At 38.6% G+C, this 144,179-nt stretch overlaps 6 protein-coding genes across 21 annotated transcripts in view; 3 read left to right on the forward strand and 3 right to left on the reverse strand.

Moving 5' to 3' along the window:
* The first annotated feature begins 8,600 nt into the window (after window positions 1–8,600).
* On the forward strand, window positions 8,601–23,233 carry LOC105054985 (putative glycerol-3-phosphate transporter 1). 4 transcript variants are annotated; one of them, XM_010936663.4, is made up of 3 exons: window positions 8,601–8,758; window positions 10,331–11,415; window positions 22,056–23,233. In XM_010936663.4, the coding sequence occupies exons 2-3, from the start codon at window positions 10,434–10,436 to the stop codon at window positions 22,622–22,624; spliced, it is 1,551 nt and encodes a 516-aa protein (XP_010934965.1). In that variant the 5' UTR covers window positions 8,601–8,758; window positions 10,331–10,433; the 3' UTR covers window positions 22,625–23,233. The 4 variants fall into 4 exon arrangements, with proteins under 4 accessions (XP_010934965.1, XP_010934967.1, XP_073102621.1 ...); XM_010936665.4 differs by having other exon boundaries at window positions 8,605–8,758; window positions 10,355–11,415; XM_073246520.1 differs by having other exon boundaries at window positions 8,627–8,758; window positions 10,234–11,415.
* Window positions 23,234–38,993: 15,760 nt separating this feature from the next.
* On the reverse strand, window positions 38,994–41,610 carry LOC105055003 (putative glycerol-3-phosphate transporter 1). The gene is made up of 2 exons (XM_010936689.4): window positions 40,558–41,610; window positions 38,994–39,630 (listed from the first exon to the last, which is right to left on the reverse strand). Exons 1-2 carry the CDS (start codon window positions 41,486–41,488, stop codon window positions 39,101–39,103), a joined length of 1,461 nt encoding a protein of 486 aa, XP_010934991.1. The 5' UTR covers window positions 41,489–41,610; the 3' UTR covers window positions 38,994–39,100.
* A 14,811-nt stretch (window positions 41,611–56,421) lies between these two features.
* Window positions 56,422–73,094, reverse strand: LOC105054986 (uncharacterized). Of its 2 annotated transcripts, none has more exons than XM_073246833.1 (16): window positions 72,900–73,094; window positions 72,621–72,831; window positions 68,123–68,174; window positions 67,964–68,006; window positions 67,508–67,564; window positions 65,356–65,468; window positions 65,198–65,263; window positions 64,949–65,097; window positions 62,983–63,058; window positions 62,816–62,877; window positions 60,905–61,009; window positions 59,116–59,191; window positions 57,436–57,548; window positions 57,026–57,085; window positions 56,787–56,932; window positions 56,422–56,560 (listed from the first exon to the last, which is right to left on the reverse strand). In XM_073246833.1, the coding sequence occupies exons 1-15, from the start codon at window positions 72,988–72,990 to the stop codon at window positions 56,827–56,829; spliced, it is 1,380 nt and encodes a 459-aa protein (XP_073102934.1). In that variant the 5' UTR covers window positions 72,991–73,094; the 3' UTR covers window positions 56,422–56,560; window positions 56,787–56,826. The 2 variants fall into 2 exon arrangements, with proteins under 2 accessions (XP_073102934.1, XP_010934968.1); XM_010936666.4 differs by having other exon boundaries at window positions 65,192–65,263; window positions 72,900–73,092.
* Window positions 73,095–80,029: 6,935 nt separating this feature from the next.
* On the forward strand, window positions 80,030–99,764 carry LOC114914687 (uncharacterized). 10 transcript variants are annotated; one of them, XR_012135818.1, is made up of 10 exons: window positions 80,030–80,321; window positions 80,406–80,649; window positions 84,773–84,886; window positions 88,666–89,312; window positions 90,185–90,435; window positions 90,520–90,775; window positions 95,083–95,196; window positions 95,672–95,777; window positions 98,958–99,037; window positions 99,139–99,764. XR_012135818.1 is itself a non-coding variant. In XM_073246613.1 (10 exons), the coding sequence occupies exons 6-10, from the start codon at window positions 89,277–89,279 to the stop codon at window positions 99,015–99,017; spliced, it is 717 nt and encodes a 238-aa protein (XP_073102714.1). In that variant the 5' UTR covers window positions 80,033–80,321; window positions 80,406–80,649; window positions 84,773–84,886; window positions 85,362–85,467; window positions 88,666–88,745; window positions 88,847–89,276; the 3' UTR covers window positions 99,018–99,764. The 10 variants fall into 10 exon arrangements, 6 of the variants coding, with proteins under 6 accessions (XP_073102716.1, XP_073102714.1, XP_073102713.1 ...); XR_012135817.1 differs by having other exon boundaries at window positions 95,672–95,749; XM_073246613.1 differs by lacking the exon at window positions 95,672–95,777 and adding an exon at window positions 85,362–85,467 and having other exon boundaries at window positions 80,033–80,321; window positions 88,666–88,745; window positions 88,847–89,312; window positions 98,958–99,764.
* A 10,115-nt stretch (window positions 99,765–109,879) lies between these two features.
* Window positions 109,880–113,082, reverse strand: LOC105054987 (uncharacterized). Its single transcript, XM_010936668.4, has one exon. The coding sequence runs from the start codon at window positions 112,546–112,548 to the stop codon at window positions 110,203–110,205; it is 2,346 nt and encodes a 781-aa protein (XP_010934970.1). The 5' UTR covers window positions 112,549–113,082; the 3' UTR covers window positions 109,880–110,202.
* A 24,889-nt stretch (window positions 113,083–137,971) lies between these two features.
* LOC105054988 (autophagy-related protein 8f) overlaps window positions 137,972–144,179 on the forward strand; it is an 8,882-nt gene continuing 2,674 nt past the window's right edge. The window contains exons 1-3 of one of the 3 annotated variants that reach the window (XM_073246581.1): window positions 137,972–138,027; window positions 138,628–138,669; window positions 138,757–138,812. In XM_073246581.1, coding sequence (XP_073102682.1) covers window positions 138,633–138,669; window positions 138,757–138,812 — 93 coding nt within the window. In that variant the 5' untranslated portion in view covers window positions 137,972–138,027; window positions 138,628–138,632. Of the gene's footprint in view, window positions 138,261–138,627; window positions 138,670–138,756; window positions 138,813–144,179 lie in introns of all 3 variants that reach the window. The other 2 variants (XM_073246582.1, XM_073246580.1) reach the window with 2 other exon arrangements.

Consider the following 144,179-nt stretch of genomic DNA (forward strand, 5'->3'; position numbering starts at 1 on the left):
GCATAAATCTGTCGATTTGGGTTGGGCCCATTGGGTTGGCCAATCCTGTCATATAAATGGGATGGGTTGGGTTCATGTTTTAGCAACCCATTTAAAAGCGGATTAAATGAACTGTCCTGTTTGGATTGGTAGATTGGGGTGGGTCGAGACGGGCCAGTCCGTTTTGACAGCTAATTTTGATGATCAAACTCCTTCTCCTTCTTTCACATATGCCACCGACTTACTGAGTTTCAGAAGCTAAATAAAGTAAGACCTTGAGTGGATAACCATCACCATCTTTATTTATATATCATCATTCGCAGCGGCGGTGGTGACGTGGGCCAAGAAGAAGAGCAGAAGAGAATGATGGGAATGATGGGGAGGAGAAGAGATACCGAAGGTAAGCTCAACCTGCCACCAGATTTTCGATTCCACCCCATCGACGAAGAGCTCGTCGTCCATTACCTCTGTCGCAAGATCACCTACCAGTGCCTTCCCATTCCGATCATCATCGAGGTTGATCTCTACAAGTACAATCCTTTGGACGTCCTAGGTACCAGATCAAACACCTTAGTCCCAATTTTCTATGAATCAATGCAAAAGCTTTCGACGCATCGTCTGTTCCCTTTCTTCTTCTTTTGTTTCCTCCCCCGATATTAGTAGTTCTGATCAGGGATTGATTTATTCTTGGTGTCTGATGTTTGAGTAGAGAAGGTGTTGTTCAGACAGAAAAAATGGTATTTCTTCTATTCTGAAATCAAATCCGAGGAGAGATCGAAAAAAGTGAGTCTCTTCTCTCTTTTTTTTTTGATATAGCCCCGACGAGCTCCTCCACGCTCCCCGATGTCCGCATCGTGACCCCCGGCCCCCTCTCCTGCTCTCACTCCTTGCAGGCCACATCCCGACCCCCTGTGAGCTACTCCATGCTCCCCCCTTCCCCTACTCCCTAGTGAGCTCCTTCACCCCGACACCCGCACCCTGGTCCTCCATGGGCTGCGACTTCTTCTGCAGCTGCACGCACCCCATCCCGGTGCCCGCACCCTACCCCACCCTCCGCACCCCTTCCCCATGGCGCCCTCACGGTCGCTGTGCTCACATCCCCCCCTCCCCCGCTCCCCGCCAGATTTACAGATTTTTTTTTTGAGAATTTTGATGGGTTGGTCCGTTTAACCTGCGGCCTATGGCGGATCGGGTTGAATTGGAGTTTTTCCAACCCACTAGTTAAATGGGCTAGCCCGCCCTGCCTCGTTTAGAAGTGGGTTGGGGCAGGTCGGGTGGGCCAGTCCGTCTTGCTGGCTGTACTTGAGCATCTCTCAGCTCGAGTTATATTTGGCTCTGGCCCGAGTATAAGTTAAGAGTTCTCAGCCCGAGTCTAAACTAGGCTCCACTACATTGACCATAGGGCATCAGTATTGGGCTAGTTAGAAAGATATGAGTTGAAAAAAATGATAGAGAGTATTTGCATCTAGGCATTCTGACCATTAAGGATTTTTGCAATTACCATATCGCCATTCAGAGAAGAAGAAAATAGATGGCAATATAGCACTAAAATACGATACAAGGATGAGGGGTGTAGCATTGGGTTATGGTAAAGTTCAGCGTCACGATAGGCAATCTAAGCTATGCCTACTTTTAAGAAAAAAATCTAAGGTAAAAAATATAATTTGATTGGATTGATTATAGAAAGACCCTCGATAAAGAGTACAATACCATTATTTATACTGATACATATTAATTGCCCCAAAAACTACTAATATCAACTACGGATGGTTACTTCCACATGCTTTTCTCTAAGTGATTTTAGTAACTGATGCTAGTTGCCTCACACTATGGCATGATTATCATGATGGCCACTCCGCACTAAGCCTATAATTAAACTTCTTTCAATATATCCCAAAATGACTTATGTTGGTCATCTCTAATTGCTATGTAGCATGGTTATTGTGTCTTGCAATACACTTAAGTTTATTTCATCCGTCTTGTATCATTGTTGATCAATTCAATTATAAGAAAAGCTCCAAAACCTGTTATTGGAATCAGAACCAAAATTGATCGTGAATCCAATTATATGGAATCTAGTAATTAAAAAAATCATTCAGAAGGGATCCCTTTACCAGTCCAACCATTCTCTTTGTTTTTATAACTTAAAATATTAATACTATTATATTATTATTACTAAACAAATATTTTACTACAATTATATATCAGTATTATAATAATGCTATAATATCATAATTATATTGTATTATTATTCTATTAGTATTATAATATTATATAATGGTAACGTTATATTATTGCTATAAAATTCTGTAATAATGAATATTATAACAATATTATTATTATTATATTATAATAATATTAGTATATTATAATATCATAAATATTACTATTATATTATGGTATCATTATAATATTTTAATATTAATGCTATATAAGTATAATAATATTGAATTATTATAATATAATATTTTTCTAATAATATTATGTTAATGCTATTATTATAACATTATAATACTATTATACTATTATCATATCATAAGCTATATAGTATTATAATAATGACTACAATTGCATTTAACAAATAACATGTAATAATTATTAGTCATTATAATGCATATGATAAATAATGTGTTTGATTATCATAATATCAAATTATTTTATATCATATACTTACCATAGTAATTATTCTTATACTAATCCAATCATAATTCAATATCAATATCATTTTTATTATAAGATAAGAATAATATGATAAATATTATGATGTAATAGAAATTGTGAACAATTTACGATCACAATAAGTTAGGAATGCATTCTAATGTTCTTTGAGGATAGTATCCTAGATTGAAATTACACCATAAAATCCAACTCAAAAAACAACATTGAGATTATGCTATTGAGATCATGGTTCTATATTTTCACTTTGTTATTTTTTTTTATAAATATATCTTATATCATTTTGAAAAATAAAACTTTCTCTTGTTTCTTTTGAGAAGCTAGGATTTTGGACTCCGAAGTCCGAAATAAATAAAACCTTCTGCATGAAAGAAAACTATTGTTGGATATTTTGTTACTTTAATTTGGATGGTCATCTAGGCAAACACAGTATTCTAATTTTATTATTTGTTAATTAAAAAAATTACTTACACATCCTTCAAGTTAGAGTATGTTTCATTTAGTATCTTTCGAGTTTAAAAAGTTTCATTAGTTACATGATTCAGTCCAGCCCCGAGCCTCATCAATATCCAATGCTATTAAAGCATCATTGGAAAAGATAATTTTATCCTTACTGGAATGGTTTATTTATCAAAAAAAAAAAAATCCATTTTTTTTTTCTCATGTCACTTTAGTTCTATTCGTACATTCTCTCTAAAATTCATTATTATCTCTATCTCTCATCTCTAACCTCTCTCTATCTAACTTGGTCCTACTTATGAAACCGTATCCACTCCCACCATCTTCTTTTATCTAAACATTATCGCTCTGTCCCTCCTCTCTATCTAACTTAATCCTGAGCCTCACCTATTTCCATCACCTTCTCCTATTTCAACATGTCTTCTTTGAACTCCGCTTCCATCTTCATCCGTCCTCTATATCTAATTTGATCTTGAGCCGATTTACTCCCACCACCATCTTCTCTTTCAGTATTTCCTCCTCTTTTAGCACCTTCTTCTCATCCTTTCTCTCTATTTAACTTGGTCCTAAGCCCCATCTAGTCACACCACCTCCTTATCTTTCCTCACTATCTTGCCTCATCCATTCTCTCTTTTTAAACCACTCCACAAGGATATTTCAATCCCCAATGTCTCCTGCGACCACCGCAAGATGGAATCTCGTGAACTCAAGTAAATAAAGATTAATGGCAATATCATATTGAATCACTTAACTAGCTTGAAAAACTATTTCGAAATATTTTAAATCTGAAAGACTAAATGAAACCAGCTCTAAGTTGAGAGAGTGTCTAAGCAATTTTTTTTTATTAATTTTTAATTTTGCTTTGGATGATTTTTTTTTTCTTTTTGCCGGCCATCTTCCCATCTTATGTGATTTCTCGTGGTACGTGGAGCGAAAATTTTATTGGAGATTTACCTAACCAAATTTATCTATCAAATATTTGAATTAGAAAGGGCTAGATTTGTTTGTATTTTATTTTATTTTATTTTTGTGATTTTATTTTTATTTTATTTTTTATGTGTAGGAGCGAATTGGGGTTTTCGGTGGGGGTTGGGAATCCAAGTGGTCCATGCCCCTCGTCTTCAAACAACATGGACTTGAACCTCGTTGAAGTCGTTCATGATTTTATAATAATTATTATAGGTCGCGTGTGTTGATAAGTTTTTGTAGCGTGGCAAGGCGCGCAGTTTGGTGGACCGTGGGGCTTTTGGGACGGGATTTATGCCCAGGGAAAAATAGTGGATCTTCGCACGTCAATCCAACGTTCAGTTACCCATTTGCTAAATAAAAGGATTATTTAATTTTAGTCGGCTGAGACAAAGACGGGCACCGGTCTGGTCTCTTTGTTTAAGAAATATAATAAAAAAAAAAATGAGAATAAATAATAAAAAAATATTGAAACATCAATTTGAAAGAGATGATATAAATAGTAGTTGATTTTAGTCCCGATCCTAAGAAATGAAATCCTAGAACGATCGCTTGTATCTCAAAAAAGTGTAAATCAATTGGTTCAAGACGGTCATTTGAAGTAACATTGACCAAATGTGTTATCTTCGTAATTATGATCACTGTTCAGTAACTACATTCTCTCCTAAAAACATTTAGTTAAGAGCCGTATCTAAGAAACTTCTAGTTAGCTTTAATATTTGAATTTTCTGCGAGGACCTATGCCACTCATATCAGTTATGCACCGGATAAATCTTGAAAATCTACATAGGACTTGAGAACCTAAAAAAAATACCTTTAAACTAGCCTATTTGAGTAAGGTTCTAGATTGTTATGACAATATTAACATGGATCCAACTCATAGCCCATATGAATCATGGCATAATGCATCATGAGCCCATTTAGATTAATATATATTGATCGTGGTGTTTGTGGTCGGATTTGAGTAGATTTAGATTGTTAGCTTGACGAGAATAATATGACTTAAATAGAGAGAGAGTATATGAGAATTCTTACAGATACATGTTTATTCTTAGATTGGCTATGTACTGGATTTATATAGGACCTATATATCCTCTAAATATTTTTTTCTAGTATTTTTAGATGAGGTCTTGAGTCGTTACATTTTCATCATCTAACTAATTCAAAGCAACAAGAGTATCGAAAATAAGTCAAAAGATTAGGAAACCAGGGGGCTTGATCATTCAGTTTCTCAAAATCTTTTTTTTTGCTTTCCCCTTGTTTCAACTCCACTAATCAAAATGGCAGAAACACCAAATGCATTCAGAATTGTGTTTCGATTTTTGACATATAATGTATAATACAAATCATGGCACTCTTTTCCCTTTTTTTTTTTTTTTTTTTTATCCCCAAGAAAAAATCCTTAACCAAAAGTAGGTACCCAAATACAAAAGCCCTAAATTTTCATTTTCGCAGTATCAATCATTGAAAATGTCAACATCTGCCCAAGCCTTCTTAAAATTGGAACCGCATACAAACCAACTTTTCCGATAATGCGGAAAATGAAATTTGTTCCTGCATTTCTTATAAGAAAACGATGCTCCATGCTCCATGCTTCACTGCATGTATTCCAACATCCTATCCACTCTTGCTTCCGGTGTTAGATTTCATGTATCCAGCTACGACCATGATTCCTTTTATAGATGAAGGTAGAAAAGGTACTTCCTTTATCCTAGAAAAAAGTTCTGTAGCACTCTACCACTAGACTCAAACAAATTTAGCTTGATAAGGAATCAAGATATGCGTGTCACATCACAAAATTTGTCAAACAGTATGACAAATTTAATAATTGGAAAATTTTAAGCATCTTGATGCACTATAAATCCAAAACCTATAATTCAACCTCAAACTAAAAGGAGAAAAAGTTGTGCAGTACAAAAAAAAAAAAAAAAGCCTACAAATTCACAGGAAATGCACTCCATGTAATAAAATTTTAAACACCTTTTTTTTTTCCTTTATGAGAAACAGTACCAGAGCCACATGTATATGTAAAGTTGTAGATGAATAATGCCCGTACGTAAGAACACCAACCTTTAATATGCGGTCAGTTCTATTTGAATTGAATTTAGGGTTCTCATTAATTTGGTTTGATATAAAGGAAAAGTTGGTGTGGCTTATACCGCCTATAGATTTCTAACGCCGCTGGAAGCTGTGATCGTCTGTACTGCAAACAGCAGCATGATCATATATGCAACCAATCATAGGCATTGGCATCCATGATGATGTTTTGAGATATGTGCTTCATGAATGGAGTCCATTAGAATTAGTAGCCATAATTGACTGCATGTGCTTGATTACAAGAGAAGAGTATCTTTAACCTCACATCAGTTCTGAGTCAAAGATAATTATGATTTATATGGAATGAGATTTTCTCCTCTTTGTGAGATATTTTTTAAAGAACAAAATCATGAAGCTCGAGATGATTGAGGCCCAAGTGACTCAAGATAGTTTAAATCAGAGAAGATAATACCTCGTGGATGCAGGAGCGGAGACCGATCTAGCCATCTAAGCCATCCGATCGGTAACCATAATAGAATGATGCAAAAGAAAGAATCCACCCCAAGCATACAGAGTCCTCTTTGACTGGGAGGCTATTGTTATAGAAGAAGGGCGTCTTTAATCCCATATCAATTATGAGTTAAAAAAAATTTTAGCTTATATAGAATGAGATATTCTCTCTCCGATGAGATATCTTTTATAAGATAAAATCGTGAGGTTCAAGATAGCCGAAGCTCAAGTAGCTCAAGACAATCCAGATCAAAGTGGACAATACTTCGTACATGTAGGAGCAAAGATCGACTCAACCATCTAAACCATCCGATTCATGACCACATCAAATGTAATGGTTACCTCTCTAAAAACTGTCGTAATAGATCTTTTTTCTCTTCATGGGATTCGAGTGGATTCACTGTAAAGATACTTCAGACTAGTTATTGGATACGAGCATAGTTCAGGCTGTGTTTTTATAATTTTGCTTCTCAGTCCACAAATCTCCTAGTTTTTGGATCCAAATAGGATTTTTAGCGTTGCAGGTGACCCGTAATGGTAAAGAGATGACGCTAACCAAATAATGCTTCATGGTCTCATCCAATTCCATCGCCATCGGATCCTTTTCCAGTGCCATTTTGTGCATGGCTGCCTCTCCCTGTAGCCTGTAGCCGTCCTTATCTTCTTTGACCCTTCCTTCCGGCCCCAGGAGGAAATGTGACGAACCGACGTGGACGACTGCAGAATAAATAGCAATGCACGTGGAGCCACGTGTAACTACTGTGGGACCTCCGGATCGGCTGCCTTAGCTGGTATATAGATACACTGAAATCTACGTTCCAAATGCTTCTAAGGAAAACAATGTGTGGATCCCACGTCGTTTTTGGTGACGTGGCGAAACATAGTGGCTTTCTCATGGTGTTTTGGCCAACGGGGACTTGGGTCGGATACTCGTCCAGCGCTTCTACCACGTGGGCCTGCCGCGTGGCGAAGGCATGGGGGAATAAGCAAACGGCACGCGAGGTATTATTCCACCGGGTGGGAATATTCGGAGGACGGCCATTCCGGAGGCAATTTAATAACTTTTGCCCGTTAATAGATTACCCAGAAATCCTACCTTAATTACGTTGATGCCCTTCTTCAATTTGGTACGGCCAGATCATCCGAGAAGGCTTGATAGGTATAATAAAATAGTGGGAAACTGGATAATAAAATATCAGCATTGCCCGAGCCAATTAATGGGACGAAACTGGATAATAAAATAGTGGGAAAGTATAATTCTTATCCAATCAAGATAAATTTTATCAAATGAATCCTAATCAAATCAACTCAATCAAATGTAAGTAGATATATTACTTTCATTCTATGATTAATTGTAATACATGTCATTAGAGCCTAGTATAAAAGAGTTGGACTCATATCTAGGTTCAATCTCAAGTACAAATTGTGCTTAAAATTTAAGCTCAATTTTTTCAAGAATGTACCAACAAATTTTTAACACAAATTCTTATAGCATGTCCGTATAGATAGAAAAAATAAATATTACAGCTCTAAATAATATTCAATTTATGATTATAATATAATTAGCCATTATAAATTATTTGTTGTTTAAGAGTTCAAAGAAGACATCAGTCCCCACAAATAAAAAAATATTGAAAGCACTTGATAATGGGATCCTATGTGAACTACATGAGAAAAAGTTGAACTTTTCTTTTTGACCATTACGTTGCTTCAATGGATGGCAAACATTTATGTCCTTGTACCTTGGCACAAGCAACCCCATTATTTCTCGCCATTCTAAAATACACATATCTTCCATCATAGATTTTTCAATTTCACCATTTTATCCACCATCCGTTTCCACATCCACCAAAGAAATTATACAACATGGAGGTCAGATATGGCAACACTGTAATTACGTTTAGATTGAAGGTCCAAAGGAAAGAAGGACATTCATGGAATTCCACCCGTAGAAGACCTTTAGCGCAACGTACCATCGCTACAAAGTCCATAGCGTCTCTAACTTTCAGCCTCTCTGCTGCAGAACTTTGGAAACGCTGTAGTGGCGTTCCTTAACGACGAGAAGGAAGGAAGGAAGAAGAGCAAAGAGAGAGAAAGAAGGGTCTGAAATCCAGCGATCTCCTCCTATCAGGTGCTGACACGTGACCTGAATTTAGTGCAACCTATTTATTTATTTCGCCTTTTTTTTTTTTTTTCTTTGCTTCTCCCTTCCTTTGCCCACCCTGTACTCAACTCATTTGCTGTTATATTGTCCACGATAATTTTAATGCTGGTTTTATGGGTCTTTTTTAAATGCTTTGATGGTGACAATTGGGAAGCCGACGTATGATTTTATTTATTAATTTATCTGCTTTGAATTGTTGGGAGCTATATCCATTGGATTCCTGTTTTAGATGTAACGTTTTATCATGAATTCCTTCTTGAAGCCATTTCAGTAGAATGGTTAATTTACTTGCGATCAGAAATGGTTTGTAGAACTTCGTTTGATATTCGTTGTTGCAGGTTTGATGAATCTATTGCTTCCCTCTTTGTGTTTCGTATTATGGTACTTGAACTAAAAGAAACAATTTTTGTTGATATTTTACTAAAGGTCTATCAGAATGGTAGCTTTTTCTGTAGATTGAGCATTAATACTGCATACTGATGTCAGATTTTTTCCTCCTTTCTTTTGGCCTTTTAGTATTGCTATATATATTGCTGATGAATGGTGGGTCTTTTTTCTTTTTTTCTTTTTTTTTTTTTTGATTTTTTTTGGCTTTTCATTTTGTTTTAAACATTGATCTAGGAGGATACAAACCTCAATGGAAGAAATTGATCATCATCGATAGATTCATTATTTTGCTTTCATCATTTTTGACATGGGTCAAGTTCTGATCTATCAAAACTAATTAAATTGATGGATGCTGTTATTTTTTGAAGAATGAAGTGATAGGCAGCTTGCGATAAAACAATACAGAGAAAAAAGAACCAAGGATCCAAAAGTGCCATTAGTTCACTTTAGTTCAATGCCATGAGCATTTTCAAGTGAGACAAATATGGGATTGGTTGCTGCTTGCTAGTTAATAAGTGCTTCAACCGATTGGCACTTGTAAACAAGGAATGGGGAGAATGAAATTTAAATAGATCTTGTAGATTAGATTTAGTTCATTTTTGGATGTTTTGGAATTATACCGATGAAAAATATTCAGTAGCTAGAGATAAATTATAGTTGATGTACATCATTGAGTATCTGTATGCATTGCTATATTTAACTTAATATGATTATTAAGTGGAGGCATCTTCTGCTAGTTCCTACATGGACTTAGCAAGCAGGATGTGTTCAACTTATTCTGCACATTTTGCATTTGAGCTGCTCTATTGGGTCATATGCTTTTCATAAGAGAAGATTTCATCAACCATCTAATTCTGTGGTTCAAGATTGAGAAATTCTGTTATCATGCGATTGAAATTTTGACATTTTTATATCACATTCCATTTGAATGCATATTTGACAATGTTAGAACCTCTAAAATTGATTACCATATTCTTTTTATCCTTTCATAGAATGCTTCTCTTAAGACTTCTTGAATGCCTACCATGTGTGAGTCTGATTAGCTATGACAGCAGGAGCTACAAGTCTTTCAAACAGAGCCATGCGAACCTTTTAGCACATTGAATTTGTTGACTTCACTTTCTGAATTCCATTTCATTTTGTCGCTCCCAGATGACATACCTCTTTGTGTAGCAGAGTGTTTAGTCTTCCCTTCTTCCCGAAGTACAAGACATCTCCATCATATTTTGGAGTTAAAAGTTTGAGCAGATTATTCATGGCTCCACTAAGTGAAGTACAAAGCAGCAAACCTCTTGGTCTATGCTTCATAGAATACACGAGGAACACTTGTCTAAACCTCAGAACATACCAGACCATCGTGTTGATCTTAACATTTTTTGCTTATGCTAGTTATCATGCTACTAGAAAAACCACAAGCATTGTTAAAAGTGTGCTTGATCCCAAAACATCGGAATTGGGCTTCTCTGCATGGCCGAGGTCTTTTTTACTAAGAGCAGTTGAGGATGAGCAAAGGAATTCAGGTCTTGAGAGTGGTTGGGTTCCATTTGATAGTAAAGCTGGCACTGCCATGCTTGGAGTGATTGATGTAGCTTTTCTCTCAGTATATGCTTTTGGCATGTATTTCACTGGGCATCTGGGTGACCGTCTGGATCTAAGAATCCTCCTGACGGTGGGAATGTTGGGGACTGGTGTGTTTACTTCCCTCTTTGGTGCTGGCTACTGGCTAAATATTCATAGTTTTTACTATTACTTGGTGGTTCAGATGCTAGCTGGTATGTTTCAGTCAACAGGCTGGCCATCGGTGGTGGCAGTTGTTGGAAATTGGTTTGGGAAGAGGAAAAGGGGGCTCATTATGGGGATTTGGAATGCACACACTTCGGTTGGGAATATCTCTGGTTCACTGATTGCATCTGTTTTGTTGAAGTATGGGTGGGGCTGGTCCTTTGCTGTTCCTGGTCTTCTTATCGGCCTTGTCGGGTTGACAGTGTTTTTGTTCTTGCCGGTTAGTCCTGAGGCTGTGGGGGTTGACAGAGATGATGATCTGCTTAAGTCTTGTGAGAAGAGTGATACTACAGAGCCTCTACTGGGGGAAGAAACAGAGGTCAGAGAAAAGGCTGTGGGATTCTTGGAGGCATGGAGAATCCCTGGTGTTGCACCATTTGCTCTTTGTCTTTTCTTCTGCAAATTGGTGGCCTATACCTTCCTCTACTGGTTGCCTTTCTACATCAGCCAAACTGGTAAATTCTGTTGTTCTTAAATTCTCTTGTCAAGTATTAAAAGCTTATCACTTTGATAGACTGCAAAAACGGCCATTGATTCATGTTATGGTACATGTGCATGCCTTGTCTTTATTCTCTTTCAGATAATTATAACCTTCTCCCTAGGAATCAACATTATATACTGCAAAAATGGCCATTGATTCATGTTATGGTACATGTGCATGCATTGTCTTTATTCTCTTTCAGATAATTATAACCTTCTCCCTAGGAATTTGTTTAGACAAGATTATATTCAACCCCTAGAAGTAAAGACTTTAAAAGCACTTCAACAATAAACTTTTAGAGAACTATCATTAAGAAAACTATATTAGTGCTTGACACATGAGAGACAACTTGATGAAAACCTGCTTAAGGTAACCAGTTGAATGTGGCACCTTTCTTCCTCTTGTTATCACTTCTTTTGGGTAGGTCTTCGAAACCTATGTTCCAAGTCATGCTCTCTCACTCTCTTCTGATTTTTATTTTCCTTCTATCTCATCTTGTTACCCCTTTTTTACTTCTTCCATGTGAAAGAGCATGCGCAAGGGATGCAAGAGAGGAGACTTGCATGCCCGCTAACAATTTCATATAAGAAGCCAAGAGAATCCAGATAACCCACCATTTCCTTTGATTGTTCATAAGCAAAGATTCTTCTATTTGGATTTTCTTTCTAGTTCATTATGATGGGCAAAAGAACAAGAATATTGTAGAGGTGTCTTGCATTTAGATTAGTACTGGCTACAGAGTTAATAGGAGACTTTCCATCTTGTTGGATGGTATGGATCCTTTCCAATTCTATTTATATCTTGGTGCACCTATTTTAGCGAGATATATTGTCTTTGAGGCGTGAGTGCTTTTCTAAAATTTTTATCTTGTACTCTATAATCTCCAATTTTGAAGATAGTGAAAAATCTCGATCCATCTCTGCCCATGATTTTTTCCTTTGATTCAGAGGGTTTTCCATGTTAAATCTTGAGTTTGCATTGATCTTTGTGTTTCTTCAATTTCTCTTTTATGGGTGTCTTGCTACAACAAACTGGTATCAGAGCCCCATTATAGATCGTTGATCGAAGATGTCTGTGGCGAAGTTTGAAGTAGAAAAGTTTGATGGAACAAATGATTTTGGATGGTGGCGGATCAAGATGCGTGCACCGCTTGTGCAGCATGGTCTGGAAGGAGTGCTGGAGGGAGAGGACAATCTGCATGCGATCTAGATAGCGACAGAGAAGAAAGGAATGATGGCAAGGGCTCATATTGCGATCCGATTGAGTCTATCCAACAAGGTGCTTCGCGAGGTATGCGATTAGACCACTGCTCTTGAGATTTGAAAGAAACTGAAAGCACTATACATGAAGAAATCCCTAATGGATCACTTGTATCTGAAGCAACGCCTGTATCAATTGAAGATGAGACCAGGTACTTCTGTAAGCGATTATGTAGATCTATTTAATCAGATTATTATGGATTTTCATAATGTTGATGTAAGAACTGAAGATGAAGATCAGGCCCTTTTACTACTGTGTTCTTTGCTTGAATGGTATGAAAATTTTATTGATACTATACTGTATGGTAGAATAAGTATCACCTTGGAACATGTTAAATCGTCTTTGAACTCTAAGGAGTTGAAAAAAAGGTGATAGACAATCAGGCCAATGATGGAAATGGCTTGATGATTAGAGATAGAAATAAGAATAAAGGGTCATGTAACAGAGGAAAGTCATGGAGAAAATCTAAGGGGAGAGAAGTTGCTGGTATTATAAGGAGAATGGCCTTATCAGAAGAAACTGTCCAAAGTGCAAAGGGAAGAAAACTGAATCTTCTGGTAATGTTTCTGAGGAGAGTTTTGATGAGTCTATTGGTGGCGATCTTCTTACAGTAGCGGCTGAGGAGAATTCTGATGGATATGTAAGCATTCATGTTCTTACAATATATATTGTATGCTCTGGTGCTGAGTGGATTCTTGATTCGGGCTGTTCTTATCATATGTGCCCAGATCAAGAATCTTTTGCTATCTATCAGTCAGTAGATGGTGGTAGAGTTCTAAAGGGAAGCAATAAAGCTTGTAAGGTTATTGGAATAAGGACAATTCAAATCAAGATGTTTGATGGTATTGTGAGGATATTGAAGGATGTTAGACATATGCTAGAACTGAAGAAAAATCTGATCTCCTTGGGTACACTTGATTCTATTAGCTATGAGTTTAGAGGTCGAGGTGGAGTCATCAAGGTCTCTAAAGGTGCTCTTGTTGTGATGACGGGAATTAAGCGAAATAGATTGTATTTTCTTCAGAGCAATACTGTTACAGGGTCTTCTGTAATTGGATTACAGAACAGAAGTCCCTCACTATTATGCTGTGGCATATGCATCTGGGACACATAAGTGAGAGAGGTTTGGCAGAACTGAGCAAACGAGGACTGTTATATGGTCAAAAAATAGAAAAGTTGGACTTCTGTGAGCATTATGTATTTGAAAAATAGTGTAGGATGAAGTTCAGTACAGGTGTTCATAGAACCAAAGGAATAATTGACTATATTCATTCAGATATGTGGGGTTCTTCTCAGGTGCCATCTAAAAGTGGTCTTAGGTATATGCTAACTTTTGTTGATGATTATTCAAGAAAGATTTGGATATATTTTTTTTAAACAGAAAAGTGATGTGTTTGAAAAATTCAAGCACTAAAAAATAATGATTAAAAAGCAGACAGAAAAGTCAATTAAGTGCTTGAGAACAAATAATAGGCTGAAAATCTATAGTAATGAATTCAACCGGTTATGCAGTATGGAATTGTGAGACACCGCACTGTTGTGAGAACACCATAGCAGAGTAGTGTAATAGAGTAGATGAATAGAACACTCTTAGAGAGAGCTTGATGTATGCTGTCTAATGCAGGTCTGGGGAAAGAATTTTGGGCTGAAGCTCGTAATGCTGCAGCATTTTTGATAAACAAGTCTCCATCGACATTAATTGAGTGCATGACTTCTGAAAAAAATGATCCGATTCTTTTGCAAACTATACTGATTTGAAGGTCTTTGGATGTTAGCATACGCTCATGTGAGGTAGGGCAAACTTGAGCCAAGGGCAAAAAAGTGTATATTTTTTGGCTATGCAGATGGATTAAAAGGATACAAACTATAATATCCTGATGGTAAGTCTTCCATACTTCTTATCAGTAGAGATGTTACTTTTGATAAATCTGCTATGTTTAAAGAGTGTAAGTAGTGCATTGATGGAGATTCAGACCATAGCATTGGAAAGCAGGTGGAGCATGAAATTCAAGCTCTTGAGATTCAGTCTGGAGCACATGATGTTCATATTAAAACTTCAGAGGAGCTGCAACCACAGAGTTTGAGGGACTATAGTCTTGTTAGAAATAGGCAAGGGAGAGAGATAAAAGCACCATAGAAATTTGGATATGCTGATTTAATTGCATATGCTTTAAATGTGGCAGAGAAAATTGATGGGCAGGAGCCAAACTGCTATTGTGAGGCTATTGTTTGTGATAAATTTGTACAGTAGGATGTTGCTATGTTAGAAAAAATGGAGTCTCTTTAGAAAAATAAAGCATGGATGTTGGTTAAACCTCCTAGTGGTCACAAAATTATTGAGTGTAAATGAGTTTTCAGAAAGAAGGAAGGAATCCCTGGGGTTGAGAGTGCAAGGTTTAAAGCACGTTTGATGGCAAAAGGCTTTATTCAAAGAGAAGGTGTGGACTTCAATAAAGTTTTCTCACCAGTTATGAAGCACATTTTAATTAGAGTCTTACTTGCCATGGTTGCTTTGTATGACCTAGAGCTGGAACAGCTAGATGTCAAAACAGCATTTCTGTATGGAAAGCTTGGTGAGCGAATTTATATGCAGCAGCCAAAGAGATTTGTTGTTCCCGTAAAGGAAGATCATGTGTGCTTGTTGAAAAGATCTTTATATGACCTTAAGTAATCATCCAGACAATGGTATAAGAGGTTTGATTCTTTCATGATTAGTAATGGTTTTACTGGAAGCAATTTTGATTGTTGTGTTTATCATAAGAAACTCCAAGATGGTAGCTTTATTTATCTCTTGTTATATGTTGATGGCATGCTGATTGCTGCTCGTGATATGAAAGATCTTAATATTTTGAAATCTCAACTTAATATTGAATTTGAGATGAAAGATTTGGATGTAGCAAAGAAAATTTTGGATATGGAGATAAACAAAGATAGAGCTACGGGCAAGTTGTATTTGTCACAAAGGAAATATTTAGAAAAGTACTGCAGCATTTTAATTTGTTTGATTCAAAGTCAGTTTGCACTTCACTTGTCTCGTACTTTAGTCTTTCTGCTTCTATGTCACCTATTAATAAGGATGAGATTGAGTGTGTCTAGAGTCCCTTATGCTAGTGATGTAGGTAGTATAATATATGCTATGGTTTGTACTAGGCCAGATATTACACATGCTGTTAGTGTTGTTAGCAAGTTTATGACAAATCCTGAAAAGGAGCATTGGCAAGCTATGAAGTGGATTCTTCATTATCTCAGAGGTAGTGTGAATGTTGGTTGGTTTACTGTAGGGATATTGATATATCTGTTAGTGTCATTGGTTTTACAGATTCTGACTATGCAGCTGATAAAATCGAAGGAAGTCAATGATAGATTATATTTTCACACTCTCTAATTGTATAGTTGGAAAGCAGTTTTGCAATCCACTATTGCCTTATCTACAATAGAGGTTGAGTACATGGCATTGACAGAGGCTGTGAAGGAGGAAATATGGTTGAAAGGTCTTATTGGTGATCTGGATATTCAGCTTGGATAATCTATTGTATATTCTGACAGTCAGAGTGCTATATACTTGACTAAGAATCAGATGTACCATAGGAGAACTAAATATATTGATGTTAGATTTTACTGCATTCGAGAAGTTGTAAGTCAGGGAACAATTTTTATAAAGAGAGTATAGATGACAATCCTGCAGACATATTGACAAAGCCCATAATCAGAAGTAAGTTTAGACATTGCTTGGACTTGGTTAGAGTTCACAGCTATTGAGATGGAGCCTTTAGGGGCTGAGGTGGAGTTGGTAAGATGTTTGATATTTTTTATGCAACTTGGCTAAATGCAAGTTTAAGTGGAGATTTGTAGAGGTGTCTTGCATTTAGATTAGCACCGGCTACAGAGTTAATCGGGGCCTTTCCATCTTGTTGAGCGGTACGGATCCGATCCGACTCTGTTTATATCTCGGTGTACCTATTGGCGAGATATGTTGTCTGTGAGGTATGAGTGCTTTTCTAAGATTTTTTGCTTTATACTCTGTATCTGCAATTTTGAAGATGGTGAAAAATCTCCATCCATCTTTGCCCATGGTTTTTCCCTTTGATTCAAATGATTTTTCATGTAAAATCTTGGGTTTGTATTGATCTTTGTTTTTCTTCGATTTCTCTTTTATTGACATCTTGCTATAACAAATATGTATTACTTTGGCCTATATTTGGTTTGATAGCTCTCTCTCTTTCTCTTTTCCACAACACACACCCTTTAGAACCACAAGAAACATTTTTTCCCATTGATGCTTTATGAACAGACTGTTAATCTTCTTGTTTTCATGTCCAAACTATCAATCAGAACCCCTGGTTTGCTCCCAAGTACATAGTTGGCCTCTAGTGTTGTATTAGAGCCTATCTTTTTCCATGTGGACTAACTTCACAATCCAATCTGTGGAGGTAGTCATTATTTTGTGACCTTTATAGATGATTTTTTTAAATATATTGTTATTCTTATCTCTTAAAGACTAAGGATGAAGTTTTCAATAAGTTTAAGGTTTTCAAAACTGAGGTTGAAAATCAAAATGAAAAGAAGATCAAAATCCTAAAGTTTGATTGTGAAGGAGGGTACACTCCAAATGAATTTGTTATATACTACGAAGAACATGGTATAATTCATGAAGTTACTACTCCTTATTCTCCTTAATCCAATGATGTTGCTGAATGGAAGAACATGACTCTTTTGGATATGGTTAATGCCATGATCATTAGTTCTGGTGTTTCAAAAAATTTATGGGGAAAAGCTCTTTTGACCTCTACTTTCATTCTTAATAGAGTTCTATCAAAGGATAAGGAAAAGACTCCCTATGAGTAGTGGAAGGGATATGCACCAAAGTTGAGTTATTTTCAAGTTTGGGGGTGCTTAGCTAAGGTTGTTGTTCCTGAATCCAAAAGAAATAAAATTGATCCCAAAACTATTGATTCTATCTTTGTTGGTTATTTTGTTGATAGTAATACCTATTATTTTCTTGTTATTTATTTTGATTTCAATAATATATCTATTAATACCATTATTGAATCTAGAGATGCAATCTTTTTTTAAAATGAATTTCCTTTCAAGAATCAAATTCCTAGATCCACATCTGATTATAACTCTTGTTCCATACCTAGTTCATCATCTATATCTAGTCCCCCAATCAGTAATGATCGTGCTTCAAATTTATCTAATCTTCCTTTCAAGCTTAGAAGGAGCAAAAGGTTCAGGATCAAAAAGAATCTGGATGAAGGTTTCTTCACCTTCTTAGTTGAGGATATGTCTACATCATACTAGGAAGCTATGAGATCTTTGATGCTCTATTTTGAAAGGAGGCAATCAATAGTGAGATTGAATGAATTATTGGGAACTTAGGATTCTCACTGATTTACTTTTTGGAACCAAACCTTTAGGTCATAAATGGATCTTTTGAAAGAAACTTAGGATTGACAAATTGGTGGAAAAGTATAATTATGCATCTGTTGCTAGCATTATCATGATCTATATCTTTCTTGCTCTCGCTTCCATCCATAATCTTTTTGTGCATCAAATAGATGTGAAGACTGTCTTTCTTCATGGAGATTTTGATGAAGAAATCTATATGACTCAACCTGAGGGCTTCATAGTGTCTGGTCAAGAGCATAAAGTGTGCAGGCTTGTCATATCCTTATATGGATTAAAGTATCTAAACAATGGCACAAGATGTTCGATAATATTATTCTCTCTTATGGCTTCCAAATCAATGAATCTAACAACTGTCTCTATCATAAAAGATTCGATGATCAAGATGTCCTTCTTTATCTCTATGTTGATGATATCTTGATTTTATCTTCTAACCTTGATCTAATTAATGATGTTAAGAAATTTCTCTCCCATCATTTTGATATGAAAGATTTAGGTGTAGTCAATTTAATCCTCGGAATGAAGATCATTCGATCTCCTGATTTTATATCTCTATCTCAATCTCATTATACACAATCATTGATTGATAAATTTGGCTTCTCTGATTATTCTCCTGTTTCTACACCTTACGATCCTTCTATCCAACTTGTGAAGAACTTTGATAAACCTATAAATCAAGAAAGATATGCTCAAATCATTGGATTTCTTATGTATCTCTCAAATCGTACTAGATCTGATATTGCTCATACTGTTTCTAGACTTATGATCCTAATAGGTTTCACTGGACTGCTCTTGAAAGAGTTTTTAGATATCTTAAAGGTTTTATTTCATGTTGTCTTAAATTTGTTGCTATCTAATTATATTGGAGGGGTACAGTGATGCCAATTGCATTTCCGATTCATCTGATGTGAAATCTACTTCTGACTATATATTTCTTTTTGATGGTAGCACTATTTTTTAGAAATCCATCAAGCAAATCATTCTAGTCAGAAGTACAATGAAATCTAAATTTATAGCTCTTGATTCTACCTACTCTGAAGCCGAATGGCTTAAAGATTTTTTATTTGAAATTTGTTTAATTTCATCTCCTATTCCTCCTATTTCAATCTATTGTGATTCTAGAGCTGCAATAGATTTTTGTAAAAAAAAAATTATAAATTCAAAAATAAGCAGACATATAAAGGTGAGACAAAAGTCTGTAAGAAAGTAAAAATTTGTGACATTATTTCTTTATCTTATATAAAAACTAATAATAATTTTATTGATTGCCTTACTAAAGATCTAAATAGGACTAAGATCCTAGAGTCATCGAGGAAGATGGGACTTAGCCTATAATGGGCTTTTCAGTAGTGGGATCCAACCTCTGTGATAGGAGATCCCTTGAAGGAGGTTCAATGTGGTAATAACAAGCTGATTAGGTGGTCAGAGAGCATATGTGTTATATATGTATAGCAGTCTTCACTCGACCTCATTCTTATAGTGATTAGTGCTCCTATGTAGATATTGAGGAAGAGCATAGCTCTAAATGATTTTTCAAGAGGTATTCTTCTTGAGATGTGACTTTACACACATCCTTAGAGGGCTCATTTATATGAGAGCTTTCATATATGGCCGCGGCTAAGGGATATGGGCAAATCTTAGGTGCTCTTATGAACTACAAGATACTTGCGTACGGCTAATAATGCGCAACCCCACGATAGATCTTTCTATACTATGTGTGTGTGATAGTTAAAATCTGGATCAAAGAAGCATAATTCAAGATCTGATTCATTCCGATTTTTTCAGATGGAAACTATCTACACTAAGTGCAGTATAAATACTCAGCAATAAAATTTTTATTTATTTTGATATTAAATAATTAGTTTTATTTATTTTAAAATTTTGAGTTTCGAGGAGGATTGTTAGAGTTTTTTGGAGGAAAAACTCAAAATTTTCTTTCCCTCCAAAGTCTTCTATAGGTCTTGTCTTGTTTTAGTCCCACATTGGAAAGGGACAATTTATTTTTGATGCTTATAAACCATCTTACCTTCCCCTCTTTTGCTTGGGGGGCCTTTGGAGGATATGGATTTTATATTTCACACGTGCACGCTAGCACGGCTCGACTTGCACGTGCGAATCACAGTGTGGCATGGCGCGGTGCAGCCCGACGCGCGTGATGATAGCAAAATATTTTATTTATTTTTATCATATTTTATAGTATCTTTAATTATTTTATTTTTTAACATATTTATTTTTGATTAGTTGCTTCCCTTCGTGGTCAAACGGTCAAATGACCATTTATCGCAGATGGTTACATTTTATTTTGACCAACGTCTTCCTTTGTGGTCCGTCGGTCGAATGGCCATTTGGAGGCACCCACTTGTGGTCTATAAAAGACCCCAAATTCTAGCCTGTGGGGGATCTGAAAATCTACGATATTTTTCCTGTTTCTTCTTCGAGAGTCCAATATTTTGTAGACCTTTTCTCGCTCTTTCATCGCTTTTTTTTTTTCATTCAAATTGCTGAGTTTTAAGAGATCTGTCAACCCTCTCTATGATTGTGCTCCAAGAGAGGGTATCCCAGTCATATCTTGGGGTAGAATTTTCGATAGACATTGGTATGAGGGTCAGAAATTTACCTTAGGATAGTGATCATATACTTCTGGGATTCATTTTTGTTTCTACATCATAAATTAACGAGCCAATCCAACCAGACTCTTGGTAAGTCAAATTTCTTACTCATATTCTTTTATGATAGTTTAGATAAACAAGTAGTTTATCAAAATCTTTTATTTAAAAGAGTCCTTGGTTTGATAAAACTCCCTTTGCAGAAGGACTCTGTTGTAACAAAGAGACTTTAAGAAACATTGATATTTTTATCGTCATTAGTTATAGGTGTTATGCATAATATACATTATTGACCCTTTCTCCATCAGCTTAAGCTTTTATAGTGTCTACCGGTTAGCATGATATTAGAGCTCGGGTTTGCTGGAGGGTGACAAGTTCAAATCACCTCCATGCAAGTTATTTATTTAATTGCCCCAGTTATCATCTTGCTCTTGATCTAGTCTCCATGTGCATAATCAAAGCCACAACTATGATGGATGGGATAGCTAGCTTGTGATGACTTGAGCGGAGGTTGAGCTGGCTTGAAAGATTATCGATTCAAGCTTGATCCTGGCCTAGCATGTTTGAGTTCAGCTCATGCAGTAGATCAAAAAGAGGACTTTAAACCTATCTATATAAATTTTTCGTCACTCACCCACCCTCATTATTTACCGATCTTTTGGCCTTCATGCAACCTTGAAATGCATATTTTTACTCAATTTACTTCCATTTCAACAAGACATGTGACTTGGTGCTGAACTGCACATCTGTAGTAGTTAATATTAGATCAACCGTACAAGTTGTTTGGCCATTTTCAAGGGTTCTCTTCATATGTCATGCCAGATCTATGCTGTCTGAGTCTAGCTATTATTATATGGTTTCCCTTTATGGTAACAAATGCACTGAAAGGTATTTAATTCCAATGTCTAATATTCGCTAATGCTAAAGTATCTACAATATATCTAGTTCGTGGTTGCATCTTGTAGGACATGGTTGTTGCCTTGCTATCTTCTGGTTAGTAGAACCTGCATTCTAAATACCCAACTCATTGCCCTTCTTCATTGGTAAACTATTGGAGTATTTACCAACTGAAGAAAGTGCTTGGGCATGTTCACCAAAGGTTCTCTTCAGCTAGTATGGTATACTAATCATAGGTAAAGTGGTCGTTGCCTTATTGCACTATATAACTTCATGCATCTGAATGGCCAACCACCCTGCAGTCAAGGATGCTCAAGATCAGTATATATTGGTGCTACATATGATGTGGCTTAGATCCATTTTCTGGCACTGTGTTGCTTCCTTTTAAGCTTAGTTGTTAGTAAAACTTGCATTTTAAGACCGTGATACCTTCTCCAACTTGCAGCTATAGATGGCCAATATTTATCCGACTCAACCGCTGGAACTCTATCAACACTTTTCGATGTTGGAGGTGTGGTTGGTGGTATCCTTGCTGGGCACATTTCTGATCACCTCGATGCTCGTGCAATCACTGCCGCGAGCTTCATGTACTGTGCAATACCTGCACTCTTATTGTACCGCGTATATGGGAGCGTTTCACTCTTTTGGAACATTACTCTCATGTTCATCTCTGGTATGTTTGTGAATGGTCCTTATGCTCTAATAACAACAGCAGTCTCAGCAGATCTTGGCACACACAGCTCTCTGCATGGGAATTCTCGGGCATTGGCAACGGTGACAGCTATCATCGATGGCACAGGGTCTATAGGAGCAGCGATCGGGCCACTGCTCACAGGGTACATCTCAGCCAAGAGCTGGAATGGGGTGTTCACAATGCTGATGATTGCAGCACTTATTGCTGGGCTCCTCCTGACCAGACTTGTGATGGCCGAGGTAGCTGCCAAGATAAGGGCCCGAAGGTCACAGACAGCAACTAATGTCCCGCACTCCTCGAGTGTGGGATTGGAAATATGATCAATTATTCATCATAATGTTGGGATTGGAACTGTGCAATGGAAGCAGCATACTTCTCAGCTTATTTTCTGAAATGTGAACTTTCCGTTGTATGGTGTATTGTATTAAGAGTTGCGATGGCTCTTGAAAAGCTTTGGTTCTTCAAAAACCTCTCTTGATTGCTTTGGGTGGGAATAAACTCCATCCATATCTAGTGGTAACATCAGCTGGCTCTTTTCCAGGTTGCAGGAGGTTCTTGGAGTTGGTTGATTCATCTTATGTCAGCTATTCCTTTGGGTGGAAATGGGGAGGTCTCAAGCCTTTTATGTTTGTTAGGAAGGAAGCTGAGCTTCTAACAATGTTTAAAAATAGTGAAGTTGGAAAAAACACTATATTATTTGTCATTGGGAGTTCAGGAGGGATCCTCCAATGCATCCATTCCAGTTTTCTGCCTCAGTTAGGAAAGTGAGGAATGGAGCTGGGGTTCCATTGTTGTGTATAATCTGTACAAGTGTTATAAACTTCATATGCTGTTTGGCTAGGAACAGTAGACAGGCCCATTCTAGTGAGCTATTGGCAGCATTTGTACATCATTGAAGGTTTATATGTTCATCCCCAGCTGTTTTTTTATGGGAAGTTCGTCTCCATTCGTTACTAGCATTGTTTGGTGCTTTGATCTGATCTTGGACTGTGTCTTGGTGGTTTTCCAGTACTTACATGTTTCATGTTTTTTCCTAAATGTAGATGGTTATTACATTTCCCCCTTCTCTAGTAAGTTTTTTTTTTTTTTCCTGAGCAATCCCTTCTCTAGTAAGTTGTCTAAGTGCGGCTTCCTCCACAAAGGAGCAGGGCTACTCTCCCATCTTCTCTCTTTTTCTTTGCCGGCCCTTATTGGCAGTGGGTCAGGCCCAGCTGACTTCCTCTCCCTCCATCTCTTGCTTGGGTTGTTGCTTGCCTTCTTCTGTAGTAGATTAAATAGTAGATTCTGTTTCCGGTTTCTCTTCTCTTTCTTCTCATTTTGGCATTGAATCTAATCTCTCCAGTGTGATCTCCCCACCTTCTCTCTCTCCATCCTTTCTCTTGCCTCGAGGATGTTTTCTTTTTCTTTTTTTCTTTATCTTTTGACTGCCGCAAGGTAGAAAGGTGGCTTCTCCTTCCTCCGGTGTGATCTCCCAACGAGGTTGAATATGAATTTTCAAAGAGTCTTTTACCGTACTAATATAATTTAAATTTTTTTTATCAATTTAATACATATATTAACTTATTTACACAAATGATGCAAAATTTGTAAAACGTCATTGCAAATGATATTTTTTTTTGAAAAAAATAATATTTAAAATTATATTTTTTCGATCCCAATCAGCCTCCAATATGAAAACCTATCACAAAAAAAAAAAATTAATTTTAAAAACATCATTGTGAATTACATTTTTTTAAACGTCATTGTAAAAAATATTTTTAAAATCATCATTTACAATGGCATTTTTATAAACGCTATCCACAATAGCGTTTTTCTTTTTTTTTTTCTTTCCACATCTTATCTTTTATTTATATTTTTTAAATCAATTTTTTTTAGATGCAGTATTTTTTTTATTATTTATATTTTTTATACATCATTTTAAATTAATTTAAATAAATTTTTTAACGTGATTTTTTTTTTCAACTTTTTTTTGAGATACACTTGAAGGTCATGATAAACCATATAGCATCATAACACTTGAAATTAAATAAATAAAATATCTAAAATTCTGATAGAAATAATAATTAATAATATAAAATATAATAAAAATATATAATTTACAAAAAAAAATCTCACAGTACTACAAATAAAAAAATATCAAGTCCTATAAGGATGTCTGGTGCTTGTGGCTGTTGAAAATGTCCTCAACGGTCGCTCTTGCTCCTGTGTCACCTGCGATGGCTCCTCTCCTATATCAGTGGACGTCTTCTGAGCATGCATATCAGGAATAATAGGTCATATTGAAGCATCTATGAGCTGAGTGACCCCCTCAACCCTCTCATCTGCATTCAATGATGGATCTGTAACAAAAAGATCAGACCACTCAAATGAAGAGTCATGATGCCAACTCGGACCCGATGCTGTTATCTAGGACATGTAGAAAAATGAAGTCCTTGGCATCTATGGAGCAAAAAGTAGTGACATATGTTCCAATGATATTTGTAAGATAAATTTTTTTTCCTCTATCTTAACCTTCGATTCGTGATATTTTTTTAAATATTTTTTAAACTAATTTTTTTGGATATGTGATATATTTTTTCATTATTATTTATATTTATTTGATACATGATATTATTTTTTAAACTAATTTAGATAGCTCTTTTAACGTGATATTTTTTTCCTCAACTTCTTTTTGAGACACATGTGAAAATCATGACAAACTATATAACATCCTAACACTTGAATTAAACAAGCAAAATATCTAAAACTCCGATGGAAACAATAATGAATAATATAAGATAAAATAAAAATATACAATTTATAAAAAAATCTTACAGTACTATAAATCCAAAAAATACTAAGTCCCATAAAGACGTCGTGGTGCCCGTGGCCGCTTAGACCTTCTCACGAAGGTCCTCAACGGTCGGTCCTGCTCCTGCTCCTGTGTCACCTGTGATGGCCCCTCCTCTATAACAGTGGACGTCTTCTGAACATGCATACTAGGAATAACAGGTGCTGCTGGAGTATCTACGAGCTGAGTGACCCCCTCAACCCCTTGGATCCAATGATGGGCCTGGAATAAGAAAATCAAACAACTCAGATGAAGAATCATGATGCCAACTCGAATCCGGTGCTGTCATCTGGGGCATATAGGAAGATAAAGGCCCTGGCATCTATGGATCAAAAAATAATGAGATATGTGCAGCATGTGGCAATGACATATGCGGAATACATGATGCTGGTATATCTGGAGCATGTGGTGACGGTGTATATCTCATATCTGACGCATAGGATGCTCCAATCGTCGTCAATGTCCCTAAACATGATCTCTCCATCTCTCGCAGTATTCGGATCCGCTCGTCCTCATCAATTGTAGATAAAGCACGATGAGTGTCCAGCATAAGACCCGACAAATGATCAGTCTACATAATAAAAAAAATAGCAATATATTATAGATCATAAAATAAAGATATAATGTAGCTATATAAAATATTTTGCATTAACGATAAGAAGTAAAATGAAGATTTAATGAATTATAATTAAATATAAGATTGACATAAGACATAATTTTTTAGGGCTTACCAACATGCGCACAGTAGAACTCTCACCCTTGTATCCTGAAACTGCATACCGAGGCTGTCCGATGATTGATACTGTAATGCTAGAAAACCAAATCATATAGTCCTCGGTATATAAATGATCTCCTAATATATATCACCATGAACTGTATGATCTCATCGTACATTCTAAATAGTGATATACTATGCATATCTGATACGTCAGTCAATATGAGCTCTCCCTCATCGATCAATACGATGAAATCGCTGGCTGGTATCAAACTGCTCTAGGATGTCCTAAATTCGGCCAAACTGTCGTAGTACACGATCTGAAAGGTGCCACTCCACCACATCAAAACAAATAAACAGCATCCTAGCACTCCATATATCATGTCCATTCGTGCAGCTCTGTGGTAATATGGACAATATCTGATCTGTGTATAGCTCCTACAAAAATTGATAGAGTTAAACATAAAGTCGAATTAGTAAGCTCATTTTTCAATAGACTATGAATACTATAAAATTATATTTATATATAAATTAAAATTACTCATTTGTATGTATCAGTCAATATATCCAACTGATCTCTATAAACTCGTGCCACCTTTGTCGACACATGGTGAACGTCGAATGCAATATTCTATCTGCTCGACAATATGTTCACATTAATTAAAATTTATCAGTAATTAAATTTTATAAGTAATAAAATTAATATTTGTATACCTATATCTCCAAGGTGCATCTAATCTGAATGGAACATCGGGGTCGTGCTGCTCTGGTGGCATCTTAAGCAACTGTTTCCGCAATGGACTGATAGTCGGTATCTTCTCTCATGCCCAAATCTGTCAATTCAAAAAAATCATATATGATATATCCAATCAGAACTATAATACAATGTAAAAAATTAAAATTTATATTTCTCATATCTGCAATAATATATGATAACCTCCGATCTCTGACTGATCTGTCGCAGAACTCCGACATATAGCCTTATACAGGCAAGTTAGTACTGCATTACCCTAACTAAGCCTACGAGTGAAATCTAAATCCTCTAATAATGATAAAAACATCAACTTTAATTTGTTCGATGAAGTATCAGGCAAAAGGGCACCCTCTAGTAATCGCAGTACATAGCCCCTGACATACCGTCACACCATCTCCTTTGGTGTATCATCTTCAATGTGAAAATATCGATAATGATCATCCAAACACTCTATCCTCAATCGTGAATGATCAAAAAACTGCGCATCAGGCTGAAATCCTAATAATCGATCGCACAAATCCTGCCACTTTGGAATGCTAAGAGTGGGATCAGCTTCTGTAACTGTCTCACCATCAACCGATAGTCCGATGAGGACACTAACATCCTGTAATGTGATTGTTACCTCACCGAATGGAAGATAAAATGTGTGTCTTTGGCCACCATCTCTCAAGTGAGACAGTAATAAGACTAACATCCATCTATATGCATCCAATCCGATAGACTCCATAAAATCTCAGATATTGTAAATAATCTAAAACTCTATTTGGGATGTTCTTTGTCCTCCATATGTCAGCATCGACTCATCGTAATCGAAGATGTCTGGGCTCCTGCAATAAGATAGAATAATTAGGTAACGTATATCTCTCAAACAAGATTTTCTTTACAAAAATATAAATAGTAAGAATATAATACTTACATTGCCATCTATGATGGCCTGTGAGCAATGGATCTTCTGCAATGTAAGAATACTATGGTCTCGAGGGTCCGGATGCCATCCCTCATAAGCCATAGCACACTAATGACTTTAAAATAGTAATATACATCTCAAGTGTATTAAAGCATGAGAAATATAATACTAATTCATTTCATAATAAATATAACTCTGCAATCATACATAGAACAATAGAGAGGCTAATACACAATTTTGAACATAGATTACACAACAGCTGGACTATCAAAAATACATAAAATAATACATAACTCTAAAAATACATAAAATATTACATAACTTTTTAATATCTTTCACTGTTTAAAGTTGATGTATGTGGAAGTAACCTAAGACAGCGACGATGATCATGGCCCTGTTTCCTACAAATGCCATAATGATTCTTGCTTCTTATTTGCCTATCATCCATCTTATTTCACAGTGTTGTTGATTTTGACCTGCCTTTTTTTTTAGGTCTCAAACGATGATGATCAGGAATACATGTATACAAGTGTGTGGACATCCAATAGTCTTCATATAGAAATGGATAAAATTCGTCACTCTAAGCATTCATATATGCCCAAATTATGTATGCATCATCCACGAATCTACTAAAATATACAGTAATTTTTTGGCACACCACTAAAATATGTGAACAAGGATATCTATAAATGCTTCACTTTTTACAAGAATATTTTGTCACTTAAAGTCATAATTTGAGAATTTTCTCCACCTCTTAACTCTGCTCTTGCTCTCCTCGTAAGTACTTCATATATGCCTCGTTGGATATTGAATGCTATTACAGTATGCTGATTAGCTTTAACTTGATCTTCTAAAATTTTAATCACAACATGAGGAGTAAAAAAATTATTTGAATTCTCTTGCACATATCTTAAAGCTTGGATATGTCTTATATTAAAATATTTTATAAGACGGTAGAATGTCATTTGAACACAAGCTGTAATTGGCACATTTCTAGCTTCTCGTAAGACACTGTTAAAAACCTTCGATAAATTTATAGTTGAAACATTATAGTGCATGCTGGCATCATATGCCAATGTTTCTTCTCTGGTTCCAATTCAGACAGCCAAGTCCAAGCCTCTATATTCACTATCTTGATCCTACCCATGACAAAGTCGAGCTTACGAATTTGATGAGTACTCCCTGCTTGCCATACTACTCTTTTGAACTGTACATTTTTAAAGTGAGTGTTGAAATTGCTGCAAATATGTCTTAAGCAGTATCGGTTATAGGCACGTGGTGGATTCCATCCAATAAACTCATCTGTAATAGTATTCAATATACCTGATGTCTGTCAGAAATTAGACATATTCTATTTCTATTTTGTGCGACATGTATCCCGAGCTGGAAAAAAAACTAACTTCAACTAGCAGTCATCTCCTCATCCACAATTGTATATGCTAAAGGATAATTAAATCTCATTTTTTGCATCAACTCCTATTGCAATTAGCATTGTACCTTTAAACTTTTCATACAAGTACGTGCCATCGATGCTGATCACAGGATGACAGTGCCTCCAACCCTAAATGGATGGTTGGAAAGTTCAAAAAATATAATTTGAAACCCGCACATCGAAATTTTTAGTTGGAAAAAAATTTTATGAAACAACAATGCCAGAGTTTGCATTTTGGAGTGTAGCCATATATTAGGTAATTTTGCATAAGACGGCTTCCATTCTCTATAAATATCAACCAATACCTTCTATTTGTGATTGCTGTCGTAAGTGGTCAAAAATAAAAACTAACTCAAACTATATAAATAGGGTGAGTACGGATCATTTCCACAGAGATCTAGGGCGATTATCTTTTTTTTAAAAAAAAAATAAAAAGAAAATTGATTGTAGAAGGATTAAAAAGAAATAGAATAGCAAGAATTAAATTAAAAGTATAAATTAATTTATGAAAAAAAATAATTTAAAAAATAATTTAAAAATTTTGAATCCATCATGTAAATTGGATTTATTATTTTTTTTATGTTGTAATATTAATTTTTGTGATTAAGATATTAGCATAACTTATCTCTAAGGGGTACGGACTGTATCAGTAGATCACAACTCTTCCTATTGAAGTATAAACTATCTAAATTTAATTACAAGATCTAAGATTTAATCTTACATACTACGATCTATCTCTCCAAAGTATGTACCGTATCCAGGGATCACGGTACGTCAATAAAGGGTATAGGCCGTGTAGGCTGGATCAATACCTCAAAAAAAAAAAAAAGATATAAAATAAAGGGTATAGGTCGTGTAGGCCGTATCCAGGGATCACGGTATGTCAATAAAGGGTATAGACTGTGTAGGCCCAAAAATTAGCTCTTTTCTCCTTATCAGCGTCGGATTCGATTTTGACCGTTCGATCATGCTTTAGATGAGATCTGAGCCATCGATCAATTCTTTTGATCTCCTATTCAAAGTCGGAAGCGTGCTCAGCCGTTTGATCTCTTGATGGATGAAATTTTGATCGTCAGATCGTGCAAAACCTCCTCTTATAAACCGACAGCAAACATGGACCGTCAGATCTGGGTCTGGATGGATGTCAGCCGTTGGATTGTGTCTAGAATCTTTCTCTCACTGTGAGCCGCGTCTGTGGACCGTGAAACTATTTTCATGGACCGCATCCTAGCTCTGTGGACCGAGCGACCGATCCACCGTACATCGGAGGCTATTTTTTTTATTTTTTTAGGATATTTTGGCTCCATTTTCTCTCTGATTTTCATCTGAAAAATTAAAAAAAATATACATTAAATTTTTCAAAAATTTTATATTATTTTAGTGCTTAAATTATTCAATTAAATTAACATCTTATTTTTCATAAATATATCTAATTTCATATTTTTTTTAAAATTACTTATTTTTTTAAAAAATTTAATAAATTTATGAAATTAGATTTTTAAGAAGATGTTAACACCATAAATTATCAAAAATATCTTCAATAAATATAAAAATATACCACTTATCACATCCTCCAATTTGAACTTTGTTCGTCCTCGAGTAAAAAAAAATTTTAAAATTAAGTATCATAAAATTTTGAATTTCACCAAATAATTTTAAAAAGGGCCACTGATGTTCAGTAGAGTGTGAGTGAGGTATGTCATTGAAGTATTAATACTAATGAATGTGGGAGTTAAGTTAAGAATACTAAATATTTTCTAAATTTTTTTTAAATTATTTCTATCTTTATCTTCAAATCATCAATCTCATATGGACAAGTATATTGTTACTTCCGTCCTTAATTTATTATTATTATTTTTTAATATTGTACCGCTATTAAGTGTCTTAACCCCTTAAGCTTTCTGTTTGACCCACGTAGTGAGTTTTCAGCCAATGACTTCCAAATTAGATGACTTTAGGACACTAGGTATAGAATACCTCTCGGACCTACTTGCTCAAATCAAACAGGCTACGAGTTAAAACTAGCTTTACTATAAAGTTTCTTTGCCTTTCATACCTTTTGATGCGAAACTCAATACTTGCTTAGGCAAAGAGGCCCGATTACTCAGCATGAAGTACTTGAAATTTTTTTTTTTAAATATATGAAGAAACGTATAGTTACCCTACATAAGTCCATAAGAAGTAAACACTTCTTTGATGCTGGTAGAAAAATTTAGAAATGCTCAAAGAAAACTGTTTAAGTTCTAAACTTAACTCCTTATTGAGTTTTCTTAATACTTGATCCCTCGATATCTCACAAACTCTTTGGTCTGTACATCAATTTTTTTTTAAAAATACTTAGTTTAACTCAATTCTTAAGTATAATCAGGTGCTTAAATGCTAAATACTAACTTACTTGAGGACTTTAGAAATTTTTTTTATTCTTTCCCCCAACTTAATCGATATTGTCCTCAATGGAGTAGAAAAAATGAAAGGGGCATAAAAAGAAAAAGAAAAAGAGAGATATCACCAGATCCAGAAGCTTTTTTCAAAATTAGTGCTTCCCCTATCTTAGCCAATATTGCCTTCAAATCCGTACAAAGCAAGCCTTGATTAACCTGAATGTAATGCAAAAGAAAGTAAAAGCAAAAACTAAATACTGGGTTGCCTCCCAGAAAGTGTTAAGTTTTAAGTCTTCAGCCAGACCAGATTATTGATAGGCTCTTCCATACAGAGCGATCCTTTATTCCTAAAAAAATAAAGATCAGTTAAAATAAAATAAAAAAAAAATTGATTATCTTTCAAAAAGTACTAAATTTAACATCTTCAGCCAGATGCTAAAAGAGTGTCTATCCTATTCCTGTCTGAATCTTAACATGAGTCTGTAATTCTTTACGTGATTCAGGCTCTTCCTCAAGGTATTTTGTACTTGAGACCATTATATGACTCATTCTTCTGATAACTAACAATTCTTTCTTTATAATTAGATCTAGGTATAACTTAAGTACTAGTCGGGGTTTTAAAAGATCTAGATCTATATACTCGATGTGCTGAGAAAGTATTTCTGAATCTCCTATTGTTGCCTCTTTCTTTTTAAGAAGAGGTTCAATCAGTGTCATGAGGGGTTCAACAATTAATTTTTGGTTTAGCTGAGTGTAATGGTCACTAGATGTGGATACCTCATTATTATCAACTTCGGATATCTCCTCCAGTTCCTCAAATCTGAATGTTCTCAACTGATTGAATTGGTCTTTAAGTTCTAGATCATTCTGAGCTCTAGGGTCATCCTCTAGTTGATTTGATAATCTACTCTCTTCTAGTTTACTAACCGTTATAGTTGATTGATCCAATTGTTTAATTAATTGGTTAGTAGTTTGCATGAAATTATTGAGGGTATTTTTAATGTCTGAGGTTGATTGCACTAAGACATCTAGACTCTTTTCTAATGTGTTGACTCCTTCCTCAGGATCGAAACCTGGTTGATCATTTAGTGTTTGGTTGAGCCTTAGATAGGGTTGATAAAAATTATGGGATCTTTGTGTTTCATCTTGTGACCATATAAAATTGAGATGACTTTCCGACCCTGGGTTATAGATTGGTGCATAAAGTTCAATTATGTAGCTTTCATTGAATGCACTCTCCTGTATGAGCTCAGTTTGGGTTGGGTTCATCAAATAAGGATACTCCTCCATAACATGATCTGGTGCATCACATCCAATGCACATGGGTGCTAGCACTTGATTAAATTGGATATGTCTTTTGAATTCTAAGGCTTCAATTCTATTGGTTAAAGTTGCAACTCTAGTATCTTCAAACTCCCTTGAATAAAGGTATGCATTTTCAATTTCAGTGAATGTAGGATGCATGTTAATCATTTGAGAACTAATTATAAAATTATTAGTTGAGGATCTAATTCTAGATGGTTGGACAGAGCTAATCGAACAACACAGATCCAGCAGAGTTCTAGATTATCGATTGGAATCCATTTCTTCCTGAGTGACCTTATAGGCTTGTAGGCTTTAGATTGTGTCTAACAATCGTTGTTTTATCCCAGTAAAATTTTTTTTTTATTTTTTTTATTTTTAATATATAAGAGAAAAAGAGAAAAAGAAGAACAGTTCTAGAGATGAGAGTCCTAAGGAGTCCTAAATCTAGAGACGTTAGAGAAGAGTGTTTTAATTAGGGTTAAAGTTTGTAGGTTAGTAATTACATTATACAATCAATCCTAGCTAAGGATAACCCTAGATCTAGACAGCTCTTAACTACCAAGGTCGCCTTTGAGCACTCCATGTAAAAAACTAGCCACTCAACTGACCAGATAAGTGTAAGGTTGGTGGGGTCCCTCCGTTGCTTTCCTTAGACACCAACTGAGTTGGCCAGATAAGCGAACGAAATCAGTTAAATAACCACTTTTCTTCAGGACATAGTCTTTGAAGTACTTTTCTAGACACCAGTCAAACTGACTATCCCGAACCCGATCTTACTCTTAGGATCCTTTGTTCTATTGAGCTCGAAAGTCCTTAGGGACTAACGTCTAATTGATTTTAAGTTAAGGTTTAGGTCAATGCAATATGCTAGATGGTAGTTTGTGGGACAAGAAAGGATGATGAAATCTCCACCTTATCTTGTTTAGGATTTGTGCCCTTAAGATGTTTTATGGAATTATACAATGCAAAAAGAAAAGATGACTAGATTTGATAGTTCGTTAAGAGTAAATTGATTTATTTTATTTTTTAGATTTTGTGATTATATATCTAATTCTTTAAGTAGATTATGAGGTGTCAATGTAAAGATTTTTTTTTTAAGAAAGTAAGTTTGACTAAGGAACTAAGTAAGTTAGAAAGAAACTAAAAAAAAATTTTTAAAAAAAATAATCATGCTTAGATCCCCGACAACGGCGCCAAAATTTGATCGCTGTCGTAGGCGGTCAAGAATAAAAACTAACTCAAACTATATAGATAGGGTGAGTAGGAATCATTTCCACGGAGATCTAGGGTGATTATCTTTTTCTTTTAAGAAGAAATAAAAAGAGAATTGATTGTAGAAGGAATAAAAAGAAATAGAACAGTAAGAATTAAATTTAAAATATAAATTAATTTATAAAAAAAATAATTTAAAAAAATAATTCAAAAATTTTGAATCCATCATATAAATTAGATTTATTTATTTTTTTTTATGTTGCAATATTAATTCTTGTGATTAAGATATTAGCATAGCTTATCTCTAAAGGGTACGGACTGTATCAGTAGATCACAGCTCGTCCTGTTGGAGTATAAACTATTTAAATTCAATTACAAGATCTAAGGTTTAATCTTACATACTGCGATCTATCTCTCTAAAGCACGTACCGTATCCAGGAATCATGGCATGTCAATAGAGGGTATAGGCCGTGTAGGCTGGATCAATACCTCAAAAAAAATAAAAAGATATAAAATAAAAGTAAAATTTTATTACATAAAAATTAGATATAAAAAAAATAAAAATCCATTTACAGGCTTCATCATATTCCTGGATTGAAGGAATTTAGCCACGTATCAAACTCTCTAGCTTCATAATCTCTCAATAATTGATCCCTAAAGCTCCTTGATTTTTTTCTCTATTTTTTTCTTATTTTTTCTTTGATTTTTTCTCCTCCCAAAGCTTATTTCCGGACCTCCTATTTATAGATAATTTTTTCATAATTTTTTGGTAGGAAAAAGAGTCCTAAAACTCTTAGAAATCGTATAAAAATTCTTAAGAATTTTTCTGACCGTCGAATCAGGCTTGGATCGCCCAGATCAGCCCAAAAATCAGCTCTTTTCTCCTTATCAGCATCGAATTCGATTCTGACCATCCGATCGCACTTCAGATGAGATCTGGACTGTTGATCAATGCTTTTGATCTCCTATTCAAAGTCAGGAGCGTCCTCAGTCGTTGGATCTCTTGATGGATAAAATTTCGACCGTCGGATCGCACAAAACCTCCTCTTATAAACCGACAGCAAACATGGACCGTCGGATCTGGATCTGGATGGATGTCAGCTGTTGGATTGCATCCAGAATCTTTCTCTCGTTGTGAGCCGCATTTGTGGACCATGAAACTATTCCCGTAGACCGCGTTCTGGCTCTATGGACCGAGCGGCCAGTCCACCATGCACCGAAGGCTATTTTCTTTATTTTTTAGAGTATTTTGGCTCCATTTTCGCTCCGATTTTTGTCTGAAAAATTGAAAAAAAATATATTAATTTTTTCAAAAATTTTACATTATTTTAGTGCTTAAATTGTTTAATTAAATTAACATCTTATTTTTCATAAATATATCTAATTTTATATTATTTTCTAAAATTACTTATTTTTCAAAAAAATTTAATAAATTCATGAAATTAGGTTTTTAAGAAGATGTTAACACCATAAATTATCAAAAATATCTTCAATAAATATAAAAATATATCACTTATCAATTTGCCACACCATACTTTCCTTTATGACACTGTATATTGAAATTGCTCATTAATGGCTGCCACAATAGCTTCAACTTTGACACCTGAATCTTTCTCAACCAAATTTCGGACTGGTGTACCAATCATTTTTTCACTGACATATTTGTGGTTTCGACTCAATTCCGTAAACAAACAAGTGTGACGATCCTTATATCTTGTGATCTGAAAATATCCATACTTTTTTAAAATTACAGCATGAAGCCTCCATTTATATTCTTGTTCAGTATGTGATGATGCACATCATATGGACCACAACTTTGAATGTGACTGAATTACATTGTATGTCCGATACTTTTGAATGTAATAAAGATCAACAGCTCTTTTTAGCTCATCTTTACTCTGAAACATCAGACCAATAGAAAATTCAGTCATCGAAGAGTTTCAAAACTGAGAATCAGAGTTCAATCTTCAACCAACACTAACACCATCATCTTGATCTAAATTTAAGTTGCTAAAAAATTATAGCGGTTCATACAAACGAGGTTCAGATTCTCATACATTATCATCTTCATACAAACGAGGTTCAAGTTCTCCTATAATATCAAGCTGATTATCTTCATCACCATCTTCATCTTCATCGTTGTTACTGTCCTCATCAAGCCATTCTTCATCAGCCTCATTCTCATCTGATTCAAAATCTCAGTTATCAGAATTTATTTCTGTGCTGATCCAATCATCGTCTCCAATTTGAGTATCGTATCTCACACTTACTGCTACTCCCAACATAGAAGAAGTCACCATAGTTGAAATCACCATAGAAGAAGTCACTATAGGACTTTGAATAATTGGATAATTAGGACCAACAGTATTAGAATGCTGTTCTGCAAATATGGCCTCAATACTAATGGTTCGCACCATAAGACTTACGAAAGGTGAAGAAGGTCTGGGGGTATTATCTTCTTGGGTTAAAAGCATACTAAAGTATCCACTCGGTACCATCATTTGAGTAGTATTTTTAGTAGAGGGTACATCTTCCTTTTCGATATATAATTCAATATATCGGCATTCAAAAAATTTCAAAGGGAATGTCAGCACTTTTTAGATATCTTCATCATCATCAATTGAAACTAAGATATATTTGCTCTGCATTAACTATCTCGATAAATTAGGAGATCTCCATCTTAATTTGATTTTATATTTTTCTCTATCTATAGGAATATCGCTGTATAGATGGTCCAATATTCTTGACGTGATAATGATGAAGATAGTCTAACCATCCGACTTATAGGCTGACTGTACTGCACGTCATCTTCACCATTTTCTATTGTGCCATCATAATATAATAGTAGACGAATCCGAATGTTGGCCATTTTCTCAAAAAAATCTGACAATATTAAAATTAAAATATTTAATATTAATAATTATTTTAATAAAATGACTTACATAATAAATACATCCTATCATCAACTAATAGGTAAAGATAGATCCTATCCTATTTAGAAATTATATTAATTCTATAGATAATTACAGTAATCAAACGATACGCAACAGGATTCGAAAGAAATTTCGATAGTATTTTTCCTTAGTTCTCCCCACACGACTGGAGATGTGTGAGGAGAACTAAAGAAAAATACTGTCCGAAATTTTTTTTGAATCTTCTGCATATCGTTTGATTACTATAATTATCTATAGAATTAATTATAATTTTTAAACTGTCCAAACTGGACAGTCAATTGACTAATGTACATAATTCTCTCATCCGTACAAAAATATATAAATGTACAGATGACGTAGAATATGTACATTAATCAAGAGACGGGTCTACGGTTCTATGCAATGCAATATATTTAAATTTTTTAATTAAATTTTAGAAAAAATTAGATTCCAATCGATTTTCAAAAATATAATAAATAACATTAATATATCAACAGATACTTTAAATTAATGACTACATTAGCAAAAGGGGGGTGCGGTGTGGGTGGGGGAGAGGGCGTCGGATGGGCAGAGGGAGAGAGAAGAGAGGGCCGGTGGGGGGGGTCGCATTGGATGGGTGGCCGACCGGCAGAGGGCCAGTGGGGCGGTGGCCGCAAGCAGCCACCTCGAGGGGTGGGGGGGCGGCCGTTGCTAGGGGGAGCAGCCACTGTGTGGGGGGCAGGGGGGTCGCATCGGATGGGTGGCCGATCGGTAGAGGGCCAGCGAAGTGAGGGGAGTTGGGGGAGCAGCCACTGCATGTTGGAGGGGGGTGGTGCGGGCAGCCAGCATGGGGGGTGGGGTGGGGGGGCACCGCCATCGGGGGGGGCTGCCACCGGCAGAGGGCCAAAAGGGGGGTGGTAGGAGCCAGCGGGGTGGGTGGTAGAAGCAAGTGGGGTGGGGGGATGCACCGACGGGGGGAGGGAGGGGGCCGTCGACAGGAGGCGGGGAGGGTATCGGATGGGGGGAGGAGGGGGTAGCCGACAGGGGGAGGGAGGGGGCCGTCGGCTAGAGGTGGAGGGGGTGTCGGATGGGGGGAGGAGAGGGCAGCCGGTGGGGGGCGGGAGGGTGTCGGATGGGGGGAGGAGAGGGTAGTCGGCCGGGGGGAGGGGGGCGCAGGGGGCAGCTAGTGGGGGGAGGCGCGCCAGTGGCCTGTCGGATGGGGGGAAAAGGCGATCGAGAGAAGAAGAGGGGAATTGGAACCAGAGAAGAGGGGGATACCGATTGATACCTGTGAAGCTCGTCGGAGAGGTCGATCTTAAGGGAAGAAGCTCATCGGAGAAGAACCACGGTGAAGCTCGTCGGTGAAGTGAACCGGATATTTTTTTTTTGGGTATATAAACCTGAAAAATGCCATCTTGAAGGGTGTTTATAAAAAAATATCATTTTGAATGATATTTTTTATTTGAAAAGCGCCCTTCAACACTGCATTTTTCAATTTTTTTTAATGACATTTTTTTTTTTATTTTTTATGACAGGTTTTCAGGTTGGAGGCTGATTGGGACAAAAAAAATATCATTTTAAATGACGTTTTTTCAAAAAAAATATCATTTGAAATGGCGTTTTACAGATTTTGCATCATTTATGTAAATAAGTTCACATCTATATTGAATAGGTAAAAAAAAATTTAAACCATATTAGTATGATAAAGGACTCTTTTTTTCAAATATTGATGGGTTTTGGGGAAGCTGGATTTGAATGTTGATACGATGTTGGAGATTTTCTCCTGTTCCATTCACTTTTTTTTTTGTAATTTTTTTTTTTAATAAATTTGGATGGAATTTTTCCTCCCTTCTCCCAAAAAAAAAAAAAAAAAAAAGAAGTAAGTGCATTGAATTATTCCCTCCTATTATCCAAGAGGAATAAAAGCTATATCCTATAATATCTATTATAATATAATAAATATTATATTTCAACAGTGAACAATAACTGTTTCTCAAGGTGTCTTGCCGATTCAATTACAGGGTAACTATATCTCTTTTCATATTAAACAATCATGTAGCTGGACTTACGTCTGCAGTTTTCAATCATGGACAATGAAATAAGTCTGTGTGTCTAGCTACAAGCAATTGAATTGCATGCAACTGAAGTATAGGTAAGCAAATGACTTCATAGCAGCAGAACTTTTAAACATACTAACCATTTTTCAAAAGATGCCCTAAATTTCATTGCATCACCATGATATCCTCACACGAATTATTCATAATTATCCCAACAAAATAATAGTTCCACACAAAAATTATAATTTTCTCAACCATTTGTGGCCTTGTGACACTCTCCCTTGCAGCCACCTAAGCCGGGGGCCTGGAAGCCCCATCTAACTTCCCTGCCACCTCTGCCACCACAAGCCTTGTCAATGGAAGCCCTGCCATAAACGCTGCCACCATGAGCATTCCGAACACTGCACCCCAGCTCAACGTTGAGACGTATCCAGCCAGCAGCGGTCCGATTGCTGCCCCGATTGACCCTGTTCCATTGATGATCGCCGTCACTGTTGCCATTGCTCTGGAGCTCCTCTTGAGAGAGCTGTGTGCGCCGAGGTCTGCTGACACTGCGGTCGTAATGAGTGCATAGGGGCCATTTACGAACACGCCTACGATGAACATATGGGTGGCGTTCCATGAAAGAGCAAGGCTGCCATATGTGTGATAGAAGAGGAGGGCTGGTATGGCACAATACGTGAAGCATGCAGCGGTGGTGGCACGAGCATTGAGACGGTCGGAGATGTGGCCGGCGAGGATGCCACCGAACACCCCTCCGACATCGAATAATGTGGATAAAATGCCGGCAGTGGAGTTGGATAGATATTGGCCATCTATGGCTGTAAAAGGGAGGATGGATTAAGTTTAGAAGGCTGATCAAAACTAATATGATTCTGGAAGTGAAATGGAAAAATTTAAAAATATGTAAGTTGATGTTGTGCTCTGCTTCTATCTTTGTATGATCATGTTAATGGAGGTGCTTATATACCTGATGTTTGTGAGCTTTAATAGAATCCATGCTACTGAACTGGTCGTCATGATGTATACAGCTTCATATACTTTTAAAAGGCAGGTGCATTAAAGGTAACTGTTTTTTGGATCAAGAAGTTACAAATGAATGGGAGAGCTTTTTTTTTTTTTCTTTTTGAGTAAAAATTGGATGGAAGAGGGTGATCAATTAGGTTGTAGAAAATGTATGGTTGGTCATACAAATCAACAATCAGTACATATTGTGCAATATGTCTTCAAAATACACGAATCGAAATTCTGAAATTTCAGATAGAACTATAAATTATATAAAACCATATTGTTTTTTCCTTTTTATATTGTTTAATCACATTTCAGTGTAGCAGTAAATTACTAACAAAAGTTTAATGCCCTTGCAGGCCTATGTCCTAATCATGGACAAAACACTATTCAGTGCCTTCCTCATCTTCTTACCAATTGGATGTAGTTTTAAAAGATAAATTTCATAGTCTTGTTCCACTAGCTTAAAAAAACTTCTTACGTGCCTATTGGAAAACAAATCCGGTACTTTCCAGCACAGTTATGAATTATCATGTAAAATAGAGTATTTGATTTTATAGGAGGAGCTGAAGCAACAAGTCATGCATTTTGTCTATGCCAAAATGGAGGAATGCCTCAGAATTCTCCAGAATCATGCATTCATGCATCTCAGCACAAGAATCACTCTTACTAGAACTTGAAGTTATTCAAATGATCAGCAGACTATGCATGCTTTTGCTTAAAAAAAGAGTAGATCGTACCTGTATGGCTGATGTAAAAGGGCAGCCAATAGAGGAAGGTATAGGCCACCAATTTGGAGAAGAAGAGACACAAAGCAAACAGCGCGACACCGGGAATCCGCCATGCCTCCATGAACCCAACTGCTTCTTCCTTAACCTCTGCTTCTCCTCCTATAAGAGTTTCCTCAATAATATTATTCTCTTGGGACCTAAACTGACCATCCCCATCTCTTCTGATTCCCACCGCCTCAGGACTAACCGGCAAGAATAGAAACACAATCACTCCTAGACAACCCATAAGAATGCCAGGGATGGCGAAGGACCAGGCCCAGCTATACTTCAGTAAAGCAGAGGCAATCAGCGAGCCGGCGATACTCCCGATCGAGGTGTTCGCATTCCAAATTCCCATGATCAGACCCCTCCTATTCTTTCCAAACCAATTCCCCATCACTGCCAGCACAGAGGGCCAACCTGTGGACTGAAACACTCCTGCTAGCAGCTGAACCACCAAGTAGTAAGTGAAGCTATGAATGTCTAGCCAGTAGCCAACACCAAAGAGGGAGGTGAATACAGCAGTCAACACCATTCCTATACTGAGCAGGATTCGTAAGTCGATGCGGTCTCCCAAATGCCCGGCGAAGTACATGGCAATGGAGTATGCCGAGAGGAAGGCCACATCGATCACCCCGAGCATCACGGTGCCATCTGAATTGTTGAATGGAGCCCAGCCAGAAAATTCTTGTCCTGATTCTTTAGGATCAAGGACGCTCTTGACAATGCTTGTAAGCTTTCTGGTGGCATGATAACTGGCATATGACACAAATGTTAGGACCAAGACAATGGCTTGATATGTCCTGAAGGTGATATCAGAGCTTTTGATGCGATGTAGTAAGCAAATGCCACGTGGTTTGCTGCATTGTGTTTCAGACTGTAGATCACCTACTGGATCCATAGAATGGAACTCAAAAAATTTCTGAAGACCAGAAGAGGATGAAGGGGAGGACTTGTCGCTCTGCTATATAAGCAAGGACTTCATCTGAAGCCAAAAGAACAGTGGAATTCAGAAATCAAGAACAGGATGAAAAAGAGGACTTGTGCCTCTCCTGACTTCATGTGAAGCCAAGGACGGTACCGAGCACATATTCTTCTTTTTCCCCCTCCTTTTTTGAGCCATGATGGCACGCAGGGCCACCACTCATTTCATCGAGGGAATGGAATGAAAACAATAGGGCCACCGGCCAGAGGATGACAAGTAACTTACAAAACTAACACTAGTCATATAGTTTAATGTGTAATATAATCCAAGATATATAAGTACTAAAATATGTAGAACTGCCTAAAAATATGCATAATAATTAAGTATATTAACATTATGTAATGACCTGTACGATAATTTAATATAGAAGAAAATGTCCTGACAATTGGTGTATTGATTGCTGAGTTATGTATTAAAAGAACTTGCTTCTGATGTTATGAATTATGGGACTAAACGTGTAGCATCAAAAGATGTATGATAAATTTGCTCATAGTAGCTTTTTTTTTTTTTTTTGCTAATTTTCCACCAACACTGGATTGACGTCAATATTCATCAAAAATGTATTATTTGTTTTGGAAAAGTATGACCTTTAATTGATTTAAAAAAAATAAAAACTTGAAATCCACAAGGAATGTTTGCTTTTATTAATAAAAAAAACGTAATCTGAAAGGAAGCAATAAAATTTTTTGTTCCATTGCAAAGTTTATATGACACAAAATTTTAATAACGTACCAACTGTAGCGCACAAAATCTCAGAAATTTTCGATAGAAACTGGAAGAAGATATCTCTCAGTTTCTGTTCTTCCCACTCCACCTCCTTCCTCAGATATATTCTTCCTCTCTATTCTCAAAAAATAGAAATCTTCTATGGTCAAACAACTCGCTATAAAACTTCCGCCAATGGTGAAATTACTCCAGTGCTGTAAGAAGTAGGTTTTTTATTTTTTTTGGTAAATAAGTAAGGTTTTTTTCCCTTTTTCCCCTTTTGTTCTTTCTTTATAAAAAGTCTGTGAAAAAGGGCGGTAAATTTTAACAAATGTGTTAGCCCCATGGGGTCGTTCATTTTTTTTTTTTAGTTAGACTAAGTTTGGATCTTCAAAATTTTGACTCGGGTATCATACATGTTGGATTTAGGACAGACACGTGGTGCTACGGGTTGACTTTCTGCTACCAAACTTTGTATTAGTTAAAAATGCGGGTTGAGTTGAGTCAACTGATCTAGATTTTACGTTTCATACTAAAATTTGTATGATATTAGCAATTTTTAGAAAAATTGTTCACATTAGAAAATGTGAATTAATTAGTACCTTGGTAGGGTAGTTTGTTGGTTCACAACAAACCTCTAAACAATTCCAAACTTTATGAGGCTAGGGTTTCAAAAATATCAGCAGATACGTAATTATCCTTCATAATGAAGTGCGAATTTTAGTTCTCGATCGAAGTTAACAAAAATACTCGTACTTGTTTTTTTTTTTTTTCCTCTTTGGGAGTTACAAAAAAATAAAAAAAAAATACATTCACGTGTGCTCGATCTTTTCTGCTAACTATGCAATATATGGGGATAATAATGAAACGAGAAGATAAAGAGTAAAATACAAGAGGACATAATATTTATGTGATTTGATCTATTGATCTATGTTTATAGATAGGAACTATACAAAATTTTACTATAAAAATTAAAAATTATAGAGTATAAAGTTTTTTTATGGAGCCCAACCCCAATACACTCGATCTAGACCAGACCATTCAATTGTTCTCGCCTCTTAGGATTACAAGAGATGTATTAGTTCGGCCTACGAGGGCTCCGTCTTCCCTCACCAACAACCATGCAATCCAAATAAGACAAGTATGCTGGGGAGATCTTTTTCCTTCCGTTTTGCTGGCTTTGCTTCTTACACTCCACTCCCAAAAAAAAAAAAAAAAAATCTTTTTTAGGTTTATTGGAACATGTAAACTGAAGATATACTCCTGGGGATTCCAGGACAGGGAAATTAATTAATATGATCCAAACTCCATTAATTGATTGATGCTGGGACAAGTAACCGTCTTTGATGTCGACCATGCTGTGTTTCATTATATAGTAGTGCTAGTGAGATCCAGCTAAGCGCCCATATATCCCATGTAGTTTGGGAAGCTCCAAAAGAAAGGTGAAAAACCATCAAAATAAAAAGATGGGATTCTTTAATTTATTTTAAACCAAACTGCTGTCTTGTGCCATACAGAGTATAAATCCAAAAAAAAAAATTTCCCAGATTTGGATAGTATCTTTCGTGCGAAAAAATAATTAATCTTTTTCATAATATCAACTGTTGGATTGTGATTAATTTGTATAATATTCGATATACAACGAATCTCTTTCTGCCATCTATAACTCAAATCATGAAGCAAAAGTTGCATTTTTAAAACTGTGCAAAACTCAATCCGATGATTGATGTCATAAAAAAAAGATGAACCATTCTTTCGAGCAAAAGATAGAACCCAAATGGTTCCTACCCAAGCTCTTTGGCATATGTTTAGTAGGTAAATCCAGCCTATCGTAAACATTTTATTTTATAATCTTATCTTTTGACCTTTTGGGGCATCAAAAGCTGTTATAAACTCAGATTGAGGAATCTGCATAAATTGGGATTCTTCTATCGAACCTGCTGCTGGGGAGCGGTGACCTAGATGCAAAGAAGAAAGAAAAAGAAAAAAAAACTACCTTAACTGATGCAAAATCAAAGGACCACAGCTTGGGTGCTGCCTCAAGTTCAATAGAAAAAGGAAGCCCGTTCTGAGGAGCAGATCCATGCACGTCATGAGGATCCAAATCGAAACAAGATCCACTCACAATGCACAATAAAAGGTTCAAAGCACATGGTGTCTCTTCCATAGAAACCACATATGTCTAATGATTGGTGGAGTTTGGAGCCCATGATGTCAGTTGTCATATCTCGTGATAGCCATTATAATGATTCTGGGGCAATCAACAGTATGTTTTTTTTTGGTAAGAATTGAAAGTGATGTTATAAGCATATAAGAGTACAATATATGATCCAATGATCATTAGAGATACATGTTGGACCCAAAAAAAAAAAGAAAGATATCTGTTCCATTATATCTAAATTATGTCTGTTATAATGGTGTCCAATATGCGTGATCGAACAACTTATGTTTAAGATATTTCAATTATACTATTTATGTTTTGCTTGATTTATGAAAGTTGAAATGACCTAGCTTAAGATTAGATAGCTGCTGCCAATTGGATGGTTCCTCGGAATCATGACTGGTCCAATGAAAACAAATTTACCCATCAACTCTCTATCTATAAATTAGTGGTTTTGTTAGCAAAGAAAGCTCATTCAAAGTGGAAAGTGGTCCAGTGATGGAAGTCCTACAGCAAGCACTCTTTTGTGTTCTAGTCAAGATTGAAGTCATGGTGGAGAAATCAATCCAATCATTGTGCAGTTATTTACATTTGTGATAAATAAAAATCAAATATATTTTAGAAAAAAGTAAATTAGTGGATCACTAGAATAATGGGACGGTCCATTAACAAAGGAGCTTGGAATGTTTTGTAACCTTTATAATATTGTTATAACATGCTATTGATTCTAGGGATGTCAATTGGCATACTTGACAAAGACGCCGAGCATTGGATGGTAGTGATGGTTCAAAACTTACTGTCACCTGAATTTGGCTAGACTTTCTCCTATACTAGCTCTCAGGTGGCAAAAAAAAAAAAGTTGCATTGACCACCACTAATTTTATATATTCACTTATATTTTGACAAGTATCCTTTGGTTTATGTGTGTATCTTATTTATGTGACAGCCGACTACTTGTCCCAATTTGTCCCGTAATAGGATCTAACTTGTTCTGGAGAAGAACATCTCAAGTTTGAGTATTTTTTAAAGCTCGACCGAGGTTTGCAGAAATGAACAGAGTTGGATTTGGCTCGATAAGCAACTTACTCAAAATCTGTCACGCCTCCGATCCGAAATTATGAGTCAAAGGTCATGGTAACCGTCGCATACTCATAAAAAAATTTTCTTATAAACATGCAATGTATCTCATCATGATATCATACACATAAAGTTAAATAAATTTTTAATTTTAATGATCAAATCTTAGTTCAAATAACAAATCAAAACTCAGTGTCAAAAGAAAAAATAATTGTCTGACACAGTTAACACTTAAAATAAAAATCTTGCATCAATTCTGAGAAAATCCTAAATTAAATGAGCTAATTCCATCTCTAATTACTCTCCCAACCAAAATCCCGCATTATGCTAATTTTCTAGATCTATAAAGGAAAAATATAAAACTCATCATGAGCTAAATAGTCTAGTAAGCAGTGTATACCTTTAACTGAATAAATCAGGCAATAATACTGTACATATCAGTTTACTGATAATAATAAAATCAATATGTAAATTCATAAATTCATAATTTAACTCATCACACTATCAATCATATATAAAATTTCAATTCATCATAATTTCAAATTATGCTTATCATTTTAAATTCACGAAATTTCTTAAGTTCTTCTTATCAACCATGAACTATGGCTATATTTTTTCTGTGGCAGGATCATAATACCACGTATTTTTTTGCGGTAGGCTGTGAATCATCTGGCAGCAAAGTGCTTCGAAACTGCTGGTCTCTCTGGCAGTTTATCGCTGGTCTCTCTGACGACATGTCGCTGGTCTCGCTGGCGACATAAATCCTTAGGACAAATCAATTGTCAATGTATATGCCCCCATTGACGGGGTCCTTTACATAGTTAGGTTATCCATTCATATCATCTTCCAATTCATATATTATTTTAAAAATAATATAAATAAATGATATTCGAGTCAAATCAATCATATTATTCTTTATGATCATACATCATCATAATAATTTTCAACAAATATCTTCAATCATAAATAATTTTCAACAATTATTTTCAATCACAATTAATTTTAACAAATATTTTCAATCACAAGCATGCCATGAATTTATATAATTCAAATTTATAATTTATCAGATAAATTTAATAAAAGTAAAACACTACTTACCTCAAAAGAAAATCCAAACTAGGGATCTTAGAAATCTTGAAAATCCTTCTCTGAACCTGGTACCCCAAATATCATATTTTTGATCAAAATTTCATCAAATAAAAATAAAATAAAAATTTTTAAAATCCAATGTCCTCACATGGATCGACTAGATGACAGCGTCCAGAATTTTTTGAATTGATCCATGAAAACTCTTCTTGTATTATTATTATTATTATTTTAAAAAAATCTATCAATCCTAAAAAAATCCAAGAGAGAGAGAGAGCAGAGAGAGAAAGTCTCTCTCTCCTTCTCTTGCTCTCTCTCCCCCCTTTTTTTTTTCCTTCTTTTTTCTTTTCTTTTCTTTTTCTCTTCTTTTTCTTTTCTTTTCTTTTTCTCTTCTTTTTCTTTTTCCTTCTTTTTTTTTCTTTTCTTTTCTTCTCGTGTTCTTCCCTGGCCGAAATAGGGGACCAACCATTCCCTCCCTTTGATCGGTTGTCCGGACTGCAACCGGCATGGCGAAGGCCGGCGGCAGGAGGGCAACTCTCTCGAGTTCGGAGAGGCCAAAGCCAGCGGTCGGCAGTGATCGACGGTGTCGAAAAATCAAAGAGAAGAAGAGACCAAACAGGGAGGTCCATTCTTCGATGAAATCCAGCGACACCCGTTACCGACAGTCGTGCACAGAGGCACAGAAAGAAGGAGAAAGAAGAGAGGAACAGGAAGAAGGCTTACCTCAGCCTTCGATGATCCCGTCGGCGAAAAATCGCGGCGAGCACGAATCAAAGGGCCACAGCTTCAATCAGAGAAATCAGGGAGGAAGAGAGGGAGAAAAATCGGTGGGGGGTTCTTAGGAAGGGGGAAAGTCTTTTTATAAAGAGCCCTAGGACCTCTAGTGGTCCTAGGACTCCCGATCCACGGTGGCTCATCGGAGAAGAAGACTCCTATCGGGAGTCTTCTTCCCGATTTCTTTGTTTCCTTTTTTTTTTCAATTGGGCTTGGGCTTGGGTCTTCTCAATTGGACTTTGGGCTTGGGTCATGACATTCTTCACCCCTAAAAGAAATTTCGTCCTCGAAATTTTTCATATCTGTGGTCTCGAAGAGTTGGGGATATTTTTGCTTCATTTCTTCTTCTAGTTCCCAAGTAGCTTCTCTTTCCGAATGTCGACTCCATTGTACCTTGACATGAGGAATGTTGCGACGTCTCAGCACTTGTTCTTTACGGTCCACGATCCGTACCAGATATTCTTCATATGATAGATCTTTTCTAGCTTGCAAGGGTTCAAGTTTCATGATATGACTTGGGTCTAGTAAATATTTTTTCAATATAGAAATATGAAAAACATCATGTACGCTAGCAAGTGAAGGTGGTAAGGCAAGTCTATAAGCCACCTCACCAATTCTTTTCAAAATCTCAAACGGACCTACATATCTAGGATTCAATTTACCACGAATGTCAAATCTTGAGATTCTTTTTGAAGGAGACATTTTGAGAAATACATGGTCACCAATTTGAAATTCTAGTTTCCGTCTTCTGTTATTTGCATAACTTTTCTGTCTACTTTGTGCTGTCCGAAGTCATTCTTTAATTAATTGAATCTTCTCGACTGCTTATTGAATAAGTTCGGGACCCAATATTCTCCGCTCACCAACATCATCCCAGTGAATCGGTAATCGACATCTTCTACCATATAATGCTTCATAAAGTGCCATACCAATGCTAGCCTGATAACTATTATTATAAGCAAACTCAATCAAAGGTAAATGCTCATCCCATGAATTTTTTATATCTAAAATACAAGTTCTCAACATATCTTCTAATATCTGAATAGTTCTCTCTGACTGGCCATCAGTCTGTGGATGAAAGGTTATACTAAAGTTCAATTTTATTCCTAATACCTTGTGTAAGCTCTTTCAAAACTGTGATACAAATCTGATGTCTCGATCCGATACAATGATCACTGAAATTTCATGTAGTCTTATAATTTTTTTCATATATAATTTTGTTAGTCTTTCCAAAGTGAATCCAACTCTAATTGGTAGAAAGTGTGTAGACTTTATCAATCGATCCACAATCATCTAGGTTGCATCATTTTTACTTGGAGTCTTAGGTAGTCCAGTTACAAAATCTATAGTGATATGTTCCCACTTTCATACTGGAATATCGAGAGGTTGAAGTAATCCTGCAGGTCTCTGATGTTCAGCTTTAACTTGTTGACACACTAAACATTGAGTCACAAATTGAGCGATCTCTCTCTTCATATTATTCTACCAGTACATTTTTTTTAAGTCTCTATACATCTTAGTACCTCCCAGATGAACTGTATAACTGGTCTGATAGGCTTCCTGAAGTATTTCTTGTTTGAGTACCGAATCATTGGGTATGCAAATTCTATTTTCGAACCTCAATGAACCATCATCATGTATCTTGAATTCAGATTGAACACCAGCTTCCACTGAATCTCTTATTTTCATTAATTGTGGATCACCATTCTGGGCGACTATCATTCTTTCAATAAGTGTTGGTCGAATCCTCATGTTGGCTAATCGTACTGTTGAGTCATATACTCGAATATCTAATTTCAATTTTTTTATATCCTTCCATAATTGACTTTGATGTGTGATTAAAATAGTCAATTTTTTTATGAATTTTCTACTAAGAGCATCAGCGACAACATTAGCTTTTCCGGAATGATAATGAATTGTTAAATCATAATCTTTCAATAGTTCTAACCACCTTCTCTGTCTCATGTTTAATTTCTTTTGCGTAAAAATATACTTCAAACTCTTATGATCAATAAACACTTCACACTGTGCACCGTATAAATGATGTCTCCAAATTTTCAGGACAAAATTCACTGCAGCTAACTCCAAATCATGTGTCAGATAATTTTGTTCATATGATTTTAATTGTCTTGAGGCGTAAACCACTACTTTACCATGTTGCATCAATACACAGCCAAGTCCTTTTTTAGATGCATCACTATATATTGTGAATCCTTCATTTCCTGTTGGTATAGTAAGGATAGGGGCTGAAACTAATTATTGTTTTAACTCTTGAAAGCTCTGTTCATAATTCTTGGTCCACTCGAATTTAACTCCTTTCTGAGTAAGACGAGTCAAAGGTGCAGCTATGCGAGAGAATCCTTTTACAAATCGTCTGTAATAACCTGCCATTCCCAAAAAGCTCCGAATCTCAGAAATATTTGTAGGTCTATTCCACTGCATCACAGCTTCCACTTTTATTGGATCTACAGAAATTCTATCTTTAGATACGATGTATCCTAAGAAGACTATTTTGTCCAACCAAAATTCATACTTCTTTAATTTGGCATAAAGCTTTTTTTTCCTCATTATTTGTAGTACACACCATAAATGTTCTTCATGCTCCAATTTGCTTCTTGAATATATCAAGATATCATTAATAAATACGACAACAAACTTATCAAGATAGGATTTGAATATTCTGTTCATTAAATCCATGAAGACCGCTGGAGCATTGGTTAACCCAAATGGCATCCCTAGAAATTTATAATGTCCATAACGAATTCTAAATGCAATCTTTGGTATGTCCTCTGCTTTGATTTTTAACTGATGATATCTTGAATGAAGATCAATTTTAGAAAAACTTGTACACCTTGCAGCTGATCAAATAAATCATTGATTTGAGGTAGAGGATACTTATTTCTGATAGTATTCTTATTCAACTCTCTATAGTCGATACAAAGCCTCATACTACTATCTTTCTTTTTCACAAACAAGATTGAAGCTCCCCAAAGAGACACACTAAGTCTTATAAAACTTTTATCCAATAAATTCTGTAATTGATCTTTTAACTCCTTCAACTCCATGGGGGCCATTCGATAAGGAGCTTTAAAAATCAGACCGATATTGGGTGCCAACTCAATGGTAAATTCAATTTCTCTATCCGATGGTAGTCTGGATAAATCATCAATGAATACATCTGAAAATTTATTTAAGATAGAAATATCTTGTAACCTTAATTCATTATGTTCTGTATTCTTTATTGATACTAGATAACCTCTACATTCCTTTTTTAGCATCTGTCTAGCTTGCATAAATGAAATAATACGTGGAGGGATAGTTTTTGTACTTCCATCAAAACTAAATGTTAATTCTTTCGATATTTAAAAGTTCACTCTCTTTCCATGACAATCTACAGAGTTATGATAAGTAGCAAGCCAATCTATTCCTAGAATGACATCAAAATCATGCATATCTAGGACCACCAAATCTGTCGGTAATTCTCTTTCTCCTATTCTGATACTACATGACTTGCACATACTTTCGGTACTCAAAATACCACCTACTGGTGTCTCAACATATAATTTAGTTTTCATAGGTTCACATACTATATCATATTGTCTGATAAAAATAGTGGATATAAAGGAGTGTGTAGCACCAGAATCAAATAAAACTGAAGCATAAATACCAGATACAAGAATTATACCTATCACCACAGCATTAGAGGCCTGAGCATCCTGTTGTGTGAGTGCATAGATCCTTTATTGAGTTTTCGGCTTTTGACTTCCATCCCTTGTTTGTGTGGATCTATCCTCATTCCTTTGGGTACAATCTGTAATTTTGTGTCCCTTCTGTCCACCGCTAAAACAAGAACCAGTATTCCATGGGCAATTAGAAGACTCATGCTCTCTTCGGCCACATCTCGAACATCTAGCCGTCTCATTCTCACGATTCTTATCATTTGCTAGATTCTTTGCTGGATCCTTATTATTTTGATTTCGTCCTTGAGTTCCACAAGATCTATTTCTCTACTTCTGATTCCGTTCTCTCTCTGCATGTGCTTTATTAACTTTCCTCTCAATTATTAGAGCTTTATTCATAACTGAGGCATAAGTAGTTAACTCGTAGGGTATAATTTATTTTTTAATTTTCGTCTTCAGTTTTATTTTAAATTTATGTACTCTATCTTGCTCAATTTCAACTAATCTTGAAACGAATTTGGCTAACTCTATGAATTTGACTTCATATTCTGCAACGGATCTGTTCTCCTATTTCAGATGAATGAACTCTTGCTCTTTCTGTATTCTGACACTTCGAGAAAAGTACTTGTCAAAAAATTCATCTCGAAGTCTCTCCCAAGTGAGTGGTATCCTATTGTGTTCATATTTTTGTTCAAGTATACGCCACCAGTTGTATGCCTCACCTTATAACAGATATGCTGTGTAGCGGATCTTCTCATCATCGTGGCATTCTTGCACGGCGAATGCTTTCTTCATCTCCATAATCCAGTTGTCAGCTTCCAGTGGCTTGATGGTCCCTTTGAAGGCTGGAGGAGCTAGCTTTTTAAACTCGACGATGTTGTTTCTCTACATCGGATGTTCTTCATGTCTAGGTGTCAGTGGAGGATGCTGACGTGGCTGTGCATGTTGTTGTTGAAGTAACTGTTACTGTGTTTGAACTACTCCGATCAGAGTTTGCATTAGTTGAGTCATGTTCGGCTTTTCCTGCACTGTCGGAGTATTTTCAGTAGGGTCAATGATTCCCTCCTGCTGAGATATGCCGCTATTCAATTAGGGAGTGTTATCACCAAGTAGATTTGATGTCCCTCCTATCGCTCCTTGAGTATTCTTCATTCGTCGTGGAGGCATATTGACCTATGACAAATTTGAGATGATAACTTATCCTTAATAAAGTTATAAACTTACTTAAGATAGGTCAGATCATAATCATCACAGCTAACCTCTCAAATTTCCTAATATCTACCCATCACTCACTCATTCTATTCTACATGTCTTTATCTATCTACTTATACTCTGATACCATATAAATTGTCACGCCCCCGACCCGAGATTGTGAGTCGAAGGTCATGACAACCGCCGCATACTCATAAGAAACTTTTTTCATAAGCATACAAGGCATCTCATCATGATGTCATACACATAAAATTAAATAAATTTTTAATTTTAATGATCAAACTTTAGTTCAAATAACAAATCAAAACTCAGTGTCAAAAGAAAAAATAATTGTCTGACAAAGTCAACACAAAATAAAAATCTTGCATCAATTCTGAGAAAATCCTAAATCAAATGAGCTAACTCCATCTCTAATCACTCTCCCAACCGAAATCCCGCATCATGCTAATTTTCTAGATCTGTAAAGAAAAAATATAAAACTCATCATGAGCTAAATAGCCCAGTAAGCAGTGTATATCTTTAACTGAATAAATTAGGTAATAATACTGTACATATCGGTTTACTGATAATAACAAAATTAATATGTAAATTCATGAATTCATAATTTAATTCATCACACTATCAGTCATATATAAAATTTTAATTCATCATAATTTTAAATTATACTTATCATCTTAAATTCATGAAATTTCTTAAGTTCTTTTTATCAACTATGAACTATGACTACATTTTTTCTGTGACAGGAACATAATACCGTGTATCTTCTTGCAGTAGGCTGCGAATCATCTGCCAGCAAAGTCCTTCAGAATCGCTGGTCTCTCTGACGGTTTATCACTGGTCTCTCTAGCGACATATCACTGGTCTTGCTGGCGACATAAACCCTCAGGACAAATTAATTACCAACGTATATGCCTCCATTGACGGGATCCTTTACATAGTCAGATTATCAATTCATATCATCTTTCAATTCATATATTATTTCAAAAATAATATAAATAAGTGATATTCGAGTCAAATCAATCATATCATTCTTTATGATCATACATCATCATAATAATTTTCAACAAATATTTTCAATCATAAATAATTTTCAATAATTATTTTCAAACACAATTAATTTCAACAAATATTTTCAATCATAAATAATTTTCAACAATTATTTTCAAACATAATTAATTTTAACAAATATTTTCAATCACAAGTATATCATGAATTTATATAATTCAAATTTATAATTTACCAGATAAATTCAATAAAAGTAAAACACTACTTACCTCAAAAGAAAATCCAAATTAGGGATCCTAGAAATCTTAAAAATCTTTCTCTGAACCTGGTACGCCAAATATCATATTTTTGATCAAAATTTCATCAAATAAAAATAAAATAAAAATTTTTAAAATTCAATGTCCTCACATGGATCGACTAGATGACAGCATCCAGGATTTTTTGGATTGATCCATGAAAACTCTTCTTGTATTATTATTATTATTATTATTATTATTATTATTATTATTATTATTATTTTAAAAAATCTATCAATTCTAAAAAAATCCAAGAGAGAGATAGCAGAGAGAGAAAGTCTCTCTCTCCTTCTCTTGCTCTCTCTCTCCTTTTTTTTTCTTTTTCCTTCTTTTTTCTTTTCTTTTTTTTTCTCTTCTTTTTCTTTTCTTTTCTTTTTCTCTTCTTTTTCTCTTCTTTTTCCTTCTTTTTTTTTTTTTTCTTTTCTTCTCATGTTCTTCCTTGGCCGAAACAGGGGACCGACCATTCCCTTCCTTTGATCGATTGTCCGAACCGCAGTCGGCGTGACAAAGGCCGGCGGCAGGGGGGCAACTCTCTCGAGTTCAGAGAGGCTAAGGCCGACGGTCGGCAATGATCGCCGGCATCGGAAAATCAAAGAGAAAAAGAGATCAAATAGGAGGGTCCCTTCTCCGATGAAATTCGACAGCACCTATCACCAGCAGTCGTGCACAGAAGCACAGGAAGGAGAGAGAAGAGAGGAAGAGGAAAAAGGCTTACCTCAGTCTCCGGTGATCCCACCGACAAGAAATCGTGGCGAGCACGAATCAAGGGGCCGCGGCTTCAATCGAAGAAATCAGGGAGGAAGAGAGGGAGGAAAATCGGTGGGGGGTTCTTAGGAAGGGGGAAGGTCTTTTTATAGAGAGCCCTAAGACCTCTAGTGGTCCTAGGACTCTCGATCCACGATGGCTCATCGGAGAAGAAGACTCCTATTGGGAGTTTTCTTCCCGATTTCTCTGTTTCCTTTTTTTTTTTCAATTGGGCTTGGACTTGGGTCTTCTCAATTGGCCTTTGGGCTTGGGTCATGACAAAATCACTTCATAAGAAACAAGCTAAGCTTGAAAACATCCTATCAAGCCTGACGAGAGATCAATTATCCCATAGTAGAGTTGATCATGGGCCGGGCCTCGGCCCTAAAGTATTGTCATTTTTAGTTAGGCTTTGGGCTAGATCTATTTAAAATTCATCATTTTCAATGCCCAAGCTAGGCCCTGCATGCCAAGAACTTGTTGATCCTTTGTCAATCTACTAGGGATGAGAGCTTACATCTAGATGCACCATTTGAACTCTATCCCAATCTAAGATGGATCATTAAAAGTTAAAAATCAATAGTGAACAACTTATAGGAGTCTATGGGCGGGTTCGGTTTGTATCTTTCATGCAAAGAATGATTTCTCTGCTTTTGCAACGTCAACCATTGGCTTATACAAAATTCACCTGCACACGAAAGAAATGGATTGGCATGCTTTGAAATCTGTGCAATGCACGACTCAATGTCACGAAAAAAGATTGATCATTCTTTCTCTCCAAAGGTACAACCCAAACCCTCCATGGGTGCTCCAATTTGAGAAGCAATCTGATGTTTGAATCCTAAAATATTGCTCCGGTGATTTTGCTGCATGGTCCAGTGCATCGGCCACAATACAAACGCATGTGGTTCTCTTCTTGCCCTCAAATTGCTTCCGAATAGGGGTGAAAGTGGTATGGATATCCATCCGAATCCATTTCATACCTGAACAATCCGGATATGGACAAGAAGGTAACTAAAAAATAACTCATATTTGTTTCTGATGACTGTTGACAATAATAATCCTGTATCAGATATGTTAAGAATCATAAAGACCTGCGCACACAATTTATTGAATAATTTCTGGAGTCAATTCACTTAACCAATTTCATCGGTATATGAATGTTGGCATATTATTTTTGCTTTTAATGTCAAGATGCTGACAGCTGACAATTTATGGTAGAAATCTTGTCAGTTTTATATGGCCTTCCAGGAATGTGTTGTTCAAAAATGACACATGGATTAACGAAATTGTCAGATAGCCATAGTAAAAGATTCATTATGGTCAACAGCCATAGCCCTCATAATAATTTTTTCCTTTATTCTTTTAATGTTGTTTGGTCTTGTCCTTATGGATGATTGAAATTTCCTCTGTTTTGGTTGATGGATAATACCTCATTTGCCAGGGTAATAAAACAGGATAACAATTAGAAAACTAAATTAAAAAAAAAAAAAAGGCTTTGCAGGAATCCACCATTGGATCATCCACTGGTCGCTTTGAGATCTATGCAGCAGATAAATGATGAAATCTAGAACGCTTTGAGAGCTGCATTATAAGTGACCCAACAATAGATTTGCACAAAGGAAGGTGAATCCCCCCACCAGCCATGCGGCATATGGAACCTTTTTGTGTGACTAAGGTGGCCCAGGTCATTGCTCGATTCCTTCGACACAGCCTCAGCCATGATAGAGAGGAGGGATAGATAGGTCATGAGAACATCAGAAAGGATCAATTTGTGCTAAATTTTCTACTCTTATGTAGGATATTAGCCTGGTCTGGATAAAGCATATCTATTTTTTTCCAACAGGCCAAAACCTGAAATAAATCCCTCCCTCCCCCTCCCCTCTTCTCTCTCTTCCACCTCCTGGTTAAGCATATAATGCAGTAAACTGGTAATTTCAGCAGATTATTGCAACTTCTTCCATGAAGCTTCTTTCAGCAATGAAAATACTAATGTCTCATGCATACAACATAGTTTTAAACAAAAAAATTCAGAAAAAAACAAATTAGAAAAACAGGAAGCCTCATATTACAGAAGGACTTTAACATGACACCTGCTGGACACAGTAAATTGCTCACTGTTATTCAACACTAGCGGACTCATCTTCCTCCAATTTAATCTGTAGAAGTAATAAAAGGAAGAGAGCTCGTAACCAACACAAAGCGCTAAGGTTCTGCTGATTTTTTCCAAATTGCATTAGATCATTCCCTGCAAATATATCAATAAATTTATTTGCTTTGAGAAGTCCATAAATATGATTTTCTGCAATATTATCAGAAAATGAATAATAGGGGGGCCACGGCAAGCATCTAAATGCAAGTCCTAAGAAAAAGCATGAGGCAAACATGATTACACATACCGCAATGCCAATATCCATAAAAGATGGCATGGAATAGGGCCAGTGGATAACAACAGGACATTAATCATAACATACCAGGGTCAATTCAAATACCATCCGTAGGCAACAGTAATCATCAGAAAATGAAGTCACTGAGCTGGCCGCTTGGATCTCTTTGCATATTGCTTTTGATAATAGATGCACTGCCTTCTACATCAGAACCGTAGCAGTTCATTCGATGCCTGTATACATTGGTCCCACTAACAGCTTAAATTTGGTCTATTCTATAGCATCATAGTTTATTATATGTCAACTGTGCAATTTCATGAACATACCAAGTGAAATGGTCATCACAACAAATGGAACCCCAGATGACAGAAAGTCCAGTCCCATTCCTAAAGAGAGCAAACTGAAAATGTTGAGCAGACAAAAGGAAAGAAAAGGAGAAAAAAATTCAAGTGGATGCACGTGGAAATGGAAACAAGTGTGAAGCATTTATGTTTCATTTCAAGAAAATTCCACTGCCTTAATTTTCCCTATAGTTTCCTGCAAATGATGAACTTGTCAAATGTTGAACATTCAAGAAACTCCAAGTGAATTTAATCAGGTTTCCAAAGGAAATCATCTTTTATTGTTGATAAAATCCATTCCAAGTATGGCTGCAAGGTTCACGACTTCAGAAATGAACGACAATGATGTTCTCGTACAAATAACAGAAAATGTCAGTAAGAAGCAAAGAAAATACCATGTGGCTGTATACATATTGTAGAACTTGTCAAAGGCCTTATCAAGGCAATAGTGGCAAACTAGAAGATCCTTCAATTCTGTTACATTGCAAGTCGACTTGCAGCATTTTACCTGCACCAAGATGAACTGGTATTGATATGGGCATAACAGATGAGGCCAGTAAAGAATATGTAGACCTTCTGAACAGGATTCCGCAGTTTACATATTTATGTTAAGCTGTTAAGAATCTCCTTTTTTTTGGAGGAAAAAGAGAAGCAGAAGAGATTTCAAAAGGAAAACAAGTGCTTGAATAAGAGTTGAACGTTAGCATTAGGAAGAATTAGACGTTAGCATTAGGAAGTTAGCGCGGATGAAAAATCCTGGAACTTGTGCAACAGCCGATGATCATTGCTAGAAGGGATAGGACCAACAATTGCATAATAGGACTGGTTTGAGACAAGCTTAAAATAATCCCCATCCCAGTATGAAATGAATGAATCTAACTCAACCTGCACCTTCAGCCTTCTCAATTTATAATTTCCACCTTAAGGCACCAGAAACTGTGCTATTAATCAATACAAGAAGTTGATGCTGAGATTTCTGTGGAATAGAGGAAATAGTGAGACAGAATCATTAAAGCTGGTGAGACAGAGCTCTTTTATGTACGCTTAGACTCTTTGGGCATTCAGGATGATGTATTTTTGGATTCTAGACTCTAGAGAACACTTCTTCTGCCCTGCAATCAGCAAGTCAAAGCCACTGACAACTAGCAAGTGGCCAGCTTTTCAAGCTGCTGCATCCTTTTTTTTTCTTTAAAAATGGGTGAGGGGGGGTTTTAGGGAGTCTGAGGCTCCTTAAGGTCCTAAGTATGTTATTATTTACATCCTTGGAGAAATGATGCCACGATTTAATTCTGATGTATTACAGGGTAACTTTCATGTTACATTATATAGCATCGGCCATTCCAGTAGCGAGATATTGTTTGCTAAGGTAATCTGAAAGAGATTCCTGTGTCTTAGAAAGTACAATTGATCCTCTGAGCCAGTGTTTCAATAATTAAATGGTTTGATTACAATGTTAAAAAATAGCTAGAAGGTAATCAAACACATGGTTTGCCAGAATCTGCTTCCTGGATATGGGAATGAAGATCATTCATGTTCTCTCCAGTGATTGGAGTAACCAGCAAACTGATACAATAAGGTGAACTTTGCAGAGTGCTACTATCCAATATTTTTTGTTTAGAATGCAAGACTTAAAGATGACTCTGAAGACGACGTAAATGTTTTTTTTTTTTTCCTTCATGCTTCCCAGGCAACTTTTGTTGGAGGGGATTGTCAGGACTTTCGAAGAAGTCATTCCTGCAAATTATTAGTTTCTTATCGGTATAAATGTTTGGCTGAGACCTGCATTATGCACAATGTAGGTCTAGGCTAAGAGAGGAAGGGTTGGCCTTCTTATCTACTGTTGGCTCAACATCTCATTGCTGGTTATTACACATTATATTCTTCTAGGCAATACAGGTTTTTGCAACTCAGCTACCAACTGCACCCCACCTAGGGAGGAAACCACATTCTACTTGAATCTTCCCATGCATATCACCTAATGTAATAGGGGTATATTAAAATTCTAAGCCACCCAATTAGTCATCAAAGAATAAAAATAGCAAATTTACATTAAATTGCATCTGAAACATGCTTACCAAACGTTTAAGCTTATAAGAGTAAAACCTTTGATGAGAAGGGTGTGCACAAATATGTGCCTTCAAATGACCTGCACTGTGAAAACCATTCAAAGGAGAGGGTTAAAAGAAAGAAAGAACTCATTGGTGTAGATAGCTAGGTAACACAGATTATCACAGGTTTAACAATAACACTAACACTGAAAAAATTGAGCACAAACCTGTGCATGTAAGTGTATAAAACTTAAAATGACAAATCAATTCTTGACATTTTGCATAGGATGATACTCATGTATATTATTCTATATAGCATATAATCAACAAGGATGGCTGGTCAACCATTTATGTTATCATCAGAACTGTATATCATTTCATGCTACACTACTTTTCCAGAGGTAGTTGAGGGCAAAGATTTTTGGTGCGGAAGCCATTAGGTATCTTAATCTAAACAGGATATGCAGGTCATGGTAAGTTGCTCCCCACAAGCACTTCATGGCCCATCCTTCCTTCCTTGTCCCTTGTTGAACAAAGTTGCCACCTGTCCCCATAATTCTCTGTCCTTCCCTCATCAAAACTATCAGTTTTAACCAAAAAGGTCAGATGTTGGTTAAATAAACTGATAAACAAACCAAATTGCTCACTAGAAAGCTAGTGCTCCTTACATAAAATCCATTATATATCGTATAGATCTAGCTTATTGACCATTTACATCATTTACTAAGCTTTCTCAAGTTTAATTATCCAAATAAAATGGTGAAACACTCGTATCATCAAGTGCAGTCCTCAGATCTATTATTTTGTTAACATCTCTTTGTGATCTCGCTGTCTTTCATAAAATTATATGATTGATATGATCCATGTTTGCAATTAACTAATTGATCTATATGTGCAGTTTCTCCTTCAACCATTGCAGCTAATTTATAGGTGTTAACATCTAGAAGGTTTCATGATCCAGAAAGGCTGTGCTAACGGATATAAAAGCTTTAGCTTCTAATTTGTGGTAGATCGTAATGCAAGACACTGCACAGGTGGCACACAAAGGAATAGAATATCTATACAATGCACATGTTTCAGATTTAAGTATGATCAGGTCTTGCTTTAATCAAATCATGAACTACGCTTAATTGTTTAACTAAAAAAATCGGCTTAGAGACCTATTTCACGGATTTAATTAAATTTAAATCATCTTATCAATGGTGGAGAGAACCAAAACCACTGAACATTTTCTAATATTGATACAGTCCTACTACGGTTATACTTAGCCATATCAGGCTAACTGCAAAGTTTTACATGCCATTTCCAACTCCTTAATAACTTTGGTTCTTTTCTTCTCCTTTTTCCTCTTGGGAGAAGATCAGTTCTACCAATTAAGCAGCAAAGCATTGCTTAAATCAATTTGATACCCTCCAACTCTGGCATAAATTGGAGTTGAAAGCAATTAAGAAACTATAGCTACTCATTCCTCAAAATGGTGTGATAACAAAACGAAGATCCAACACATAGATGAGCTCTTGCAAATTGAACTGAGCCAAATACGCACGAAGTTGATCTATTGGCCAGCAAAAGCTTTGCATCCCATAATACCTGATGCAACTTTTCAAAATAAACTTGACTAACTGCAATTAGATGAATGGAAGATTATGTGGAGAATGAAAAGAAACGGCTCCAAAACTGCTACTGTCTTTAAGCCATGAATAACGTTAGAGGTTGTAAATGTATAACCAACGTACCATTTAAAGATTGCCTCACTATATTGAGAAAAACAAGTACATGTAAGTACAAACAAAAGAATTCAGGATAAGAACTTAACCTATCGCAGAAGACCATGTTACAGTCAAGGCACAGTGCCAAACTTGATGAGCCATGACAAGTATTGCATGTTGCACTAGATGAGTTCTTTCCTATTTGCTGGCATCTGCAGAATACAAGAGATATTAGATAGTAGAAATAGGAAAACCACAGGAGAAACACTAAACCATATATCAAATAGAATTTAAGCCTAACAAAGATAAACTTGTAAATCTACAGTTCAAGCTAAAGGGATAATATTTAAGGAGAAAATATTTCAGTTTACAAAAATAAAAAGAAAATGAAGGTGAAATAAAAATGGCCAAACAGTATATTACAAAACAATGTTACTTGTGGCCTGCAAAGACATACAAGACCAGACCAGCTGTTATAAGCTACTGGAACATGAGAAAGACTGAAAGCAATGTCCAAAGGACTCAATTATTTATGAGCTGTGAAAATAATCGACATTGAAAAGCATCTCATAGCACTATATGCTGGTTGAAATGGTTATAAATCATGTGAATTATTTATATCAGGGCACATATCAGAGCACTATATACTCATCAAAATGGTTGTATATCATATGAAATACTTGCACCAGTGCATATAAAAACCAATTCCATGGTATATTCCAATAGACAGGTACTTGTAATCCTCCTTACATGGACATAATGCTCCAACTCTATAAATAATGAAGAGTCATTGCTTCAATAATTTTTTAGTTCTGAAATGTCAATTGAGTGATCAGTGTAACCATATAAATAAGTCCTCCACCATTACTAATTTATTTAATTTTCCTTAAAATATAGGATGATTATTATAAGTTGATCAAGGATTGAGATGGCCTCAATCTTTTTCACCTTTCAAAGAGAACTAGGTTTATTGCTTTCCAGAAAAAAACTCTACCACTTTCCTGAACAAAGTCACACAAGTGCCTTTTCTGAAAATCTAATAAGACTTTTTGATCACCTCATTCTTTTTCTACCTTTAGAAGAAAAACCTAGATCACATTCTTCTTATAGAGAAACTTTGCAAAGTCACCAAATATAAAATAGACTCGGTTGGCTGCACTCGCCTAGATTTGCAGTTAATATAGAACCTAAATTGATCATATGTTATTAGTCTCCATATTCTGGATTTTATTCCTCCTTTTGTGGCATATTAGATCAAGGTTTATTAAAAATACTCAGCCTCTGCATGAAGCCTACCTAATACCAAATCCTAACCCTCTGCCACCTCAAATTTGTGTCTCCATGCAACACCTCAAGATTTTGATATATGACTCCCCAATGCTATTTGTTGATGACTTCCTCCCTCAACCTCAACACTCACTCTCTACCTACAGCTTGATGTTCTCCTTTCCATCATTACATAAGTGAAACCTACTGACACATTAACAACTTCTGCCTCATTATCTAAGGGTTTCCCCACCACTCTCCCTCCCATATGAAAAGAAACTTTTAAATCCCAGATAACCGCATTTCAAATTAATGAGTATCACCTTCCAGGGGAAAAATATATTTCTATCTAAAGCAAGGACTTGTATTGATTTGCCAAACCAATAAAATCTTAGTTCAAGACTATTTTTTCATATAAGCTTGCAGGGCTGGCATGGAGAATATAATATCTCACATAAATATTGTAGCAAACTATGGAAGGTGTCCATGGATGAGTACTGTGATGTGTTTGCTGGCTTAATAGGCTTGAAACTACTGGTTACTACTAAATGAATTTAAATGCAACTTCAGATTATTCACTTTAACTAGATTAGATCTATACAACTAATTAAAATAATATTATTCTGAGGATTTAAAATAAATATCAGCACATATTCATGACATGCATGGTTGCCATAACAATATAAATTATAAAGAAAACACATATATGTAAAGAAATATTCCTCCACAGCTAAATGACACAAGAAGTAAACCTTTTGTAGAGGGCACGTAGGTCTTTAGGTATTGGGTTCAATCTGTAATCCGACACCAGTTCCTAAGAGAAACAAAGGTACTACCAAATATTATGTTTTGATATTAATAAGTGCAATAATAGGTGCAAACATTAAATGATAGCATTTAAATTTAAAGAAAGTAAAACCTGGCTGCATCGATTGGAAGAACCTATTTTCACCAAGCAATCCTCCGCTAGGTGGCCAGGCTTTTGACATCTCCAACTGTTATAAAAAAATTCACATGTTAAGCATCTACAAATGCTAATATGACCAAGACAACAGACTTACAAGATACAAACTAGGAAAGATACACGAGAGAGAGAGAGAGAGAGAATTTAGGACAGGTCTCTTGGTGTTGGTGGTGCATAAGTCTTTGCTTTCCCAGTCCTTGATAGAATCAAGTAACCGTGGTCTTGCTTCCAAAAAGAACACACTGTATTTTCCTATCCATGCTTGAACTTATGTAGAAAGTTGCAAAAATGTATCATTTTTTCAGAATCATATCAAATTTTACAAAGACAGATGAGATATTTTTGTCATATTCAACACTTTTCAGTAATTGGATCAGCTTACAATATCTTTGTTGAGAAGCAGCAAATTTATTCTTCACAAAGTACGAAAAAAGGGACCCTAAAAACCCTTTACAAAACAAGAAACAAATAGTAGAAAGAAAATGCAGTAAAAGCATGAATCACTCATTCTCTAAAAGGTGAACAAGATTACCAAACATCAAGTAAATCAAAGTCAGATTGAGGGCAAAAGAGCTTAAAAATCATTTGACTAGTTTGAACCAGGCAAAAGACTGAAAGCCTTGAAAGGTACATCAGCCTTGAACTCCTCAACTAGTTTTAACCAGGTTTTCACTAGCTAAGTCTAAGTCGGTTGAATTATGCTTCATCATCAGTCACTGTGTGTTGCATTGATTGCAGAAAATATTAGCTCCATGCCTCTGCAGACATGCCAATAAGTAGCTGTTGAATTTAAGTGGACATTTTTGGATATTGGCTAGTGAAATTTCATATGCAAGTCATTCCGTCTCTGCCAAATTCTTCTCCAGATTGATTATGACTGCAGCTTTGCATTTCTTACAGCTGATGTTTTTTCCCTCTCTATTTTATTATTCTTTGTATTCCTCATTAAAACACTTGATCATAAAGAAATTATATCCCACTTTACCTTTGGTTATTGGAGAAGCTTCCAAGTTAACAGAATTGGCTTCTATTGCTTGTTAAGGTGTCAAAGCACCTTAAGATTGGATATAACTATTGAGGTAAAACCTGCGGCAGAGCTAGAATTCTGGTCCAGGGGGTGACACAAACAGTCTAAAGATCTAAAAAAATTTTATCATATATTAAAATTAATAAAAAAGTAAAGCACTAGATTGGCTATTGCTGCATATGGACAATGAGAAGTTCTTATGAATTTGAACCTAATATATGCAGTTAGTGCCTCTTCTTCTTCCTCCTTTAATCATCTCTATTATACATATGAGGATATTTTTCCTCTCTTTGAAATGAATTCATGCCTTTTTTAAATGAAAGGCTGAGGTCAGTTCTAAAAAGTTATAAAAAATAAAGCATAAGTTGCATAAAAAAAGCAGTTATAATTACAAAAACCACGTCATGTTGCAAAATTAATGGTCCATATGACCAGGTAACAACATCGTCCATGGAAAAAGACAGATAACTTAATTTTAATTAGATTTTTGTGGATTTACGTGGGATTTCTATGGGGAGAGGGAGTAGTGGAAATCTTGGTTTCTTTGAAAACATTGGGTTTCTTTTACACAACCATAAAAAACAAGAACCCAGATTCTCTGGGAAAACTAGTGAAAAAAATCCGAACGAGCCACAACTTTTGCACTCTTTCCTTGGGTATCATAAGATTTTCAAGAGAGCAAATCTCAATTTTCTTAACAGTATATGTATTAGGTAGTTCCAGAATTTCAGCTCCCCGCACCCCCACCTCCTTTCTCCAGCAGTGGGTAGAACAAGCATCAAACAATATTTCAAGGAGCCAAGAAGCTAGACATATATAGTTGACCAATCCAAGTGCTTGAATTTGCAAATGTAAACATAGACCATCAAATAAAACATTTATAGTGAATTGTACCATTTATATGTAGACAGACTGAACGTCTTCTGGGCATCAGAGGACCACTGATGCCTGTCCTCATCCCAAGCATCCTTCTCTAACTCAGGCATCTGTAACACATCTTCAGGTCCAGTTTGCCATGGCAATTCCTTGTGACTAAATGTTCTCTGTGGGAAAAGAGAAGAAAAGATTCGAAGTTACATGGCTAATTTTGAATTTAACTAATCTTGAAATAACCAAGTGCATGTAGGTATGAAAAACCTCAACCAGGGGAAGATCTTTGAGTTCCAGTAGTTCAGTTTTGCAATCTATGCTGCAGATATCATCACCAGTCTGGATTGGAACAACATTTAACAGCTAATATGAATTTCTGGCAACAACAAATGACTCAACAGAAGGTAATCTTTGATGACTTCCAATCTCACCCTATCACAGATATACTCTCCATAACGTCCACATAAGACACAGGCTGGCTCTCCAGGTAAAGGAAAGCGTTGTTCATGTCTCTCCTTAACTCGATTACTCTCTTCTGCATGAGCTGAAAAGAAGATTACACTGAATCAGAATTCATGGCCGCTAAAAATCCAGAAATGCAAAAGAAACTGCAAAAAATTTTCACCGCATGTTTCTTGTCGTAAAACCTAGAATCAAACAGAATATGTCAAAACTTTTAAATATGACTGAGATTCTTCAAGATCATTGAAAGGGACAAGAAGGAATATGGTTTCTCATAAACCATCAGTCGTCCCATCATTGTATGAGGGCACATTATATCGATCAAAAAGTTTCTGATAAACCAAAAAGAGAGGGAAGGTTAACGTTGCTAGAACATACAGGTTTATTACCAACCACAGCCTGTGAAACAACAGAAAACAGATAATGCACCTTCTCACAGAATTGCGAAATGATAACCAAAGTTGTAAGACAGAAATTACAACCAAAAAAAGATAGCATGCAAGATTTTAGATGCCTACACGTCAACTTCTTACTTAATTGATGTATGGTCGTCATGCTTGCAAAAAATTAAAGCATAGTGCAATATATCTAGATGATGCTTCTGAAAAACAAAGGTGAAATTTTAGTTTTACACATTAAGTGTATTTGCAGAAACAGAACTTTAGTAACAACTGTTAGTCATGAGCAATTATAGTACTACAAGAAAATGCTATGGCAATAGAAAATATTGATTGACCAGAAAGAGATGGGCAAAAGCTGAAATACTGACTAATGCAAATCTCCACAGGGATATAAGCAGAAATACTAACTAATGCAAATCTCAACAGGGTTATAAGCTAAATACACAGTTATAACCATCTTGTAAAACACAATAAGAGTGGCATGTCGAAATCCCACTGTGCATGCGACATATTTACGTACTCATAGAAAACTGAAATTAATTCACAAAAGAAACAGAACTGTACATGTATATATCACTTCATAAATCATTTAAAACTTTCTAAACTCAATATGTATCATGCACTGAGAACTGACCCTGTGAGAAAGATAAACTAACCATACCACAGCAGGGTTGATCAAGGGAGCAGGAATGTGTTTAACATGAGTAGGAGGCATAATTGAGATGTAATTGGAGGAACAGTAAGTTCATGCAGTCAACAGTCCAGTAGATGCAAGGAATAAAGGCAGAATCATAGGTTAGAAAGAAATTTAAGAAACAAATTTGACATCACAACACAGATTACTGCTTCAAGACAGTACATGATCATTGAATGAAGAAGAGCTGAAGACAGAGAAATCTGCAACAAAAGTGACATGATGGTGACTAGAAAGTTGACTGACCTGAGGCAGACTTATACATACATGATGCATGTAAAATAAAATTTGAAAATCACAAATCAGCCAGGAAGGCAGCAGGCAAAATCATGCACACACATACTTGTGAGTGCAAAAACAAATGACACATCTAAATAAAATTTGGAATCCACAAATCATGCAATAGAATGTAGAAAAAGAACAGCATTTTGGTAAAGTCATGATTAAATTTCGAAACAAAAAATTTAGGCAATATTTAAAGAAACTGCTTGAGAATTTTATTATTATAAATCTTTGTAATTATGGAGACTACACAAGGAAAAAGAACATATGGCTTAAAGTCTACAATTAGAAGTTAATAGGGCAGTAATTGCCTGTTCATAGACTTAACCAAACATGTTCCTCTATGATATCTTCTAGGAATCTATTTGCAAAATTCACACCTTTCTATTTTTAATACTGTTTCAAGTCATAAAATTGATCCTTGCATCTACTGCTCCTTTTTTTGAAGTTTTTTTTTTTAAAAAAGAAATTGACAACATGGCACTAATCAGTTAAGTCATATGGTTAGTTGACTGTTGAACCACAGTAAAAGGATTTGAGACCTATTTTTTGCACAAACGGTCAGGATATCACATGGGTTGAAGTCACCAAACCACCTTTTCAAATCAAGGAAAGAAGATCACATGTGAATGACAAAATCTACACACGAATTTATTTTTTAAAAAATTTAAACAAGAATAAAAATGTGAAAACTAATATAGTTAAGCTTGAGTAAGATACATTTCGTGCATCAAGGAAACTTACCAGGAATGGATGCATCCAGTTTTTCTTCACATTCTTCAGATGAAGTTCTTTCACCCCCTGAGGCCACAAAAGCTTCCTTCAAAAATATAACAAAAACTAGAAGAAAGAAGAATGGAACCTTTAAACACCACAAGCTACAATGATTTACCAGATTTTTCTTTTTTTTAAAAAAAACGCCAACAGATATAATAAATCTTGCTAGTAGAAGTAAACAAAGGTTCCTCAATGCAGGATGTCATGGTTCCACTAAAAATTTTCCAAACCATTATCTACATATTGTTGCTGTCTTACTGGTTACATATATGCATCATCATATTAATTGTAGAAATAGAGATACATAAGTCAGTTCATTAAGCACCTACAAGACAAAATTGATTGAACAACTTCTAATTTCAAAACAATTATATATGCAATGAAAATTTATAAGTCAATGCGCATATCTTCAAAAGAATTAACCTTTACAATTCATAACGGGCTCACAATTCCTGCTGGAAGTCCCCTGTCAAAAGATGTATGAGGATACTATCAAATTGTGAAAGCCCAAGCATGGTCTGAAGTAAACAATAATTTGATCAAAGTTGCTTCTGGAAAATAAAAATGAGAACAAAAACCTACCACTGAACGTGGAGATGTATCAAGGGAAAACCGAGAAGTTCCTATTTCTTTCCTGTAATTTAGCAAACCAAATAAAACAATAAAATGAAACATCTGACAAACTTGACAGACTGCCATCCATGACAAGGACGGCTGAAAGTACAGGTGCCGTAAGGAAAATATAAAATTGTAAATGATGCTGAAGTTAAAACATGTCACATGCTCTAAGAAGCAACTCTTAATTTATGTATACATGAACCGTTGCATCAGACTGACAACAAGTTCTGAATTATGAACAAGGCACTTAGAATCAAACCAGGGCTGTAAACGGTCTGGACCTATGCAAGATCCAAATGAAAACTCAATGACCTTTGTTGGGTGGATGTCTGGCCAGGACACCACCTCCTAAGACCCTTTCAGTACCACGCGATGCAGCAGGAAGAAAGAAGAAACAAAATAAAAGGAAAAACAATCAAAATACGTGGATCAGCCACAAAAGGGCTCGCCTCCACGGGGCATGCAAACTTCACTATGAAAAGAAAATTTTACAAGAGGAGACCTCACCCTCAACCCTTGTACACCCAATTCTCTCTCACATAAAGTTCCCCTCACAAAAGCTCTCTCTCTCTTGGAGACCCCCCTGAACCCCTGAAGAGCCTAGCGACCGCTGTCCAGGAGCCTCCTGCTCCTTCTCTCACAGCGCCTCACGCCTCTCTCTCTCCTCTCGGTTCGTACGGCGGCGAGAAACCGAACCCCCTTTCTTCTGTTCGTTCTCAGGCCTTTTAAAGGTATAAACTGACTTTAATCCTTGATTAGAGAGGGATTAGGAATCCTAAACAAAGCCAAAACCCTCCTGGACCGTCGGATCAAGACCGGGAATCACCTGGGCCGATCGCGCTCCGGTCCACGGAATAGTGCCGTGGACCGCGAGAAACGCGTGGGAAAACGCCCACGCTGTCCACAGACCGCGCCGTGGACCACCCGGTCCACGGTGGACAGGGGCAAGGGCCAGCAGGCCGCTGGGTCGCGCGTCCCGCGCGGGCCTGGGCCTGGGACGCGCGTCCCGCGCAGGCCTGGGTCGCGCGGGCCTGGGTCCCGCGTCCCACGCGGGCCTGGGACGCGCGTCCTGCACGCCGCCGCCTGCGGCCGCGCCGCTGCCGCCCGCCGCCGGTCGCCGGCGGTCCTCCGCCGCCTCGATTCTCGTGCCGACTTCATAAGCTCGTATCTCCTCCATCCGAGCTCCGTTTCAGGTGATCTTGGTCTCGTTGGACTCTGTTTTTCGCCGCGAACCTCGCTGTGGGCTCAATGTGGGCTGAATCTCGAGGTGTCAAATCCTAACAATCTCCACCTCGACTCGATATTCGGCCTCCTCCAAACTCCGAGAGCTTCTGGATCTCCTCGCCCCCATGCCCTGGGGCAATCGCCTGCTGATCATGAATGGGCAAACATGGGAGTCGAGCTAGGCTGCTCGATCCCATCTCCGTCGTATGCTGTGCTCCTCCTGACCTGAGACCTGCTCGGGGCATCATCCTGCGGCAATAGGAATCTTACCTTGCGACGTCGCCTCTCGTCCTCCCGAGTCTCCTGTCTCGTGCCCGATCCGCCTCCTGGAGCTCCACCTCGCTTTGGGCTCCACCTGGCTCCCGATGCTCCACCTCGCACTGGGCTCCCTGCCAGGTAATAATGTCCTCTGCTCCCCTTCTTCCCCTCCAGCACAATCCTATCGCCGCGTAGCACCCTCAGGATTCCTCCACCAGCTACCGTCCTGTAGCCTCTTGAATCCAGTCTGCTAAGTGAGATAAGATTCCGCCTGAAATCGGGTATGTATCGGACCTCCCCCAATCTCCTCACTGCACCGTCATGTGTCCTCCAACTGACCGTCCCAATGCCTCTGATCGCACAGCTCGATCCATTCGGCAGATATACAGTGCTCTCACTGTTCTCCAGAGAGTCAAACTGCTCCTCTCTGCAACACACATGATAGAGGCATGCAGAATCTAATATCCACTGCTGGGAAGAAGTAGATACCTCGTCAGATATCTCCAGGACATCTCCATCTGAATCACTACCGGCCGTCGCTACAGCAGCCACCGTCCGATTTTTCAGTTAGGGGCAATCTCTGGCTAGATGCCCCAACTCCTCATACCGGTAACACCTGGTTTTGCTCAAGTCCCTCCTGGACTTAGACCGCCCTCGTTGCGATCTCCTGTCGCTCCGTCTACCGCCTCCTGCACCTCCAGAAGCCACCAAAGCTGAGCTATCGACACCTGAGCTCGAAGCTGGGTTCTCCCTCCTGAGAACATCGTTCTGGAGTATCGCCGCGGTGACCTCGTCCATCTTGATAGTGCTCTTCCCCACTAGAAGAGCAATCACCAAGGACTCGTACGAAGAGGGAAGCGACGCCAGCAAAACCAGCGCCCTGGTCTTCTCCTCAACGTTCTCGCCAACGCTGAGAAAGTCGATGAGGATCTTCTGGAAGTGGCTCAGATGCTCCTGCACGCTCTGTCCCTCAGTCATCCGCAGTTGGTAAAACTGCCTCCAGAGGAAAAGAGTGTTGGTGAGAGACTTCGCCATGTACAACTCCTCGAGCTTCGACCACAGCACCGTCGGGGAAGTCCCGCTCAGCACATGGATCACCACCTCATCCGCCAGGTACATGCGGATGGTACTCACCGCCTGCATCTGTAGCCGTTTCCAATCCTGCACCTCCATGGTGGTCGGCTTCTCATCGCACAAGAGAGCATCGATCAACCCCTGTTGGATGAGCACATCCTTCACCCTTGCCTGCCACAAGGAGAAATTGCTCTTACCATCGAACTTGTTGATCTCCATCTTGATTGTTCCTGTTTTCTCCATCTTCAGTCTTGCTCACCACCACTGCAATCTGCGTCCTTGTACCGCCTTGCTCTGATACCACTTGTTGGGTGGATGTCTGGCCAGGATACCACCTCCCAAGACCCTTTCAGTACCACGCGATGCAGCAGAAAGAAAGAAGAAACAAAACAAAAGGAAAAACAATCAAAATACGTGGATCAGCCACAAAAGGGCTCGCCTCCACGGGGCATGCAAACTTCACTATGAAAAGAAAATTTTACAAGAGGAGACCTCACCCTCAACCCTTGTACACCCAATTCTCTCTCACATAAAGTTCCCCTCACAAAAGCTCTCTCTCTCTTGGAGACCCCCCTGAACCCCTGAAGAGCCTAGCGACCGCTGTCCAGGAGCCTCCTGCTCCTTCTCTCACAGCGCCTCACGCCTCTCTCTCTCCTCTCGGTTCGTACGGCGGCGAGAAACCGAACCCCCTTTCTTCTGTTCGTTCTCAGGCCTTTTAAAGGTATAAACTGACTTTAATCCTTGATTAGAGAGGGATTAGGAATCCTAAACAAAGCCAAAACCCTCCTGGACCGTCGGATCAAGACCGGGAATCACCTGGGCCGTCCGATCGCGCTCCGGTCCACGGAATAGTGCCGTGGACCGCGAGAAACGTGTGGGAAACGCCCACGCGGTCCACAGACCGCGCCGTGGACCACCCGGTCCACGGTGGACCGGGGCAAGGGCCAGCAGGCCGCTGGGTCGCGCGTCCCGCGCGGGCCTGGGCCTGGGTCGCGCGTCCCGCGCGGGCCTGGGCCTGGGACGCGCGTCCCGCGCAGGCCTGGGTCGCGCGTCCTGCGCGGGCCTGGGTCCCGCATCCCACGCAGGCCTGGGACGCGCGTCCCGCGCGCCGCCGCCTGCGGCCGCGCCGCTGCCGCCCGCCGCCGGCGGTCCTCCGCCGCCTCGATTCTCGTGCCGACTTCATAAGCTCGTATCTCCTCCATCCGTGCTCCGTTTCAGGTGATCTTGGTCTCGTTGGACTCCGTTTTTCGCCGCGAACCTCGCTGTGGGCTCAATGTGGGCTGAATCTCGAGGTGTCAAATCCTAACAACTTGGCCAAAGACATATCATGCTACAGGCAACTTCTCCTGAAGCCTATGCATTTTCACTCATAGGGCATGTTTAATCGCGAGTGTTTCACTAATACCACGTTCATATACCAAATCATTAGCAATATTATGAATGCTCCTTGTCATGTTCATTATGCAAGCAAATTTTGCAGTTAATGATGCTCCATTAGTATCATTGCCCACTTCCATCTTTAGCAATCTGTCAAGCTTCCCTTACTCCTCGGTGACTTTACTAATGGTAACTAGGTGAGCATCTTGGATATGTAGCAAAAGTTTCGGGGAAATAAAATCAGCTCCCAATTTGATGGAACATGGAAAAAAAAAAAAAAAAATCAACTTTTCAGTTACATTTTCTTCCATCAATAACCATTGAGTGATACAATTTGGTAGGCACCCCAAAATAGGATTTTGGCGTGACGGTATACAAGCAATTGAAAGTTGAACCAAAAGCTAAATGGGATTTGAAGGCTCACAGGGAAAAGACTGGACCGATGCATGACGGCATGAATCGATTCTAGTTCATCAAAAAATTGAATTTTGGACACGATAAAAGGAGGACATAAGGAGGATGGCTTTGCCTTATCTTCTCGATGTAGCCTTGATGGGAGAAACTCGTCTGGCTTTGCTCCTCGGCACTCGCTGCCTCCTGGTGCCGCTTTCCTTCGTGCTTCCGCTTCCGATGCCGTGAATGAGAGGGGGCATACTTCTTGTTCTCCGGACTCTCTTCCGGAGTTGGTTCGCCGCTGGTAGCGGTGGTGGATGGTGCGTTTCCAGTCGCGGCATTGTATGCTGGAAACGAATAGCAGATGAATTGAAAAAAATAGCCGGGAGGAGAGAGAAAGAGAGAAAGAGGATACCTCTGAGGTTTTGGAGGACGGAGGACAGGCTCAAGTCTTTGTTGTAGGCGAAGGAGGGATTCTTGTAGAAGTTGGTTCGCGTGCTGCCCATCTCTCAGCCTCTGCCTCTCCTTCTCCGATGCGATTCAATCCGCGAGAGAAAGAGGAGCTCCTAGACACGATGGAAATGGCGACCCAGGAAAGCCTGAAGGAGTAAAATTAGAACCCCACACCTTCGTGGAATAAGAAATTACTTGGAGGGCTTATTTGGAAGACATACTTGGAAGCCTGTGGGTAGATGATTTACCGACTTGGAAAGGTACCCGACGATTGGTTACAATATATATTTATCAAAAAGCAAATAATACCACGAGTTGGCTGTTTTTTTTTTTTTTTTTTAAGCATGATTTGAATGAATGTACCGCATGTCCCTATGTGGTTTCTTAGTGTTTTATTTTTTAATTCTATTGAATATATTTAGGAGCTATTTGATTGAAGTTAATTTGGTATGAAAAAATGATTTTCGTATGAGATTATTATGTTTGATTTGAAAAAGAGAGGAAATAGATTGTAAAATAGTTGATAGTCTCCATACTTATTTTTTTCAAGAAAAAAAATAAAATAAATATTATGAAAGAATTAATATTTGATAAATTTTTAAGTGATAGTAATCTATATTTGGTAAAAATATTTTCAATAAAATTATATATATAATTATTGAATTTATTCTGATATCTTTTTAAATTTATTTAATAATTTTTTTTTATAAAAAAAATAAAAATGATATTATGTAAAAGATTACATGATTATAGTTATTATATAAAAACTAATTGGAGATGAAAATACTATCCTAATATTAAAAAAATATTTTATGTTAAAAGATATATTTATAAATTTGATCATATTCCTATATAAATTTACCTCCAATCAAACGTAGTAATTTTTTTTCAGTATTATTTTTTGAAATAATTTTTCTATTAATCAAATATAGTAAAATTTATTTTTTTTGATGATCATTTTTTCAATAAATAATTTTTAAAAATTATCTAATCTGCCCAACCAAATGGATCTTTATAGTAAACTTATATGAGCCATCCATGTTATCAAAATAAAGAAAAAGTATTAATGAAACTATAACAAGCAACCCGCTGACATAATTGAACATCATTATATAAGTTCCTTATTGGTTATACAGAATGGTTTCATTCATAAGGGGATCAAGTAGTGTAGGATGATGAAGGTTGATACCATAAATAGAGCTAAATTCTGAGTTAAAATATATTTTGAAGGACTTTGGCTTTAACTTCCATCAATTGAACTGCATAGGATTGTTGAGTTACGAGCATACTTGAGAAAGCAAGTTTGACAAACCCCTCAAAAAAGAAAAAAGCAAAAAGCAAAACCGAAAAAACAAAAAGCTGGCCGAAGGCAACGATTTAGAACAACAAAGATATATGTACCAAAAAAATGAGGAACAAAGAAAATTGGTATTAAAATTTTTGTTAGATTAAATGTGATTTAACTAAATACTTCACAAGTTTATGGGGGCTCTTTGTAAGTGTCCATTTTCTTTTTTTTCTTTTTGATGCTTAGTATTTATGGTGGGGAAAACAAATTGAATAGATTCCACGAATGTGCTCCTGAAAATGCTCAGATGTGACTCGGATCGTATTTCTTAGTAACCATGCAACATCTAAGAGAGATATGATCACGATAATTATCCACATAATCCCTTCTATTTAATTAGATGTTGGATTTTGGCATTTCAAATTTGACCCACTATAGCGAAGCCCACAGCTGCAGACCTAAGACAGAGAAGCCCACGGTGTAGGCCCTCAAGCGTGCAGGCCCGCATGGTCCATAGGTATACGCTGCTCGCAGCACACGGCCTAGCTGGATGTGCAGTCTACTACGCGGTCTAGCGTGTGGTCCAGATGTGAAGCCCGATTCACCATGGGTCTCACGCGGTCCATGCGCGACCTCATGCGGTCCATGCACGGTCCACACATGGCGAAGGTGGTCTATGTGCGGTCCACGTACAGGTGTATGCGATCAAGTGGCTGCTAGTGTGTACGGATGCGATCAAATGGTTCAAGTTGATCTTGGAGTCCTAACAGAGGTTTTAGGGTTTTTAATAGGGGCCTGACGGCTTGTGGAGCACAGAAAAAGAGCTAAGGATTTTAGGAGGCGGTCAAAGAGTTTTCTTGGAAGGTTTTGAGAGCTTTGTGAGGGTTTTTTGTGCTTCTTGTTGAGAGAGAGATTGATGTAAGAGGATTGAGAGAGTGTGATATTCTCTTATATTTATTTTCTCTCATAGTGAAGTTTGCATATCCCATTGAGATAAATCTTATGCTGATCTATGTTATTTTTGATTTTATCCTTTGTACTTCTTTCTTTCCTTCCACGGTATCGATATTATCATTGATATTGCGATCTTGGATGGAGATTTATATTTTACACTTGTGAGGAATCCTTCTAATAAGTGATATCAGAGTATGGGATTGTTCGGATTGTGGTGGTGTTGATCAAAATTGAAGACGATGGAGAAGACAGACTCAATTAAGGTAGAAATCAACCGATACGATGGGGAGAGCAATTTCTTCCTATGGCAAGCGAGGGTGAAGAATGTGCTCATCCAATAAGGATTGATTGATGCTCTCTTGTGTGAGGAGAAGCCGACTACTATCGAGGAGAAGAGTTAGAAGCAACTCCAGATGCAGATAGTGAGTATGATCCATTTATACTTGATGGATGATGTAGTGATCCATGTGCTTAGTGAAACTTCTCCGACGGTGATGTGGACAACGCTTGAGGATATGTACATGGCGAAGTCACTTACCAATGCTCTCTTTCTTTGAAAATAGTTCTATTAACTTCGGATGAGCAAGGAATAGAGCATGCAGGAGCATCTCAGTAATTTTCAAAAAATTTTTACTAATCTTCTCAGTGTTGGTGAGAAGGTTGAGAAAAAGACAAGGACATTGGTCTTGCTTTTATCACTTTTTCTTTTGTTTGAGTCTTTGGTGACTGCTCTTCTTATGGAAAAGAGCACCATCAAGATGGATGAGGTCAGTTCTATACTTTTCCAGAACGAGGTTCTCAGGTGGGAGAACCAAACTTTAAATTCAATTGGTGACTCGGCTTTGATGGTGACTGAAGGTGGTGGTGGCATAGGATGAAGCGGCAAAGGATCACAAGGTGGACGGTCCAGGTCCAAGTCGAGGGACTTCAGCAAGATCAAATACTATCGGTGTGATGAGTTGGGGCATTATTTCAGAGATTATCCATAGCTTAGGAATCAAACAAAGGCTATTGCGGTAGCGGTCCAAAGTAGCGACTTGAAGAATATGATGATGTTCTTCTGGTTTCAGATGAGGTATCTATTTCTTTTCTTCAGTATATTTTAGATTTGGCATGTTTGCGTTTGTTGTAGAGAGGAGATGTTTGACTTCCTAAAGAGTAGTGAGGACACTATTCATTTGCCAGATAGACGAGCGGTGCGATCAAGAGCATTGGGATAGTCAGCTTGTAGACACATGATAGAGTAGTAAGGATGTTGGATGATGTCCGATACATATTCAGTTTTAGGAGTAATCTGATTTCATCGAGCAAACTGGATTCAAGCAGCTATAGATGGAGAGCTGATGATGGAATCTTGAAGGTTGTGTGTAGTAGTAGGATTGTTATGAAGGAAAAGAAGTATAAAGGATACTACCTTTTGGCAAGGAGTTCAGTGCAAGGTGGAGCTTCAAGTGCCAGTGGGAGCTCAACGTAAAATGGAGCTCCCAGTATAGATAGATTGGGCATAAGATAAAAGACTCGAAAGGATGACAGGCAACATTATAGAGTGAAGTTCCTATTGCCGTAGGAGGCTACTTCGAGCAAGTCTCAGGTCAGATAGATCACAGCATATGACGGAGATGCGATAGAGCAGCCTGGCTCGACTCCCATATCTATCCATCCATGAGCAGTCAGATATTTGCCTCGAGGCATGAGGGCGAGATTATCTAAAAGCTCTCAAAGTTATGTGGAGGCCGAATATTGAGTCAAGATGGAGATTGTTGGATTTTGGCATCTTGAATTCGACCCATAGCAGTAGGCCCAAGACAGAGAAGCCCATGGTGCAGGCCTGCAGGCGCGACCCGTAGGCACATGTGGCATAACTGGATGCACGGTCCATCATGCAGTATACAGTGCATGCAGTGCATAGTCCTGGGTGAGGTGAGGTCCACCGCAGGCCTCATGCGGTCCACGCGCGGCCTCACGCGGCCTATGCACGGTCTCACGCGGCCTATGCACGGTCCACGTGCGGCGAAGGCAGTCTATGTGCGGTCCACATGCACATGTGCATGATCAAGTGGCTGCTAGTGCGTGCAGGCATGATCAACCAGTCCAAATTAATCCTGAAGTCCCAACAGAGATTTTAGGGTCTTTAAAAGAGGCCTGACAATCTGTGGAGCATAGAAGAGGGGTTGAGGAGTTTAGGTGGCAGCTAGAGAGAATTTTTGGAGGGTTTTGAGAGCTTTGTGAGGATTTTTTGTGCTTCTTATTGAGAGAGAAATTGATGTATGAGGGTTGAAAGAGTGTGATCTCTTCTTCTATTTATTTTCTCTCATAGTGAAGTTTGCATGCCTCATAGAAGTAAATCTTATGCTGATCCATATTATTTTTGATTTAGTCCTTTGTACTTCTTTTTTCTTTCTTTCTTTCTACGGTATCATCGGCATTATGATTTTGAATGGGGATCCGTATTCTGTACTCATAAAAGATCTTTTTAACAATTAGACGCCCTCAACATTTGCTATTATGATAAAAATTATTTAAGTAGGGAGCCTTGCATGTTGGATTCTCGTAGCAAGTTCTTTTAAACCCATTGTTCCCTTTTTTTTTTTTTTTTTTTTTTTTTTTTTTTTTTTTTTTTTTTTTTTTTGATAAAACAGATGAATTAACTAATTAAGACAGGCATGTGTACACCCATAAAAATCAGAAAATAAATATCTAAAAGTTGGTGCAGGCCCAAAACTAGCTGCTCTCTTAGAGACTTTGCCGCTATCAATGCATCCTTGTACGTGCCAATTATTATATTATAAAGTCACTCAACGCGTAGAATATTACAAATAACAGATAAAATGCATACAGAACTCATCAGAAATTAGTCCTCTGACGACATGCCAAGGATATGGAGTTGAACGAGGCATCCAACAATCTCCTTAAACCACGGAATTAACCAGAAACTCATAGTAGGATTTGCAAGAGTACAAAAGAGATACGGACTGACGCTCCTATTCAGAGTCCTCGCTCTTCTTGGGCTGGCGGTACTTCTCCTCGTAGTATTTGGCCCTCTCCATGGCCATATTGGCAAGCTTCTGGACGTTGGGCACGCTGTAGTTCTGGGCAATATAGATCCCAAAAGTGGTTCCTAGAACAAATGAGAAGCATTTCCGGATCAAAGCCATTGCCACCACCTTTTCTCTACTCCTTTTCCTTGCTAGTTTTCTTCTTCTTCTTCTTCTGCTTCCCTGATTGCAATCAGGTCCGAAATCCAGAGGCCTTTTATATAGAGGGATGGTAAATGGAGAGAAAGATGGCAAGAAAGGTGATGTTATTGAGCATGGTCTATTCAACTTGATCCCTCGACCAAGAAACTCCTTGTAATGTTAACTTCTTCCCCAAGTATGTTGAGCTGACCTGACTCGGACTATTTTAGCTTTTGGGAAGTGGACTTGGTTTTGGTGGAGAATAGCATCCTTGGTGCACTGGCAATAAAGATAGATTTCTATGGGGGTGATAAGGGACACTGTTTAGCACTCATTGGGCCAGCCAGCTAAAATAAGCCTCCTATTCAAACTTGAGATGAATGTCGACCAATATTGCCCATCCAGCTTATAAAAATCAGGGATTTGTATGTCAAGTCAGACAAGGATGTTCTTAAAGCAAAGTAAATAGGATAATTTATACGTCAAGCTAAAAAGATTCTTTTTTTTTTGCTAACAATAGATCTTTGTTATTTAGGTCTCTATTAATTATTCAATGTGCAATGACCTAAAAAATTATTTAATCAGTGCAGCATTAAAATTCTAATATGGGCACCTTTCAAATGCTTGCATTTACATTTTTGCCAATTAGGCGCTTGTGCAACGTGAGTTATTACTCTCAATCATTTTATGAACTTCATAAATTTTGGATGCGTTTGGTTATATTTTTTAATTTTTAATTTTTTTTAATTTTTTTGATTTTTATTATTAAATAAAAATAAATATATATATATATATATATTTGATAATTATATTGCTATAAAACAAAAAGTAATGTTTGGAGATGGCAGGTGAAGAACTCAATGTGGGAGAATAATTCAGGAAGGGAGAGAGAAGAGGATGAGGAGATGAAGAGTTCGACGAGAGAGAAAGATTCGGACTCTTTATTTTTAGATTTGACGTTTTAGGTGTGTGAAAGTAAAAAAAAATAAATTTTGAAAAGTAAAAATTTTTTATTTTGTATATAAAATAATTATTTTAATTATTTTAATTTTTAATTTTTAATTTTTATGATGTTATCAAATATTATTTTTTATAAATTAAAAAATAAAAAAATATATTTTTTTAATGACTAACCAAACGCATCTTTGGATGCGTTTTGGTTACAATTTTTGATTTTTAAAAAATATTTTTTATTTTTTTAAATTTTTATTATTGAGTAAAAATAAAAAAATAAAAAATATGTTTAGTACTTATGTTGCTATAAAGTAAAAAGTAATATTTGGAGATGAAAGTTGAAGAGTCCGATGAGAGAGAAATGTTCATGAAGGGGGTGAGGAGGTAAAGAGCATGGGAGAAAGATTCAAATTTTTTATTTTTTGATTTGATGTTTTAGATATGCAAAATAAAAAAATAAAAAAATAAATTTTAGAAAATAAAAAATTTTTATTTTGTATGTAAAATAATTATTTTGATTATTTTAATTTTAATTTTTTATTTTTTATAATGATACTAAATATTATTTTTTAATTTTTATTTTTTAAAAATTAAAAAGTAAAAAAAATACTTCTTCGATGGCTAACCGAACGCATCCTTTGTTGTTAGATTGAACTTTTTTTTTTTTTTTAATTCAATATGCTGCTGCTATGTATATTATTGCAAATTGATCCTTTTAGCTTTTTTTTTTTTTTGGGTTTGAATATTGGTAACGCAACTAGAGTTCCGCCCCTTGCAATGCACGGGTGAGAACGGGACGCCAGATAACTGGAGTCTGGAGGAGAGTCGGGGTCCCTTGTCCTTCTCGAATCCCGTCACCGCCTCCGTTCTTATTCGATGCCGGCGGTCTAATTATCCCCCCGCGATCCGCCGCCTCCGCCCCCCTCGACCTCGACCGCTGCCCCCTCTCATCGCCGCCTGCGTCGCATCCTGCACCGCCGACGGCCCCGCCGACCACGAACTCCCCCACAAGGTACCTCCTTTCTCCTTCTTCCACTCCTCCTCCCAAAGTCAGGGTTTTGGTCTTGAAACCGCATGAGTTTCTCGGATAATGAAGGTTGTGGAGACGGCGGCGGTCATCTATCAGCAGCGGCAGAATCAGGGGAGCTGGCAGAGGAAGAGGGCCGTTTTTGGGGTCTGGATCGGATTAGGCGGTGGAGGTATGGTCGTGGCCAGGGGATGGGTGTTCACTATGTTTGTGGCGGGGCGGTGGAGGTATGGTCGTGGCCAGGAGTCGGGGGCCTGCGATGTGGGTCGAAGATTTGCTCGGTTATCAGGGCCGTTATGCCCATTCAGACGCTGTAAGGTTCTTTATTTGATTTGCTCGAAGAAAAAAAAATGTTTGTTGGATATTTTCTATGATTGGTGTGAAGATTTTGTTTGAAAGGTGTGAGTTTCTTGTTGAGGTGTACTAAAAGGAACTTGAGAGGCTTCTGGTAACGTAGATGAATTCATATACTATACAGCAAAAAGAGCATTTCATATCCAAATACAAAAAAGAAAAAAAGGCCCAAAGTTCTTCATAAAATCCAAAAGAAAAGAAATCTATTGAAATGCTTGGATGTAATTGAGTGGGAAGACAAAATAAACCACAAAAACATCTAGGGATTTTGTCCAAAGAATGAAAATAAGTTTAAAAACTTTAATGTTTTAGAAGGCAACTGTGTTATACAGGCAGTCAAGGCGTGAAACTCAACAATATTAATAACATAATATTGAGCAATTAGTGCTTACTACTTAATGCTCACATTTTAGTAGCAGTAGTTATAGCATAATCAACATACTGCATATAGCCCACTTGAAACTCATATCTAACCCCATCATTAGCTTGAAGTTACTTTATTCGCATGAGCCTACCTTAGAGTGTTCACACATGCGGTTGCATGATGCTAAAAAGGTTATGTATGCGGTCACACAATGATAAGCAGATTACAATTTTGTCACTCGATGCCAATCTTATCATATATATGTCTGTGAAATGCTAAGCAAACTGTCTTTTTGGCCTATATGTTGCCCAACCACACAGTGCCTGCATTTAGGATATGAAAGTGCAGTTGAGGGACTGCTTGCTCATATGCAGGTGCAAATGCAACCTTATGCATCACATTTGAAAACAATCATAACCTTTTTCATCTCCCTGTCCATTTTCATAATGCCAAAAATCCATAATACTTAATGAAAAAACCGGTCAATCTTTTTTGAACCATGAGCATTTTTCAGTTGCATTAGAAGACACCTAACAAAAATTGCAAATCTCCTACTTTTAATATGATTTCATATTTGTGATCCCTTCATAGTATATATATTTCTTATTGTTTTCTTGTTCCATTTTTAACTTTTTTTCTCTTTTCTGCTACCTTTTTTCTCCATATTTTTCAGTATAGACATTGATTTTCTAATTTTGTTTGATATTGGTCAAAAATCATTTGGAGCAAAAGAAAAAAAAGAAAATTCAAAATGGTTTATCTTAAGTCTTAACATGGTCATTTATCTTAATATGGTCCAGGACATGTTAGGATTTCATAATTTAAACAATGCAAATGAGAGTCTCAAGAGCCCATGCCTTGGTGATCTGTTTATATGTCTATAAGATAAGGATGGGCTTCAAGGTTAGTTAGTACGTTGGTGGTACAATGTTATTCATAGAATTGTTAATTACTAAACATACATTCATTGAACAAATTATATATCCTATGCTAGACTTCTTTATTGGAGGAAAAGACTTATCTCCTAGAAATTATGCTTAAGAAGAATTGCTTCTGCTTCTTTAAGCATTGATAGTGTAGGCTGAGTTCAAAGTTGGTTTGCTTAAACATGCTTCTGCCTGCTCTATTTTATGTTACAATGATTTTCTTGCTTTTCCTATCAAACTCTGCATAGCTTAGGTGAAAATATTTCTCAACCACAACCCAAGTGAGAATAACTATCAATTGATGATTCTTTAACTAGAAACTGGCACATAGTTGATGTTCACAATCCCCCTGGCCATGGAAATGTTTGGGGTGCATGAGTTGACAATCACACACCTGCTTTTGTTGATGTACTTTCCCCCCTTTCCCTCTAAAACAATATCAGAAAAGAGAGAACAAGAGAAGTATATTTATTAAATGAGTTGAACATATATGCTTAGTGATGTTCATGGCTTTGGCTAATTATATGCTGTTCTTATAGCTTATTCCATCTGATGTTCATGGCTTTGGCTAATTATATGCTGTTCGTATAGCTTATTCCATCTATCTGGGATTATCTATCTTATACTTTCTTATGAATGGGGAGGTACTTTGGTTACATGGATGTTTCTGTAGCATCATGAGCTTTTGTTTTTGAAATGACATTGATTTTACAGCTAAGAAGTTGTGTGTTTGGGTGCTCTACATTGGCTATCTTCCATGTTTCTGGGTTAAACTTTGTTGTGGTTTGTTGCGTTAAACACCAGTCTGTTATCACATTTGTTTTACTTTAGACAAGTTTTCTGTTAAGGGACTGGGTGCCAATAAATTTGAACAACGTGTCTAACCATCGTGATTTATGGACATTCATCAAAAGGCTCAAATTGTGTTTTAAAACGGTTAAAAGATATGAATAATCACTCAATGCTTACCTCCAAGGTTTTATAGAAAACATCTGCAGAGAATTAGATGGAAAAGATTTTACACTCACAAATAGCTATTGGGTCAAATATTTCTTTTTTCAACAATTCACTACTGTCCAAGTGAACTGCTCTAGTTAAGTTTGTGTGTATATCTTGGGCATAGTTCTTTAATATATCTATGTCTAGCTGTACTATTTAAGCACTGAGAAATGGTGAGTAAATTTTAGATTAAATGCAATATCCCATAAGGCATTAAGTGATACACATATGATACTCTTAAAAATGTTTTGCACATGGATATAGGTCTAGACAATTGGTTGCAATTATTTGTGCATTTAGAAGTTAAAAAAATAGCATGGGCATCATATTGAACATGTATATGCTGTAACTTGGAGACAAAATCTCAAAGCTCCACACCGACTCTAATAGCCCCTTCAAACTTGTGGTGGACCTCCACCAAAAGTTTATCATGAAAAGGACTAGGTCTTTGGTATACATTGCTCGACTGTCTGTGCTTGTCTTTTTATGTCAAACTTTCACATTGAACATGTATGTGTTGGGCTTTGGTCCATTCTGACCATGTATTCAAAGGTTGCCTGTGAGCACATTTTTGTCGGATTAAATATTGTCATAACTCATCATGCAATGCGGGGTCAAATGCACTCGAGTGCATCCTAGTCTCTCTCTCTCTCTCTCTCTCTCTCTCTCTCTTTGTGTGTGCGCTCGCGCGCGCATTTATAGTAGTATGCTACTTCCCAATCATAATATAGTATATGTTGCCATTAAATTGTCTTTCCTTGAAATTGCCATGTTTATCCCTAGTTAGTATTATGATTGTTGTGATACATTTGATTTAAACAGGTAGTGTATTCAAAGGATAATTCATTTTAGAAACTGAATTCAAAATAGTATTCAAAATATCTTAAGAACTTGATTGTTGAAAGAATATGAAGTTCAACTTTTCTAGTGCTGGTGAGCTGTTGTCTCAAAGCAAATTGAGCTGATGGGTAGCAAATTACCCTCTATGACAGATATGAACTTGTGTTATTCCTAAATTTGTTAACTAGTTTTGGCCTTAAAAATAGGTCATCCCAATGCTTTTGTTTTCTTTTTTTCCAATAAATTTACACCACTATCAATAAATGTTTCAAATAAATGATTTGACAGGCTTTTGTTTCTTGAACTTGATCAATTGACATCAATCCAAGCATGGCTTTCATCACAACAATTACCAAAGCCGAAAAACCATATGATCGCATTTTAGTTTTTACCGCTTTTTTAGTAGCTTGTGCATTAGCTCATCTTGTTCAAATTTCATATGCCTGTGTATCAATTTTGAATGCAAAAATTTAGAAGAATAATCTTGCAAACTGTCCTAGCCATTTTAGACATTTGGTCGCACACTGCTTACTTGTATAAGTCCAAAGAAGACTTTGAAGGAGCTTTAGCTGGTTTGTGGTTATGTAGTCATTTCTTACTGCTGTCAAAGATTTTATGCTGGCCTACATCCTTAAGAAGGTACTCTTGAAGAATCGATTTTATGTTTTTTTAATAAGATATATTCCTTGGAGGATAATTTAGTTCTATTCTTTAAATTCTTATGCAATGATCTTTCTATGTCCTGGAAAATACTGGTGATTTGGATCTGGCTGGTGTTGTGATGTCATATTTGTATTTCAACTGATCTGCCATATATATTGAAGATTGTGTTTTTCGCATTATTGTTGTCTACTTCGCTTATGCGCTCTTTTATTTTGTTATGTTATAGTTGGAATTTTGTATATGTCTATGTATCATTTATCAGCATCATTTGATTGTTCTATTGATTTCAGCGCTTCAGCTTTTGGAATTTTGAACTTCATGGGCTCTGTTTGGAGGCCTTGTTGAGTCTATTATTACACGTGATGCTGATGTTAAAGATTCTGGATCAGTCAGACGTGGACATGGTAAATTTTTTCCCTTAATATGCTTTGCATATGTGCAGAACAATTTTATAACTGTAACAACTGAAGCACCTACTAACACCAGTGAGACATCATTTGATGGCATTATTGATGGCCATAATGACCAGCCATGACCATATGTAGATTTCTTTTCATCTTTGTGACTTCTGTTTGTTTAGATATTCCTTTTTGGATCAGATATATCTTTGAAGCAATTGATATTTTTGGTATGGTAATATAAGCTATATAGAAAGCAATTTCAACAAAAGAACCAGATCGAGAAATCATTGTTGATGGAAAGTGTAACTATATTTTTTGAATCATGAGATATTTTCACATACATTCATATCTGAGAGCGCTCATGTGTGAAGACTGCAAGTTATGATTGGTTTTAATTTAATCACATTATCTTTAAGTTTATGAGCATGTAATTGAGGACTATGCATGAATTTAATTTTCTTTATCGGTTCTTGATTAGGTAAAGCATATGTAGTGTACTATGATTAATGGTGGAGAGCTGTAGCTTCTGTTGATTCTTGAATAGCATATGATGCTGGTTAGGCTTCTATCCTACAAGCTTGTTGGTATGACTTAAAAGTCTGGATGTCTTTTTTCTTTTTTTATTTTGAAATTGTGAATATCATGAAAACCTTCAATGAATTACTGGTGATCAGGGATTACTTGTTAGTAGTCAGTGAAAAATAATACATATCAAAAGCTGTATGTTCTTCTCTCTATACTACTAAAGCAAGAGAATAGAGAAAAAGTTATCTAAAATTAAAAAATCTAAAAAGTTGGGGTTTCAAAATTCTCAAATGGAGGCTTCTTGATATAATGATCATTGACAGTCAGCTGCTAATTCCCAAGGAGGATGCAATGGCCATAAGGATCAGATGCAGGGGCTCTCAGATGGCTGTTGGGACCAAACAAAGGACTCAGATAGAGTGCAAGCCATCAAGGTATTTTGGGACCTCAGCTAGCTGGGAGAAGCATAATTGGAGCATATCAAAGCATTTGATGCAATTAATGGTCACCATTAAAGGGAATATGCTTCCTTTAATAAGGGTTCTTTTTTATCTAGTTGTTACTGGGAAGGTTTTGGATGTAGCAGAATTTTGATTAATAAGGAGTTATTTTTGGAGCCAAACTTTGTTGAAAAATCCCTAGGTTCATTATTGATTGGTTAGGAGTTCCTTAAGTTTTGATCCTTTTCTTCCTTTGTAAATCTCTTCCTCCTTTCTCCTTCCTTCTTTAAGCCCTTTATCTCACCATCGTTGGTCATTTGTTGCCATTTATTATGTTGGTGTTGCTTCTTCAACTATTTATTATAGAGTTCATATATAATAGGTTCAATGAATGTGTTTCCTGTGTCCTCTCATTCACTCTTTTCTACCTCTATTTGCTGCTTCCATTAAAAAAGATAATACACTAAATCTGCAGCTCTGTTGAAACTTCCTGAGATATCAACATAGGACACCTGAGATGGACTTACAAGCATGGTTCGCCATACTGGACCTCCTATACTAATAGCAAAGAGATACTATGTATAGCAAGTGTATTGCATGTTGATACCATGAATTGACTCATGTCAAAATTGTATGAATATGGTATCAGTACCAAAACCTGTATTTGGGAACCATGCTTACAAGCCCAACAATGATGATCATCAATTATTCAATCAATCCAGATCTCTCTACTTAAGACCCATACTTCCCACAAAATGTAAAATGAAATTGTTTTTTCATTATGCATCTTATAATAGCAAAAACAAAATGCTTTTTCTACCATTTTTTCATTAACACGATGGGGAGATTACTTTTCTACCAAAATCCTATTTTAATCAATTAGGCCCACCTACTCATTGCAGGCTGTTCCTAGTTTGCCTTGCATCATTTTCTTATTTGAGACAAACTTCCTACTCTATTCTTGCACTTCCCCTTTCTTTCTTTGACCTGTCCTCTCTTTTTCCTTGCCATTGTCTTTAACCTGAGTTGATAGTCAGTCTTAGGACATTCGTCCCAGGTTACAAGGCACCAGACAGTCAATGCAGCAACTTAGTCAAAGGGTTGAACCTCATTTTATCTCTATATCGGCTTTTGTTTAGATGCTATGATTGCAATAGTCCTTGAAAATAAAAGTAGCGCAACAAAGAAGAACATGGCTGTGAGCTGCATGGAGGTCTTAGCATGAAATATTTTGCCAGCTAAAGGCCTCTAACCGATGAAACTGAAGCAGATAGTTAGGCCTTTGCTCTTGCACTGAGCTGGATCAAGTGGCAATAGTATTCGAGTTTCTTCCTAACTCATGGTGTCTAGTTTCACAAAAGTTGGAAGCCGGATGTATAAAGATCATTTGCTTTGGCCCAAGGGAGGACATGAAGGGTGCAGCAATCAGATCCGGAGGTTCTCAGATAGCTGTTTGGAGTCTTTGGACTGACCGATTATGATGAAGCAAGAAAGCAATCATTTGACTATCATGTGGAAGCGAAAGCTATGGGGCCACTTCGGCTCTGTTCTTGTCCACTGGCATTCAATATTTCTATACTATCATGCCCAGAATGTCTGACCAATTACCTACCTATAGATAGAGGAGAGACAGTGCAAGGCAGCAGTATCCTTGTGCCATTTTACAGTTGTGTGGTGAATATTCTTATGATGAAGGTGGTAGTATCCTCACCTTAGAGCCGAATAGCTTGACCGTGTAGAGAGATACTTGGGGCTAAAGAGTGGTGAAGGAGGCTTCACAAAAATTTAGGAAGCTGAAGCTCTTGTGAAGCATCTTAGGATAAGTAAACTTAAATATTATAGACGAACAGGATTCAAATATTTGATGGTTTTATCTTAGAAAATATGTGATATTTGGTTATTTAAATTTGTCAAAATAAATGTGGCCTTCAAGGTCGGTGTTAGATATTGAAGCATAAAATTGGAGGAGCTTGATTGTAGAGTTGGATGCATCAGGAATGAGCGCAGATATGAGAATAATATTTCCAAGGAATGGCATGAAGTGGAAGAATTTGGCTTAAGTTGAAGAGTTAGCTAGAGTCTGTGAATTGGCCAGTGCTTTTAAAAGTAAAGGGATACATGGGGAGGAAGAAGGCTTGGGAATACCGATTGTCTATACAAGTCATGTCACTTCATTTCTTCAAATACCTATACCTGACTGTGTTAAACTTGGTGAACTATCATCTCTGTTCAAAATGATGCATTGTAGTTGAGGAATTGTTTCAGCTTCTTTCTTTCTACTTGATAGAGTAACTTTTTTCAGGCTGTATATACTGGATGCCTTTCTTGGTGGGGAATACTTTTGAGGAAGCAACATAGGATGTCTATCACATGGTAGTTTCTTTTTATAAACATGAGACTGTAAATCAAGGTTTACTTATTTATTTCTAAGGATGAACAGGATGATTGTGGATCTGAGTCTACCCATGTCAACCTCTTCACAAGCTTTAGTGGAGGTTATGTGATGCTAACTATACAGAATACTGCTACCTATCACCTGCCATATTACTGCTCAATTCACCTGTCTGATATGGCACTCGGAGATTTGCGCAGTGCACAGGGGGTAGGTGGTGGCCCCCAGCTACCGCAGCCAATTACGAACTCCATCTGAGACTGGTGAACTGAGTGGTGATATGGTGGGTGATCTCGGGCATTTTTTAACCATGTAATACTTGCATGCCCTGTATTTCCTCAAAATAAAACAATATTTTCATTATGTTTTTACTGTCCTTCAACATATGCCAAATGTTCTCTATGACAATGGTTCCAAATGTGCAGGAGGCATACTCAATAGAGTGGATGGCTATGTGTTCATGGGCGCACTATATTAGTCTGTGAAATTGCCTGACCACTCTTTGGTATTTCATTTCCATCAAATCAGTTTCTGGGGACAGTTTAAAGTTTTCTGCTTGCCCTGTGCATCAGAACATGAACCTGAATCTAACAAATTGCAAAATAGGTGGAAAAAGAAGAATCCACGCTTCTGAAGCAAGGATGTTGGCAGCAATGGTGAACAAATCCTTCAATTAGTGGCATCCTGTTCTAATTCTTTAGTGAAGGACATGTCAATACTACAGGAAATGTAGATGTTGTCAATGTGAATCTGATATTTGTGCAATGGAGTTTTCCAGCTTCACTGATTAAACTGTGAGGTCTGAGACACTGTACATAATTTGTTTCTTGGAGCAGCAGTTGTACTTGAAGATTCTTTAATGTAGTCAGGGCAGCCTGATGAGAACAATGGGTATATACCATGAGGAGGATTACTTGGTTCTATTATACAACTGTTGCAAGGGTTTTGCGGTGACATATCTCCCTCAGAAAAGGCTTTGCAATGACATGCTGCATTATCCTGTTGCAGATGATGTTCAGTCAATGCAACCATAGTCATGAACTCTTGGCAAGGCATTATTTGGGGATGGCAGGTGAATAACTCAATATGGGAGAATGATTCAGGAAGGGAGGGAGAAGAGGATGAGGAGATGAAGAGTTCGACGAGAGAAGGATTCAGACTTTTTATTTTTAGATTTGACGTTTTATGTGTGTGGAAGTAAAAAAAAGTAAAAAAAATAAATTTTAAAAAGTAAAAAATTTTTACTTTACATATAAAATAATTATTTTAATTATTTTAATTTTTAATTTTTATGATGTTATCAAATATTATTTTTTAATTTTTATTTTTTAAAAATTAAAAAATAAAAAAAAATATATTTTTTTAATGATTAATCAAATGCATCTCTTGGATGCGTTTTGGTTAAATTTTTGATTTTTAAAAATATATTTTTTATTTTTTTAAATTTTTATTATTGAATAAAATAAAAAAATAAAAAAATATATTTAGTACCTATGTTGCTATAAAGTAAAAAGTAATATTTGGAGAGCCCGACGAGAGAGAAAGATTCATGAAGGGGGTGAGGAGGTAAAGACCTCGACGTGCGAGAAAGATTTAGATTTTTTATTTTTTAATTTGATATTTTAGATATGTAAAATAAAAAAATAAAAAAATAAATTTTAAAAAATAAAAAAAATTATTTTATATGTAAAATAATTATTTTAATTATTTTAATTTTAGTTTTTTATTTTTTATGATGATACTAAATATTATTTTTTAATTTTTATTTTTTAAAAATTAAAAAATAAAAAAAATACTTCTTCGATGGCTAACCGAACGCATCCTTTGTTGTTAGATTGAACTTTTTTTTTTTTTAATTCAATATGCTGCTGCTATGTATATTATTGCAAATTGATCCTTTTAGCTTTTTTTTTTTTGGGGTTTGAATATTGGTAACGCAACTAGAGTTCCGCCCCTTGCAATGCACGGGTGAGAACGGGACGCCAGATAACTGGAGTCTGGAGGAGAGTCGGGGTCCCTTGTCCTTCTCGAATCCCGTCACCGCCTCCGTTCTTATTCGATGCCGGCGGTCTAATTATCCCCCCGCGATCCGCCGCCTCCGCTCCCCTCGACCTCGACCGCTGCCCCCTCTCATCGCCGCCTGCGTCGCATCCTGCACCGCCGACGGCCCCGCCGATCACGAACTCCCCCACAAGGTACCTCCTTTCTCCTTCTTCCACTCCTCCTCCCAAAGTCAGGGTTTTGGTCTTGAAACCGCATGAGTTTCTCGGATAATGAAGGTTGTGGAGACGGCGGCGGTCATCTATCAGCAGCGGCAGAATCAGGGGAGCTGGCAGAGGAAGAGGGCCGTTTTTGGGGTCTGGATCGGATTGGGCGGTGGAGGTATGGTCGTGGCCAGGGGATGGGTGTTCACTATGTTTGTGGCGGGGCGGTGGAGGTATGGTCGTGGCCAGGAGTCGGGGGCCTAGTCGGGGGCCCGCGATGTGGGTCGAAGATTTGCTCGGTTATGAGGGCCGTTATGCCCATTCAGACGCTGTAAGGTTCTTTATTTGATTTGCTCGAAGAAAAAAAAATGTTTGTTGGATATTTTCTATGATTGGTGTGAAGATTTTGTTTGAAAGGTGTGAGTTTCTTGTTGAGGTGTACTAAAAGGAACTTGAGAGGCTTCTGGTAACGTAGATGAATTCATATACTATACAGCAAAAAGAGCATTTCATATCCAAATACAAAAAAGAAAAAAAGGCCCAAAGTTCTTCATAAAATCCAAAAGAAAAGAAATCTATTGAAATGCTTGGATGTAATTGAGTGGGAAGACAAAATAAACCACAAAAACATCTAGGGATTTTGTCCAAAGAATGAAAATAAGTTTAAAAACTTTAATGTTTTAGAAGGCAACTGTGTTATACAGGCAGTCAAGGCGTGAAACTCAACAATATTAATAACATAATATTGAGCAATTAGTGCTTACTACTTAATGCTCACATTTTAGTAGCAGTAGTTATAGCATAATCAACATACTGCATATAGCCCACTTGAAACTCATATCTAACCCCATCATTAGCTTGAAGTTACTTTATTCGCATGAGCCTACCTTAGAGTGTTCACACATGCGGTTGCATGATGCTAAAAAGGTTATGTATGCGGTCACACAATGATAAGCAGATTACAATTTTGTCACTCGATGCCAATCTTATCATATATATGTCTGTGAAATGCTAAGCAAACTGTCTTTTTGGCCTATATGTTGCCCAACCACACAGTGCCTGCATTTAGGATATGAAAGTGCAGTTGAGGGACTGCTTGCTCATATGCAGGTGCAAATGCAACCTTATGCATCACATTTGAAAACAATCATAACCTTTTTCATCTCCCTGTCCATTTTCATAATGCCAAAAATCCATAATACTTAATGAAAAAACCGGTCAATCTTTTTTGAACCATGAGCATTTTTCAGTTGCATTAGAAGACACCTAAAACAAATTGCAAATCTCCTACTTTTAATATGATTTAATATTTGTGATCCCTTCATAGTATATATATTTCTTATTGTTTTCTTGTTCCATTTTTAACTTTTTTTCCCTTTTCTGTTACCTTTTTTCTCCATATTTTTCAGTATAGACATTGATTTTCTAATTTTGTTTGATATTGGTCAAAAATCATTTGGAGCAAAAGAAAAAAAAGAAAATTCAAAATGGTTTATCTTAAGTCTTAACATGGTCATTTATCTTAATATGGTCCAGGACATGTTAGGATTTCATAATTTAAACAATGCAAATGAGAGTCTCAAGAGCCCATGCCTTGGTGATCTGTTTATATGTCTATAAGATAAGGATGGGCTTCAAGGTTAGTTAGTACGTTGGTGGTACAATGTTATTCATAGAATTGTTAATTACTAAACATACATTCATTGAACAAATTATATATCCTATGCTAGACTTCTTTATTGGAGGAAAAGACTTATCTCCTAGAAATTATGCTTAAGAAGAATTGCTTCTGCTTCTTTAAGCATTGATAGTGTAGGCTGAGTTCAAAGTTGGTTTTCTTAAACATGCTTCTGCCTGCTCTATTTTATGTTACAATGATTTTCTTGCTTTTCCTATCAAACTCTGCATAGCTTACGTGAAAATATTTCTCAACCACAACCCAAGTGAGAATAACTATCAATTGATGATTCTTTAACTAGAAACTGGCACATAGTTGATGTTCACAATCCCCCTGGCCATGGAAATGTTTGGGGTGCATGAGTTGACAATCACACACCTGCTTTTGTTGATGTACTTTTCCCCCTTTCCCTCTAAAACAATATCAGAAAAGAGAGAACAAGAGAAGTATATTTATTAAATGAGTTGAACATATATGCTTAGTGATGTTCATGGCTTTGGCTAATTATATGCTGTTCTTATAGCTTATTCCATCTGATGTTCATGGCTTTGGCTAATTATATGCTGTTCGTATAGCTTATTCCATTTATCTGGGATTATCTATCTTATACTTTCTTATGAATGGGGAGGTACTTTGGTTACATGGATATTTCTGTAGCATCATTAGCTTTTGTTTTTGAAATGACATTGATTTTACAGCTAAGAAGTTCTGTGTTTGGATGCTCTACATTGGCTATCTTCCATGTTTCTGGGTTAAACTTTGTTGTGGTTTGTTGCGTGAAACACCAGTCTGTTATCACATTTGTTTTACTTTAGACAAGTTTTCTGTTAAGGGACTGGGTGCCAATAAATTTGAACAACGTGTCTAACCATCATGATTTATGGACATTCATCAAAAGGCTCAAATTGTGTTTTAAAACGGTTAAAAGATATGAATAATCACTCAATGCTTACCTCCAAGGTTTTATAGAAAACATCTGCAGAGAATTAGATGGAAAAGATTTTACACTCACAAATAGCTATTGGGTCAAATATTTCTTTTTTCAACAATTCACTACTGTCCAAGTGAACTGCTCTAGTTAAGTTTGTGTGTATATCTTGGGCATAGTTCTTTAATATATCTATGTCTAGCTGTACTATTTAAGCACTGAGAAATGGTGAGTAAATTTTAGATTAAATGCAATATCCCATAAGGCATTAAGTGATACACATATGATACTCTTAAAAATGTTTTGCACATGGATATAGGTCTACACAATTGGTTGCAATTATTTGTGCATTTAGAAGTTAAAAAAATAGCATGGGCATCATATTGAACATGTATATGCTGTAACTTGGAGACAAAATCTCAAAGCTCCACACCGACTCTAATAGCCCCTTCAAACTTGTGGTGGACCTCCACCAAAAGTTTATCATGAAAAGGACTAGGCCTTTGGTATACATTGCTCGACTGTCTGTGCTTGTCTTTTTGTGTCAAACTTTCACATTGAACATGTATGTGTTGGGCTTTGGTCCATTCTGACCATGTATTCAAAGGTTGCCTGTGAGCACATTTTTGTCGGATTAAATATTGTCATAACTCATCATGCAATGCGGGGTCAAATGCACTTGAGTGCATCCTAGTCTCTCTCTCTCTCTCTCTCTCTCTCTCTCTCTTTGTGTGTGCGCGCGCGCGCATTTATAGTAGTATGCTACTTCCCAATCATAATATAGTATATGTTGCCATTAAATTGTCTTTCCTTGAAATTTCCATGTTTATCCCTAGTTAGTATTATGATTGTTGTGATACATTTGATTTAAACAGGTAGTGTATTCAAAGGATAATTCATTTTAGAAACTGAATTCAAAATAGTATTCAAAATATCTTAAGAACTTGATTGTTGAAAGAATATGAAGTTCAACTTTTCTAGTGCTGGTGAGCTGTTGTCTCAAAGCAAATTGAGCTGATGGGTAGCAAATTACCCTCTATGACAGATATGAACTTGTGTTATTCCTAAATTTGTTAACTAGTTTTGGCCTTAAAAATAGGTCATCCCAATGCTTTTGTTTTCTTTTTTTCCAATAAATTTACACCACTATCAATAAATGTTTCAAATAAATTGCAAAGATGACACCTCTATGTTAATAATAATTGCATGAGAATTATTTCACAGATATCATAGCTCAAATCTTGTAAATTTATTCTAGAATTTGTTATCTCAGTCTACCTTCTCTTAAATGATTTTTAAAAAATTATAATCTGAAGAAAAATTACAAAAATAACTGGGACATCTTTGGGGCATTCTGATTTGACAGGCTTTTGTTTCTTGAACTTGATCAATTGACATCAATCCAAGCAAGGCTTTCATCACAACAATTACCAAAGCCGAAAAACCATATGATCGCATTTTAGTTTTTACCGCTTTTTTAGTAGCTTGTGCATTAGCTCATCTTGTTCAAATTTCATATGCCTGTGTATCAATTTTGAATGCAAAAATTTAGAAGAATAACCTTGTAAACTGTCCTAGCCATTTTAGACATTTGGTCGCACACTGCTTACTTGTATAAGTCCAAAGAAGACTTTGAAGGAGCTTTAGCTGGTTTGTGGTTATGTAGTCATTTCTTACTGCTGTCAAAGATTTTATGCTGGCCTACATCCTTAAGAAGGTACTCTTGAAGAATCGATTTTATGTTTTTTTTAATAAGATATATTCCTTGGAGGATAATTTAGTTCTATTCTTTAAATTCTTATGCAATGATCTTTCTATGTCCTGGAAAATACTGGTGATTTGGATCTGGCTGGTGTTGTGATGTCATATTTGTATTTCAACTGATCTGCCATATATATTGAAGATTGTGTTTTTCGCATTATTGTTGTCTACTTCGCTTATGCGCTCTTTTATTTTGTTATGTTATAGTTGGAATTTTGTATATGTCTATGTATCATTTATCAGCATCATTTGATTGTTCTATTGATTTCAGCGCTTCAGCTTTTGGAATTTTGAACTTCATGGGCTCTGTTTGGAGGCCTTGTTGAGTCTATTATTACACGTGATGCTGATGTTAAAGATTCTGGATCAGTCAGACGTGGACATGGTAAATTTTTTCCCTTAATATGCTTTGCATATGTGCAGAACGATTTTATAACGGTAACAACTGAAGCACCTACTAACACCAGTGAGACATCATTTGATGGCATTATTGATGGCCATAATGACAAGCCATGACCATATGTAGATTTCTTTTCATCTTTGTGACTTCTGTTTGTTTAGATATTCCTTTTTGGATCAGATATATCTTTGAAGCAATTGATATTTTTGGTATGATAATATAAGCTATATAGAAAGCAATTTCAACAAAAGAACCAGATCGAGAAATCATTGTTGATGGAAAGTGTAACTATATTTTTTGAATCATGAGATATTTTCACATACATTCATATCTGAGAGCGCTCATGTGTGAAGACTGCAAGTTATGATTGGTTTTAATTTAATCACATTATCTTTAAGTTTATGAGCATGTAATTGAGGACTATGCATGAATTTAATTTTCTTTACCGGTTCTTGATTAGGTAAAGCATATGTAGTGTACTATGATTAATGGTGGAGAGCTGTAGCTTCTGTTGATTCTTGAATAGCATATGATGCTGGTTAGGCTTCTATCCTACAAGCTTGTTGGTATGACTTAAAAGTCTGGATGTCTTTTTTCTTTTTTTATTTTGAAATTGTGAATATCATGAAAACCTTCAATGAATTACTGGTGATCAGGGATTACTTGTTAGTAGTCAGTGAAAAATAATGCATATCAAAAGCTGTATGTTCTTCTCTCTATACTACTAAAGCAAGAGAATAGAGAAAAAGTTATCTAAAATTAAAAAATCTAAAAAGTTGGGGTTTCAAAATTCTCAAATGGAGGCTTCTTGATATAATGATCATTGACAGTCAGCCGCTAATTCCCAAGGAGGATGCAATGGCCATAAGGATCAGATGCAGGGGCTCTCAGATGGCTGTTGGGACCAAACAAAGGACTCAGATAGAGTGCAAGCCATCAAGGTATTTTGGGACCTCAGCTAGCTGGGAGAAGCATAATTGGAGCATATCAAAGCATTTGATGCAATTAATGGTCACCATTAAAGGGAATATGCTTCCTTTAATAAGGGTTCTTTTTTATCTAGTTGTTACTGGGAAGGTTTTGGATGTAGCAGAATTTAGATTAATAAGGAGTTATTTTTGGAGCCAAACTTTGTTGAAAAATCCCTAGGTTCATTATTGATTGGTTAGGAGTTCCTTAAGTTATGATCCTTTTCTTCCTTTGTAAATCTCTTCCTCCTTTCTCCTTCCTTCTTTAAGCCCTTTATCTCACCATCGTTGGTCATTTGTTGCCATTTATTATGTTGGTGTTGCTTCTTCAACTATTTATTATAGAGTTCATATATAATAGGTTCAATGAATGTGTTTCCTGTGTCCTCTCATTCACTCTTTTCTACCTCTATTTGCTGCTTCCATTAAAAATGATAATACACTAAATCTGCAGCTCTGTTGAAACTTCCTGAGATATCAACATAGGACACCTGAGATGGACTTACAAGCATGGTTCGCCATACTGGACCTCCTATACTAATAGCAAAGAGATACTATGTATAGCAAGTGTATTGCATGTTGGTACCATGAATTGACTCATGTCAAAATTGTATGAATATGGTATCAGTACCAAAACCTGTATTTGGGAACCATGCTTACAAGCCCAACAATGATGATCATCAATTATTCAATCAATCCAGATCTCTCTACTTAAGACCCATACTTCCCACAAAATGTAAAATGAAATTGTTTTTTCATTATGCATCTTATAATAGCAAAAACAAAATGCTTTTTCTACCATTTTTTCATTAACACGATGGGGAGATTACTTTTCTACCAAAATCCTATTTTAATCAATTAGGCCCACCTACTCATTGCAGGCTGTTCCTAGTTTGCCTTGCATCATTTTCTTATTTGAGACAAACTTCCTACTCTATTCTTGCACTTCCGCTTTCTTTCTTTGACCTGTCCTCTCTTTTTCCTTGCCATTGTCTTTAACCTGAGTTGATAGTCAGTCTTAGGACATTCGTCCCAGGTTACAAGGCACCAGACAGTCAATGCAGCAACTTAGTCAAAGGGTTGAACCTCATTTTATCTCTATATCGGCTTTTGTTTAGATGCTATGGTTGCAATAGTCCTTGAAAATAAAAGTAGCGCAACAAAGAAGAACATGGCTGTGAGCTGCATGGAGGTCTTACCATGAAATATTTTGCCAGCTAAAGGCCTCTAACCGATGAAACTGAAGCAGATAGCTAGGCCTTTGCTCTTGCACTGAGCTGGATCAAGTGGCAATAGTATTTGAGTTTCTTCCTAACTCATGGTGTCTAGTTTCACAAAAGTTGGAAGCCGGATGTATAAAGATCATTTGCTTTGGCCCAAGGGAGGACATGAAGGGTGCAGCAATCAGATCCGGAGGTTCTCAGATAGCTGTTTGGAGTCTTTGGACTGACCGATTATGATGAAGCAAGAAAGCAATCATTTGACTATCATGTGGAAGCGAAAGCTATGGGGCCACTTCGGCTCTGTTCTTGTCCACTGGCATTCAATATTTCTATACTATCATGCCAAGAATGTCTGACCAATTACCTACCTATAGATAGAGGAGAGACAGTACAAGGCAGCAGTATCCTTGTGCCATTTTACAGGTGTGTGGTGAATATTCTTATGATGAAGGTGGTAGTATCCTCACCTTAGAGCCGAGTAGCTTGACCGTGTAGAGAGATACTTGGGGCTAAAGAGTGGTGAAGGAGGCTTCACAAAAATTTAGGAAGCTGAAGCTCTTGTGAAGCATCTAAGGATAAGTAAACTTAAATATTATAGACGAACAGGATTCAAATATTTGATGGTTTTATCTTAGAAAATATGTGATATTTGGTTATTTAAATTTGTCAAAATAAATGTGGCCTTCAAGGTCGGTGTTAGATATTGAAGCATAAAATTGGAGGAGCTTGATTGTAGAGTTGGATGCATCAGGAATGAGCGCAGATATGAGAATAATATTTCCAAGGAATGGCATGAAGTGGAAGAATTTGGCTTAAGTTGAAGAGTTAGCTAGAGTCTGTGAATTGGCCAGTGCTTTTAAAAGTAAAGGGATACATGGGAATACCGATTGTCTATACAAGTCATGTCACTTCATTTCTTCAAATACCTATACCTGACTGTGTTATACTTGGTGAACTATCATCTCTGTTCAAAATGATGCATTGTAGTTGAGGAATTGTTTCAGCTTCTTTCTTTCTACTTGATAGAGTAACTTTATTCAGGCTGTATATACTGGATGCTTTCTTGGTGGGGAATACTTTTGAGGAAGCAACATAGGATGTCTATCACATGGTAGTTTCTTTTTATAAACATGAGACTGTAAATCAAGGTTTACTTATTTATTTCTAAGGATGAACAGGATGATTGTGGATCTGAGTCTACCCATGTCAACCTCTTCACAAGCTTTAGTGGAGGTTATGTGATGCTAACTATACAGAATACTGCTACCTATCACCTGCCATATTACTGCTCAATTCACCTGTCTGATATGGCACTCGGAGATTTGCGCAGTGCACAGGGGGTAGGTGGTGGCACCCAGCTACCGCAGCCAATTACGAACTCCATCTGAGACTGGTGAACTGAGTGGTGATATGGTGGGTGATCTCGGGCATTTTTTAACCATGTAATACTTGCATGCCCTGTATTTCCTCAAAATAAAACAATATTTTCATTATGTTTTTACTGTCCTTCAACATATGCCAAATGTTCTCTGTGACAATGGTTCCAAATGTGCAGGAGGCATACTCAATAGAGTGGATGGCTATGTGTTCATGGGCGCACTATATTAGTCTGTGAAATTGCCTGACCACTCTTTGGTATTTCATTTCCATCAAATCAGTTTCTGGGGACAGTTTAAAGTTTTCTGCTTGCCCTGTGCATCAGAACCTGAACCTGAATCTAACAAATTGCAAAATAGGTGGAAAAAGAAGAATCCACGCTTCTGAAGCAAGGATGTTGGCAGCAATGGTGAACAAATCCTTCAATTAGAGGCATCCTGTTCTAATTCTTTAGTGAAGGACATGTCAATACTACAGGAAATGTAGATGTTGTCAATGTGAATCTGATATTTGTGCAATGGAGTTTTCCAGCTTCACTGATTAAACTGTGAGGTCTGAGACACTGTACATAATTTGTTTCTTGGAGCAGCAGTTGTACTTGAAGATTCTTTAATGTAGTCAGGGCAGCCTGATGAGAACAATGGGTATATACCATGAGGAGGATTACTTGGTTCTATTATACAACTGTTGCAAGGGTTTTGCGGTGACATATCTCCATCAGAAAAGGCTTTGCAATGACATGCTGCATTATCCTGTTTCAGATGATGTTCGGTCAATGCAACCATAGTCATGAACTCTTGGCAAGGCATTATGATTTTTTTCAGTCTAGTGCCATTTTTTTTTTTTTTCTTTTCAATTTTGTGTGTTGAAGCTTCTGCAACCGTAGTCGTAAAACCCAGGTCCTGTCACCAAGTTTTGAGGGCATTGTGCGAGCCTTCCCTCAAATTATACCAGAAATCTCTTTTCAAAAGTTACTAATTTTTTACTTTGCCTACCTTCTTTGACATTATTCTTATATTTGAGCATCTCTTTTACATATGGCAGGTCTCTGTGAAGTAATTGTTCTCTTTGATAGAAAATGATATATGATTAGAAGCATTTCTAATAAATTCTTGGATATCCTCTACCGTAATTTGACATGAGTTGGTTTACGGTCCAAGGTTTCCATATCAGTGGTGCAGCCAATTTAATTATTGAACGAGAGTCTTCTTAGGAAAGGAAAATAAAAGCATCATTACTTTTCTATTTTTTGCGATGCTTCATGGCTGATTGGTGGTTGGTGGGAGAAATGCTTAGACCTACTTCTTTGCAGAAATATGTGCCACTCTTTTGCATCTCCAAGTGGATTAGGAAGAAAGATTTAGTTTGGATAAACAAATACAAGAGAAAGATTTAGTTTGGATAAACAAGTACGCGAGCAGGCCAACAAAGAAAGTAGAGAAAGATTAAAAGGCACGGTAGAATATAAAGACCAGATGTCCAGTTTGTGAGATGCGTGGTGTCAGCTGAAGACCTCACATGTCATTGCATGGTTGACTTCTCTTTTACTGAAGCCTTTGCCTTTTATGACGCTAAAGACTTCAATTTTACAGAAGGCGGTTGACTTGCTCACGGCTTGAATTTGAAGTAGTGGGTTTTTAGAGCTTTGCCGATGAAATCTGGTCATGGCTAATATTTTATCGGTAGGTTTAAGAATCTTCAAGCATATTTTACTATGATTGATAACAAAATTGGCTCCTATGTTCTAATTTCTATAAACAATGGACCTCTTCTTGCCTGTTGGATGGTTACTAGAAGTCTGTTTACACATTTGTCTGTAGACATGTCCTTTTGTTTATGTCCAAGGGAAAATTATCTTCGAGAAATATTAGGAGTTAAACATTGGTAATAGTTGATCTCTTTTCTTCTAGTTCTGGTACATTCTGAAAGAAAGAGAGCAACTTGGGTGATATTGTTCCTTGGCTCTAACTTTTGCTCTAAATCCGGCCTCTCGTGAAAAGGTAAAGGATGAAGAGGATGTTAGCAATGCTGACTTGGGACTAACATGAACTTGAGTACCGAAGTGCTTTGAAAGCTCTATGTGGAATTCTCTTAGTGGATGGCTTCTAGTCCCACTCCTTATCACAGGAAACAAAATGATAGGAATTCGAAACATTGACTTTGATGGGGCAAATGAACATGACCACCTTTAGAGAGGACAACGGAGAAAACCTCCCATCCAACTAGAAATGTAAGGAATTATAGAGAAGATAAAAGAAGAGGACCCAAGAAATTGACATGAGTTGGTGCCTACTGGGGTTGACCCAACCTTTTCTTTAATCAATAAAAAAGAAATGGGGACATGTTACATGGTGTGGGGGGTTGAAGAAAAGGAAGAAAGCACCCTGATTTGGAAGCTAGCCAAGTAACTCATGCAAAGGTCATCTGAGCCACTCCACTATGTACCACAACTTGGAGTCATGGTTGCCCCTTGGAAGGCAGTTTTGGCAAGAAATTTTGAAATTGACTTTCATGAAAATGTTAAACACATGAAAAAGTCATTTGGAAAATATAAATATATAACATAGCTTTGTCATATTTCTAAAGTATCACATAATATTAATACTTTCGACTTTTACCTAATGGCCTATACAAAACAAATCAACGTGAAAATTTCTAGTGGATAGCTTTTTCTGTCGCATCTAGTCTCACTCATGACATCGATACCCTGGATTAATGTTGCAAATGAAAATTAATGTGGACTTAGAAATAAGCACCAAAAACTCCATAAAATCAAATCAAAATACGCACCATCAGCTGAGATTTAAATTGAAATTTACCATATAACGAGAAAGGAACTTGCTTTATACAACACATAATTTTAAAAAAGGATTTTTCTTGATAAACAAAAACTTTTTCCACCAACATTTGCTTGACAAATTGAAGGACCATATTAAGGTGGGAGTGGAGAGCAGTCTTGAAGGTGAAGGAGATGAGAAAAAAAATAAGAGGAGGTCCCCACCTTGTTGCTTTTTGACACACATGAGTGCAGCCTTTCGATCATGGGTTAGGAGAGGAAAATGTGTGGAGAGGAAGGAATGCGTTGGATCTACGCAGAGCAATAAAACTACATATCTTAAGCTACATATTTAGTCTTAGATTGTGTATATGGTGAAAGAGGAGCAAAGAAGATTGTGGTGGCAAAGCATCTAAAAAGAGTGGGCAAAAGGGTTATCTGATGACAACGCAATCCAACCTTTTTTTTCTTTTCTTTTCTTTTTTTCTTGGCACACGCACACAAATGAGAGCCCCTCCTTGGCTTATCTCATCTGAACTGATATCTTTCAGCTGCTGGCCTTCACACACCCACAGGGCTTTGCTTTGGGTTGGTTTCCATCAGATTGAATCAGGTTCATTGTCAAGGAGATCAAGATCATGAGTGAGCCTGTCCACCAAAGAGTTGGTGGGCAATCTCTATCACCACCGTCCATCCAGGTGATGGCTCAGTCACTTTGTGGCCAATGTGGTGGACCCTGTATCAGCAATCATTTGATCGAAGGGGCCCATGAAAGTTGATCAATTTCGCGTTCCATCACTGTGGTTTAATTTTATGTCATCAGATTTGGTGGTGCATCGGTCAGGGATGATGTAGTAAATCTTGCATCAGAAACAAACTTCCAACACAAATTTTAGTTCTTTAAAATAAGTTTGGAATGCCAAAGATAGTTTTTTTTATTTAACTTTTGCTGAAAAATACGATGAAGTGTGATTGAAGATGGAACTTCTTCCCGATTCGTGCACTTAGGAGAGGGATGCCGACGAGCTGAGCTAAACATCGCCGGCTAGGTATATGCCATTAATATTAATTTGATTAAAAAAATTCTGAAAATAATTTATGATGATTGTGTTGTTTGAGACAAATTGTATGAGCCTAACAACTATTTGGATAGTGTTGAAGAATTGTGTAAGACAACTGTTCTAAGGGCTAAAAACTTCTCCTTCAAAAATCACATTTAATTGGTGAGAAATAAAGGAAATGAAATGGATGTAATTGGATCTGTAACAAATGTACAGCTTCCGATTCAATGCATCTCATTTTTCCTTTTGTAAACCAATAACCAACCATTATATCTGCACCTGTAATATAGTAGAAAACTACAGTATATGGAGATCACAATTTGTTATGCTTCATTTCACTCTGAATCTCATATTTATAATCTCCTAATTCTGCTAGCCTTTTCCAGACCTATAAACTCTTTGTTTACTTAATGAAGTTTGGTGAAGCATTTCCTCCTTTTTTTGAACAAAAAAAAAAAAAAAAAGAAAAAGATATCACAATTTCACCTAATGCTGCTGCCTCAGTTGCACCAACCAGTGACCATTATAAAATTAGTACTTAAGTCTACACAATACCTTTGAATGTATTGGTAGGTTAAGCTCTCCATTAGAAAATGGAATTACAACATCGGAGCTTAATTATATTACCTTAATTTAAAATCTTTGCTTATAAATGCTAATCATGTTCTTTTGTTGTTTTTTTTAATTTTTTTGGTACCACTGTTTTTAACTTAGCTGTCACAAATTTAGTCTAACCAAGTTACTTCTGCATGTGAGGCAGGTTGTTAGGTTCTTTTGGATGTCCACATAAAGGGTCAGCACATTGGCCTCCTGGCAATTTCAAGTGGATGTAGATAGGGAACAACGCAAAAAGGCTGGCTCACTCCATTACACTTGTTGGAAATTGGAACCAAATCCCAGACCATTAGGAGGCTTCTCAATGACTAAAGTTTTCCTCCAAATACTCATCACCACTCTCCTTTTATGTGACGAAAAGTTTCTTATCATTAATACTTTTAAAAGGGAGGCCCACCTTTAGAGCTTCACTTTATCATCAAAACTTGTTAGATCTCATACCAAGTATTGACATCATGAAGACCGTCCAATGCCGATCCGATGGAGGCCAGAGCTCAGCCCTATATCTCTCTCTGCCCCATCTTTGCTTCTCTCTTTAAGAATCTCTCCCCTTCTTTTCCTCATGTTGAAGTGACTAAAGGCAAGCATGGTAAGATAGTGAAAGGGGGCAACCTTCTATCTCATGATTCCCCGTTCAAAGTCTTTCCTAAATTTTCTTGTTTGATGGGTATTCAACTTCTACTTAAAACTTTGATATTTAAAGTTTTAAACCCTAGGGTTGAGCTAACTGCAAGTAGCTCAAAAACCCAGACCTCTCTCAGTTGTCACCTTTATGCTTGGGAGTGATCATGACCACCTTTTTATTGACCTTTCCAATGAGAATGTGGATAAGAAAAAACTGAGTTTGTTATGGTAATAGTTGCTCGGTTTGGTTCATTGGATTTGGCCAAATGAGTGGGTTTGAGTTCATGAGCAGTGTTGAAAGTGATGGCATTACCCTTACCAAAAAAAAAAAAAAAAAAAAAAGGAAAGTGATGGCATTACATGAAAAGGGACAAAGATTTTTCTTAACAAATATAAAAAGGACAAAGTTTAATGATGGGTTTTGGCACAAAGAGCATTGGCTTTAACATTGGCCATTCTTATAACATGTTGTTGGTTTCCCATCTTCTGCATCAAAATAATAATAATAATAATAAGATGTCATTGGTGTGATATCAAGGCCACAATTGCTGAGGAACCTCACTGTTGACTTTATTTTGTATGATCCGAGGATCGTATCAATCACTAAATGAAGGTAGGTTGATAGAAAAATAATAATAATAAATGGGACATCATTTTAATATGGCAGTTCTTGCTTGCACCTTGGTCATTGTGTGGTATGTGACATAGGTTTAATATACTCACAAGCTCACGAGAGAGCGAGAGAGGATAGTACTGAAATAGAAGAGAGCTAGGGTTTGACTTTTGATGTCTTGAGTTGAAAAATTGTCCAACACGTTTGTATTTAAAAAGGTCAAGTTGATAGGAATACTAGGTTACCATGCCATCCCAATTTAGACATATTCTCCATTATATTTATCTCTTCATGCTTATACTTCTCTTTACTACTTCAACTATTCTAGTCAGCTAGGAAATTATTACCTGCAATCTTCAGACCTAAAAATTTGATCATTTTTTTGAAAAGACAAACTTAGAAATACAATTGGCATGGCATGAAGGATGGCCAAAGTAAGTGTGGCATCAAAACAGTTTTATCTTGAAATATAAATGATGCTAAGCCACATAGGTGGTGTTGGCAATGACATGCACATGCATAATGGATGGGGGCACAGAGGTAGGCATTATTTTAGGGCATAGCATTGACTGCGAACACCCAATGATTCTTAAATTAATCATGCAGTAGATGTAATATATGTATACATTTTGAGATGGTGTTATTTGTTTATTTGTTTTGCCATGGTCATATAAAAATTATAATACCACTTTCCACAAGAGGAGGATATTTTTCTAGCAAATTTATATTCATAATATTTGCTTGTCTCATTATTTTTATGCTAGTCAGTAAAATTTCTTGATTGTTGCGTCAAAAAATCTATGCCTAAATCCCACCTTCACAAAAAATTGGAGGTTAGGAATATTTAGAAGCATTGTATAGCCTATTATTTATAAATCTCTTTTCATCAAAAACATAGTTAAAAATAATTGAATTCTCTTTAGGCTTTTTATATACATCAATGCATCCACCGACATGTCCACCTATGCATTTAAGCTACATTTTTTGCAATGTATCATTGGACAGCACTCGCTACCTAATTAATATATTCATGAAAACCACGCTTAATAATATACCATCTTTTTTGCCTTTTTACACCCCATAGAGAAACATAATTGGCTAGATTTGTTACAATCAAGAGTTCGTGACTCGGATGGATCGAACTCTGCTCTTACGTACGTGAGGTATTATCTATTTTGGTCTCTGACCATTATAATATGGGATTTTATAATTTTGTCCTTCAAAAAGCACCTCACAGAGAGAAAAATCCCATCCTATATAAATCAGAGTACTTCTTGACCCACAATCAATGTAAGACTAATGATACCTTTCCTCCTATACCACAACAAGCTTTACAAAATGATAATAGAACTTTCGATCACTATTAATCCTAACCTTAAGAACATTATAAAAGCTTTTTATATGAAACATTGGAGCGTGTTTCCATTACCAAACAGAGTCAGTCCTCAGCACTTCCCTTGAAAGCTACTTCACATCCTTCTTTTTATATATCCTATATAACCTCTAACTCCTTGGGTGGTGCCCACATCTCTACTCCATTCATCTCCACCTTGTTACATACCGAGAAATACTTAGAAAGTCAGAGAATATGTGCCTCTCTTCCCTCTTATATTATACCATTTTTTTCTTATAAATATATGTCTCTACATGTCTTAAATCTGAAGTATATTCATCAAATTAAGTCCAAGCAAATTGATAATTAGTATTACGACCATCCATCAAACACTTGCTTCCATTAAATGCGCACTGCTCCTGCATGTTCGACAAAAGATCATTATGTGACACTTTCTTGGAGAACCACTACTATCAACAATTAAATACCTTCACAGAGCCTTTTTTTTCTCTGAATAATGAACACTTGGCAGATGATGGGTTTCCTATATATAAAATCGTTGTAATTCGTCACAGCAATCGCCATCGCAAAATCTAACGCAGCTCAATCTAGATGAGCTCATTTCAGCAAGCACAACACAGCCATAACTCCCTACAACTAGCTTTAGGCCCCACAAATGGACCATACCAGCAAAGATTGCATCCAATTGGCCTTTCTTTCTTTCAGCACTCACCGGTCCCCATTGCACCTACATAATCTTTTGCATTGTCAAATGAGCCATACATGTCCCTTGCTCCACCCAAAACGCCCCTAAAGTTAGGATGCCCCAAAGCATGGACCAAATGGCTAAACATAGATGCCTTCGAGACAGCTAAATAAGCCAATCCCAGCTGCACATCGGGCTGCTATGGATGAGAACCATCGTAGCTAGATTATCCAAAACTAAATCAAGCTCGCCCCTTGCATCGCAAAAGAGGATCTCTCCTTAATTTGTCATTACATCTCGAGCTCTTACTCTTTTCGGGTAATGAAGCCTTTCATTCTAGGGTGCCTTCCCTAAATAGCAAGGTACAAATTTCCAGGTGACCCTGGGCTTTTCCAAGTCTTCTTTATATTTGCCTCCATGCCATGCAAGGTATCTGTACTGTTTTATAGTCATTGTTTCATGGAAGCTTGAGGTCCTTCGTTCATCCCAACTTTCCCAAGAACATGGCCCCTCCCAAACATCTCATTTAAAATAAGCCATTTGCATTGAGAGACTCCAACACCATCACTTCTCCCACCCAATGCTGGCTGTGGTCCCATAATTTCATAATGGTCGGTCTCAATCCTCCCACCAGAAATGCAATGTGATGAGTGAGAGCTCATTCTGTAAACAGGAACGCCCCTCCTTTTGTTCGATATCCAAAAATCATAAAACAATATGTGCATAGAATTGTGTGCATTGGTCCTCTTCTTAAAGCCTCAGTACTCAAAATCCCAGAGGGCCTCAGAGTTTCAACATTACAGAAATGGGAAGGTGAAGGCAGGAGCTTTACTGTGACCATATGGGAGTTCTTAAAAGAATGGTCTGAAATGAAGACAGGTCCACATTTGTTTAAAACGAGGGAGGAGGACAGAAGAGATTATAATGGGTGGGATTTGATGTTAAATAAGAGTTGATTTGTCCACATTCAAGGGCATGTTGGCAAGGAATTTATCTAGCTACCCAAGTAACATATGATATTAGAAGATTCAAGAGTTCCATTCCACCTGCAACATGGGGTTTCTAATTTTTTAAATCTCCTATGCTTTCTTTACAATTAAAAGATAAACAAGCTTCTGAACCACTGAAGGAAGAGATGTATAAACTAACAGTTGAGGGCCAGCCAGAGGACAATGGATGATGAAAGAAAGAATGAAATATTAAACCTAACATGTGAGGAGGGACACAAACCATGTGACAGATCAATAGAGTGAACTTTAAAATAATCCCATGAATCATAATTAATTTGGATGTCTAGGTGTGACTCTTTTTGTACCAAGAGCAAATATGGACGCCAGATCATAGCACTAATATTGAGGCAGGACCATTGTCGAGCCATGCATGACATGCAACCTGGGTTGGACTCACCAATGGCCATTCGATCATATCGTGCTCCTCCAGAATGGACTCGAATAGAACACCTTTAACACCTCAACCACAGTCAACATACAACAATACCACAGATGTATGTACGTTAAAAAAAAATAAAAAAAAAAGGGCAGGCACAACAGACTACAGCAACAAAGACCCACATGATGCTAACAATGACAGAAAGGCCTACCTAAATCACAAGAAGATTTGGTGAATGGCTCCTAAAACAAAGAAAGACTGCATTCTTTTGATGTTCATGTCAATTGCTAGCACAATGAGGCATAAGAATGAAAGCGACCAATGCTTAGGATGAAAGAATATAATCTCTGAATTATTGGAGGACCAAACTTAGTCTCTTGGAGTATTATAATGAAAACTCAAGCAGATGTACAAACTTGACCAAAATGTAAATAATTTTTTTCCAGCAACCCAAATTTATCAAATATGTTATCTTTGAGTCATGGAAACCATGCGCCCCACCTTCCAACTTTTTGAGTAAAACCGTACTAAGAATGAGACGCTATCTTCGTGACCACCAGCAGCACTGGAAGCAAATTTTGATGACATGTTACCAGAGCTATTACAGATTTTGATGGACCAAACAAGAAAAACAGAGTAATGCAGAGAGCAAAACACGGGAATGGGTTCCTTAACCGAAGCAGAACAAAGGTTTCAACTGTCAAAAGATTTTATCTCCAGTGTCATTAAAAAAGTTTGCTTGATATGAAAACCACATACAGATGTTCTGAAACACCTGGCCTTGTAAGACAGATTGCAAGGCGAAGGGAATTAACCATAGGAGAAAGCTTAAAAGACATGCCTTATAAAATACTCGAGGAGCTTGTGAATTGAAGGACAGGAAATCATACAAAGGTTGGATGGGTATAATAAATGCCTACCGGCTTTGGTAGGTATCACCTAATCCAACCCACTTAATAGTGAAAAATGGACTCGTCCTACTCATACAAAAGGTGGTATTAAATGGTTAGTACAGTCACACAGAAGGTTAAAACCAACAGAAAATGTGGCACAGTCACAAACATAAGTAGGCACAAACAGAAACAAGTAATCACAACACCAAATGAGAATAACTTTCTCAGACAACATTTTCAGGCAACTTTCAACCCTCTAAGGACCACAAAAGCAACATCAACTTTAAGAATAATTCTCGACAGGTGACACAACAAGTGATCAAATAAATTCAGATCATATAGGGACAGCACCATTCCATTCTAATTTTTCGGAAAGTTTTACTTTCCATGCATTCTTTACCAAGGTTTCCTATTCGAATAATGGAAGAACATGGACCAAAGGAAAGACCATTTTCTGACAATACACATTTCAAATTGTTAGGGTAAGGAATGATAGGATGGTCAACAGTAACCATGATATGCACTGAGCCAGTCCAGTTCACTCATCCGACATAAGAATCCAAAGTTACCAATTTTGAAGAGGCAGTCTCTGCTAGAAACAAGATAATATTCAGAACACTACAAAACTTTGCAAATATTTCCCGGAAGGCCCTATGTCTACCAAACAAAGCAAAGCACATTTCTTTTGCATGGTCATTCAAAGAAACAGGGGAAGATACATACAAATCCCTAAAATTTGTATGTTGAGACATAATTATGTACACTATAGCAATAATTTTTCCTTGGCTGCAAGCAAAACTCGAGAAAGTGAAAATAGTGGTAAATTTTGAGAACCGTAACTAGCTCTTTGCTACCATCAATAAGATTTTTATCATGAGCAGCTGTGATTATGAAGTAAATGCATAAAACCAACGATGGAACAGTATAGTTTGCTCATGCCTGATCAATGTGACGTAAACATACTTAGAATAAATAAGCAGTAAAATCACATACAATGCATGATGAGCACTAGAAAGTTATCCCATGCTGCATCCACAATTTGCAGGTTAAGTTTTTCTAAGGTGTTAAACTCCGCAGCCAAAAGTAATCCTTCAGGTCAAGTGTACATCCACATTAACCAGAAGCAAGAACTGCTTCTCAGATAACGTCAAGACAACATAAACATTACTACCAATGTTCAAAACGATCACAAGAAATCGAAAACTAGAACTATACCAACTTCCCAGTTTGTTAAATTGTATCTGAAACCACATGACAACCAAGTAGAGATCAACCACTGGAAAGATAATGCCATATTCGACAACAAAACAAGTTGCCACCATTGAACATCCACAATTTTTGCAATTGGTCTAGGCTTGAGAGATGGTGAGACTACCTTGAGTTTAATAACATGCCTGTGAGAAGGGAGCTCCTTCAGCACCTCCAAGCTGACACCGAGACGAGCTCCATGCGCTGCCAGCAGAGGGACAGCGACGCCTGGCGCTTCTCCACATGGAATCCCCTCGCCTGCACCCTCTTCAGGAGGCACTCGGCCTGCGTCTCCGCGAAGTTGCTGAACTGAACGGGCACGAAGCCGGCCGAGTTGAAGAGTGCCCGCCAGGGGAGCATCTTGTCGGCATTCCGGTGGCGGCCAAGCACGGCGTTCTCGATTCTGGGCTGCACCAAGAAGCGCTCGATCTTGTTGGCAGACTCCAGGTTGGTGCCCGCTGCGTCGATGGAGTCCAGGAGGACAGTGTAGGACTGGAAAGCGTGTGCAAAGTGCTGGGCGAATGGCAGGTCGCTGCGGTCGCTGCAGTGATCGACGGAGATGACGATCTTCGGGGAGAGTTGCTTGACGAGGCGGAGGAGGGTGGGGACGGGTGGGTGGACGAAGGAGCCGACAGGGAGGTTGACGACAATGGCTTCATCGGCGCCGGCGGAGGATAGGCTGAGGAGGGGGGAGGGATCGAAGGGGTTGAGGCTGTGGAGAATGAATTCGAAGGGGATGTTGAGGTCGGCGGCGAAGTGGGAGAGGTTCTCGCGGGTGAGGTGGAGCTCGAGGGAGTGGTGGGAGCAGGAGGAGGCGAAAGCTGTGATCTTTAAGGAAGGGGAGGCGGCACCGGCGGCGGTGCAGCGGCGCTGGGCGAGCTCCTGCATGAAGGCGGACCACTGTCCGCCGACGCCGATGTCGAAGTCGACAACGTGGATGCGGGGGGCGGCGCGGAGCTCCTCAAGGAGGGCCTGGACGGAGGTGAAATTGGTGAACTGGAGAACGGGTGAGACGTCGGAGAAGGCCTTGACCGTGCCGAGCTTGAGGACGACGTCGAAGGGGGTGGCGAGAGGGGATGGAGGGTGATTGGGGACGGTGGGGGACGTGAGGAGGTGAAGAGCCTCCTTGAAGTAGAAGGCGGAGCGGAGGAGGGGCTTCCCCACGGGGGAGGGGAGCTGCTGATTGAGCCGCGCCAATATCCCACGGGCGCTAACGGTGTTCCCGGCCTCGACGAGCTCCGCCACCTTGAAGAGCTGCTCGATCAATGCCTGCTGCTGCTGCTGCTGCGCGGCGGCGGCTGCGGTCGCCGCTGCCTCGCCGCCCGAGGCCACCTTGGAGCGCTGCGGGAGGTGGAAAGGAGCGACATTTAGCGGCGGGAAGGGCTGCGGCTGGGATTGGCCGCGGCGGAGGAAGAACTCGGGGCCGGGGGAGTCGGCGAAGGGGGACTTTGGGGCCATCTGGTCGACGGATAGCGGGTGGTGGCGCTTGGCCTGGGACGGAAGGAGGTGGGCCGGCGGCTGGGCGTCGAAATGGGGAAGAGGAAGGAAGAAGGCCGGGTTTTGCGGCGCCTGGGCTTGCTGGTGCTGGCTGAGAAGAAAGCCCGGGCCGAAGAGGACCGGCTTCTCCTCCACGGGCTCCTGATAGAAGACGCCGGGCGGCAGGGAGAGCGGCAGAGGGAGGCTGTTCGCCGGCACCGGAGGGAAGACAGTGGCGGTGTTTGGCGGGTTGGCGACCCCAAAGGTGGGAACTTTGACGCTGCTGCTGCTGCTAATGGGGCCGAATCCACCAGCGGATGCAGCGGAGGAGGCCATTGGAGATGGATTGGAGGAGGAGATCGAGGCCATCGCTCCGCCGCCGAGACCGCCAATGGGGTCAAGGCCGAAGCCCGGATCAACGAGGCCGAAAGTGCCGGCGGAACTGCTGCCGCAGTCGAGCTCCGGCGGAGGGATCAGCTGATGCTTGAGCCCGGCGGCGTCGTCGATGTCGCCCATGATCCAGCGGAGGAACGTCTGCTCTTGGCCAGGGGAGACGGCGGACTCGGAGAGCATCGCCTCCCAGTCCTCCACAGCGCCAAGGCCGACGCCGCCGCACTTCCCACCACCGCTCTCCAGGGCGGCGGCCGGGATGGGCTGGAGCTCGGCCGCCCACTCCTCCTTCCGGGCCTCTTCCACCGAAGGGATGGTGGCGGAGGCCGATGCGGGGGCGGCGGCGGTGGGGGGCCATTTGCGGGGGCCGGGGTTGTCGGATACCGCCGCCACGCCGGCGGTGTCGGAGGAAGCGCCGCCGCCGCCGCCCAGGGAGGAAGACAGCGTGGATGTGGACGTTGGGGGGCTGGGACTCCTTCTATTATCCAGCACCGACCGAGGCTCCGAACCCTCCGGCTGTCCCTTCCGCCGCTTATTGTTCCCACAACCGCCGCCGCTGCCCCAAAAGAGGCTCTTTTTCTCTTCCCCTGCTATTAAGACTTCCAAGGCCCCCTCCTCTTGGAGACTAAAGGGCATCCCCCTCATCTAATACCTCTCCACCACATACAAAAGCCCTCTAGCCCCCAACTCCAACTCCCACCACCTTCTTCTGTCTCTCTCTCTCTCTCTCTTATGAGATAGGCTTTGAGAATTGTAGCAGCGGTAGTAGTACTAATAGAAAGAGATAATGAAGATCTGGACTTTGGCTTTATATTTGGGTTATTTGTTTTGTTTGTATGTACTTGTCCAACTATAGGAGGGTAATAGTTATTTGTAGTGGGATTAATGGGTTTCTCCAATCTCACAGGACACTCCTCCAACTCCTTGTTCTTCTCTCTCCCCCTCCCCCTTCCCCTCCTAAATCTTCCTCATCTTTTCTCCACCTCTCCTTCTTCCCCTCTTTCTCTGTTCTCCTGTTGCTTGCTTTTCGTTCTCTCCTTTCTCTCTGGATGGATTGATGGAGTTGTAGAGCTGGAAGAGGTGTGGTAGAAGCCGTACCCTGTACCCTTCTCCTCTCTCTCTCTCTCCCTCTCCCTCTCCGGCGTTATCGATGCGTGCATCATAAAAAAGTAGTAAAGTGCTTCCCTCTCCTCCCCTTCTTTCTTTCTCTCTCTAGAACCTCTTCTTATTTTTTATTTTCCTTTCCTTTTAAAAATTATTATCAAACTTTTGAAAATAAATAATTATTTTCTCTCTCCCTTCAGAGACTGTATTTATCTATCTCTCTCCGGCTTCAGAGATTTCTGCCACCCCACATCCTTCCTTTTCCCCCTTTTTTTTCCCCTAATTTTTAACTAATAAATATTAATTTAAAGCCATTTATTCTTTTCTTCCAAATTTTTATTTAGTTCATACATATATTAAAGTATTTGCCTGTGATTTAATTTCCTCATCTTTCTCATTAGTCGCAACGGTGAACAGTGCCCAACACTCGAAACTCTGTCAGATGTTATAATAACATCCAAAAATTTAAAGAGAAAAAGCTTCCCCTGCCCAAAAAATCATCATCATGCCAGTTTCCCCTCCTGACCGAAATACCCCCATATGCCACCCATTTACCACGTGACGACATCCTCCCACTAGGGGCATTTACGTCATTTAACACAAACCTCTTTTACCCCACTTTTGAACTAAATGCTCCGATATATCACCCGCTATCTCAGCCAATACGATAGTCCCTCCCGATATTATTATTATGCCCAAATGACCAATTTACCCTTGTAAGACTAGTTGGCCGCATAAGGGTATTTTTGTCACTTTACTTGCAAGGGGGCGCAGTGATCCATCGGCCGGACGGCCCTGATCTACAGATACGGTGGTGCCCGAGCTCCGACGGGGTCCATCTGCTGACCACCTTTCCGGGCGATGTGCTGCGCTTCAATAGAGGCCGTCCGATCGTAGTGGACCCCACCAATCTCAGGCTGCTAACCGCCAATCGGGATCGAGAATGAGCGGGACGGTTCATCGGTCCGACGGCAGGGCGCCCGTCTCCTCGGGGTTATCCACTAAATGGACGGCCCTGATCGCCCAGCTGGACGCCGGTGAGCTCGGTGTCCCGGGCCCCAGGTGGGCCCCACCACAGACAGGAGGCAGTCGTCAGATCGCGACGCTACTTGGCCGGCTTTTCCCTGAGCAACTTGACCAAAGTGCCCTTTCTTCGATATCCTTTTCCCAAAATGCCCTCCAAAGTTTGGCTCCGGGCGCGGGAAATCATTAACTTTAAACCATTGTTATTGGTTAAGCCTCTAAATGGTCACCAGCACCATTTCTTCGCACGATTTTGATGCCACGACGTATTGCCAATAATATTACGAACTAATCTGTCTTAATATCATATTACATATCAAGCATCAAATTTGTTGGTTTAATTAGAAGCAGTTTATTAGTTGTTGAGAGAGAAAGTAATGATGATTAGTTAAATATTTTAAATTTTTTTCTTTTTGATGCAGAGGGAGAGAGAGAGTAGAAGAAACAAATCCAGAATGCACTGAATTTGATTGGACAAGTGCATGCAGCTGTTAGTCAAAAAGCCCCTGGCGTTAAAAACATTCACCAAAATGCCATCAGTAATGCAGCATGGGGTATTAGTTGCAATAGTTTTAATTCAAGTAGCTGTCGGTAACAGGGTTGTACTGTTTGATTGAGGGCCGTTGGATCGGTGGGGTCATGGAGAACAAGACCATCTGATGCAGTTGATTTAGTGGTAACGTTTGGTGGTTAGATACAGTGTCCTTCGGTTTAGGTCTGATGGGGCCAACAGGGCCAATTATGAGAAGGGACACTGGGACTTTTGAGTGATGGGTCTTGTCAATGGTGTGGGGACTGTCACTGGGTCCCGAGCCGTGTGGGCTGTGGGATTGATGCGTCTAATCCCGAGCATTGCCGGCTGTTTGGTTCGCCTCAGCTATCACCACATTTTGTTTCCTTTCAACCGTTAACCTGGTTTTCTTGCCATCTTCTTGCATCTGGGAGATAAGGGGAAAAAGAAATTAAACATTAAAACGAAAATGAAATCAACTATAGTAATTATATTGAATTTAAATAAATATAGTCAAATACTAATAAGAATAGATAAGAATTGAATGTATTAAGAAAATGCTCAAATATATGTAACCACGGAGAATGGTTTCAAGAAAAGATAGTATCTAAATAATTGCAGGTTAGGATAAATCCTGTAGATAATCATTCTTTGTCTTATTTTTATTAAAATCTATTTTCAATATTATTCTACTTAATTATTCCTTTTAGAAGTTATTTAATTTTTTTATAAATTTTAATTATTTTTAGTTTAGATAGGATTTTAATATCCCATCCATGTGATGATCTATTTATTTAAAAGGATCTTTGATATCTTTTTTAAGATATATATAGAGAGAGAGTTAGAGGTATCCTTTTTAATAAAATTTAAGAGAGAGTCTTTTTGTATGGCTCATTTTTATAATTAAATATTTTTTTTCAATGTCTCTTTCTTTTTTTTTTTTGGGGTATTTATTCTGGATCTTGGACTGGCATGATCAACTTCGAATAGTGTATCATTTTATATAGTATCAAAATTATAGATTGTAAAGATTAGTGGTTTGTGTATTTGTCATTTTATATGGCATCAGAATTATAAGTTTTGAGATTGATGGTCTAGGTGTTTGAAGTACTATATGGTATCAAAGTTTTGCAGATTAGTGGTTTGTGTGTTTGTTGTCCTATAAACCTTATATTGTCATAAGTCAATATTTTAGAGAATTGGACTCTCCATCTAATTAGGGTTATTTGTATTAGCTCTGTTACAGGAAGGCTCCGAAAAAGAAATGATGAGGTCGGTATTAGACCAATTTGGAGAGCTAATAAAGATCAGACGATGTAGATCATGAGTAGACTTGCAAAAAAAGTCCTAAAATTGTGGGTTACCCTTTGGTTTAAGACCCTCCGATGTTTAAATTAGTCAGAGCCTTGAGAACAGATAATGAAAAATGAAGAATTGGAAGTCAAGAAGAGAGGTTTTAAGTAGAAAAAGTGAGAGCTAGCTTTTGGTTCCTTTTAGTGAGGGCAAGAGTTCAGCACAATCTGAGCTCTTTGAATTATGACTTATCTTGCAGAGAGTATTCTGCCCCTCTTTATATAGAGAGAGTTTGCTTAGATCGTTAGGAGAATTTATTAGACCATTAGAAATTCGTAAGATCATTAGTTTGTTATAATAGAATAGCCAGCTGCATAGAGATTGTCGGTTGTTCGCGTATGTAGTGATTAGCTGTAGTATAGCTGGAAGACAGTTATTGTAGAATAGGACGATAGCTATAACGGAGCTATAGAATAACTATCTTTGTTTCGGATCAGATCGGTTCTAGATCGATGTCCCTTGTGGCAGATTAGGCAAAAGCTGAGCTAATCACAATACTCTACTAAGACCCAATTTAAATCAATTTAGATCAACATAAAATCGATCTAAGAATTAAATCAAATCGGTATTTTTCCAACCTGATCCAGAAGTCAATATGATTTTCGGATGATTCTTTATGATTTTGTTATGTAGATAGAGATCGGTTAACTGTACTAACAAGCTCAACAACATTAAATTATTAATTCAACTAAAATTTAAAATAATTTTTTTTAGTTAAACTGATGAGATGATTAAAATGATGCGGCTTGCACATAATCAATTGCATGAGCAATGCGATCAAGAATTTAGAGTCTAATTCTAGTTAGTGATATATTTTTAACGTAGACTTCGTCATCCTATGCAACTTTTCAGGAAATCATAAATGGCAACGCTTGAGCTATTGCTTTGCTTGCTTTGAAGTCTTAGATATAATTATCTTTAAGTGATAAGCTTTAGCATTTCTTTCTCATCAATCTTCCACAATCATCTCTATTAAGCTTTCCTTATGGATAAACCAGACGGAATTTGGTTGTGAGCTCTACACTTCTACATCTCATTGGCTTATATATCTCGTGAACGCTTGTCGGAGGTATCACAATCTTATGAACTCTCTCTCTCTCTCTCCACCGCACACATTGGGCAAGGAGAGAGACAAAGGTGGTGGCACGAAACTAATAAAAGAGAAGGGGCACGTTGGGTATGAAGTTGCCAAACATGGGTGGGTGTTCCCTTGTCCATGCCAAAAGAGAGGATTGGGGGGTTTTGTATGGAAGGGAAGGGGGGACATGCTAGGGGCCGGTGGAATTGTTTAGGAAAACCATGATTTGGACCTGTCAGAAAGCTTGCTTTGTTTATCCCAGCCCCCATGTGATGGCTAACAAGCTCTCTCCTCCCCCCCCTCCCTCTCCAATCTCATGAAGTGGAAAGTGACCCCCTCCCTTCTTTGCAATGCAAGCTCCCTTAAAAAGAGTCTTATTTTGTTTCTTCTCCTCCTCACCTTCCTTTTATATTGTCTAAGCCTTGCTGGCTAGAAAAGCAGGATGGTGACATGTTCTTTCCTCTCCTCCAAGGACTTCCTACATCCCAAGCAACATAGCCTCAACTCAAAAAAATTTGCCATCTCCTCTTGCCCACCTTTGTTTGTATCCAATGTATATATCCCTTAATAGAGATGGGGGAAGGGGAAAAAAAAGCCAACAGTGGGACTTTGTATCCTTCTCGTGACACAAGAAAAATCCTATTAGTTTGCTTGTTTTTGGAAGCAATTAATGAGTCCTTGCACATTAACAAACTTGGACATGCCACAACATTACACACATTTTTGTAAGGAAGCAAATGTAGGTATATATTGTTCCTCATCTTGATACTGGTTTCAGCTCAAGATGCAAACAAAATGCATGAACTGTAGTATAATATATGTACATTTTGCCTCACATTATGGAAACATGGATGCAAGTGTGGTACATATACATCCAAGTCGAGTAGGTTAGGTTGCCATGCTAGGCAAGGACGATGGGTGAGAAAAATTTGTCTAACAAACAAAAAGTTCATAGACTAACTGATCAGATCAACAACATAGCTTAAAACCTATTCTGAGCGTAACTGAAGCCAAATATCAAGCCTGTACCTGCCTGCGTAGTGTATAATGTTCATAGTATATATCTTATGCTTCGCTTCAAAAATGATGATTAAGTAAAACCAGAAGATCAGAGGGATGCATGATTAAAGATGATTTCGCAAATCCAGTTGAAAAAAAAGGGAGACATTAACCATGAGATCGGTTACGAAGTAATTGCGAAGAATGATTCATGGAGACTACTCAAGTAGATGAGATAAAGCATGTTGGTTGCAATCTTAATCCATCACCAAGTGGTGCTTGTGAGATCACTCTGCCCCCCACCCCACACCTAAACAACTTTGCTTCCCTCTTACCATGATCATACTTCTCAATGTTGTCCCACCTATCAATTATGAAAGGGGGCACTGGCATTGACACCCCCATAAGCTTTCACTCAAATTCATATTTAACAATGACATGCAATAGAGTAGTAAGCTATAAAATATAGCTAAAAACTCTCAGCCAAATCAATGCATATTGAACCGACATGAAAATATAATATGTTAATGACTGCCGAGATCTTAATATCTACATGTATAGATTGCAAACTTTCAACGAATTCATCATTAATTTACAACTACTCTCACTAATTAATCCTGCAATAGTTTTACCAATGGATGTGAATTGGTTATCATAAGGTTTTCCTTGGGGGGGTGTTTCTTTTAAAAAATAACTACATATTGTCACCTCCTATATTCGATAAAGGGAACATGACACGTATTCTAGCTCATAAGAGATGCACATGAGACTCGCAAGCTGACCTCCTTTTGTATACGTGAAGTATGTTTATGCGGAATATGATATCAATTGGCAAGCAACTTAGAGCTATAGTTCACTTTTTTTTGCCTCGTCTTTGTTAGTGGGGAATTGAGATGTCGGTGCCTTTAGATTTAGATCTATTTATAAGCTTGGTGATCCTTTGCTCGCATAATACTTTTTTAGATGTTCTTCCTTTTTTTTTTTTTTTTTGTTTGTTCGCAGAGCTAAGGCCAACTACTCTTAATAATCTAAGGTTTTTGATTATCGAAGTATACAACACTCGTTTTTGCCTGTTCAATACATCAAGTTGTATGCACTGGCAAAGGAGTGAGATTTAAATTTTCATGAACTCATTTTTAATTCATCATCATTGGATCTAATTCCGCTTAAAAAGTTGTTTAAATAAATTCCCTTGTGATATGTATCAAAAAGAAATAGTCTTGTGATGGCTCAGGTACATCACATTTTGGGAAAATTTTAGCTAATGAGTTGCATGTATGCCACTATTGTGGATTCTATGCTGGCCACAAGAGTAAGCAAACTAAAATCTCCAAAAGCGGAGCAAATCCATTCTCAGGACTCAAAATCCAGCCCATCCTCAAGCCCAACAAGTTAGCAGATATTTGGAACTCATTCAATAAGCTTATAGAGTTGAAAATGTATAAATTACAAATTAAACATTAATATATTTGTTTTCATGTCACCCTTTATTGGATGATTATGCATGAGGATACAAATAATAATCAAATGTTAAAATTTTAAATATATATAGAATAAATCACATTTAAATCTAGTAATACAAACTCTATGGGTAGGACAATTTTGTTTTATATTATACTAACTGAAATTTAGTACACAAACTTATAATTTTTTATCATTTCTCTAAGAAATAAGGATATATCCGGAAGGAAAGAAGCAAAGAAAAGTTGTATCCACTGTATCACATGACTCTTTTAGAATATTTCAGTAACCTTATTAAATTATATATATCGATAATTTTTCTAATAAGGATATATCCATAAGAAAAGAAACAAAGGAAAATTGCATCCACTAAATCATATGGTTGGTGGTTTGAAAATTACTTCAATTGACTAAAGTTATTATTCATTTTAAATATATTAAAATTATATTTTCTTTAAAAAGTATATAGATCCCCTTGCATTATAATTATTTAGATTTAAATGCTTGAAAATACTTCATCAAGACTCTGATCTCAAAACTTTTGATTGCAAAGAAGAGAGAAGCAACTACTAGAACTATCCTTTATTCAAAAAAATATATATTGCTTAGAATACAAACATGATATCTGTGCATCCATATCTTAGAACACTTTTAATAAAAATACAAATATGAGTTGGATCCTCATTTTGTATCCATGTTAGACAGATCTAAGTGTGGTATTGGACATGGGTTGCTATTATCCAATTTATATTTACTTCTAACAAAAATATTGAATTGCCTGCATTGATAACAAAAAAATCAACCACGCATTGTTCTGTCATAAAATATACTTCTACACTCAACAATTGTAATACTTCCTTAATTTATTGCATTTCATGTATGAATTGGTACTTCATACCACCACTTCATCGAGTATTATATTGGCTTGTGAATTGTACCAATCTCTTCTCACCATATAGAATGCAGTGCTTATTTAGTACCGTGTTTGAATCTCAAGGTATTATTTGATGTTAATGACTACCTCATCAACAACATATTTAGTTATAAATTGTTTATCCTTTATAAAATAATAATTTTTTTAAATATCAAATCTTCAAACCACATCCTTCATTGAAAATATCCTTCCATGATAATTGTTGGTGCAAAAATCCGCTTGCGCCGGGGAAGCTGGAGTCGGAGAAGTCGCGGTCGCCGCCGGGACCTGCAAGGGAAGTCTAAATCGGAGATGGGGTTACTCCGGCAAGATCCTCCGACGCTCAAATCAGTTCTCTGCCTCAACAAGAATGGAGCGCTCGAACGGAGAATTTAGCAGAGTTTTGAGATAAGAAAATGAGCTTATAGAATAACGTATCTGGGTCCCCCTTTTATAGGCGGAGGAGGTAACGGATTGATGGCGACGTTCGTAACCGTCTGGTAGTGGGCCGCCCGTAGTCAAGGGGACTTTATTGCGAAGGGTAGTGGAGCGGGATCGTGGCTATCGCCGTAGCTCGCCACGTGGAACCAGTTGCGAGGAGTGGAGCAGAATCGCGGCCGTTATTGCGGCCTGCCATGAAGTAGTGGAGTCACGCAGCACCTGCCGCAGGGAGCGGAGCAGAATCATGGCCGTTGATACAGCCTGTCAGAGAGTAATGGGGTCGCGCAGGGTCCGCCGCGAAGAGTGGAGCAGGGCTGCGACCATTACTGTGGCCTGTCAGGGGTGATGGAGCAGTGCGGGATCCGTTGTAGGAAGTGGAGCAGGGCCGCCAAGGGGCGCAGATCTATCGGCTGAAGCTCGGCAGCGGTCGGAGTCCGACCTCTGTAGAAATCCGGGCGGAGTCTTCCTGTAATCAAAGTTAAAGGTGAGGCCCGGCTCTCGTAGGAGTCCGGACGGAGTTTACCAGCAGTTGACGTTGAGGACGGAGCCCGGCTCCCGTAGGAGTCCGGGCGGAGTCTGCTTGCGGTCGTAGTTGTCGGCGGAGTCCGGCTCCCGTAGGAGTCCGGACGCAGTCTGTTTTGCAGCCGTTGGAGTCGAGGGCGAAGTCCGGCTCCCGTAGGAGTCCGGACGAAGCTTGCCAGTAGTTGACGTTGAGGACGGAGCCCGGCTCCCGTAGGAGTCCGGGCGGAGTCTGCTTGTGGTCAGAGTTGTCGGCGGAGTTCGGCTCCCGTAGAAGTCCGGACGCAGTCTGTTTTGCAGCCGTTGGAGTCGAGGGCGAAGTCCGGCTCCCGTAGGAGTCCGGACGAAGCTTGCCAGTAGTTGACGTTGAGGACGGAGCCCGGCTCCCGTAGGAGTCCGGGCGGAGTCTGCTTGTGGTCGGAGTTGTCGGCGGAGTCCGGCTCCCGTAGGAGTCTGGACGCAGTCTGTTTTGCAGTCGTTGGAGTCGAGGGCGAAGTCTGGCTCTCGTAGGAGTCCGGACGAAGCTTGCCAGCAGTTGACGTTGAGGACGGAGCCCGACTCCCGTAGGAGTCTGGGCGGAGTCTGCTTGTGGTCGGAGTTGTCGGCGGAGTCCGGCTCCCGTAGGAGTCCGGACGCAGTCTGTTTTGCAGCTGTTGGAGTCGAGGGCGAAGTCCGGCTCCTGTAGGAGTTCGGACGAAGCTTGCGAGTAGTTGACGTTGAGGACGGAGCCCGGCTCCCATAGGAGTCCGGGCGGAGTCTGCTTGTGGTCGGAGTTGTCGGTGGAGTCCGGCTCCCGTAGGAGTCCGGACGCAGTCTGTTTTGCAGCCATTGGAGTTGAGGGCGAAGTCCGGCTCCCGTAGGAGTCCGGACGAAGCTTGCCTTAAAGGTCGGCCTTGCTGGCGGAGTTGTGGATTCTGTTGAGGACTTCGGCTGGGGGTATTTTATACCCAACACTAGTCCCCCTACTTCCGAGTTTGAATTCCGAACGTAGGAAGTACAGAGAGATGGGCATAGCCGAAGCCGTCTCCTCGCATCCTGTGCACTGCCGCCCCCAGATATTTTGGCATTTAATGTGTGCACGTCAGAGCCCGCTTTCCGGTGAAGGCGACCTGAAGAGTCTTTTCGAAACCCCTATCAGAACGCGATCCCAAACATCGTGCTACGGAAATTCGTGAACGGTCAACCCTCGATAGCGGTGAAGGGGACATGCGGGATGCGTGACACGCACCAGTTGGCCCAGGAACACCTGCCGCCATAACTGCGCTAGGATCCGTCGGCTATTTAAACCCCCTAATCTCCCTTCATGGCTTCATCCTGTCGATGGGACGGTACCTTTCTTTCACCTGAGAGCATAGCTACTCAGCTACTTCCCTTGCACCAGTCCCTGTCTTCTTCAGCCCCCCACTTCTTCTCTGAGGGTTCCCACACCATGTCTTCTACCCCGGAGGCCCTCCTTGAAGGGATATCTAGGGCTTGGAGGAAGGCGAGGAGGAGAACAGCGACCGGTGAGGATCCCCGTCGTTTCAAAAGAGGCTTAAGGAAGAATTTCTTCAACAACAGGGGTTTAATAACGGGGGTCGCCGGTAAAGCTATTCTGCCCGAGAATTTCGGAGTAGCAAGGCGGGGTGATACCGGTCGAGAGGACAGAGCCACCGCCACAAGCTGTGGCGGGATCCTTGATGCTGCCGGGGCCGAGGGACCAGAAGCGGTCGGCGTCAATGGTGGGGCAGTGGAACTTGTTGCGGGGACGGTGGAAGTAGCGCATGCCGACCTTGCCAGGACATTTTGGGTGGCGGCTGTCGCGGAGCATTCGGAGGCGGAGCATATCCTTGACATCACCGCTGCCTCCAAAGTGACTCCGGCTCTTCTTGAAACAGGTCTTCGTCACTGCCACCGTTGCCTTTACAGCCCCCGAGAATTTATCCCACCCTTTTTCCCCTAGGGTTGGGACTTCAGAGATGGAGTGAGGTGAGACGGGACAAGAGCCGATAGGTCTGCTACACGCACTGGAGAACGTGGCTGAGGAGGACAGAGACGGGAAGAGGAGTTCGTAGCTTGGAGCGGCCTCCGGTATATCCTTTCCAAGCCGTATTCGCGAGGCTCGCAATGATGTATATCTTTTTTTTTTTTCCCCCCGACCCACCGGGTCTTGTAACGTATATCTTATTAAATGAAGAGGAAATTTTGTTACCTTGTCTGTACCTTGCATCGAATAGTTGTCTGTCGAACTTCTTCATTTTTCTTTTGTCTTTTTCACGTTGTCTTAAGGTCGTCAATGACCTCTTTTATTCGTGCAGGGTTGTTACTTGCCAAGCTCCTTTTCAACTTTTACGCCGTTCGAAGATACCCGATTGTCATTCCGTCAACGGCTGTAGGTTCGCTAGGGGTCATTCGGGTCTGGGGTCCCTCCCAAGGTTTGAATTCGAGGATCCGAGCCTCTGTCACCCTCGGGCGCTGTTTGTTTTCCAATCGTCACTGTTGCAATCCATTGCCTTCTTTTTTCGCTTGGAGTCTTTCTCCGCTAAAGCCGAGGCGAAGTTCGGCTCCCGTGGAAGTCCGAACGGAGAATCCCTCTCGAAGTTGGAGTTGTGGGCGGAGTCCGGCTCCTGTAGGAGTCCGGGCGGAGGCTTTCTCGACGTCGTGGGCAGAGCCCGGCTCCTATAGGAGTCGGGGTGAAGTTTTCCTGTAATCAAAGTCATAGGCGAAGTCCGGCGCCCGTAGGAGTCCGGATAAGGCTTACCGGCAGTCGCTGTTGTCGGCGGAGTCCGGCTCCCGTAGAAGTCCGGGCGGAGTTGTCCTGTAGTCGATGTCGGTGATGGAACCCGGCTCCCATAGGAGTCCGGGCTGGGCTTACCTCCGGTCGAAGTTGCTTAAGCTAGGGCAAGGCTTTCCTCTTGGGGGGGCGCATATGGGCGTTGCAGGGCCTCTCCCCCCATCCGGTCTAAAAGAGCCGGGCCTTTAACTTTGTTCATGTCAGGACGAGGTCCTCCTCCTGTTCCTGACATGACTGCGGGGGCATATATGGGCGTTGTAGGGCCTCTCCCCCCGTCCGGTCTGAATGGAACCGGGCCTTCGACTTTGCTCAAGTTAGGGTGAGGTTCTCCTCCTGTCCCTAACGGGGCTGTGGGGGCACATATGGGCGTTGTAAGGCCTCTCCCCCCATCCGATCTAAATGGAACCGGACCTTCGACTTTGCTCAAGTTAGGACGAGGTTCTCCTCCTGTTCCTAACAGGGCTGTGGGGGCACATATGGACGTTGTAAGGCCTCTCCCCCCATCCGATTTAAATGAAACCGGGCCTTCGACTTTGCTCAAGTTAGGGCGAGGTTCTCCTCCTGTCCCTAACAGGGCTGTGGGGGCACATATGGACGTTGTAATGCCTCTCCCCCCATCCGGTCTAAAAGAACCGGGCCTTCGACTTTGCTCATGTCAGGATGAGGTTCTCCTCCTGTTCCTGGCATGGCTGTGGGGGCACATTAGGGCGTTGTAATATCGAGCAACTTTTTGTCTGTAGGCTGCCATTCGAACCTGAGCGATCTCCCATCTTTCTTCCAGCAGGTCGAGGTTGGCTCCAAGACTTTGTGAATTTTGATGTTCGTCGAATGCCACGACTCGTGCCGACGGGAGTTTAAGCTCGATCGGGATAACGGCTTCCGTTCTGAAGGCTAAAGCAAAGGGGGTCTCCCCCGTAGGTATCCTCTGGGTAGTTCGATACGCCCATAGCACGTGATAAAGCTCGTCCGCCCAAGTTCCTTTTGCTTTTTCAAGCCTTGTCTTAATCCCCTGCAAAAGGATTCTGTTAGTCACCTCAGCTTCGCCGTTCGCCTGAGGATGGGCTACTGAAGTGAAGTGGTGGGAGATGTTTAGATCTTCACAGAATTCGGCGAATCTTGCTCCCGCGAATTGCCGTCCATTATCAGTGATTAGGGTTCTAGGCAAACCGAACCTGCACACAATTGACTTCCAGACGAAATCTTGTACTTTCGCTTCTGTGATTTTTGCTAGTGGTTCGGCTTCAACCCATTTGGTGAAGTAGTCGATCGCTACAAGGAGGAACTTTCTTTGTCCGGACGCCATGGAAAAGGGGCCAAGGATGTCCATCCCCCACTGTGAAAAAGGCCATGGGGCACTCAAAGGTGTGAGCTCGGTGGCGGGCTGTCTCTGGACGTTGGCGTATCTCTGGCATCGATCGCACTTTTTGACATACTCAATCGAATCATGATGCATCATTGGCCAGTAGTATCCTTGGCGGAGTAACTTGTGGGATAAAGATCTGGCTCCCAAATGGCTTCCGCAAGCTCCCTCGTGCACTTCCCACAAAGCGTAGTCAGCTTCCGAGGGCCGGAGGCATCTTAAGAGGGGCAAGGAGTATGATCTTTTGTACAATTTGCTCTCATAAAGAATGTACCGAGAGGCTTGATTTCGGAGCTTCCGAGCTTCTTTCGCGTCTTGGGGAAGAACTCCATCTCTAAGATAGGTTATCAGCGGGTCGACCCAGCTGGGCTCGTGGTCATTCGGTCAACGGCTGTAGGTTCGCTAGGGGTCATTCGGGTCTGGGGTCCCTCCCAAGGTTTGAATTCGAGGATCCGAGCCTCTGTCACCCTCGGGCGCTGTTTGTTTTCCAATCGTCACTGTTGCAATCCATTGCCTTCTTTTTTCGCTTGGAGTCTTTCTCCGCTAAAGCCGAGGCGAAGTTCGGCTCCCGTGGAAGTCCGAACGGAGAATCCCTCTCGAAGTTGGAGTTGTGGGCGGAGTCCGGCTCCTGTAGGAGTCCGGGCGGAGCCTTTCTCGACGTCGTGGGCAGAGCCCGGCTCCTATAGGAGTCGGGGTGAAGTTTTCCTGTAATCAAAGTCATAGGCGAAGTCCGGCGCCCGTAGGAGTCCGGATAAGGCTTACCGGCAGTCGCTGTTGTCGGCGGAGTCCGGCTCCCGTAGAAGTCCGGGCGGAGTTGTCCTGTAGTCGATGTCGGTGATGGAACCCGGCTCCCATAGGAGTCCGGGCTGGGCTTACCTCCGGTCGAAGTTGCTTAAGCTAGGGCAAGGCTTTCCTCTTGGGGGGGCGCATATGGGCGTTGCAGGGCCTCTCCCCCCATCCGGTCTAAAAGAGCCGGGCCTTTAACTTTGTTCATGTCAGGACGAGGTCCTCCTCCTGTTTCTGACATGACTGCGGGGGCATATATGGGCGTTGTAGGGCCTCTCCCCCCGTCCGGTCTGAATGGAACCGGGCCTTCGACTTTGCTCAAGTTAGGGTGAGGTTCTCCTCCTGTCCCTAACGGGGCTGTGGGGGCACATATGGGCGTTGTAAGGCCTCTCCCCCCATCCGATCTAAATGGAACCGGGCCTTCGACTTTGCTCAAGTTAGGACGAGGTTCTCCTCCTGTTCCTAACAGGGCTGTGGGGGCACATATGGACGTTGTAAGGCCTCTCCCCCCATCCGATTTAAATGAAACCGGGCCTTCGACTTTGCTCAAGTTAGGGCGAGGTTCTCCTCCTGTCCCTAACAGGGCTGTGGGGGCACATATGGACGTTGTAATGCCTCTCCCCCCATCCGGTCTAAAAGAACCGGGCCTTCGACTTTGCTCATGTCAGGATGAGGTTCTCCTCCTGTTCCTGGCATGGCTGTGGGGGCACATTAGGGCGTTGTAATATCGAGCAACTTTTTGTCTGTAGGCTGCCATTCGAACCTGAGCGATCTCCCATCTTTCTTCCAGCAGGTCGAGGTTGGCTCCAAGACTTTGTGAATTTTGATGTTCGTCGAATGCCACGACTCGTGCCGACGGGAGTTTAAGCTCGATCGGGATAACGGCTTCCGTTCTGAAGGCTAAAGCAAAGGGGGTCTCCCCCGTAGGTATCCTCTGGGTAGTTCGATACGCCCATAGCACGTGATAAAGCTCGTCCGCCCAAGTTCCTTTTGCTTTTTCAAGCCTTGTCTTAATCCCCTGCAAAAGGATTCTGTTAGTCACCTCAGCTTCGCCGTTCGCCTGAGGATGGGCTACTGAAGTGAAGTGGTGGGAGATGTTTAGATCTTCACAGAATTCGGCGAATCTTGCTCCCGCGAATTGCCGTCCATTATCAGTGATTAGGGTTCTAGGCAAACCGAACCTGCACACAATTGACTTCCAGACGAAATCTTGCACTTTCGCTTCTGTGATTTTTGCTAGTGGTTCGGCTTCAACCCATTTGGTGAAGTAGTCGATCGCTACAAGGAGGAACTTTCTTTGTCCGGACGCCATGGGAAAGGGGCCAAGGATGTCCATCCCCCACTGTGAAAAAGGCCATGGGGCACTCAAAGGTGTGAGCTCGGTGGCGGGCTGTCTCTGGACGTTGGCGTATCTCTGGCATCGATCGCACTTTTTGACATACTCAATCGAATCATGATGCATCATTGGCCAGTAGTATCCTTGGCGGAGTAACTTGTGGGATAAAGATCTGGCTCCCAAATGGCTTCCGCAAGCTCCCTCGTGCACTTCCCACAAAGCGTAGTCAGCTTCCGAGGGCCGGAGGCATCTTAAGAGGGGCAAGGAGTATGATCTTTTGTACAATTTGCTCTCATAAAGAATGTACCGAGAGGCTTGATTTCGGAGCTTCCGAGCTTCTTTCGCGTCTTGGGGAAGAACTCCATCTCTAAGATAGGTTATCAGCGGGTCGACCCAGCTGGGCTCGTGGTCGACCTCCATTACGGGCCGCGATTCTTCCGTACTCGGATGTTTCAGAACTTCAAAAAGGATGCCTTTGGGCAATTCGACCGGAGCCGACGTCGCCAGCTTGGAGAGAAGATCGGCTCTGGTATTCTCCAGCCTTGGAATCTGCCTAATGTCGAAACTGCTAAAGGCGGGGGTAAGCTCTTTTACTTTCTCAAGATATTTGGTCATACTGTCCTCCCGCGCTTCATAACTCCCGCAGACTTGTCCCACCACTAGTTGGGAGTCGCTGTGCACCCGGAGTTGACCTATTCCCAATTCTTTGGCGATCCTTAATCCTGCGATCAGAGCTTCATATTCCGCTCCATTGTTTGTTGCGGAAAACTCGAAACGCAGAGCGTACTCTGCGATGACTCCCTCCGGGCTGACCAAAATCAGGCCTGCACCCGCACCCGCCATGTTGGAAGATCCGTCCACATAGAGGGTCCAAAAGCAATCGGAGGGACTGGCTTCTTCGTTGGGGGAATTCGGCTGAGACTTTAGGTCGTTACCCTTGCTTTGCTCAGGTTCGGCCTCCTCTGGGATGGTGCACTCTACTATGAAATCTGCCAATATTTGGGCCTTTACTGCTGGTCTAGGTCTGTAGTTGATGTCGAATTTCGTGAGCTCGATCGCCCATTTTGCCATTCTTCCGGAGGCGTCAGCCCGGTGCAAAACCGCCTTGATCGGTTGATCGGTGAGTAGCGTCACAGTATGCCCTTGGAAGTAGGGTCGGAGCCTCCGAGCTGCAACCAACAAGGCGTAGGTCAGTTTTTCTAATTTGGTGTACCTGCTCTCGGCGTCCCTTAGCACGCGGCTAATGTAGTAGACTGGTCGCTGGACTTTCGTTTCTTCTTTGACAAGGACGGCCGCAAGGGCCATGGGAGAGATCGCCAGGTATAAAAATAATTCCTCCCCAGGTTCAGGCTTTGCCAGCAGCGGGGGTAAGCTGAGGTAGTTTTTTAATTCTTCGAACGTCTGTTGGCATTCAGAGGTCCAACAGAAGTTCTTCGGCTGCTTGAGGGTTTGAAAGAAGGGTAAACATCATTCAGCCGACCTCGCGACGAAGCGATTAAGAGCCGCTATCCTCCCTGTGAGGCGCTGAACCTCCTTGATCGACTTTGGGGCGGTCATTTCTTGGATAGTGTAAATTTTTTCTGGATTGGCCTCAATCCCGCGCCCTGATACCATGAAGCCCAGGAATTTTCCTGAGGTTACACCAAAAGTGCATTTAATTGGGTTCAGCTTCATTCTGTACTTTCGAAGAGTGCCAAAGGTTTCCTCGAGGTCGGTGACATGATCTCTGGAGGACTTGCTTTTTACAAGCATATCATCCACGTAGACCTCCATGTTTCGGCCGATCTGCTCTTTGAAAATTTTGTTCACCAGCCATTGGTAGGTTGCGCCCGCATTCTTGAGGCCGAATGGCATGACCCTGTAGCAGTAAAGGCCGCGATTAGTGATGAAAGCTGTCTTTTCTTCATCTTCTGACGCCATTCTAATTTGATTATAGTCGGAGAACGCATCTATAAAAGTGAGGAGCTCATGGCCTGAGGTAGCGTCAACCAGTTGGTCGATTCTGGGCAGGGGATAGCTGTCCTTTGGACAAGCCTTGTTCAGCTTTTTGAAGTCTATACACATCCTCCACTTGCCGTTTGCTTTCTTGACCAAAACAACATTGGAAATCCAATCAGGATAATTGACTTTCTTAATGAATCCGACCTTGAGAAGCTTATCCACTTCCTCAGCTATCGCCCTTTGCCTCTCCGGAGCATGATTCCGGATTTTTTCTTTTGTCGGTCGATGCTTAGGATCGACCGCTAGACGATGTTCCATGACTTCCATGTCAATCCCTGGCATGTCCGTCGGAACCCAAGCGAAAACGTTCGCATTCCTTCGGAGGAAATCAATAAGATGTGTCCGCACCTCCTCCCCCAAGCTGGAGCCAATTAACACCACATGCTCCGCGTTCCCATCATTCAGGGGGACTGGTACCAGATCTTCGATTGGGCCGTCCCTTTTTTCGGTGAGGTCATCGCGAGCATCCAATCCATCGACGGGATAGGGGTCAGCCCGGTCGCTTCTTTGCAAGGCGATGTTGTAGCAATGTCTGGCCAGGGCTTGGTCTCCCCGGACCTCTCCGATCTCCTGGTTGGTGGAAAACTTCAATTTCAAATGGTAGGTTGAAACGACAGCTCTGAGAGCATTGAGGCCGGGTCGGCCAAGGATTGCATTGTAAGCGGATGGCGCCTTTACCACCAAAAAATTCACCAGAGCCCTGGACTGCTTTGGATACTGACCCACGGCCACAATCAGAGCTATCATTCCCTCCGTCGGAACGGCGTCACCGGTAAATCCTATCAAGGGGGAGCAAATCGGTCTCAGATGACCGCCAAGAGCGAACATCCTTGAAAAGGCATCGTAGAACAAGATGTCGGTCGAACTTCCGTTGTCGACGAGAATGCGACAGACGTCGTAATTCGCTATATTCAGAGAAACTACGACCGCGTCATTATGAGGGAATTGGACTCCCTGGGTGTCTTCTTCGGTAAAAGTTATGGGTTCTTCAACTTTTTGCCACTTGGGGGATGCAGCTGGTATGTTGGTTGCCTTCTGTCGGGATTCCCCCGAGATGGCATTGACGGAATCCGACAGGGGCCGATCATCCGACCACTCCTTATCGGCGACCATAGCCGGAGGCGGTTGTGCAAAGGCCTCATGAGAAGGCATCAGATGAGGGAAGGAGGAGTGGATGCCGGAAAAGATGGCCGGAAGTGGATCCGTTGAGCGCTCCTTTAAGAACAAGGGTACTGCGAAGGTTCACGCCCTTCCTCTAGCGCCAATCCTGTTGGTGCAAAAATCCGCTTGCGCCGGGGAAGCTGGAGTCGGAGAAGTCGCGGTCGCCGTCGGGACCTACAAGGGAAGTCTAAACCGGAGGTGGTGTTGCTCCGGCAAGACCCTCCGACGCTCAAGTCAGTTCTCTGCCTCAACAAGAATGGAGCGCTCGAACGGAGAATTTAGCAGAGTTTTGAGATAAGAAAATGAGCTTATAGAATAACGTATCTGGGTCCCCCTTTTATAGGCGGAGGAGGTAACGGATTGATGGCGACGTTCGTAACCGTCTGGTAGTGGGCCGCCCGTAGTCAGGGGGACTTTATTGCGAAGGGTAGTGGAGCGGGATCGTGGCTATCGCCGTAGCTCGCCACGTGGAACCAGTTGCGAGGAGTGGAGCAGAATCGCGGCCGTTATTGCGGCCTGCCATGAAGTAGTGGAGTCACGCAGCACCTGCCGTAGGGAGCGGAGCAGAATCATGACCGTTGATACAGCCTGTCAGAGAGTAATGGGGTCGCGCAGGGTCCGCCGCGGAGAGTGGAGCAGGGCTGCGACCGTTACTGTGGCCTGTCAGGGGTGATGGAGCAGTGCGGGATCCGTTGTAGGAAGTGGAGCAGGGCCGCCAAGGGGCGCAGATCTATCGGCTGAAGCTCGGCAGCGGTCGGAGTCCGGCCTCTGTAGGAATCCGGGCGGAGTCTTCCTGTAATCAAAGTTAAAGGTGAGGCCCGGCTCCCGTAGGAGTCCGGACGGGGTTTACCAGCAGTTGACGTTGAGGACGGAGCCCGGCTCCCGTAGGAGTCCGGACGGAGTCTGCTTGCGGTCGTAGTTGTCGGCGGAGTCTGGCTCCCGTAGGAGTCCGGACGCAGTCTGTTTTGCAGCCGTTGGAGTTGAGGGCGAAGTCCGGCTCCCGTAGGAGTCCGGATGAAGCTTGCCAGCAGTTGACGTTGAGGACGGAGCCCGGCTCCCGTAGGAGTCCGGGCGGAGTCTGCTTGTGGTCGGAGTTGTCGGCGGAGTCCGGCTCCCGTAGGAGTCCGGACGCAGTCTGTTTTGCAGCCGTTGGAGTCGAGGGCGAAGTCCGGCTCCCGTAGGAGTCCGGACGAAGCTTGCGAGTAGTTGACGTTGAGGACGGAGTCCGGCTCCCGTAGGAGTCCGGACGGAGTCTGCTTGTGGTCGGAGTTGTCGGCAGAGTCCGGCTCCCGTAGGAGTCCGGACGCAGTCTGTTTTGCAGCCGTTGGAGTCGAGGACGAAGTCCGGCTCCCGTAGGAGTCCGGACGAAGCTTGCCAGCAGTTGACGTTGAGGACGGAGCCCGACTCCCGTAGGAGTCCGGGCGGAGTCTGCTTGTGGTCGGAGTTGTCGGCGGAGTCCGGCTCCCGTAGGAGTCCGGACGCAGTCTGTTTTGCAGCCGTTGGAGTCGAGGGCGAAGTCCGGCTCCCGTAGGAGTCCGGACGAAGCTTGCGAGTAGTTGACGTTGAGGACGGAGCCCGGCTCCCGTAGGAGTCCGGGCGGAGTGCTTGTGGTCGGAGTTGTCGGCGGAGTCCGGCTCCCGTAGGAGTCCGGACGCAGTCTGTTTTGCAGCCGTTGGAGTCGAGGGCGAAGTCCGGCTCCCGTAGGAGTCCGGACGAAGCTTGCCTTAAAGGTCGGCCTTGCTGGCGGAGTTGTGGATTCTGTTGAGGACTTCGGCTGGGGGTATTTTATACCCAACAATAATTTAGAAGCATCACTTTAAATGCTCGAAAGTTATGCAAGTATAAGTTGAAGCCAAATACAATAAATCTACTCTCTTTTACTAAAAAAATAAAAAATTTACTTTTTAGTTATGCTATTTTAATTATATATAATTAAACTACTACAAAATTTTTTGAACAACATTGGAACATCTCTAATCTTTTTCAATTTTTGCCTCCTTTGGCTAAGAGCAAAGGCTTTTTTTTTCTCATAAAAGGTGAGAGGAGATATTCTGCACCCTCCACCCTATACCCACCCGATCCCCACCTAGGGGGAAGGCTAAACTCCTAACTAAAAATTTTTCTCTTTACCACTCATATGGTAGCACAGTTGGTCGTGCATTGTTAATTCCATCTCTCATTTCTACGATTTGAGCCCATGAGAGTCGATTAAATGAGGGGATTAATTTTTCCAATGTTTGGACACCTGGGTGGTGAGATGGTATTTGAATCCTCTGATGCATGGATAGTGCTGGGGGTGATGTATTCATCTGTTCCACTTGAATATGGTGGGGAGATGCGGGAACATTTCTCCAGCGGATTGGGGGTTTTTTTGGTCACACCCAAAGAGGATAGCTACGCCGGTCCCCCCCCCTCAACCCATTTTCCTTATCAAAAAAATATTTTTTTCTCTTTTGTCCAAGAGCAAAGATATTTTTCTCCTCATAGAGAACTGAGAGGGGTTATTTTTCACACTTTATTTTATACTCATGTCATCCGGTTGAAGTCTAAGTTCTTAGATAGACTAGTATCCTTTGGAATAATCTCGAAAACTTGGATACAAACCTAGCTAGGGATGGGCTAGGCATATGATAAATGATGGAAAATAGTGCTCCCAATTTTCTAAGAGAAAAAAGATTTATTTTTAATAAAAAATATAGGGATTTTTATATACAAGAGTTAAAATAAGGATTGCTTTTATTTTCACTAATGGCCAAGATTGTACCATCCGAATTAAAATTTGGTGGTTGTCCACTAATAAAGATATACAAGTCGAAGTCTAGCATATAACCCAATAGAAAGCCAAAGAGCAAATTATTATCATATTTCTAATTGTTGCTACGAATCTCCGATGACTTGGTCAGCTAAAACTCGAGGTATTGCACTCGATTGCTTGATGACAAAAAATCTGCAAAATCAAGTTCGTTTGTCAGAAATTATCCAATGAGGGATCTTCCGATGCTTAAGTCAATCGGATAAAGAAAGTAGTTGAAAAGACCAAAATACGAGAGTCTAAAAATTTTGTAATTAGAAAACTTATCCAGTTCTCCTGCTTGCCACTTTATATAGGATGGAAAGTGCTATTACTATGTAACTTCCACCCCCTAGAATTTGGAACGTGGGTATTATTGTCCTTGGTGGACAGTTATCTTCTTAACTGCCATTAAGACCATGTAATGGGCAATCAACGGGAGATCGTCACACCCATAATTTTTCAAACATGGGGGAATTAACACCTACGTTGAATAACTGTCGCTTAATCTCTACGTCCTCGAGATCATGATATTTGGAGAGAACTCGACTAAATGTTCAGATGAACCTATATGTAGAACTTAGTCGGTGCAAAACCGATTTAGTCTTATTTCGTTGGTCAAAAATTAAGTTGGCTCGATCCGTTAAGTTGTACGTTCAGTCGGTAGAGAGATGAGGACAAACGTTAGTCGGATAAGCGACAAAGATTTACTCTAATATTAATGTATTTTTATATAGTTGAGTAGTCTAAAATGTATAGAGGTTAGCCATCGATCTCACTTGCAAAAAATTTAAATTCCTATATTTTTTGCCACTTAAAAAATGATGAAAAACTTTATAGCCTATACAAAGACATGCGAATTCTAAAATGTATTCTTTCATGATTAATTAAAAGTATCACCCTGAACATAGATCTAACAACAACGTGCTTAAAATCAAATATAATCTGGAATTGAACATATTTAATCTACTCATGGACTACTATTGAATTAGACCATTTAGTAGCTTGGATAGTTACAAAAATTTAACCTTAAATTTTAGTGTTAGAGTGAAATGTCTTATTATAGATTTGAATTTTATGGGATCAATAGAAACACCACACATAACCCTTCTAAAGAAAATATATAGGCCGGCTTCATTTCTTTCCTTTAACAGGATCGTTAAGAAATCTGTAAAATTTTACCTGTTCAAATGTATAAAAAGTATTTCACTAAGATAATATCCATAAAAAGTAATGGAATGGTGCATACTTCCTATTTGCAAATTTCTGAGATCTAAATTTAGGTGCTCAATCACCATACATAATTAACCACTGAAAAAAAGCTTGTTAGTACTATCCAAAAAAAAAAAAGAGTCATTAAGGATGGAAATGACATGATGCAATGGAAGTGAAAAATCTACCAAGTATGCTGATACTACTTGATAGAAGGTATAAATTGAGGACTACTGCATTATGTTTAGTTGCAGAATTGATATGGAGGATCAAAATAAAAAAAATATCTAGTTAATGGTTTTATCTTTCAGGATAAATATCTTTTGATATTTGGTTGGAGGAATTGGTGAAAGAGACAAGGGACGGAAATATGATGCACCTAATACATTTTGAATTTTAAAATTATCTTTTTTTTATTATAAAGATAAAATTACTCTACTAATTTTTTATATACATATTAGTGGAGGTATGTATAGGTTTGATTTGATCAGTTTAGGGGTAAAAATTAAAATTAAAATTTATTTCTTAAAATCAAAACATAATCAAATTAAAAATTTATTAAAGCTAAATGAAACTAAACCGAGAAATATGTTTCGATTTCGGTTTGACTTATTAAATTAAGGAGGTCTAATTTCAATTCGTTGTATTAGGTTAAGAAGATCTCGATGTTGCTTATTCATGATGGTTTTCTTAGAGATTTTATCTAAAAAATCTGTTTAAGATCTACAAGTCTCAGGGGAAAGGGAGAGTGAGAAAAAATTTCGATGGACCAAAGAAGGATTTTGGATGCTCTCTAATTTTCTGTTGGTATCAAACTCAACCTCTTTTTGTAAAATTTTTCATTTCAAGAATCAAAAGAAAGGGACTTAGATAGGAAGTAAAGTAATCAATTAGAAAGAGAAAAAAATACTAAAGAAATAAATAGAAAAGAAAATGACAATAATATGATTAGAGAAGAATAGGGCTTGAAAAAAGATGACACCCTACAAGATATGAGAGGGGTGTCTCTTTTATGCATTGTGATTGCTCTGGCTATAGAAAATGATTCGATTGTCTTGTCATCTTTGGATTAGCAAGATGAGAAGGCTTCAATGGCTGCAATAGTGAAGAGAAAAAGAGAGGTGGGATGAAGAGGGACTTGTGGTGTGAAAGAGAGAGAGGCCATTTTTTTTTTGTTTGGATTGGTTTCAAAAATTTAAGATCAAATGGAACCAATTTTTTTGAATTTTTTAAAATCAAAATAAGGTTGACTTTGAAAAAATTTAGCTTAAATTAAATTGAAGTGACTGATTCAGCTCAGGCTCATGATAATCGATTTTTTTTTACACACTTTTATATAAATAATAAATATTAAAAAAATAGGATATAATATTCCATCCTCTCTCCATAGATGGTATTATCCTTCAAGTGACAAGGATATCTCTTCACACATATAGCATAAGAAGAAAATTGAGCTATTCTGCCGACTAAAATGACTGTTTGCAAGATAGAAAATGGGGGTTATCTATATATTTATTTCTATCAAAATGTGGCCCTAATGAATGGTGAAGCAAGTTATAACAATCTAGCAGTGTTTGGATAAGGCTCCATTGAAAGTGAAAAGAAAAGAAAAAAAAAGCTAGATTTTGGCTATTTTGTTTATGCACATTTAGAGTCCTAAAATTTATTTTAGTTTTTATTTAAACCTAAATTAGAAAAAGGATTTGCTAGAAAGAGTTATTCAATAAAGTTTTAGTGAAATTAGGTAGCTTATAATAGAAGGAAAGATAACTAATTAACTACAGTTGGGACTTAGCAAAAAAGCAATGTGCTCTCTATTTTTTTTTTCCTATCAAAAAAAAAAAAAAAAAAAAATGTCCTGTGAGGCTTCAATTGCATGAGTCTAGAAGTTCTTCTCATATATAGTAAAATAACAGATATAGTATAAGTAGATCATCGAATTCCTTCATTGTGGCACGGAGACCATCCAAACCATAAATAGATCCAAAAAATCTAGCTTTGCGTCAGTTGTTTCCCGACATGAGCGGCGCAATAGCCTGATGGTTGCACATCTTCTCCAAATTAAGAAAATTTTAAATTCAAATCTTGAAAGGTGTCCTTTCAAGTTAAATTATAAAAAATAATACATTTGGGGAGATGGCTTTCTCTTACTGCCCACAAAACCAATCATGGCCTTCCTTTTGCCCTCCTTATCGGCCTATTCTGGGGGTTTGCTCAGAAATCTTGGAAGCTGGCCTCATGATATCGGTATTGTTCCTGGTAACATTTTTCCTGCACATGGTTTGGCACTCGTGGCTTTAAAGTTGTTTGAATGTAGATAGGCTGAGCCCAAACAAAAGTTCTATAGGAAGCCACACAGCATTGATCAGAAGCCCAATGTTGCCCAAATTAGGTGGAACCTAAGTGTGACTGCCAATTATGAAATCCCCATCAATCGCCCTCGCAGCTATCCAGTCGGCAGCTTGATTGTCTTTGTAATAATTGTGGATTGCCTTCCGACGTTGATCACACCCTCTTTAGCATAGAATGCTCTTTAGTAAATGATTGGATGCCTATTTTCTTCAAGGACTTGAAAATATTCATGAGATAATAGTGGGAGAGTCTCCTCCAAGCCAAATTTTGTGTTTCTGCAACAACCGACTTGAGAGTACTTAAGCCCAATGATATCTTTTTATTCAGCTCCACAGGTTCGCGAACTAGGCAACAAATTTGAAAAAAAAATAAATGTGGAGATGTAATTTCAACCATTTCCATGTTGAAGCTGTGGAAAATTATAATTTCGATCACAATTTAATATTTTTTTTCTTTTATCAGCATGTATCAAATTTTATTTTTGGACGTACTGAGCTATGGTATGTGTGAAATTACATGTATGATTCTCTTCATTGGTGTCTTATTTATATATATAATACCAAAGCTTCGATGTCCGATTTTAACTGACAAGACTTTGCCTTGCATATTAGCTATCAGATATCTCATCATAATCTTTCAAAAATTTTATTAAATAAAGAAGTTTTCAACTTTCAATCTTCAACTAAATTTTTCATATCCAAAACTTATTTTAATTAGAATTAATCTTTTATAGTTACAAAGGCTAATAGGTAAAATTTTTGTAAACTCGATCTATATAGTACCTTTAAAAAACAACAATTTATCAATTTTCTCATGCTCTATTGTAAATAAAATTTTAACCATGCTGGAGTCCAGTCTTACGCAGTCCATGTAGATAAATACACGTGGGGTGGGCAGTGCGGTGGTTGCAGGACGCCGACTTTCACCCCAAAATAAACAAATCCAAACAAGTTAAGCTGTCCTCGTCTTCTTCGTCCCCTCCTCCTCCGATCTTTATCCAAACGTAACCTTTTATCATATAAATATAAATAATTGATTGATAAAAATATATAGAGGTATCTATATATATATGTATAATCTAAGCTTTCTCCTTTGCTTTAATCCCAAAAACGCTTCTTGACTTCTCCGCCTCTTTCCCCAACCTCTCTTTCGGTGGATTTTTTTTTCTCTCTATTTTTTGGTGGTAAGATTGTTTTCTCTTTCGAATTTAGAGAATAATCTTCTTGGACTTCCTTTCGTTTTTTTTTTTTTTTAATTCTCTTTTAACGATTCGGTTCTCTGTTTGATCAGTAGTTGGCTTCGCATCAAAACATTCTTTCTTTCTTTCTTTTTTTTTTTTTTTTCGGTTTTGGGTTTGCGCACTTTGGTTGATCACTAAGTTTTTTTTTTTTTTTTTTCAAAATTAGGGTTTTGTTTTGTTTTTGTTTTGTTTTGTTTTTGTTCTTTTCTATGGAGTTCTTGTCTTTTGGTTAGGTTGAATAAAAGGCGACATTTCTCCTCTTTTTCCCTTTTTTTTTTGATTTTTTTCTTTGTTTGTGGATTAATTGCAGGGTACATGGCGAGGAGTTCCTTCAAGCAAGATCATGACCTGGGTGTGTAACCGATGTCATGATGTAATTGTGTCTTTTTTTGCTTTTAATTGAATTTGATTTTCGTCTATAATTTTGTTGAATTTGCAGAGAAGAGACGGGCGGAGGCTGCTAGGATCAGGGAGAAATACCCGGATAGAATTCCTGTAAGGATTATTTTTTTTCTCCTATATGTTTCGCCCCGTATTTTTAGATTTCTCTATCACTTTGATTGTTTTGGTGGGTTGATTGCCTGCTTTCACAATTCTTCCTTCCTGTATGCTGGTTTTAGTAAAGGTTGAATTTTGAGACTCAGACTTATGGATTGTCGTAACTTTTTGATGTAAAATTCTATGTTAGGAGGTGAATATATTGGTCGATCACACATGGACTCTGTTATTCTTTTTCAGTAATAGTCGTGGTGTTGTCTGTAAAATAATCCTGTACTATACATATGTATGTATATGTGTATATATTCATTGTTATATGTAAAATAATCCCTTTTATTGGTCACGCTGTTTTTAGTCTAGTTTGGAAAAGGCATTGCATGTCAATGAATTACATAGTTTTGGTTCTATCAGTCCTCACTTCCACCATGAAGATTCTTACTGCTATCATATCTTTATAATTTTGACTTGCTGGTTGTGATTGTGGTCATGGGTTTGACCTCAAATAAGTTGAAGGAGCTGCATTGTTATGGTTATGCTCATGGCCATATATCATAATCACTTCAAAAGCACATCAAAACTACTTGGCAGTAAACGTAAAGATGAATATCAGATGATACTGAATTCTTGGTTGCATGATCATGTTTAATTTATGTTGATGGCATGTACACTCATTTAGCCAGTATGCAGACATGTCATTGATGTTTTTCAAGCTACATATGCCTTATTGAATGGGTATGCGGGTATCTTTCCTTATGGGAACAGAAGAATATACCTGTACCATTCACATGCACAGTTTTCTGTCTCGTTCTTTTCTTCTTTTGTTTGTGATACCATTTGAATTTTCTTTTACCTCTTTACCCTAAGTACATTATTGATTGTTCATACTAAAAAAGGGTGATTTAGTCGGAACTATTTACTATTTAGTACATTCTTATTGGTTGTCCAATCTCCCAGAGCATAAATTATATGAAGAAGTGATGTCTAGTGTATCTTGTGATTTGAGCAATTATTTATCAACACAAATTTTGATTCTTTGCTTGTTTACAACGAATATCCAATGTCAAGTATTTTTATGAAAAAGCTGATCCAGGAAAGCTAGGAAGTCGGTTGTAACTTCACACCAAATTAATATGCTTGTACCTTATTGAGTGATTACAGTTCTAATGATGTGGTTTATGGTCTGTGCTTCATGCTATTACCTTATCTATTATCACGACCATACATGGCCAAACAAATCAATATATGTTAATCGCAAATATTTATGACATCAATTCCTTAAAGATAGTGATGTTTGTTTGGGATAACGAGCCTCATACATAGAGCAGGTAAGAATACTGGTTGCTGCTGCAACAACCCCCTATTGAAAAATCTATCTAGATTTTTAACATCAACTTTTGCATCGGCTATGACTTGATGATGAGCTCTCGGAGAAGTGTAGTTTCAATTTTAAGTAGATCAAGAGCCAGCCTCAGTGAATTGATAGTGTAAATGAAAAGTCGTGGGCTTCTTAGGAGACCAAAATCTCAATATATTTCTTGAAAATCTGAGATGTAACTTATTTTATGAAAATCTACCGAGATATTTGTTTTGAATGATTAGGAAGCACATAGTCAAATGCTTTCATGTTTCACAGATGATTTTCCTCCTATAAGTTCAATTTTTATCATTTATATTGATCTCCTCCTATTTGTCATCGCATATGTTGTATGTAGTACCCAGAAGGTACTAGGTTTGATATTTCATATCTCTTGCTTTTTACAGTGATCCTGTGTATATTCGAAAAGAAATCGGCTTCGACTCTGTCCCTCCATGATCGAACCAATTTAGGTGGATTTTCTTTGATATGTACATGTGAATAAAAGTAACATGAAGGACAAGACGTTAAGTTATTCACACACACACACAATCAATGCTCAAAGGGCAAGTCGATTGTATGATAATACATTATAAAATTTTCTGCATTAAGGCTCAGAGCAACAAAAAATCCTTTGTCTGAAGGATATTATTAGTCACTTGAGATATAAGTGTATGTAATAGGATGTTGAAGAATCTTTCTTTGTCTATCACAAAGTCGCAGTTTAGTGCCCTTGTTACAACCCATGCATGCTAGTCCACACTTACTATATCATCAGGCAGATCTCAACATTTGACATTGAAAAAATTCTTAAAGCTTTTACCATTGGGAGCATTTTCAAGTTTCAACATATATTGTGTACAACCATTAAGTGACATTCTCATCGAGGGCTTGGTAACTTGCACTTGATGTTCTTCCAAACTTCTCATGGATTCTAAACTCCTTTGATGAAACATTGAAAGCTCCGTTCTCTCTCTTGCACTTGATGTTCCTCCTGACCTTCCATGGATTCTAAACTCTTTTAATGAAACATTGGGAATTCTGTTGTCACTACTCTTCCTATTCAGTCCCAAATTCAAGCATTCTGTTAGATGAGCTTGCTTAGATATAATTATTACTCATTCATGAATTGCTGTCCTGCTCAATACTGTGGAAATTTGCTGACTTGCTCCTGGTTTTGAGCACTGTCAACAACATCTACTAGTCGTTCACACAGGAGTTCCATGTGGTTTACATTAATTGATATGTAGGACCTTAATTAGAAATATGAATTATTTATTTTTTTCATCTTTTTTCCTTTTTTGTTAAATTCTGGTTAAAATTTATCAGTCCAAATAGTATCCTTATCAGTTGACTTGGTCAATTATGTAATGTCCAACAAGCTATTAACTGTATCTTGACTGGTTATCTAACATTCATCTAGCAGCATAGGTGACTCATTGCAGTTCTTTAGGTTGAAATGTGATCCCATGCATTTTGCTATAGAATTTCACAATTAGGTGGATATTTGTGGATTCTTTTTCTTAGCTAGGGATTTCTCTGGTTTTGACCTATAGATGGCATTAAATTGTTATTAGTATTTGACACATGGTGCACATGGTTTATTCAAGAGAAGATAGTGTTTGGTGGATGGTCTTGATCCCATTGATCTTTTTTTTTTTTTGATATTTTTGATAAATATTTTCCCAGTATAATCTCTTATTGCTACTCCTCTCCTTTTCAGTTATTTTATGCTGAATATGAAAGGGTATATTTATTCTAAAACTATATCATAGCATGATCAAGAGGTACAAAATAGATTGCTGTTGTCCACATGACTCATGAGTCTTGGTTCTTATATGGAGAAAAAAGTTGTGTCCATGGTCTGCCATACTGTCCCGTACCGGGACCATACACTATCTCGTACTATACGAAACTGCATACCAATACTATAATATGATGGTGCTGGTGTAGGGTTTAGTACCGAGATGGCAAACCTTGATTGTGTTTGTAGTCAAACTCAGGAAGTAGAGTTGTTTTCCGTATAATATTAGAGATATTTTGTACGTCTCTAGCAGGGGATGGAGACTCATGGGTCCCATCCCTTGGTGTTTTTCTTATAATGCTAGAGAGATATGAATGAAAAAGAAAACATTGTGAGTCTTCTAGAGTTTGACTAGATGCAAAGATCAACAATTCTGTTCTTGTTTAGTGACACCTTAGAGAAATCCTTGAAATCTAATTCTTCATATAGAATATGCTTAAATAAATTTTCAGACATAGGATGAATATATTGCTTGATATATGGTGAATACATCCTCAGATTACTTCTTAGCAAACAGGTTGCAATCTTCAAATCTTGATGTGCTTAACATTGTTCTTCAATGATTTAGATGTCCTTTACTTCTCTATGTAGATGACCCTTAGAGTTAGCTACCTGTATTGGCTGACTGCCAATCATGTGGACAGGGTAATGGGACAGAAGAGCAGAGAACAAGTTGGATCATTATTTCTTTCCTTAAAGGTCCAATCTCCAAAACAATTACCTAAAGCCATTAACTTGTTAGAGCCAATCATATCATTTACAATTCGAGGATGTCCATCCTGGCTTAGTTGTAAATAACATAGAATATTCTCTGCAGTTTAAAAACTCTTTTAGAAAATCATTTTAAGGGCATGTTTGGCAAAACCATACAAGGTCGGGCTGGATAGGTGAAGAAAACCATGTTGGGATAAGAAAAATGAGGAAGTTGGAGAACAGAGAGAGGAACTTCACGGGGATCGTGGCTCGATCCTGGCAAGATGAAGAAGTAAGACCTCTTGAGGTCTTTTTTTCATCCTGCAAGGATCTGATGCTACGTCCCTTCCATTCTCTCCTTTCCCCTCTTCTGCTCTCCTTTCCATGCCTCTCTCTGGCCTATCCTGCCAAATCTGGCAAGATCCATTGGGATTTTCCCAAACTGGCCCTAAGTGACCACTCTGTCTTTTTCAGTTTTCTCAGATAGGTCCTCCTATCATAAACATCCAATGGAGGTTCTTTGTGGTTCTTGTCATTGTCTGACAATTGGGCTTCGTGTCAGTCTGGCACTAACATTGGTGAAAATATTTTTAAAGAGGAAAGAATGTATAAAATGCCTTCAATTAAATTAATGATACTTCATCAGTGAGATGTGTTCTATTTAAATCACTTGTCTAATTACTATCATTGATTAATTGACAAAAAAATGTGGTGGCTATCGTTTTTTTGGATCTGTTGCTATGCATTCAAGACTTCTTCAGTCCAATCTTAACCTTAAAGTATGCTCAATATGGACCTCAAACATGGTCTGATAGATAGATAACAAGATTGCAATATTATATCGATAACCCTTAGCTTAAAGTAAAAATCTGCAGAAGTTAAACATGTATCTATAAATCTATATTCTTGAGTAAATGAGCAAATTTGGTGCATATTTTCTAATAGCCAATTCCTATCTCATAGGCTGTGCACATGCTAGCAACTAGATAAATAGAGATCCATATTGACCTGCAAAATGATGCTTTATTACTTGGAGAATAGTTGAGTGGTTAGTGGACCTTCAATAGAGATCTTCCCATGTTACCTATAACTGCAATATAAACTTTTCTGCTGTATGATTAGTGGACCTTGAAGCTTAACGGATACCCACATAACACAAATATTTATTTCTAATTTCATAGAATGGGGAATCCTAATTTTGTCAGGGGACAAGTTATAAATTTTATATCCATCTTGTGCCTGTATGGGTGCTGGCTCCATGGCTTCTTGTTAGCTAGTCTCCATCCACCCAGGGCCTCAAAAACATATATTTGTTAGTCGCGCATCTTTGTTGGAAATCTGATACAGTTTTATAGGAGTTACTCTTCCTTAGTGAAAGAAGGAACAGCATCAATACTCTATGAGCATTTCTGCTGGACTTTCTTAACCATCCTTTAAAGTTAGTGATTGGATGAAGATTTTTTTTGATGCCAATATTAAAATGTAGTTAGTAATTTATTGATGGAAAAATTTC

Source organism: Elaeis guineensis, chromosome 12, assembly GCF_000442705.2.
Source record: "Elaeis guineensis isolate ETL-2024a chromosome 12, EG11, whole genome shotgun sequence".
In the NCBI taxonomy this organism is placed as follows: domain Eukaryota; kingdom Viridiplantae; phylum Streptophyta; class Magnoliopsida; order Arecales; family Arecaceae; genus Elaeis; species Elaeis guineensis.

Bases quoted from the DNA above. Each gene is read 5' to 3' on its own strand.
- LOC105054986 (XM_010936666.4), bottom strand. From the start codon at position 72,990: ATGGGCAGCACGCGAACCAACTTCTACAAGAATCCCTCCTTCGCCTAC. The intron at 62,878-62,982 runs GTTTTACTTTCT...TGTTTCTCTTAG, and splicing joins CTTCCAATCGATGCAGCCAG to GAACTGGTGTCGGATTACAG. The intron at 61,010-62,815 runs GTTTACTTCTTG...TGTATTCTGCAG, and splicing joins CTACGTGCCCTCTACAAAAG to ATGCCAGCAAATAGGAAAGA.
- LOC105055003 (XM_010936689.4), bottom strand. From the start codon at position 41,488: ATGGATCCAGTAGGTGATCTACAGTCTGAAACACAATGCAGCAAACCA. The intron at 39,631-40,557 runs GTACGATCTACT...TCCCTTTTACAG, and splicing joins CTTTTACATCAGCCATACAG to CCATAGATGGCCAATATCTA.
- LOC114914687 (XM_073246615.1), top strand. From the start codon at position 89,277: ATGAACTCTTGGCAAGGCATTATTTGGGGATGGCAG. The intron at 90,436-90,519 runs GTACCTCCTTTC...CGGATAATGAAG, and splicing joins ATCACGAACTCCCCCACAAG to GTTGTGGAGACGGCGGCGGT. The intron at 90,776-95,082 runs GTAAGGTTCTTT...TATTGATTTCAG, and splicing joins GTTATGCCCATTCAGACGCT to CGCTTCAGCTTTTGGAATTT.
- LOC105054985 (XM_010936663.4), top strand. From the start codon at position 10,434: ATGGCTCCACTAAGTGAAGTACAAAGCAGCAAACCTCTTGGTCTATGC. The intron at 11,416-22,055 runs GTAAATTCTGTT...TCCAACTTGCAG, and splicing joins TTTCTACATCAGCCAAACTG to CTATAGATGGCCAATATTTA.
- LOC105054987 (XM_010936668.4), bottom strand. From the start codon at position 112,548: ATGAGGGGGATGCCCTTTAGTCTCCAAGAGGAGGGGGCCTTGGAAGTC.